Below are 141,004 nucleotides of genomic sequence, written 5' to 3' on the forward strand. Positions count from 1 at the left end.
GGAGGGGCGCTGGGCAAGGTCAAGTGTAAACTGGGATACAGTAAAGAGACCCTCTTCTTCCCTTCCCCTGAGCTGAAGAGGTGGTGTCCAAACTGGTAGGAGGAGGGCACTTCCTAAGGGCACTACCAGGGAAGGCTGTACTCCCATCAAGCGGACCTAACGCCCACTGGAGCCATCCCTGCCCCTAAGGACTCTAACAGGGATGCTGAACTCAGACTTCTCCTCCTAGGAGAAGGCAGTAGCCAGACATTCTGAACCTTGACAAGGGCGAAAATCTGGGAACGCACACACACTCACGCACTCACACAACACACAGCAGACCTGGGTGACTCCAGGAGAGAGTCTCGGCCTCCGAGTCGTGATGCCAGGGCTCCGCGCCAGGGTCCAGCGTGACGAGCACTCGGGGGCTTGGCGCCCAAACTCAATTGGGAAGGAGGGAAAAAGGGAAAAAGCCCAGCTGTTAAGAAGAGGAGTCTTCAGACTCCGCAGGTATGCAGGACGTCCCACAACTCCCTGTCCTACCCCAAAGTCAGATCCAGAGGCCAGGCCGTTCTCGGGCGCCCAGGTCTGCACAGCAGTGCACCACAGGTTCCCCTGCCCACCTGGACCCAACTCCTTGGAGTCTAAAATGCTACTACCCGCAAGTTCCTTCATGGAGCAGCGCACTTAGATGTGGGTTCTGCACCCCGTTCCCGCACCCCAGCGCCCCAGTCCATGGTCACCCCAGAAGCCTAAAGCCCAACCCTTCCCGGGCCCCCATGCGCAGCGCGATCCTCTCCCCACTTCCCCGAGGAGGTGCGATCCAACTCCTCCCGGTCCCCGGCCGCTCACCGGACTGGCGGGAAGCGGGAGACGCGGGTAGGGGCGGCGGCGGTAGCCGGCGGACCGGCGCGGGAGAAGGCCACTCAGCACCGCGCGGTATTGTTTCCAAAATACGCCCGCTCCGGGCATCCCGCAAACAGCTGATAAGGCCCCGCCTCCGGCGCGTCACACCAGCGGCTGGCCAATGGTGAGTGGAGTCCCAAGTCCCGGGCTGGGCGGCTGCCAGGGACGGTCACAAATGTACTAACCTTCCCTTGGAGACATTGCAAGGGGCCGAGCTAAATTCCGATCTCCACCAGAAACGCAATAGGGGCGCGTCGCCCGCGCAGATTCGGTTCCTAACGCTGGCTCGGGAAACTCTAGAGAGTCCTTGAGTCCTCCCTAATAGGAGGGAGATAGGGGGCGCCAAAGTGACTTTTGTCTTCTCTTTCAAGGGAATGGGTTGAATAATTTCGGCGCGTCCGTAAAGGGAGGGGAAAAGGAGGAGGCGGGGAGATTTTAGACACAGCTGGCAGCGTCCAGTGGGCCACTTGGTGGCAAAACATCCTCTCGCCTGCTAGGCGGGTCAGAAGAACACTCCAGCCCCAAAGCTGCCCGAGGCTTGAGAACACGTGTGTCTGACATTTTTACAGAGTGACGTTCAGATCAAATACACCCAAAGGGACCCTCATGTCCCTTTCATAACTGAGCTTGGACACTTAACAAAATAAACATCTGGCTGAGGACAGGAGAGATTAAAAATGCAGGGACCGCTTGGGCAGTCCCATATGGACTGTTTATGGCAGGACCATATGGACTATTCAGAAACATTTATTGAGCAGCTACATTGTGCCAGTTACTGGCCTAGGTGCCAAAAACATTATCCAGGGATAATGAGTGCCAGGGATGCAGAAAAATTCAGAATGCAAAGACTGGGGAAAGCTTCAGAGAGATGGCTGTTGAGTTGGGCCTTGAAGGATGGGACTTGGATTTTTCAACAAGGAAAACCAGACAAAATTGCCCAGGCCTAGAATCAGCAGAATCAAGTGCTGAACTGGAGAACATGTCCAGGGAGCAAGGACAGGCTGGAAGACAGGATCATTGGGTGCACATCCAGATTTAGGAAGGCTGGGCATGGGCGAGTAGGTTCAGCTCAGATTACAGAGGTAACCCTGGAAGGGCAGGCTGGGGAAACTGCACTTTATTCCAGAGGCAAAGGGGCCAGCAAGGATTTTGTAGATGAGCGACTTGACCAAATCTGAATTTTAGGAAAGATAAACAAAAGGGCCAGAAATCAGAGAGAGGGAGCCAGTCCATGACATAGACTGCATGATCCATGATGGGGCCAGATCCAAGGGTCAGAGTGGCTGGCAGTGCTCTGACCACCAAGCTGTTCTCCCTGGGTCATAAGCTCAGACAGATTTAAGCTAAGTGGAGGTGAGACCCTTAGCCCGGAGAAGCCTAAAGTCTCCTTGTACCTTTTTCCTACTCATTCTTTCTCTAGCTCCTTCAAAGGGTACCTGAAAGAGAGCAGACCAGGCATAATGAGGGCTGTGGTTGCTAGAGTAGGAAAACATTGTCCCCAAAGGATGGAGAAGAAGGAAAATGGAAGGAGGGGAGAGTCAAGCTTGGCCATCAGCCCAGTCCGCCCAAAAGTTGACAGATGTCCAGAAAGAGGTGCTGGGGCCAAAAGGAGGTGTATGATTTTACCAAGAGTCTTGGCCAAGCGGGAGTGTCAGAGCTGGTCGGGGTGACCTAGCACTCATGCCCTATGTGGGGAGATGAGGAGATCAAGCACAGCCTCCAGGCAGGGCACTGAGAAGACTTCCCCATGTTGGCGCTGCATAGACCTCCTTCCTTCCATCCTTCTCTTCTTCCTGGCTTTTCTCCTGGGCCAGTATCTTAGGCTGGCCAGTTGGGCCTACGGGCATTACTTAGGTCAAGGGTAGAAGTGAAGGACAAACTAGCTCTGAGTGTGTCCTCTGGGGCAGCACATGCCCCAGGGGGCATGGGTCATCCTAATTCTCCAGACCCACCCCAGCTGCTAAAGCTGTCTGCTTCATCACATCCTGCAAGGCGGAATTCGGTCCACGAAGCAATGAAGCTGATAGAGAAAGGTTTTCACCTGGGATCTGTGTATTTACCAGACTCACAAGAGTCTCCTCAGCTTTAGGGTCTGTGAATCCCTGAAACTGGCTAAATTGTGTCTGTGGGTGGAGGCTCCATAGCTTACAACAGTTTCCCAAAGGACTCTATGACCCTATAAAAGATTAAATATCACCACTGTAGGGGAATGAGGCTGGGGAGCAGAGGGGATCATCTTAGTAGGTCTGGGCAGTTTGCAAGGGAGGAGGAAGGGTCACATCCTCTAGTGACATTTCTTCTAAGACCTCACTCCCAGGCTTTCACAGCCTGCTCCCTGGGACTCATTCTGAAGGACATCCTGTGGCTCGGCCTCCTGTGCTCTCAGCCTCTGTGGTCAACCAGCAGGAGCCCAGACTTCTGAGCTGGAGGGACCAGAAAAGACTGTCAGGGATAAAGAAGTCAGGGAGGTCAGAAGCCTCACTCCCCACTTCTCATCACTGTCCGAGCAGGCCCCTCCCTGTGTGCTCTTTCTCCCCTTCCAGCTCACGGCAGACTCTGCAGTGTCAGGACCTGCTGGGCTGCAGATCTGAGCTCTGAGCCCCCTGACCAACAGCAGCACCCGAGTAATGAGTAATGGAAGAACCCTGGACTTGTGACTGAGCTCAGAGAAAATGCACATTGCAGCCACAGCAACCGTTTTGAAGACTCTCTTCTCTCGCTTTCTCTTCCCACCCCTTGCCTCAGTTTGTTTTTCTCCTCTGCTAACTGATGCTGGCTCTGGAAGGAGGCAAAACTTTGCTCAGAGAAAAGCAAAGTTACTCTGAAAGGCACCTGCTGGAAGCCAGAAAGGGAGGCAGACCTCCTCCGACAATCTTGGAGGGAATGCAAAGAGTTAAAGGGAGGCTGCTTTCAGCAGAAGAGAAAACCCAGCTCCCTGTAGAAAGCAGGCAGGAGCCCTCGCCATTGTTTCACCTGGCTATAGGGTTTCTCTCTGAGACAAGGAATGGGCTCTAAAACTCCAGTAACTGGATCACTGGGAAGGGAGGTTTTTAAAAAACCAGCTGACAGCTGAATAATAGGAATTACCAAGCAGGCCGCCCTAGGGTTACTGAGGTTTGTAACTTAACCCCCAGAGAGGGGTTAGATTGGAAACTGATTTATGGGTAAGGTGGGGGAGCCCATAGTGCTTGACCCCCTTGCCTCTTAACTCCCTCCAGGAGGGACCATGTGTGTAAGAAAGACCAGCAACCTGGAAGGCTTGGTGTCCTTCCTTCGCTGGACTTGCTCTAACAGAGTGATTTTATCTCTGTGCATCATTCCATCTGTCTGCAAAGGAATAGGCCCTCTCTTCTGAGTTGCAGAGGGGTGTGTGTATGTGTGTGGACGGGTTGGGGGTAGATATACCAGAACAGACAGATTGGCTTGTTCTAATTGGCAAGCAAGTGAAGAGACCTGATTTCCTAGTCAGTGAACTCACTCCTTGCCAATCACTGGCAAGTGAGAGTCATATAGGAAAAGCAGGTGCTAAAGAGAAAACATTTGGGAATTCAGAGACCTGAATGTAAGGGGAAACACAGAGACTGAGGCTGCCATGCAAAAGCCCAGTGGAACCTGAAAGATTAGGTGAAGTCCAGGATCACATGCATTATGACCTTCAGCACATAGTTTTGTTTGCTGAATGAGTGAATGAAGGTACACCTCCACATTTAGAAAATATAAATAGTTCTCTGTTTGGGGAGTGGGGAAAAGCTGCAGTGGAAGATTTTCCATAAATGTCTTGTCTACATTGTGTTGGCCACTTGGTATGGCTGGTCTTATCTGAGTTTCTTCTCACCAGCAGAGCCTCCCCATAGAAGGCAAAGGTGATGACATCAACTCCTTGGTTCCCTCAGATCACCATCCTCCAGGCTTGGCACATGATTCCTAAGTCTGTGGAGACAAATTTACAGAAAAACTACAAGCAGGGCCCTCAGGGCAGTGTCTTCAGCTCCCCCTTCCCCACCTGCTGCCCAGCCCAGGACTCGGGATGCCCAACCCATGGAAGAGAAGTTGGCTTTCTCCTGCCAAAGAATGAAGAAATCCAATCAAAATACCCCTTCTACTTTCCCCAGGATGCAGCCTCTTTCCTGGGCAAAGTTACATCAGAACATTAGGACACACTCCTCCTTGGGATTGGCAAGGACATCTCAGAAATTTCCAGCTGGGCCCAGAGAATGAACAATTGCTATCAAGGAAACCTGCCACCCGGAAGAGCTAGAGACCTGTCTTTTCCAGGCTAAGAGCCTCTCAGGTTTGATTCCGGTATTTGAAAGGATCTGGGCTGAGAATGAGTTAGATCAGCCGTTTCTCAGTCAATCCCTCAGCCCCTGCTGTCCTGGAGTGGGAGAGAGCCACTATCTCACAATGAGCCAGGGGCTCAGTCACCCAAGTGTGAGTTCACCAAACATTTACGGAGCACCTGCCATGTGCTAGGCTTCACGCCAAGGGCAAGAGGTGCAGATACAATCCCTGGGGGAATCCTCGAGCATACCTGCATACCTTTCTTCCAAAACATGAATCCTCATCTGCATGCGCACACACACAACCTCAAAGGGAAACTAGGGGCAGGAGGAGGGTATGACAGGAAAAGCTATACATGCACAAGCTAAGGGAAACCGGCCTTCCCAGGAGGCTGAGCATCCCCGGAAGTGGTCTTGCCCTTCCTTGTACAGAGGCATCCTGGAAATGTCTGACGCTCTGCTTCCCTGTTCCCAAAGCCCACTCATCATCAGGTCGAATAGAAAGAATTTTGACTAGATGTTCAGTTCCCAGCTCTGCCATCAACAAGTGACCTTCCAACACTCACATTTACATCCTTGTCCCTACAGATTCAGAGGTGGCATAACTTGGGTAAACAGACTGGCTCAGCAGAGGTTAGGACTTTGGGGCAACTTATCCCAATCCTGCCCAAGGTCCCTGGGCTAAAATCAAAACAACTCTCACCTGCTGAGCACCTACTGAATGCCAGACACACGGCAAAAGATAGTTCATTTAATCCTAAACAACCCAAAAGGGATCTATCACCATCAGTGTCATTTTACATTCAAGGAAGCTAAGGTCACTTCTCAAAGATGGGCAACAGATTTAAGGCCACATCTGTCTGGTATGAAAGCCAGTGCTCACGTTCTCTACATCTACGGCCTTAAAGGCACACCCAGCCCCTTCCCACAGACGAGATTCACTCCCCTTCCTCCCCCGATAACACCCTGTCCCCAGTGCCCTCAGAACAGGAAGGCCAAGCCTGAAGCAGCCTAGTGAGGTAAATTCCAGGCTCTCTCAGTTGCAAACACTCCCACCGCTGCCACCACCTGCGGCAGAAGCGATTGCATCACCCGCAGGAAGCGGTCCAGCAGCCCAGCCTGGGCTCTGGGGCACATTTTCAGTTCCTGCTTCTATCCTTGCGCACAGTGAGCACATTGCCTTATCTTTTACTCCTGTGCTGGCCCTGAGGGTTTAGGCTAACGTGCATGTCTGGACAAGGGACCGTCTGTTGCTTGGGATTTGGACAGGACCAAGAGGGGCCCCTCATCCCTTTTCTGAACACTGCCAGATGGGGGAGGGGAGGTCAGGCTGGGGCTTTCCCAGCCAAGGGCCAGTCAAGAATCACGTGAGCGCAAAGAAAAAGTCCTCTTAAATGCGGGAAACAAGTCCCAGGAGCCACCGATACCTCTCATCTGCCTTTCAAGGATGAGTGCCTGTAAGTCTGGGCCACCAGGGCTGTCAGGTGCTGAAAAGCCAGCCAACACAGCCTGGATGTCTCTGGTGCAGTGCCTCAGGCCCATTAGACAGGCAGACACACTGCACTGGGCTTTGCTTCCCTCCCTACATCGTCATGGAATCTTCTGGAACCTAAGATAGATCCTTGTCCTTGAAGTTCCTCTCCTGCCCATCCCCGACTTCCATTCCCTCTCTGCCAACTTCCTTCTCCCCCTCCCCCGTGCAGCACTCGGTCTCCTTCACCTCCCTTCCTACAATGCTTTCCTCTTGCATTCGCCTCCTCTCTCTGGCCTCACCTTGGGCCACAGCAACAGCAGTCAGCCCTTCATGGGCTCATGAAATGCTCAACATTTCAGTGGAAGTCATCTTGTGCGCAGGATGTGTGCTGCTATTTACATTTTTATTTTTTTTTAATTTTCTGTTGTTTTTATTTTTACTCACATTAATTATGTCGTAACTGGCATTAAAGACAAAGAAGCAGAAAATACAGCAATGTTGAAATGCAAATTAATGAAAATGAATCCGTTTATTCACTGCAAGATACTCTTCACCACATACCTAGGCTGCCTCCATCCAAAGTCCTCATGTAGACCACTGAGATGTCTCCAGTTTGAAGATGCCAGTCCCTCTCAGACAAGGAACGGAAAAAGCAAGAGGCTACTTCTTTTACTGTTACCATCCCCATTTGAAAATGGTTTGCTTGAGTCTGAGTGGGGTTATTATTGTCTGTCTCTTCACCCAGAGAAAGAGAGCGATGCTAAACCAGTGACCACTACGTGGGTCTCCCCCAGCTCTCAGACGCTCTTTGTACCGCAAACCTGACTTACTCCTTGGCAGGAATTAGGACACCTGAATCAGTGATTTGAAGATACATCAAATTGTTCTTTTAGGACCAGCCCAGCCTTAAATTACCAACGCTGTTCTACTTTGTTTAAAGAAACATCAAACTGCCACGCAAAATTGGGTAAAGATAGGGCCATTTCAGTCTCTCTCCTAAGGATTCAGGGTCATTAAGCCTGTTCTAGATGTGCTAAACTTTTAAGGAATGAACGGTGACCCCAAGGACTCGCAACTCTTCCCCGGGATCGGACTAGGTTACCAAGCCTATTTCAGGTTTCATAGACTCCGAGCCATCATCTGAGGCTGTGTAAACTTGTGATGAAGAAACTGGAAATGGGGATCAATCCTGGATTTCACAACCCGAGAAAAATATCAGAAATTCCCAGATGCTTCAGAGTAGAATAATTTTTTCAATCCTAATTCCCCCTCACAATGTGGATATAAAATATATAAAACTGACCTCTGTATAAGCCCCTCAGCATAACTTCTTATTGATCTTGGGGAGATACCACTTTCCAGCTTAATTCAGCTCCAAGACAGGGTCACAGACTATGACCTTTACTGTGCCTTTGGACTCTGTAAGCCCTCAGAGGGGAGGAGAACAAAAAATCTTGGGTTTAGAATGTAGCTTCTCAGTTGGGGAGGGTATAGCCCAGTGGTAGAGTGTTTTGCTTAGCATGCACGTGGTCTTGGGTTCAATCCCCAGTACCTCTATTAAAAGTAAATAAATAAATAAACCTATTTACCTCCTCACAAAATAAAAAAAAATAAATAAAATAAAATGTAGCTCCTCAGAAAGCACTCCTGGAGTTTACCAGTTTCCTTGTCTGCAGGAAGGAAGCTTTTGCTTAAATTTTATTGTTCAAATAGTCCCTATAGGCAGAGAGTGTCTGTATTCCATTTCTTTGTACTTAAAACAAAGTTTGTGTCATTATCTTTGAAATGTGATTTAAAAAAATAATTTAGTCTTAGCCGTATGTTTTGGGGACCCTGTTTAATTTGATCTCTTTGGATTCTTTGGCAGTGGGGAATCTTCCTATTACTACACATCCCCAACAGATTGGGGATATGAAATCATTACTTCTTCTCTGCAAAGAAATGATTTCCTTTACATTAAGTATTTATTGAACACATACTGTGTGCCTCAAATCATAGGAGTGTTAGAGAGGCCATGAAGTATGACACATTTCCTGCCTGCCTTCCCACTGCCTGCCCTTATAGTCTTTACTGAGATATAATTAAGTTATAATCCACCTACCATAAAATTCCCCCTTTTAAAGGGTACAATCTAATGTGTTTTTAAATATTTACAGAGTTGTGTAACCATCTTCACAATTTTAGAACATTTTTGTCATCCTAAAAGAAATTCCATACCCATTAGCAGTCACTCCCCATCCCAAGTAACCAAGTAACCAATAATCTACTTTCTGTCTCTATAGACTTGCCTATTCTGGACATTTCATATAAATGGAATCATATACTACGTTATGTTTTGTAACTGGCTTCTTTCACTTAACATAATCTTTTCAAGATTTAAGTGTGTTGTACAATGTGTCGGTACTTCGTTCCTTTTGATGGCTGAATAATATTCCATTGCTTGGATATATGACATTCTGTGTATCTGTTCATCAGTTATTGGGTATTTGTGGGGGGAGTTTTAGGGAGGGGTCAATGGGTCTATTTATTTATTTATTATTAGGGTTTTTTTAATGGAGGTACTGGGGATTGAACCCAGGACTTCATGCATGCTAAGCACATACTGTACCATGGAGCTATATCCTCCTTCAGTTGATGGATATTTGAATTGTTTCCACTTTTTGTCTATTATGAGTAGTGCTGCTATGAAAATTCATGTACAAGTTTTTGTTTGAATACATGTTTTCCATTCTTTTGAGTATATGCCTAGGAGTGCAGTTGCTGGGTCAAGTGCTAACTTTATGTTTAATCTTTTGAAGAGTCATTGTGGGTTTGATTTGCATTTAACTAATGACTAACGCTGTTAAGTATTTTTTCATGGGCTTATAGGCCATTTGTATATCTTCTTTGGAGAAATGTCTATTCAAATCTTTTACTCATTTTTAAATTGGGCTATATGTCTTTTTATTGCTGAATTGAAGAATTCTTTAAATATTTTGGATACAATTTCCTTATCAGATTCATGATTTGGATTTGTACATGTTTCCTCCTGTTCTGTTAGTTGTCTTTTTACTTCTTGTTTTATGATATCACTTGCAGCACAAAATTTTTAATTTTGATATAGTTCGATTTGTCCATTTTTTTCTTATGTTGTTTATGCTTTTGGTGTCATATCTAAGAAACCATTACCTAACCCAAGGTCAAATGATTTACTCATACTGTTTTCTTCTAAGAGTTTTATATATTTAGCTCTTATATTTAGGCCTGTGCTCCATTTTAGCTAATGTTTGTATACAGTGTAAAAGGGGGATTTAAGCTCATTCTTTTTTATGTGGATATCCAGTGGTCCCAGTACCATTTGTTGAAAAGACTATTCTTTCCCCCACTGAATGGTCTTGGCAGCCATGTTGAAAATCAATTGACCATATATGTGAGGGTTTATTTCCAGACTCTCAATTCTGTTCCTTTCATCTACATGTCTATCCTTTATTCTAGTACCATACTATCTCAATTACTGTTACCGTATAGTAACTTTTGAAATTGGGATGTATTAGTCCTCCAACTTTGTTCCTGTTTTTCAAGATCATTTGGATGTTCTTGTCCCTTGAATTTCTGTATGAATAATAGGATAAGCTTGTCAATTTCTGCAAAAGAGCCAGCTGGGATTTTGATTGTGGTTTGCATTGACCTGTAAACCAATTAGAAGGTATTGCCACTTTAATAATATTAAGTCTTCCAATTCCTGAACCTGGGTTATCTTTCCATTCACTTAGATCTTCTTTAATTTCTTTCAACAATAGTTTTCAGTGTACACGTTTTGCACATTTAAAAAATTTGTTCCTAAGTATTTTATTCTTTATTCTACTGCTGTAAATGCAATTATTTTCTTATTTTTATTTTCATACTGTTCATTACTAGTGCATTGAAATACAAATTAATTTTTGTATATTGATCTTGTATTCTATAATCTTGCTGAATTCATTTATTAGTCCAATAATTTTCTTTTCCTTTTTGAGGATTCCTTAGGCTTTTCTATGTACAGGATCAGGTCATCTGTGAATAGAGGTAGTTTTGCTTTTTCCTTTCCAATCTGTATTACCTTTTATTTCTTTTTCTTGCCTAACTGCCCTGGCTAGAATCTCGAGTAAAATGTTGCACAGAAGTGACAAGAGTGAACGTCCTTGTCTTTTTCCTGATCTTAAGGCAAAAGCTTTTAGTCTTTCACTATTACATATGATGTTAGCAGTGGGGTTTTTATAGATGTCCTTTATCAAGTTGAAGAAGTTCCTTTTATTCCTAGTTTATTATTTTTTTTTATCATGAAAGTGTTTTTATCATGAAAATTTGTTGGATTTTGTCAAATGCTTTTTTTGTTTCTATTGAGGTATTCATGTGATTTTGTCTCTTATTTTATTGATGTTGGGTACTATATTGATTGATTTTATATATTAAATGAAGCTTGCAACCTTACAAATTCCACTTCATGTATGATCCTTTCTATGGGTCACTAATATCAATTTGCTAGTCTTCTATTGTGCTATAGCCTTTTGAGGAGGTACAATTTACACAGAAGGGGAATTAGAGGACATTAACACAAAACAGTATGTAACCAAGTACTATAAGGTACAGAGCATCAGTACTATTTTATTAAATAAATATTTATTGTGTATCAACTATGTGCCATGCATTGTGGTTTGGGGAGATAGATGCTTCAGGGCCCAAGGAATCTTGGTTAGTGCCCTCCCTGCCATTCTAGTCAGTATCCCTGAAGTCATCAAGACCCCCCCCCCATCCCTTCTCCACTACAGGCATGCCAAGGGACCATTGAAAAGGGAGCCAGGACTCCTTGGGGATTTAATTAGGTGGCCAGAGATAATGCTGTGACTCAGCTAAGCAGCCAAAATAACAGAGTAAGAACAAGGCTTTGGAGGCGAAGGTACTAAATCAGTGACAGAGCACATGCTTAGCATGCATGAGGTCCTGGGTTCAATCTGCAGAATGTCCAACAGAAAAAAAAAAAAAAAAAAAGAACAAGACTTTGGAGCCAGAAAACGGGGATTCAGATTCTAGCACTGGCAACTACCTGTGACTGGGGCCTAGTAAATTAACCTCTCTGAACTTAGTTACATCACCTGTCAGATGAAGATAATTATAGCACCCTCCTCAGGTGGTTGTCGGCAAGTAGAAATTGTAATAAATTATACAAAACACCTAGTAGAGTGCTCTGGTACATTGTAGATGCTTAACATATTGTAACTATTACTATGTGTTCAGCAACTGTAGGCAAGGGAAAGAAAGTCCAGAAGAAGAATGAGAAAACCATTGACCTTACTTTCAGAAGGTGCATATTCTGGTTAGGGAGTCAAACCTAGCACACGCGAAATAATTGTAGCATTATAAAAGCAGCATATAATGTACCTAAAAATCGTTATATAGACTATGACTACTATAGGAATAAATGAGACTACAATATGTAAAATGCTTACCACCAAAGTGTTAAGTGACACACAGTAAGTACTCAATAAGTGGTGGTAGTTACTAACAGTTGCCTTCACCTTGAGTCCCCTCTGGAACAGCAGTTTTCAAAATGTGGTCCCAGGTGCCGCAGCAGCAGCATCATCTGGAACTTGTTAGAAATGCAAATTCTTGATCTTCTTCCCAGACGTACTGATTCAGAAACTCAGAGGGTGGGGCCCAGCAATCTGTTTTAATAAGCCCTCCGAGTGATTTGGATGCAGTGGTTTTCAACACTGGCTGCACGTTAAAATTACCTGGGGAGTTAAAAAAAAAATCCCGAACCCATGCTCCCCTCAGACCAATTAGAATCTCTAGGGATGGGATCCAGGCCTTAGAATATTTTAAAGCTCCCTAGTTTATTCAAATATGCATCTGGGGTTTAGGACTATACCTCTAGATAGAGCCTTGCACTAAAAAGAAGAGAAGAATATTCAGTCTTTAAAATTAATAAATTTACTAATGCAGGTTGTGGAAGAGGCCCCTTTTCCATCTTACACCTCCTCCTCCCAAATCTGCCTTATAATAAGAGAAAAATAAGAGAAAACAGAGCCTCTTCCCCAACCTGAGTTTGAGCTGGCAGGTGTGGAACAATGTAACTTCCCCCTCCCCTTAGGTGGACTGCCTTCCCAGGGAAAAGACACTGAAAGCTTGAGCCTGATGTTCATTTTTAATCACTCATGGTTAAATTCCCTCTGGTGGACCAGGAAGTGTCTGCCTTGAACACAGAGGATCTCATGTCACCCAAATCCTTAACTTATTCATGAAACAAGGAAGATCCTTCATCAGCCCCAATCATGCACCATAAGAGCCTGATCCAGATGGTTCCAAGATGCAGCCTGTCCACCACATGCACGCTGGCCACACCCTACCTGACCTGGTGACTCTAATGCCTTCCAAGTCCAAGACTGTGTCTCAGACAGAAAGAGAACCTGGTGTGGAACTTAGCTGAGTATGTAAATGAGATGGAAGTCAGGGTAACCTAGAGCCCATGTGTCGTCCTATATAAGTGGTTGTGCAATACGGCCTCTGGAAGCAGTGGATTTTTACCCCTAGCCTTGCCAGCAGTTAGGGAGAAGAGCCACCAGGCCCCTCCCTGGTGCTTGCCGGTAAAGCAGAAGTGTCCTCTACTCCAGGCAGTTTTAGGGAAGTAGCCAGTAGTGAAAGGGTGGGGTTTGGAATCCTCAGACACAAAGAAATACTGCTGTGTGCCTTTTAAATTACTCAACTTTTTTGAGTCCTAGTTTCTTCATCTGTTTATAAAAACTGGGGATTAAAAATGAGATGACACACGTGCACGTTCTTCGCCTGGTGCTGATCACATAGATGCTCAGGAAATGTCAGTTTCCCTTCCCTTTCCCAGAAAAGGGAAGGAGCAGCAGGGGTATGACAGATCAGCTGCCCCAACCTCCTCTGTGACCCACAGAACCACCAGTGTCCCTGTGACTCAGTGTCTGTGTCTGTCAGAGCTATCGCAAATTAAAAACAGGGTGTGAGCTTTACGTGTGAAATACCTCTCTGGTAATTCTCCAGCCAGGGTTGCAGCAAACTTGCGGTTTCATCCACTTTCAGTTACAATCTACATTTTTCAGTACATAATTTAGAAACTCAAATAGCTGAACACAAATCTTAGTCTAATTCTATAACGATTATTGTACAAAATAATTTGACAATCTTGTGACCCTGTTTCTTCACGGGGGAGTCAGTGCATTACAGGCTGTACCCATTCCCATGAGGACTTGGGGCTTTTTTCTGGGCTTTCAATTTTGAGTTTGGGTTCACATTTCTCTATTCTCTCACAGAGTCTAGGGCTGAATTTCTAAAAGAAAGAAGAAAAGGAAGTTGAGGGGAAATAGGCTGTTTTCTTTTTAAAAGGAAATGGTCCCGTCCTTTAAATGCCCCCAGCCCACGTGAACCCCACGTTCCCAGCCTGGGAACCCGAGCAAAAATAACACCAAGCCTCTTGGGATAGCCGCAGATGTTGTGCTTATTTGCATGCATTTGCATACACTTAAAAGCAAACATGCACAATGAATTAATTAGGGTGCCTGGTGGTGACTGCAATCAACCCTAATATTATAAGCTGGCCTGTGAAGCAGGTGGCATGACCACAGGGCAGGCCAGGACAGTGCTGCCGCCCAGAAGCAGTTACTGCCCTGGGGGCTCCCTGAAGTGAGGCCAGAAACCCAGTGCCACAGAGACCAAGTGCTCTCCCTTCATCTCTCTGCCCTCTTAACTCTCTTCTTTTTCCACCTCCAGATCCAGGTCCATCTGCCTTCCCCTCTTCTCCCTCCTAATCCAGGGAAGGCCCTGGCTCAGTGACTCCCTCCTGAGAACACTGAGTTAAGGCAGACCTGAGCCCCATCCTCAGGCTGCAGGGAGCTCCCCAGTCTGGGAAGAGGGGACCTGTCAGGCACATATCCCTTGGGCAGTGCCCACCCCACCACCCGCCCCCGCCAAGAGAACACGCACAGCAGCTAGAGTGGGGCAGACAAGCAGGAGCATGCCCGCTGCATGGAGCCAGGTAAGGAAATCTCCAGGATGGCAGGCAGAGGAGCAGACCTAGGAGCTGTGGAGGAGAGGAGAGTTGGAAATTGGCCCTGATCTATTACACCTGCCTTTAAAGTACACCATTAAAGTTTCATGCTGTTTTCTTCCCGTTATCTGCAAAGCCTTTTGTTCTCCAGCCATTGCTGACCTGCCTGGCTCCAGACAAAGCCAGACAGATTGCTCTAAAGTTTGGATTTCCACTGGCTCCCTGCATCAAATTAGCTGTCACTCAGAACTCGGCCCTAGAAGCCTGGCAGAGCCTGGAGGAAGTGGGAGGGGACAGCACGTATGGCAGCATCCACAGCTGGGCCTGAGCCTCGCAGGGTTAGGAGGAAGTCTGGATCGCCCTGACCGCTGGCCCCACATTCCGTTCTCAAGAAGCTCTGTGCCCTTAAGTCTTTGAGTTACCTGGTCTTCTGAGGGCAGAGCCCAACATTGAGTAAATCTCTAGATCCTGCATGAGCCTCAGGCCAGAGCCACCTACGTGGCATTGCTTAAGTTATCTTCTCTCTTCACAGGATTGTCCACACTTAGGCCAAGGTGGCAGCTGTCAATATGGAATGACATGAGAAGGATTCCCAAAACTCTGGTTTCCCACAACCTGCTCTGAGGCCTGCAGATCCCACAACTGGAATCCTTCTTTCAGAGTATCCAGAAGGTCCTGTTAAGATGCAGCAGTTACCAGGAGGAAGTCTTGGAGAAAGGAGTGGTGGCTTCCCCTATAGGAGGGGCTCCAGGTTCTCTGGGGGTAATGCTCAGCTCCTCCTGAGGACCAAGGGGTTTTTCCTCCTTTGACCAGAACTATGGACCAAAATCTCCACTCCCCTCTCCCTCAGTGGGCTTCACACCTCACATGTTCAATTGGCTCTCATGGGACAAACTGCTTTGGTGCAGCGCATGCCTCATATGTGATTAAGAGAATCAGCGAGTAGGATATAAAACTTACTAAGGAGGATAGTTACAACCACAAGGAGAACTGCAGGTGTATGCCCACAATCCCTAGTCTGAAATTCTAAAATCCCCAATGCTCCAAACTCTTAAAAAACAACAACAAAAAAGTCATGTATAACTCATTTGGCATCAAAGCCTATTAAAATGATACGAAACTATTCATGTTTTCTATCTCATTTAGGGTGATTATTACTATATTTTTTCTGCCAAATTAGCAAAGTATTAATGGAGCACTGGCCCAGACCCTGCTGGAGGTGGTAGCAAAACACATGGTATGTGCACCGTGTTATCTTGTCCCAAGGGTTCAGATAAGCGATTGTGAACATGTATCAAATGCTGCTACAGGTGGAGAAGAAACTATACCAAGGTATGAGCATGACGACTAAGGAGGCCGTACAGACGATATTAAGAAAGTAGGCTGAGGCTTAGACCTGCGGAATTCAAATTCCAGTTTTCCCATGTGATAGCTGGGTGATCTTGTGAACTGTGCCTGGTCTCTCTAGACATCCCGTTATGGACTGAATTGTTTCCACCCCAAAATTCATACGTCGAAGCTCTAACTCCCAGTACCTCACAATGTGACTGTATTTGGAAAAAGGTATTTAAGTTAAAATGGGATCATATGAGTGGCCCCTAACCCAATCTGACTGGAGTCCTTATAAAAAGAGGAGAGTGGGCCATGCAGAAGACACTGGGGATGCGAGCCTGTAGAGGAGAGGCCATCTGCAGACCAAGGAGAGAGGCCTCAGGGGAAGCTGACCTGCCTGACACCAAACTGCCTGACTGACACCTCAGTCTTGGACTTACAGCCTCCACAACTGTGAGAAAATAAATTTCTGTTGTTTAAGCCACTCCGTCTGTGGCACTTGGTTATGGCAGCCCTAGCAAACTATTATACCTCCCTTTTGTGGTTAATAATAAAACTTAACTCTTAGGATTATTGTGAGGACTGAATGGGTTAACGTGTGTAAGAACGTAGTACAATGCCTGGCAGAGTAAGCACTCAGTAGATGTTAGCTATCAATATATTAAACCAGACTGGTGGGATTTATCACATTTGCTCACTCACTTCTTTAAAAAAAAAGAGTGTAAACTCCACCCTTTTCTCTTCCCTGAACTGCAGACCCAACGGCCTATTCAACATCCCTACTTGGATGTCTAAAGGGTACTTCCCACAACCCTGCTCCTCTTCAACCTTCTCCATGGTAACCAGCAACTTCATCCTTCTAGTCACTCAGGCCAAAACTTTGGAGTCATCCTCAACTCCTCGTTTCTTATACTTCATGCGGAAACTGTCAGTAAACCCTGTTGGCTCTGCCTTCAAGATATATTCAGATTATGACACTTCTTACCACATCACCACTACTTCAAGCCACCATTATCCCTTGTGTGGACTACTGCAATAATCAGCCTCCTATTGTTTATCTTGCCCCTTTTAGTCTATTCTCATCCCATCATCCAGAGTGGATTCTTGTTAAAAGCCATACCAGATTGCTTCCCATCACACTCAGAGTAAAAGCCAAGTCTTTCCAATGGCCTACAAGGTTAAGTATGAACTGACTCCTGCCGTTTCTAAGCATGGAGCCCTGTCTGCTTCTTTCAAGTCAGGCCTGCTCTGAAGGGTGCAGACTTTGATACAATCTTAAATCTAACTCACGCCCTGATGATGCAAGGCTAAGACTGAATGCTGTCATGCTCCTCACTCAGTATTTGTGCAGGGCAAAAGCTATCATAGGATCATAGGATTTTTAGAGCTAAAGGTTCCTTCTTTGGGCCCAACACCTTCTCTTTAATGTAAAGAAACACCAAACTCAAACCCAGGCCCTGTATTCTCTGGATCTAACACCCACGGTGCTTCCCTTTCCCTGGAGCTGAGATCCTGAACAAGGACGGCTCCGCAGTCCTCATAGAATCCTGCCCTGTACCCCCTCGCAAGGCATGAGGGACAAAGAGAAGAGAGGCACATTCCCTGCCTGGGGTAGGGGGTGAGGGGGCGAGACGCACTGGTTTATCAGCTTTGGGGCCACCCTCAGAGGCCAGTAGGCAGGACTGTGTGCCTGGTAATTCAATCTCAAGAAGCAGAACAACTTGGCTGCCAAGAATGATAGAAGATATCCTAGACTGCAACCCCTCAGCATGATGGAGGGCCAGCGGGAGTGGGGTCCAATAGGCACCACCCCAGAGTTAGGAAGGCCACATGTCCAGGCTTGCTTAGGACGGTCCCAGCATATAATATATAACTGCTATCCAAGCATAATTATTAAAAGTGCCCCCTTCCACTACCCATCACTACTGTTGTTTTAGACAATCATTCCTGTGGTCACCCTAGTGTAGCTCTGAGTTCCTGACTGCAGAGTCCGAGGGATGGAGTTGCTAAGTCCCAGTTTGGCCCCATAAGGCTTTCCTTCTGATCATTCTGGACACACCTCCAAGATCCAACAAAGGAAAGAGTAGGAGTCTGGGCTCAGGGCTTTGTAGGGAAACCAAGAGGCTCAACCTGGCCTTGGGGTAACTCCAGAAGGGTAGAGAGGGGGCCAGGAAGCACTCTGGGGCTGACCCAAGATGGGAGGTGGCCCTTGGCTGCACCAAGCCCCAGCCAGGCCTGTCCTAAAGCTGACTTAATGCCCCTTACCAGGTACGAGCAGGGCTTGGGATAGGGCACACACTTCCTTGATGTCTACACTGTGTTGTTAGCCTTCCCCCTCCCAGGGTGGGCCAGGAGACAGCAGGGACTGCAGAGGGAGGATCTGAACCCAGGAAGCCAGGATACTATGCCAAGGTAAGGTGATTAATTAGTGATAATTAAAACTACAGTCACGCTATTCATTGACTACGTCTCTCGTTGCAGGTTGCCTTCTTATACCTGAGGTCCGGCTCTAAGCACAATTCAGCTACAGGCCTCTGAGGAGGTAACATTCCTAGGAATTACATGCTAGACTTACCTTTCCATGGGGCTACATTCTGGGCCTTTGCCTCTGAAGGAGCCACATTTCCTCCTTCCATGATGCCTGATGGCCCTGACTCAACTCTCTCCTTCCTTTCTCCACTATCATAGGCTGCTCCCCAAGGTGGGAGGCAAACTTCACCCAAGCCTACAGTGTTCCTGGGAGCTAGGTGTCCAGAGGGTCTCTGGGCCTCAAGGAGGGCCCTCACCACAGCAGGTTGATGGAGTCAGAGCAAAGTGGGTTAGTCTTGTGTGAGGCCTGGGGCTGGTGCCTCTGCTCAGCTGAAAGGCCTTTCACTTAACTCCTGGCAGATAATTATCTTATCCTTGGCAGATAATTAATAAGAGGGCTGGCAGCCAAGCACCATGAAGCCTGTGCTTCTGAAGACTTTGTGGAGCAGAACCACCAAGCCAGGCGTGGCCTGCCTCCCCCAGATAGCCACTTAGGAGAGAAACAGCGTCTACCTTGTTGAAGCCATGGTTATTTTGAGTTACTCACAACCAAACCTAATCCCAACTAGAAGGACATTAAGACTTATTCTTCACACTCCATTTATTTCCAAAAGTAATTTGAGATAATTTACAGTAAATGAAAAATAAATGAGAGAATCATGCAAACAAGGATACAGAAATAAGAGGCATTTTATAAAAATGGGGTGGCAGTTTTTCCAGAAGATGTGCATTAAGGGCAATTATTGTAACTGCATGCAACATTTCACCTCTAACTTCCTGGCAGCCAAGTCTAATAAGGGATAGCCGCTGACTTAATGTCCCTCTCATCATCAACGTGGGTGGTCAGGAGAACCAGCTTCTCCAGGGCTACCACTGGCATATCACAAAACAAAATTTTCGTTCTCAATAGCATCATCCCACAGCAAGGAAGGAAGATAGAAACCTGCATTGGGTGGTGTGTGGCGTATCGCCCACCTACGCCACCCGATTCACTCTCCACTCTTTCCCCAACAGTGCCCTGAAAGGACTGTATCAACCAGCCTCTTGCCCTTTGACTTCCAGTTGGTTTGGCTATTGGGAGACCCTGGTAGGTCAGTCAGGAGGTGGGAAGAGAGAGAGGCTGAGTATCCACTCTTCTGTGGTGCCATATTTGTCAGTGGCTGTGTCTCTCCACCTTCAGCCACACCTCCCATCAGGCCCTCTCCCTGCTGGAGTTCTCAGTGGGTTCCAGGATCAACTCCCAACCCTTGCTCCATCAGGATCAGGGGTAACAGCTTCCCACCATGGCTAATCCCAAAGTACTTCACCCTCTTTGTTGGTGTCCATGGTCCCTTCATTATGTCTCACATACCGAGTGTCATTGATTTCCTGCTAGGACCCTGACTGATGCAGACGGTGTCCCCATTAGGAATGAATTTAGCTCAAGTAACAGAAAGCCTGATAAGCAGTAGTTAAACAAATAGGGTATTTTCCCACATAATGAGAAGGCTGGGGATGGCAGTTCCAGGTTGGTGCAATGGCTTTTTTTCTTTTTCTTTTTTTAATGAAATCATCCATTTCCTCCATTTATTTAACTACTCCCAAGCAAAAACAAAACAAAATCAAACAGACAAACAAACCAACCCACAGTGTGCTTTTTCCATTCTTAAGTCAAACCACGCTGTTAACAGGGTGAAGAGTCACTATACAAAATATTCAACGAAAATTATACAAAGCCACTGTGAAAATATCATTAGTGCAAACCCATCTGTGATTCATGTTCTTGAGAACAAATAGCTGGTAAAACTCAATGATCAGCCCTTCTCCCACCTTCAGTGTCCCTGCAACTAAAGTAAGGATGGAATTTTGGGGAGCTGATGACCACAGGATGTGAAAACATGATAGATTTGGGGGAATGGCATGTCCACCAGCTCCCCCATGATGGCCGCTTTTCCTTGGAGCTGTCCTCCCTCCCAGGACAAACGTGCTGCCTGTGTATGATGCCAGGCTCTTTCTATTTTCCATTCTGCTCTCCCTTAGCATATTCGTTTTTATTTGCCTGCTTTCACTTCATGGTCACGGGATGCTGCCTGGTTCCAGACATCACAACTATCTCCAAGGTAAGAAGAAAGGCAAAAGGGCCATGTCAACTGTGTCTCTTCCAAACTTCCGTTTGGATCATAACTGGATAATACGGCCACTTTTAGAGGCAAAGGCAGCTGAGAAACGAGAATAGAATTGTCATGACTGGGTTGGGAAAATCGTGATCCATTGCTTGGGGCAGGGCACATTGCCACCCCCAGACATCACCCTGTTAGCAAAAGAGAGCAGTAGGACTTGGTGTTGGGTAAACCATGAACACTGGCTGCAGTGAGCTACAGTGAGGTTTCCTAAGGCTCGGGATGCAGCCTGGGCAGTGTGATTGTGACCAGGTATCTGAGACAAGCTGATGGAGAGTAGTGACTGCAGCCAGTTAAAGGTGAGAGCTGGGGTAAAAGGAAGTTAAAAGCCCACCATCCTTTAAACTGGTGTCCAGGTCCCCGCTTTGGTGAGAGTTACGGAGACAAACCCTAGAGGCAGTCAGAAAACTGCTCTGCCAAGTCTCCCACAGCGGCCTTAGAATTTCTCTCTCCCTCCTCCATGTGTCCAACTGCATATGATACATCTGCTGAATCACTGACCCCACCATATTGCAATTTTCTTTCTCACTAGGCTGTCTTCACTCACTAGGCTGGGGGTGACTTGGAACAAGAATTTCATCTTGTTATTTGTGACCCCATTGCCCAGTTAGTGCCTGGCATGTAATAGCAAATGCTCAATAAGGATGTGTTGACTGAGTGACTAAGTGAGTGACTGAGTAAAGGAATGGGAGTTGGGTTGTACTCTCAATTTCACCCCCATTATATTGTGTGACCTTCTAGCAAGTAACTTCCTTGAACCTTGGTTCCTTGCCTGTCAATTGAGAGCGTTGCACTAGAAGATCTCTAAGACCTCTCCTCACTCTGACATTTGGTGATTTTTAACTCCCGCCTCTGGAGGTGTTTCTTTGGGTTGAGGTGTTAGCATTCAGATATCCTCTGTTAAAATGCACATACATCACAGGGGGAGGGTTATCATAATAAAAAAAATCCATCAGCATCACTGAGGAAAATTCTCTGGTGTTCATAATTAGCTGGTCTCAGAGAGAGGTATCTGGAGGGAGAGGCGTGTAGGAGAGGTAAGGGTTGACATGGAGAGGAAAGTCTGAAGCAAAATGCAATGTGTACACTGGGACTAATGAGATTCCACAAGAAATAGAAAGGAGGCAAGAGCCTGGGTAACTGGAACATAGGGGACGTAAGGACAGTGGGGAATTGTGGGGCACAGAAGATTGCCAGAGAAAACACCATCAACTGCCCATGTCTGTCCAGCAGAATAGCTGAGCTCGATGAGTCAGGCTGTGAGTCAGCCGGGCTGTGGATCTCAGAGGGGCAGTGGGATGGGGGTGGGGCAGGGGCCCGTACCTTGCTCCAGGAGGGCAGGACAGAGAACCTGATGGGAGACATCTCTGGGCAGCAGGTTGTCAGGATGTGGCCTGGAGCCATTAGCCTTCCACTGTGATACCCCAGGGGACACTCCTGTGTGGCTAAAACTTAAGAGGGAAGAGCCTGTCTCCCATGCCTTCCAGATCCTCCTCCACCATGCATGCGCAAGGACAGAGTCTGACGCAAGGCAAGTGGCATCTTCCCCGCGTGCCTACTTCTGTCTTTTTGCATAACCTGTCATGTTCTCTCACCTTCACAGATATTTTTGCCATGGATATAATGGTATCACTTCATTATTAGTCACTCACCCTGCATAATTCACCTTTTTTTTTTTAATCCTAGGTACATTGGATTAATCACAATCCTTGGTCTATATCTCTCTTTCTCTTTCTTTACCGACCCAGGCATGGCCCACCTTTGTGTTTATTTATGTTTAATTAACTATTGATTTCAAAATGATGTAAGATACCATGAACACCCAGGGCTAGGACTAAAATGTGGACCACAGCCACATTCATCCAAGTCCTTCTCCTTCATTGTATCCCTCTCCTCGCCACCAACTACCACCCATAGATTTTCTTAAAATTTGCTCTCCAAGGCTGATGAAGTATCACACTTCCTACCAGAATTCATTCTTCAGGACCGCAACCCCATGCTTCTGATTTCTAACTGGCTGGTGTGCTCATGCTCAGAAGGGCCCAAATCTCAGTTGATGACTTTTGTTCCCCAACACCTGTGGTTGGAGTCACCAACTTGCGATGAACTCAGATTGCCCACAAATATATTTTGCATTGTTTTAAAATTTTATCTAAACCAGGATTTCTCAGCCTTGGCGTTCCTGATATTTTGGACCAGATCATTCTCTGTTGTTAGGGGCTGTCCTGTCTGTTGTCGGATGTTTATCTGTATACCTGGCTTCTAACCACTGGATGCCATTAGCACCCACTTCCCCACCCCCACCCCCAATTGTGATAGTCAAAAACGTCCCCTGGGGGAGGCATTCAGTGGGGCAAAATCACTCCCTTTTGAAAACCACCAATCTAAGCAGATATTTGGCAATATCCAGTTCAACAAATCCTGCAGATACAATGCCCCTCCCTAAAAGAAAATACATGCCCAAAATACATGCCCTGAAGCAAGGTACAGGCCCAGGCCATAGAGCTTTGTTTCCCAGAGGGTCGTCTTGAACCAGCAGCCTGAACAACATCTGGGAGCTCATTAGAAATAGACTCTCAGGCCCCACCCCTGCTTACAGAGTCAAGCTCTGCATTCTAACAAGATCCCCAGGTGATTTGTGTGCCCAGGGAAGTGTGAGGAGCCCTACAGCAGAGATTACACAAACTGTTCTTCTGTGAATAAAGTGGGCCCAGGTGCAGTGTTTCCCAATGGGGGAAGTTACTGTCATTTTGGGAGGACAATCCATTGTTATGTTGGGTTGTCCCCTGCTTTGCAGGATATCCTTGCCCCATCCCCATTAAACACCCACACAGTGCTCCCCAGTCTCCAAGGCAATCTGAGGTACCCTCACCCTCCAGTGCCCTCTGGGTAGCAGAACCACCCTCGGGACACAAACCTCTGGAGGGGAATGTTTCTTGTACTATGGACAGCCTGCCCGAGGCAGGGCTGCCTCCGTCTGCAGATGAGTCCAGGAGGCCAGGAAAGATGCAGAAGTTAAAACATCATCATAGTGCTCTTCACCACAGCCTCAAGGGGTGAAGGGTGCCAGCAGGTGAGCACTGGCCGAGGAGGAACCATTCCAGCCAATGGGAACACGTTAGAGCTGGGGGCAGGAGGAGGGCAGCAGGGCAGAACCAGGAGCCCTCTGACAGAACTGCAATGCACAGCCCAACCAGTCAGACCAGCTGGGGCAGTCCTCCTGGTCCTGGCAGCCTCAGTGGCCTAGTCGGGATAAAGCAAATAAATGAAAACAGCTTGGCATCCGAGAGCCATGTCTGAGATGAGGAAGGGAATGCATCCAGGTGGGCGAGGTGCCCGTTCTGTGCCCTGACCTGCCCCTTCTCATCTGGGCCAGGGGAGAGGGATCTTCAGGTCCTTCTCAGAGCCAGGAGGAATAGGTGGCTCCGTAGCTGGGAAATCTGAGAGCTCTGTGGAAGAGATCCAGCTTCCAGACTGCAGCTGGACGCCTGCCCCAGACTGGAGCAGAAGGGGCTGGGTTTATCTTCCAACCTTGCTGCTTGCCAGATGCAGTGAGTTGGGACATCCTCAGCCAGGTCCCCCCAGCTCCCCTAAGCTCCTACCATCATGACTACTCACAGTCCCCCAGACACCCAGTGCACTCTCTCTTGCCTTGGGAGGCACGTTAGGCATGTTGCTCCTTCAGCCTAGAAGGCGCTTCCTCTCCTTCCTGTATCTCCTGCTAATTTTCCAAGACCCCTCTTGGAAGTTCTTTCTGACCTTCCTTTCTCTCAGCCCCTCTGTCAGGGAGGGGCTGCATCCTCTTTTGAGTTCCCTTAACTCTGGGCACACAATGGATTTTAGCTTATAAGCTGCCATGTTACAGATTGTGTGGAGTTGTTTTTTGTTTTGTTTTATTTTGGTTTTTTAGCACAGACTTGTGCTAATTTTCATATTTATATGAAAATGTGTCAGTACCTGTCAGGTATAGCACCTGACAAATACTCACTAAGCGTTTGTTGAGTGAATGCAAGAAATCCTGGAGTGCTTGGTCTAACAAAGTCATGTGCCAGCGCTTTTCTTTTGTTTGCTTCTGTCAGTCAGTCAGTTAACCAGTGTTTCTTGAGAATCTGCCTTGGGTCAGGTCCTGGGAATTCGATGAAGAGTCAGAATAGCCACACCTTACCTCATGGCTCTTACACTCCAGTGAGGGACACACTGTAGAACACAGAGCCTTTCATTGCTCTGAGGAGCCAACAAGTCCAATTTCTTTGTTTGCAGTTGAGGAGGAAACTGCAGTGCACAGACAGGCTGAACCTCCCTCATACCTGTCTATGAGGCGGGGTCTTCCCCGTGACAATCACCATAGGTAATAGGTGTCTAGGATCTGTCTGTTCCAGGCACACATCTTCCAGTTGGCAGAAGCCAGGCTCTCAGATACCACAGCCTCCCCTGATGATATCACAGGGACCACAGTGGGCCAACATCCCTGCCTCTTTCCTTGGAATGCCCGCTGCCTTCTCTAGTGCCTTACAAAGGGGATGGATGGAAACTCAGAAGTAGGATGAGACTCATCCAGTTCTGTCTTTAACTGTTACGAGATGATGTTGTTCTAACTCGGCCTGTCTCTGGATTTCCTTCTCCCTCCTTTAGTTTGGGCGTCTGTGTTGGAAGAAAGACACTGAAACTTCCCAGAGGAATTGAAGACCTCTGAAGACCTCTGTGGAGAAGGGAAGCTTGTGTGGTTCTGACCTGGGTCACATGCCTGGGGTTCTCATCGCTGGCATGTTCAAGCCCAGGAGTGAGCCCGGGATTCTGAGATGTGAAGAGTTCCTCTAATGTTGCTCTAGAAGTGGCCCAAATTCAAGTTTCCCATTGGCTCTCAGTCTCAGAAGTGTTTCAAGCAAGGAAGAATGTTGACCAGTCAAGAGAGGACCCACACCTCCAAGCAAGGACCAAAAAAAGGACAGCCTTTAGGGAAGAAGGTAGAGGTGGAAACAGGCCAAACAGCTTATCACCTCACTTAATTCTCTGAATCACCTCCCATCTTGCCATGGCCAGCTTCTCACTGGGCCATCCAAACATTTCCATGCTTGGTTCCTTCATTCAGACAAATTAAGTGGTTTCCAATCATCTCCTCCTCTCCCAGCCTGGGGGCCCCTGACCTCTGGTCGTTTCTTGGAAAGCAAGGCATAGCCCAGATCTGCAGAACACCTCCCAGAGCTGGGCCCCTTAGACTGTCAGAAGCAAACTTTCCATAGCCTGCACCGCGCCCCAGGAGGCGAAGTCTGAAGGAGCGAGCAAGGAGGCCTGCAGGGTGCAGAAGCAATGGAAGCCTGGACACATGCCCCCCAACCCCCGACACACCATCCTCCTGTCAGCTTTCCCGCACTGGTTGGCTTGGCCAAGACCAATCCTAACTGTTGTCCAGCTATCGTCATGAAAAGCCCATTGGCTCTTCCATAGGATCTCTGGGCCCAGGGTCATGTTTAGCACATGCAGTGCTTTGTGTGAATTAGAAAAAGGAGGCCCCACTGGGCGGATGAATTTTTTAAAGTGCTTCCTCCAAGTGTGAGTGAATGAAAGGGAGAAACTGGCCAGGCACTCATGGATTTAGCATAATTTGTACAACTATATATGCAGCCCTGAATCAGCCTCCCTTTCAAAGCCTCCTCCAGGTTGTCTGGGTGTTTTCCCAGAGCTCCTGTGCTCACCAGCCAGTCCATTCCCCACAGTTACCACCCAATATCTGTTCTTCCTTCCCTACCCTAGTTCCCTGGTTGATGGCCTCTACCTCTGAGGCCACTGGAGCCAGCAGTGAGGGTGCTGATGTCCAGACCCAGGAGTGTCCTCTCAGAGCTCTCAGAATGGCCAGAACTTGAGATGCTGGAGCTGAACTGTGCCCTGGGCACCTGGGCATGAAGACAGGGCTTCTGGAGGCCTGCATCACATGGTACCAACTTCCATAGGTTCTGCCTACCAGCCCTCTCTCTACTAGGGCAGGAGTCCTTGGGGCTAGGCCAAGGAAGGGTCACTGTCCAAGATGGATATCAAGTGGCCCTCCCCATTCCAGTTCTCCCCAAGCCCATGGGCAGGACCCCTTGCTTCCACTATTCTTCCTCAAAAGCCAATAAAATTGCCTGCTGGGGGCCCCATCCATCAGTTTTTTGGACATATCTAACACATTGGAGTAAGTGGAGGCTCCTACTACACGTGACGCTGGGCTCCTCCCCTAGAAGGTGGCGCCCAGAAGCTGAAGTTTATTAAATATCAGAATTGGTTGACTCTCTTAATTTAGAGCTGAGGTTGGTGGCACCCAGAGCACTGGACTTGAAGGAGGAAGCTAGCAGCATTCAGATCTTACTCTGAACTTCCTTAACGGGTGACACTCATCACCACTTTACATCCTTGAGGTTGGCTCACCTCATGTGTGGTGAACACAACTGAACACAGTGATGAATATTTGAGAACTCTCTAGATTCTCCAGGTCCACCCAGGAGCACAAAACTCTGATCAAGCTAATTCCAGGACAAAACAGCCTAATTTTGTACTTCCAATAGTGACACAGTTTATTTAGCTCTACGTCTTATCTTGTTTCTTAATAGCCCTGCCATATGACTGCTTCTGTTCTCAGCTTGTGGTCCATTTTGACCTTTTGGTTCTTTCCTGCCAGATGTAGAAAAGTTGATAACTGGTGTCTCTTTTGTTTGGTATGTATATTTTTTGCATATATTAGTGTGGAAATTCTGGGTCAGGCGATTTCCAATGGTTTGAGAAGACCCATGAAAAGTAGGGTAGTTCTGTAGAAAAGCAAAAACATAGTCCAGAAAGAAGTTTCCATGGAACTGAAGAGAAAAACCCAGCTCCTGGGAGAGTCCCCAATACCCTGTCACAACAGCTACTGTGAGATGCAACCGGGCAGCAGCCAGTAGCCCCAGCCCTGGGGCTAATGCATCTTTTCACCCTTCACCTCCCTTCCTCCTGGTAACACAAGATGGTTTGGATTATTCTGCCTCCTTCTCATTGGGTCTTCTACCTCAAGACACATCATCACTGGTAAATACAAGACACAGCTGCTGCTCTGATTGGCTGATCTGTTGCTAAGGTAAAGGCCAGCCTGGTGATGCTGCTTTGCCAGATGTGGTCTCCTTCAGGCCCTGAACACACACACACCCATTCAGTCTCTCTTGACCTTCCTCCCACCCCCAGATCGTCCCTCTCCCCTCCTGTGGTTGCACAGTAAACAAGTAGTTCATCCAAGGGTTCCCTGGAGACCCAGAGGTTTTCTTCTTTGCAGTGTTTAGCCTGCTAAAGCAGGAATTTTGTATTAACCATGCAGGCAAAGCTGGGGGAAATCAGCCTTTGACAATCAAGAACACACACATCTCCATAAGAGCAAGCAAGAGATCATAGATTTTCTAACAACTAATCCCTCTAACAGCTACTGATGCAGACAGGTATGGTTTTGCATGTAAATGAGTGAGAATAAGAGGCTTGTTCGTCACAAGTGGCGACCAGTTGTCACAGTACCTGAAATTCCACCATTAAGATTTATTGAGTTATGAATTTTCTTCTCCTGGGGCCTACTGCTAAAATTAAGAATGCCCAAAATCTGTTCTGAAAGATGTATGAAAAGGTTTCTTTTTGGTCAAGTAAGTTTAGAGATGCCAACATATTTTAGCACCCCCTGTGGTAAGCAGAATAATGGCCCCCAAAGATGTCCATGTTCTAAACCACGGAAACTGTGAATATGTCACTTTATGTGGCAAAGGGAACTTGGCAGATATGATTAAAGTTCAGGACCTTGAGATAGAAATGTCATCTTGGATAATGTGGATGGGCCTGATATAATTACATGAGCCCTCCAAAGCAGAGAGATTTTCCTGACTGCAGTCAGGGAAGGGGATGTGATGACAGAAGCTGGGTCAGAGGGATGCTATGTTGCTGGCTTTGAAGATGGAGGGCCACAAGCTAAGGAATACCAGTGAATGTCTCTGAAAACTGGAAAAAAGGAAACAAATTATCCTGAAGGGCCTCCAGAAACATGGTCCTGCCAACACCTTGTTTAACACAGTAAGACTCAAGTGAAATTTCTGACCTACCAAATTGTAAGGTAATAAATTTGTGTTGTTTTAAGCTACTAAGTTTATGGTAGTTTGTTAGAGCAGCATTAGGAACGGAATACACCCCCTCCTTCAGAGATTCATGGTGTGCTTTAGTTATTAAGGGCTCTAGGAAGTCTTTCAGGACTCCTGTGTAGCTGGGCTTGTTCAAAAGACCCTGCTCCCCAGGCCACATCTGGAGCCCACTATAGTTACTTCCTCAGGAAATCAGAATTGGGACTAAGAGTCTAGGATCGGTTGAGGCTGGACTCCTGAAGCGGAAGAGGCAAAATCTTGCGAGCCGTGGCATAGCTGTTTTTCCTGCCCAGGACTATGCAGTGGAGAAAGGAAGGCAATATCGTCACCACATTAAAGACGAGGAAAATTGAAGGTCAGAGAGATTATGTGGCCTCCCTAAGGTTCCACATTTGGTACGATTTTTACAGAACTAGAATCCAGCTTTTCTCAATTCAAGCATTGGGCAGGAAGCAGCTGGGTCACAACCACCTAAGAACTCTGGACACGTGGGAGTGGGAGACTTGGGGCAGACAGCCAGGGGTGGTCATAGCTTGGCCAGCCACCCTGGAAAAGAGTCAAGCCAAATGCAAGCACTCAAAGATCTCTCATTATACTCATAACATCAGAGAAATCCTGGTACTTAAACTGTCCCTCGCTCGGCTCAAAAATTAGCTCCAGAGCCAGGACACAGAGAGCACCTGCAGAGAATTTACACCACGTAAGCCTGCGGCACCTGTATAGCCATAGTCCCCAGAAACTACGACTCCCATTACGCACCGCGACCGCGTGGACTAAACCCGGGATAAACTACAAGCCCCAGAATTCCTTGGGTGAGAGGCGCGAGCGCGGAGGGGCGGAGGGGCGTAGCACGTCGTCCGCGCGGGACCGTTAAATTTGAAACTTAGCGGCTGGGCATGAGGGCTTGAGGTGGGTGGTTTGTGAGGGAGTCAGGTGCGTGCTTTTGTCCGGGGGCATCCTCCAGTCGCTTCAGTACCCCGGAGAGCAGATTGTAGAAGGAGGACCAGGCGGTCTGAGGTCTTAGGGAAGGGCCTGCGGCTGAACGAGGGCCTGAGCCGGGAATGCAGGATGGCGGCGATGCAGAAGGAAAGGGGTGCTCCGAGGTAGGTACTGGAGAAGGGCGGCTGGGAGCTGGGCTTGCGAGCCCCGGGGGGTCCTGGCAGGTGACAGAGGCTCCGCTCGGAGCAGTCCAGGGGAGGACCGCCACGGTCGGGAGAAGAGCAGGCTCGGCCTGAGCCTCCTTCCTGCTGGAGTCGGACTCAAGGAATGGAGGTGAAGATGCAGGCCTAGCACGGACCTCAGTGGGGTGAGGGCGCAAGAGAATCCTGCTGCATCCAGCTTCAAAGCCAAGGAGGCTCTGGGACGCCACGGGACCAGAGGGCTTGGAATTTGTCCTGTTTGTATCTCAGTCCAGCCATTTGCTAGCTGTTTGACCTTGGATATATCTTAACAAGGAAAATACTGCTGTTAATGTTACCATGCCGGGTTCTGGGAGAATTCAAAGTGTTTGTAAAGTAACTGACTCCAAATAAGTGCTCATCAAATGGTAGATGCTATCATTATGCCAGTAGCATAGTTAGAAATCTAAAGAGCTCTTCTCTGCAGGCTTGCTGCTCTTCCTTACCTATGGATATATGAGCTCTTCGGGGTTAGAATTCTGTATCCGTTTTCATTATGGGGTATACAGTACTTAGATAAATGCCATTTCACGAGCTCTTTAATTCATGCAAGGAATATTTATTAACTACCTACCAAGTGCTAGATGCAGCAAATAAATAAAAGACACAAAAATCCCTACCCTTATGAAGCTTAAGTTCTGGGGTGGGATGAGGGTAGGGGCAACAGACAATAAACAAGATAAAAAAACTATAAGTTAGATGGTAATCGGTACTAAAATATAATAAAACATTAGGGAGGAGAGGGGGTGGGTGCAATTTTAGATAGTTTTGAATAGAGGGCCTCACTGAGGTGTCATTTGGGTCAAGACTTGGAGGAAACTCAAGAGCTAGTCATGCATATACCTAGGGGAAGTACAAAGGATAGAGGGTGAGAGTTGGGGGAGGAAGGTGCACTTAGCAAGTAGCTGAAGCAGAATGAACCAGAAAGTAAAAGGAAATGAAGTTTAAAAAGTGAGGATGCAGGCATTGTAAGGACTTGGCGTTTACTCTGTATTTCAAAGTTACTGGAAAGTTTTGAGCAGAGGAAAGACATGATCTGACATGGGTTTGAATGGGATTACTTTGGCTGCAGTGTTGAAAAGACTAAAGGTAGAAAAGGATGGAAGCAGGAAGACCAGTTTAGAGGTAATTGAAATAATCCAGGCAAGAGAAGATGGTGGCTTGAGCCAGGCTGGAAACAGTGGAGATAGTGGGAAGAGGTTGATTCTGAATATGCTTTGAAGGTAGAACCAACGGGACTTGCTGAGTGACTGAGGGGGTGTCAAGGTCGGCGTTCAGATTTTTGACTTGAGTAAGTGGAAAAATGAAATTGCCATTTATTTGAAATGAGGGAAGGAGCAGGTCTTTGAGGGGGCATGAGTAGGAGGCAAGGAGGGAGCAATTCCAGATCGATTTTTTTGGACATTTAACAGAGATAGTTTAATTGCTATTTTAAGAACAAGAGAAGAAATTCAGATGAACTCAAGAAATAATTATTCAGTGCTTACTAGTGTTAGATCTTACATTAGTCTATGAGGATACAAAAATAAATGACATGGCCCTTACATTTACAGGATTCACACAAAATAGTTGAAAAGATATGATAAATTGTTAATCACTTACAATTTACTTTCTTGAAGAGTTTTAAGCTCTCATCAAGAAGGCCACGCATACTTTCACTTTATTTTGAGGAGTAGTGCCTATCTGTCTATTTTAAACCCAGAAATAGTGTCTCTCAGCCAGAAGTAGGCTTCTCTTTGACCACTGCAGAGCTCTGAAGTTCAGAGTATATACCTTTTACATTGATTGCTTCCAAAAAACTTTTGGGAATTCCCCTCATAGGCTTGATAGAATTGGGGGAGCCATTTGTGACCAGTAAACTGTATTTTTGTCTGCTTCTGCTCTGGACTACCTATATATATGAACTTCAGTTTTAACTCATCAGTTGAAACATGGGGTGTTAGTCTGATAAACTAATTTTGCTACTTTTAAATTAAACTAAAATGTGCATTCAGTGGCAGGCATCGAATTGCTTTTCCTCTGCCTTGCCAAATTTATAATACTTTTTTCCCTTCTTTCCTTCCTGCCGTAAACTTTATTCTTACAGTACTGTCTGCAGTACCCTAGCTGTGTTCTCTTCTGTTAGGCAATACTACAGCCATTAACTTGGAAACCAGGTCACAGAGAAGCTCAGAAGCTTAGAAGTATAGTAACACTACTAATGTTTCAGCCCACTATGTGCAACCCAAAGATCATGAATAGTCACTTTTCTGAAAACATTTACAATAATCTAGTGATATAATAACTCAGAGTTGGCATGAGATTTACTTTTGTTTCTCTCTTCACAGTGAGGTCATGTCCTTGGAGGGAGATGAATGGGAGCTGAGTAAAGAAAATGTCCAACCTTTAAGGCAGGGGCGGATCATGTCATCACTTCAGGGAGCACTGGCACAGCAAGAATCTGCCTGTAACACTGCTCTTCAGCAGCAGAAACGGTGTGTAGAATGGTTGGGGCTCAACCTGTCTTCATTCATCCCCAACTGTGGTAGGTAATGTGGGTGTGGATCCACGCAGGATGGCATAAGGAGGACTATTCTTCAAAAGTTGGTAGTATGAGAATCTGTTTCCCTGCTGCTTTCTCATCACAGGACAGCTATCTAAAGATCTCAAGTGCAGTTAAGGACAAGAGCTATAGGATTTCATTTCACTATGGAGTAGCCAAACTCTTGTATCAATAGAAATACCTCTCATACAGGGGGAACTGATAGGTAAAGCAAGTATCATATTGCAATATTTCCCAAAACTATTATGTCATTCTGGATCCCTAAATTTGATAGTAATCAATTAACAAAATTGCTTCCTTAGATTCTGAGTACTGAGCTAGAGTGAATCTGCTATCTTTTAATGTACTTAATTATTAACTTTCTAGGAAGGTATTTTGAGAACGTGCCAAAAAGAAATAGTAGTCTTCAAAGAAAATGTAAACCTCAGAGGGAAACTGAATTTAACAAACTCAGGATAATGAAAAGCTGAAAAATACCACAGCATTATTCAAATGGACCTATGCAACTTGCTCTCCTTTGACGGAATTTGCTCTGCTTAGACAAACTTTTTTCAAAAAAGTAAACTAAAGTATTGGTTTCTACCTTCAATCTCTTGACCAAAAAAAATTCTCTTATAGGCAAATTATCATAATTTGGGGTTATAATGTAATGAACATCCTTGTTCATCTCATTGTATCTTTAAAAGCATTGTGTTTTATGGTTTTGTTTCACAGATGGTGGTGTTCTATTCTTAAATCTTGGTTCTGTGACATTGTAGTAGTTTTTCCACTTCACTAACTACTCTTCCTTTTTTCTAGTTGGCTTCCTACTGCATTTTACCCAAGTCTCTGTTCTCTGCGCTCTGTTCTCATTCCATATTCAAATTTTCCATGATTGTTTAACTACTATTTACATCTCTGACTTGCCTTTTAAATGTCTTTTTATCTACCTGTGACATATAATTACATAAATGTTTTACTAATATATTAAATACTGAATCTCTTGTCTAATACATGACCTGCCTTTTTCTACTCCATTTTGATTAATGGTACCAAAATTCATCTGAATGACCTTACTTCACTGCTCTGTCACTCTAATTTTATTTGGTCTATTAAAGTACTTAGTATGTATTTTATTTAGTTCATTAAAGTAATTATTACATATTAATTTACATACAGTGAAATGCCCAGAATTTAAGTGTATGTCTAATCAATTTTGACATGCATTTCAAGACACAGAACATTTTTATTACCTCAGAAAGTTCTCATGCCCCTTCCTAATTATTCTTCTTCCCCTCCTTCATGAAGCAACGTGATCAGATTTTCATCACCATAGGTTACTTTCGTTTATTCTAGAATTTTATATAAGTAGAATCATACGGTTCTTTCAGTATGTTTGTTTAGGCTTTTTCATGTTTCGTGTTATCAGTAGATTGTTCCTTTTTATTACCGAGTAGTGTTCCATTTGTTTATTCATTCATCAGTTGATGGACATTTAGATTCTTTCCAGTTATGTGCTTTATAAGTAAAGCTGCTATGGATATTCTTGTGTAAGGCTTTTTGTGAACATAGATTTTCATTTCTCTTAGAGTAGAAATGCTGGGTCATAGAATAAATGTATGTTTAAATTTTGAAGAAACTGCTGGTTTTCCAAAGAGGCTGTAACATTTTACACTCCTATCAGCAATATATGAGGGTCTGTTTGCTCCAGATCCACTCCGGTATTTGGTGTGGTTAATCTTTCTCATTTCAGCTGTTCTGGTGGACATATAATAGTATCTCATTTTGGTTTTGCTTTCCATCTCCCATGTGAGCACTTTTTCACATGTTTATTGGCCTTTTATATCTGTTCTTTTGTGGTGTATTTGTTTAGCTATTTTGCCTAGTTTTAAAATTGGATTGCAGGAGTTCTGTATATAGTCTGTCTATCAGTCCCTTATCTATACGTGTTACAGATATTTTCTCCCAGTCCATGGCTATCTATTTTCTTCATGGTATTTTTTGACAAACAGAAGTTTTTAATTTTGATGAAGTTTAATCAATTAGTGTTTTTCTTTTAGTGCTTTTTGTGTCTTCTCTAGGAAATCTTTGCTTGCTGCAAAGGTGCAAAGATATTCTCCTGTAATTTCTTCTAGTAGCTTATTTTAGCTTTTATGTTTAGACCTGATTCATCTTAAATTTATCCTTGTATATGGTGTGAGGTTGGAGTAAAAGGTCTTCTGCAACCACCCCCAACCCCATATGAATGTCTAGTTGTTCTACCTCCTTTTTTTCCCTCTGTTTTATAAGGGGGTGGAGGGGTGATTAGGTTTGTTTATTTATTTGTATTTGGAGGAGGTATTAGGGATTGAACCCAGGACCTTGGGCATACTAAGCATGCATTCTACCACTTGAGCTATACCCTCCCCTCTGCCTCCATTTGTTGAACAGGTTTTTTTTTCTTTCCCCATTGAATTGCTTTGGGGCTCTTGTCAAAATTCATTTGATTGTGTATGTATGGGTTATTTCTGGACTCTATTGTGTTCCATTGATCTAATTGTCTATCCTTTCACCAGTTATATATCGTCTTGGTTATGACTTGAAGTCAGGTAGAGTGAGTCTCCAACTTCTGTTGCTCTTTTTCAAAATTATTTTGGCTATTCTCGGTCCTTTGCCTTTCTAAATTTTAAAATCATCTTGACAGTTCTCGAAAAGAGACTGTTGGGATTTGGGTTGGATTGCATTGAATCCACAGATAAATTTGAAAGATCGCTGATTTTTATCAGTATGTGTTGGATTTTTTTGTCACAATTTCCGCAGATAATGTGCTTATCTCATACGGAAATCACCATATTAACTACATAATTATGGCCCCTTTTCTAATTTCTCCTATTCTTAAAATGTTACATGATTTATCTTTTTGAAATCTGTGCTTACATATTCGATATTTTCCAATTGAAGAACCACTAGTGGCTTGAAAAGGTGGACTCCAAATTCTTTAAATTTACATGTAAAGCAGTCCCTTCTTACCTCTCCAGTATCTCATTTTATTCCCAATACTGACTTTATGTTATAGCTTGCTTTCCTTTGGATGAATTCTCACACTTTGACAACTTTATTCAGTACTGATTTCCCTCTCTCTTGGAAAACTCTCTTTTTCTTTCAAATCTTAAAGTTCCTTCAGAGTCCCACCTTCTAAGACTGCTTCTGTGATACTTCTTTTTGACTTCATAAAGCCTTTAATATCCATTCTTGGCAATTGTAATATACTGTGCAGTTCTGTATTATTAATTTTTCCTTTATGTACTGTCTTTCTTATTAGAGCATAAATTCCTTTGTGTCAGGGACTATTTTTATCCTATATGTCAAACATAACCGCTTATACAGTTTTTATTGACTAAACACTTATCTAAATTGTGTTTTATTACCCAATACTTTTCCTCTATTCTAACTGGTCAATCTTAATGTAGTCTTAGCCTTCTGCCTTTCCCAGCTCTTCACGAAATCATATTTTACACTTTCTCTGAAGCATTCATTCACTTTATATATGGTATAATTCTCCCCTGACTAATGTTACCCATGGAATTTTTCTTTAAGATTCTTATTACTATATATTTGTGTGTGTGTTTATTTAGTGTCTTCAGTACTCTCATACACATATAAAATAAAGCTATCATTTATTGAGTACTTACTATGTCTAAACACTTCACACTTAAGACTAGTCAACCTAATAAGATAGGTACTATTATTATCCCCATTTTACAGATGAGGAAACTGAAAACAAAGTTTAAATAGCTTTTCTAATGTCACTCAGCTAGTGATTAGTGGAGCTTTATTGGAACCTAGGGAATCTTGTTCCAGAGCTTTAAACTGCTGTGTAATACCGCTCTTCTATATATTGTCTTGAAATTTCTCCAATTTCTACATATTTTTTTCTTCCTGTTATGTTATCAGGCAGAATCCTGATTATTTCTGTTCTTTTACTTTTTGTTTAACAAACCTTCAAACTCCAGTGCAGTTATCTAGATTGATATTAAACACTTAATAAATGAATACAAATGAAGGTGACACTTGCTTATTTGGCTCTTACCACTATTGTTTATGCTAATATTTTCTGTTTAAATTTCAGGGCATTTGAATCTGAAATTCGATTTTATGCTGGAAATGACCCTCTGGATGTTTGGGATAGGTGGGTCTTTTTTATTTAACAAGGGCAATAGAAACTTACAGATGAGTTTTTTATGACCATGCTTCTCAAACTGGGGTATATGGAGCAGTGTTTTAGAGTAGAGGGTAGTGTTTTGGGGACACAGAAACAGAATAATCATAGTGTATCTTCCTGAGTTATTCAGGACTGAAGAAATGTAAAGTTTGTATTATGTGACTGTGAGCTCCACCCTTCCATCACCATTCATATTACTTCCCAGAGGTACATGTTAGCAATATTTGGAAAAGTTTGAGGGATACAGGCTTAGGGCATGTCACTAAGGACCTCTAAACATACTTTCAATATGTTAGATATTTCTGATTTAAAATATTTGCTCCAGAATGGGTCTTAGAGCAAGACATGCTAAACTTTAAAATTATTCTCTTCCCATTCAGGTATATTAACTGGACAGAGCAGAACTATCCTCAGGGGGGGAAGGAAAGTAATATGTCAACGTTATTAGAAAGAGCTGTAGAAGCACTACAAGGAGAAAAACGATATTATAATGATCCTCGATTTCTCAATCTCTGGCTTAAGCTGGTAAGTCTTTCTCAAGTGCCACCTGAATTTAAAATATTAAATCAAGAGATTTTTCTCTAGAGGTTTTCTTGTACACCAAAAACTGGCAAAACCTCAGCCATTTGGTAGATACTATACATTTAATAAATACTCAATATTTGTTAAATTATTTCTACTTTAGAGGTGGATTTTACTATAAGGCTGTTTTTTTTAATCCCTTTAAAAGTGATCATAAGACTTGTATATCTCTCTGTGGGAGTGGTTTATTTATTGATTATAAACATCTTTGGGCCATGCAGCTATACTGAGGGATGATGTGTAGAAGCCAACACTTAGCAGTAGTACAGTTGTTTGGGGAAAAGCTTTTATAGGTGATTCTGGTATCCCTTTCTCCCCTTTTTGACTCATCACCATAAAAAAAATGATGTTTATTCTTCATCTCTTTGAGTTTCCTTCACCTAGTGTGTTACTACAATTAAAAATATTGATCTGACCACTTTATACCATCTTACTTGACATGTACTTCTGCTAAGAACACTTTTGAGGATTTTTAAACATCTTCATAAAAATGATGGCCAGGATTCCTCAGACATTAATTTCATTGCTTTTATTTTAAAAGAGATTAGAAAAAAGCAAGTGAAAAATATTTAGAATAGACTGTTAGATGATAGATATTGGATAAAATATATATAAAATAAATTTAAAAATAAAAAATTATTTTAAAATTGGTAATTAGGTCATTCTAAATAATAGAATATTTACGACAGCCATTGTAATTGATAAAGTAATACATTGGAAAGTATGAAGATTTCTGGCTAAAATATATCTCTTGAGGAGGACTTTTTTCAAATGTTATTTTTTCTTTTTTGTGTATATATTTTTATTGAAGTATGGTTGGTTTACAATGTTGTGTCAGTTTCTGATGTACAGCATAATGCTTCAGTCATACATGAATCAAATGTTATAAATTTTTAATGGATTTGGTGATCTTTACACAATTACTACCAGCTGAAATCCAAAGGATGTGAGGAAGATGAAATTTTCTGCTTTCAAGTTGATTTAGAAAATACATGATGCAGATCCTAAGTAGTACATTTCAAAGCCCTGTATTGTGAATGTAAAGACACTTACAAGTCACCAAAAAGATTTCATGAATTAAATATTTTTAACTGACCAATAATTGGTTAATCATACAAATCTGATCTATGTCAATAAGGTGGTAAGAAACTAGTAGATTAGGTTTATGAAATGAAAATATAGTTTGATTTTCAGACAGCCCTTCGTCCTATGAGGAGGATTTATCTTAAATTTCAAATAGTTACTAATATAGGAATTTGGGTTGAATCCTGAAGGCTTGATTATCTTGATTTCTGTAGGATGTTCGACGTATCTCGGCATCCTTATGGACAAGTTGGAGAAATTACCTTAGGGATAGTAGTTACAGGAATTTATAACAAAGGGTGGCACACAAAGAATGCTAAATAGATTTGTTAGTATGGAGACTAAGATTCCTGGTGGTACACTAATGGATTTTGTTCTTCATTCTATCCTATATAATACTCTTATATATGATTTATTAAAAGGTTGAATTAGATAAACCTCTAATGTGACTTTTAATCCCAGGATTCTATGATTATATTTAGTTGGAGCTATTAAAGTAACAATTAATTGGAATAATTTCTTTGTTCACTGTGTTAACCTGGTGCTGGTACTGAAGAGCAATGATTATTATAAAGTAAAAAGCATAGTCTAGGCCAGTACTACTGAAAGAATGGTCTTTAGACTCTTTAAGATAAGTACAAAAATTGAGAATAAGCATTTAGAAATTTTGTCAACAATTTCACATTACTACAACATCTAAGTGCATCATCATTTTTCTGGTAACTTCTATTATAGTTTTTAAAAATATCAGTCAACAATAGAATGGAAACTTTTAAACACACCCACACTCCCGAAACTGTTCCCTTCACCAGTGGTAATCTGAGAAGCACTGGTCTAGATAATCCTCAAGTTCGAATAATCAGCTTTAGACTGATCAGCAATAATCTGAACTTTGTACCTGGATAAAAAGATGCATATTAAATTATTTTGCTGTCTTTTTCTTAGGAGGAGTAACAGATGGGTTCCTCACACTGCTCCTTTCTTTTGCTTTGTGGAAAGATTCCTCCAGAGTTATTTATATAAGGGATAATAACAATCTAGCTAAGGAAAAATTTGTTCTTAGAAAATACCCAGTATTTTTAGTTGAAAGTGTAAAATTGTTTTAGTTTGGCTTTTTAAGGGTTACCAAAAAGATATGTTTAACTTTTGAATCTATTAATCTAACCATCTTGTCCTTTTATTTATATTATTTCTTAAGTGATCTCCTTCAGCACTCTGGAATAACCTGATCTGTATTGGTTGTCCCATGCTGCACCAGAACTATTCAGAAAGCTGTTAATGAAATGTAATCAATTTTAAGCTTTATTTATGTAGTAATTGATATCAAGGACTGGATCTTACACTGATAACACGTTCAGAATTGTAACTGCTTGAAACAACATCATGTAAAGGAGAGCATTACTAATTTGGATAAGCAGAAAAACTCCATTTACTGAATTACTGCAAAATTAAACTATAAAATACTAGTTGCTTTTGTCAAAAATATAAATGAAGCATTTCATTTATTCAACCTTTTTCTACCAGAGCCTGGCTCGGGACTGGAATGTAATAGATAGCAATGTTTTCTGCCTTTGTGGGGCTTGCTTTATTGGGAAAGACAGATGGTAAGCAATTAATTGTAAATGTAACAAAAGAGAAAGAGGGAAAGTATTGAGTTGTATAGTAATATATACAAAGAGGACTTAACTGAGGCTACAAGTTTGGAAAAACTCCTGTTTTGCCTGTACCCCTGCAATCTTATAGTCTTCTATGTCTTTGCATATGCTATTTTCTCTGTCTAAAATGCCCTTTCTTTCCCATTCTCTACCTTAAATAAGTGTATTCCTCCTTAAGAGACATACTTCAGATGTCACACTTTCTTGAAGTCTTTCCCCCCATCTCTTTTTCTTACAAATCGATCTTTTACTTTCGTCTGCATTTTAGGTCTTTCCAATATATTCTTTATAATGTTGTATTATAATCAGTGTATTTTTTTCAATGCAGAAACTAAATACAGTATCTCCACTGATTGTTTGGCACATAATAGATACTCAGTAAGTCAAGAGAAATTGGTTAACTGTTAATGCTTTCAATTTGTTACAGGGGCATTTATGCAATGAACCTTTGGATATGTACAGTTATTTACATAACCAAGGAATTGGCATTTTACTTGCTCAATTCTATATCTCATGGGCTGAAGAATATGAAGCTAGAGAAAACTTTAAGAAAGCAGATATGATATTCCAGGAAGGGATTCAACAGAAAGCTGAACCACTGGAAAGACTGCAGTCCCAGCACCGGTAAACTGCTTCTCTGGAGCTTAACTCTTTAAAACTAATAAGAGATATAAACAGTCATTTTGCTTCTGAATAAAGTGCTCCCCAGGGATTAGCAAGTTAACTTAGTTACTATTCAATTTTTAAAAAGACATATTTAAATATTTTCTACTGTGGTAAAATCTACTCTTTGGTGTACAGTTCTATAAGTTTTCCCAAGTAAACAGAGACATGTAACCGTTACCATGATCGAGATACAGAATAGTTTCATCACTCCATAGAATTCCCCCATGATATATCCCTTTGTAGTCAACAACTACTCACAATCCCAACCCCTGGCAACCACTGATTAACTCTCCAGCCTTGTAGTTTTCCTTTTCCAAAATGTCATATAAATGGAATCATACAGTGTATAGTCTGGCTGCTTTCATGTAGCCTAATGCATCTGAGTTCTAAGAGTTCTTTATATAAGTCTTTTGTCAGCTAAGTGATTTGTAAATCTTTTCTCCCAGCTTAAGTCTGAGAGTGTCTTTTATAGAACAAAAGTTTTTAATTTTGAAGAAGTTTAACATAAATTATTTCTTGAATGGATCGTGCTTTTGGTATATCTGAGAATTCTGTCTAGCTGAGGGTCACAGAGATTTTCTCCTGTATTTTCATGCTGAAATTTTAGTTTTAGTTTTACTTTTTACATTTAAATCTGTGATCAATTTTGAGTTAATTTTTATGGAAGTTATCAGGCCTTTTTTTTTTTTTTTTGCATGTGAACCTCGGTTTATTCTTGTGCCATTTTATTAAAAAGACTTTCTCCGTTAAATTACCTTTGCATCTTTGTCAAAAATCAGGTGATCATATTTGTGTAGATTTCTTTCTGTTACTGAGTGAAACTGATTTGTTCTGTTGATCTATGTGTCTATCATCGCTGTATATCACACTGTCTAGATTGTAGTTTTATAGTATGGAAATCAGGTAATATGAATCCTCTAACTTTGTTCTTTTTAACTCTTCTAGTTCTTTTGACTTTCTATAGATTCTAGAACCAGCTTTCTGGGATTTTGATTAGTATTGTACATGAACAAGATATGGTTCTCCATTTATTTAGATCTTTGATTTCTTTGAGTGGGCTTTGGTATTTTTTATCTTTCAAGGAATTGGTCTATTTCATCTAAGTTGATGAGTCTATGGGTGTAGAATTGTTCATAGTATTCTCTTATTATCATTTTAATGTCTGTAGATTATGTAGTGAACTCCCTTCTTTCGTTTTTGATACTGATAATCCTCACATTGGTCTTCTCTTTTTTCTCTGTCAGTCTGAGTAGAAGTTTATTGATTTCTGTTGATCTTTTTAAAGAATCAGCTTTTGGTTTCATTGATTTTTCTCTTAATTGATTTTCTGCTCTTAATTTTACTAACTTCTGCTCTTTATTATTTCCTTTTTTGTGCTTGCTTTGGCTTTAACTTGCCCTTATTTTCTAATTTAAGGTGGCATTTGTAGCACTGATTTCTAGAACTTTCTTTTCTAATAGAAGAAATTTCTGTCTAACCACTGCTTTAGCTGTACCCCACAAATTTTGATATAATACTGTATTTTCATTTTCACTCAGTTCAAAATATTTCCTAATTTTCCGTATATCTTTTGATCCATGGGTTATATAGAAGTGTATTATTTAATTAGGAAGCATTTGGAGATTTTTCAGATATCCCTGTTACTGATTCCTAGTTTAATTCCATTGTAGTTAGAGATCATAATTTGTATGGTTTCAATTCTTTTGTGTTTATTAAGTTTCATTTTATGGTCCCAAGTATGGTCTATCATGGTGAATGTTTTATGTATACATGAAAAAAATGTGTGTTTTCTGCTGTTTTGGAATGAAATGTTCTGTAAGTGTCATTTAAGTCAAGTTGATTGGTAGTCTGTTCTGATCTTCTATATCCTTGCTGATTTTCTGTCTACTTGTTCTATCAGTTATTGAGAGTGGAATTTTGAAGTCTCTTTTATGGTAAATTTATATTTTTCTTTTTTTAGCTCATAGTAAGTCTTGCTACATATATTTTGAAGTTCTGTTGTTCGGTGGGTACACATTTAGAATTCATCCCTTTATCATTATATAGTGTTCATCTTTATCCCTGGTCATACTTGTCCCAAGGTCAGCTTGATCTGATATTAACACAGCCACTCCAGCTTTCTCTAGTTTGCATGAATATCTTTTTCCTTTCTTTACTTTTTTTTTTTTATATGAGTTTCAGAGTTGTGCAACCATAGCCACAATCTAATTTTACAACATTTTTAACACTCCAAAATGGATCCCATGCTCATTAGTAGTCCCTCCTCATACCCACCCACCCCAGTTCTAGGCAATCACTAATCTGCTTTCTTTCTCTGGATTTGCCTATTCTGGACATGGCATATAAATTGAATCCCACTTTATGTGGTCTTTTGTGACTGGCTTCTTTCACTTAACATGTTTTCAAGATTCATCGTTAGGTAAACATAGTTGTGGCATATATCAGTATTTCATTCCTTTTTAAATTTTTTTGTTTGGTTGTTTGTTTTGGGGGGACATTAGGTCTATTTATTTATTTATTATTAGTTTTGGGTTTTTTTAATGAAGGTACTAGGGATTGAACCCAGGACCTCATGCATGCTAAGCATGTGCTCTACCATTTGAGCTATACCCTCCCCCTGCCTCATTCCTTTTTGTTGCTGAATAATATGCCATTCTATGGATATAATACCACATTTTCTTTATCCGTTCTATGGATGTACCACATTTTGTTTATCCATTCGTCATTTAATGGGCATTTAGGTTGTTTTCATTTTTTGGCAATTATGAAATAATATTGCTACAAACATTCATATTACAGGTTTTTGTGGGTTTCTTTTCACTTTTTTTTAACGAAGGGTATTCTCTTTTTATTGTACATAGTTGATGTACAATGTTATAAAAGTTACAGGTGTGCAATATAGTGATTCATAATTTTTTAAAGTTACACTCCATTTATAGTTATCATAAAATATTGGCTGTATTCCCTGTGTTGTACAATATATTCTTGTAGCTTATTTTATACCTAGTAGTTTGTACCTTTTAATCCCCTACTCTTATATTGCCCCTCCCCTCTTCCCTCTTTCTGCTGGTAACCACTAATTTGTTCTCTATATCTGTGAGTCTGCTTCTTTTTTGTTAGGTTCACTAGTTTGTTGTGGTTTTTTTTTTTTTAGATTCCACATATAAGTGATATACAGTATTTGTCTTTCTCTGCTGACTTATTTCACTTAGGATAATCCCCTCCAAGTCCATCCATGTTGCTGCAAATGGCAGGATTTCTTTTTCTCATGGCTGAGTAGTATTCCACTTTATATATATATACCACATCTTTATCCATTCATCTACTGATGGACACTTAGGTTACTTCTATATCTTGGCAATTGTAAAAAATGCTGCTATGAACACTGGGGTGCATGTATCTTTTCAGATTAGTGTTTTTGGTTTTTTTTTTTTCAGTTATATACACAAGAATAGAATTGCAGGGTCATATGGTAGTTCTATTTTTAGTTTTCTGAGAAACTTCCCTACTGTTTTTCTACAGTGGCTGCACCAACTTACATTTCTACCAATAGAGTACAAGGTTTCCCTTTTATCCACATCCTCGCCAACATTTGTTATTTGTGGTCTTTTTGATGATAGCCATTCTGACAGGTGTGAGGTGATATCTCATTGTGGTTTTGATTTGCATTTCCCTGATGATTAGTGATACTGAGCATCTTTTCATGTGCCTGTTAGCCATCTGCATTTCCTCTTTGGAAAAATATCTATTCAAGTCTTCTGTCCATTTTTTAAGAAGATTGCTCCTTTCACTTTTAACCTGTCAATGTCTCTACATTTTAAGTGTTTTTATACACAGCAAAGAGTTGGATGTTGTGTTTCTCTCAACTTTCACAATATATTTTATATGGCCTATTTAGAACATTTTAATAGAATTATCAATTTTGTGGGATTTAGAGCTATTATTTTATTATTTGTTTTCAGTTTATTCTCTTATCTTTTGTTCATCTGTTGCCCCTTTCCTGCCTTCTTTTGGATTATTTGAATATACTTAAATAGTATTTCATTTTGTTTTATTAGCTTTTTTTTTTTAAGTGGTTGCTCTAGGGTATGTAATACATATATCTAACCTTTCACAGTCTACTTAGAGTTAATATTTTACCACTTCGAGTAAAACATAGAAACTTTATAACCATGTATGTTCTTTATCTTCCCTACTTTTTTGGTATACTGGTCACATGTATTACATTTACATACGTTGAAAACCCCATCAGACAATGTTATAGTTTTTGCTTTTAACAGCCATACCTAGTTTAAAGAACTTAGGAGAAAAAAAATAGTCTTTTGTATTTACCATTTCTGTTCTTTATTTCTGAAGTTCCAATTTCTCCTCTGATATTTCCCCTCAGCCAGAAGAGGGTTTTTTAAGCCATTCAGTTAGAGTGAGTCTTTTGCCAATAAATTCTCTTAGTTTTTCTTCATCTTCATTCCTGAAGGATATTTCACTGGATGTAGAATTCTGGGTCAAAAGTTCTTTTCTTTGAGCATGTTAAAGATGTTCCACTGTCTTCTGGATTCCATGATTTTTGATGGGAAATCTACAGTCGTTTGGATGGTTCCTCCCCTCTTATGTAATGTGTTGATTTTCTCTGGGCAAGTTTAAGATTTCTTTTCTTTAACATTGCTTTTCAGCAGTTTCATTGTGATGAGTCTAGGTGTGATTACCTTTGCATTTAATCCATTTGGGATTTACTGGGCATTTTATATTTGTAAATACATGACTTTCACAAAATTTGAGAAGTTTTCAGCCATTATTTTTAAAATACTTTTCTATTCCTGTATCTTTTTCTTCTGGGACTTCAGTTACACATATGTTAGACTTTTTGATATTATTCTACAGATCCCTAAAGCTCTGTTCATTTAAAATAATTTTTTACCCTTTATTCTTTCTGTTCTTAAGGGTTGCCAACTTTTATCGATTTGTCTTCAGGTTCATTTACTCTTTCCTCATCCATCTCCATTCTGATATGGAGTGTATCCAGTAAGTTTTTTATTTTAAATATTGTATTTTTCAGGTCTAAAATTTCCATTTGATTCTTTTTTATAGTTTCTATGTGTGCTGAGAACTTCTATCTTTCCATTCATTTCAAATACTTTTACCTTTATCTCATGGAGCATCATTTTAGTAGCTACTTTAAATCTCTGTCTGAAAATTCTAATGCTTGGGTCATTTATGCTTGTATCTATTGATTTTTTTTTCCTGTGAGAATTAGTCACATTTTCCTGGTTCTTTGCATGTCAGGTAATTTTGGATTATTTCCTGGATATTTATCCTGTTATTATTAGACTCTGGGTCCTGTTGGTTGATGTCCCCTGGAGAATGTTGATGTTTTTGTCTTATTACTAAGCAACCAACCTTTAGATATCATAATTTCCTTTTCATCTTATATGGGTATTGATTCCGGTGATAGTTCAGTTTTCAAAACCTTTGGGTCTATCCTATGTGTCTCTTGCTCTGGGGTTAATCTAGGACTTGGATGGTGGTTTATATTATAGTTCAGTTTTCAGACCCTTTTCTGTGCAGCTTTGGGTCTGCCCTGTGTATGCATAGCTCAGGAGTGAGTCCACTGCTTGTGTCAGTTCATATACAGAATTAGGAGATTCCCTTCTTCAGCTTATCCTCTTCAGTATTTCTCCCATAATCATTGGCCCTCAGAGTCCCCTTGTCCCAGTCCTCTGGCCAGAAAGATGCAGTTTCTGTAGGAGTTTTAGTTTTCCATACCACCAGTGTAACAGTTCAAAACTGTGAGGGAAAGAGAAGAAGGGAAAAAAAACAGGAAACAAACCTGCGTGGGTTGTCTTCAAGTTTGACTCCTCTCCACAGTCTACTTGCTTTTGTTTACTTTTCAGAGGGCTCGGTTGCTTTTTTGTATTTTGTCTAGAGTTTTAAATTCTAATTAGAGAGAGGCTATCGTGGGCTTATTCCATCTTGGCCAGCATTTGCCATTTATTCAGTTTTTTACCCTTTTGATAATACTTAAACTTTGGCAGAAGCACAGGAAGTTGTCTTAAAACTTCTGCCAGCTTCGCTAAAGTAATATGTCATGTTGGATGTAACTTCATTTCATACGATTCAGAAAGAATAGTGGGGTGGTGGGGAGGGTGGAGATTCTGTGTAGAGAGAAAAAGAGACATACAAACAGTGATAAAATAGATGTGGCAAGATGTTAACAATTTGTGAATCTAGGTAAAGGGTATATAGGTGCTCATTTACTCTTTCAACTATTTTGTAAGTTTAAAAAGGTGATGGGAAACTCTGATCTTAATAAATTCTATAATCTTAATCTTAATCACCCTGATCTGATCCTGAGATCAACCTACTGGTACTCTTCAGAGTATTTTTAATTGGTCAAATTTGGGCATATACAGGGGGAGCTAAATCATTCTAGCCAAAACCTTCTCTAATTTCAGCGTGGCTTTCTTTATTCTTGAGAGAATAAACACTTTCCTTTGGTTATTTTTGTATATTTGTTCCCCTATCCTACTCTTCTCCCTTGCTTCAACAAATTAGAAATTTTGAATCTGGTGAGTAGTGGTCATCTCACCAAGTGTTAATTGTCCATTCTCTTTAGACAATTCCAAGCTCGAGTGTCTCGGCAAACTCTGTTGGCACTTGAGAAAGATGAGGAGGAGGAAGTTTTTGTATCTTCTGTACCACAACGAAGCACACTGGCTGAACTAAAAAGCAAAGGGAAAAAGACAGCAAGAGCTCCAATCAGCCGTGTAGGAGGTGCTCTCAAGGGTAAGTTTAAGTGTTATTATTGGAAGCTGTTAGTCTTGGGTGGTAGGCAAATTATGTAAGGAGATCATGTATAAACATATATATGTGGGCACTGTCCTAGTGTTCTGAGTACTAGGCAGCAAAAAAGGAGAGCTGAGATCATGGTATGCAGTAAAACCAAAACATATCAGCATTTTGTGTCTTAAGAAAAATCCAATACGTAGGAAGCATCTAGAGTTTGAGTTGTGAGTTGAAAGAAGATGTGCAATAATACAGCAAGTATTATCAAAGTAAAGCTTACATGTACCAAAGCCTCAAAGAATGTATTAATTTGGTCTTCAGCTTTTTGGGGCCAGAAATTAGGCTCTCATTATATACCTAAAGATGATCAGCAATAAGCGTTTCTTCAAATATACAATTTTTTAGGGAAATTTTAGGATCACAGCAAAATTGAGCAGAAGGTACAGACAGCAATAAGCTTTTAACCAAATTTATAGCGGTTAGATGTGTCAACCAGATTTTTAAAAATTCTCTTATCCCACTCCTGGCATCAACTTTTAATGCTCAGAATGTTTCTTAGAGATCCTAGAGTTTGGGCAAAGGGAGTATTGTCCTAAAGAATATTTCATCTAGATCATGATTAAGCTGGATTCTAATTAGCAGCCCCACAACAGAGAATACCACTAATAAATTGGCTGACTTGTTTTTTCTAGATTCAGTACTTTTCAGCTGATTTCCACTGAGAGAAAATTTTAAACTGAAAAACAAAGATTAAGATTAGGTTAGTCTCTGATAAAATTAGACACTATTAGAATGATGACTGAAGGAAGATGTAGAATTTGTTTTTTGGATATCTATGAGTAAAACATTATAGATGAGGGAAAGGAGGAAGGGTATGAGTAACAAATACAGAATGGATTTAAAAATTACTAACTTGATACATTTAAGTTTTTTAAAATTATTATTTAAAAAATATGCATCTATGGTATTAGAAATAATCTCCTTGATTTGAGAAAGAATTAGGTATACTTTATTGGGCATCTAAATTGATAATTAAAGGTTTTACATGAAGTTTTAATAATTTTCTCTTAGCTCTAAGCCAGAACAGAGGACTCCAAAATCCAGTTCCTCAACAGATGCAAAGTAATTCTAGAATTACTGTTTTTGATGAAAATGCTGATGAGGCTTCCAGAGCGGAGTCTAAGCCTACAGTCCAGCCATGGACAGCACCCCCTGTGCCCAGGGCCAAAGAGAATGAGCTGCAAGCCGGCCCTTGGAACACAAGCAGGCCTTTGGAGTACAGGGTAAGGACTCTTAGATCCAGTGCATTAGATTCGACATAACAACAACTTCAAACTTAGAGTAGAGGAGTATTTTTAGCATCTCTTTTAATTCCTGTTGAATAATTAGGCATGGTCTGCATATGTTGTGTCAGAATGTAAAACTATGGTAATTTTAGTTTTCTTCTTTATCGCCAGCCTCGTGGCAGTACAGCTTCTATGACAGCTGTTCCCTCTGTGCTTCCCAGTTTTACTCCATATGTGGAAGAGACTGCACAACAACCAGTTATGTGAGTTTGGTTTCCAGATATTTTGAGGTGGGAATTATTAAGAGTGATCAGGAGCACCTATCTTAGTTCCCAAAGGCATTTTCTCCTTTGTGGGGATGAAAGTAACCAGACAAAGTTTTGTTTCCTTTATGTCTATATTTTTTGGAGTATGTTAGGGCTAAAAGACCATTTGGTAATATTCTTATTAAGGAATAAACTTAATGGGTTTATATTTACATTATTGTAGTCAAAAGTAGTCACTGTGATTTAAGTGAGGTGTTCTACCTTTGTTATTGACAGTAATTAGAAATAATGGCAGTTTTTCCTCTTAACTTCTTTTTTCTTTCTGGATGTCTTTTTTGTTTTCTTCCTAACCCTTGGGATTTCTGTTTATAAGAAAAAGTATGATCTGTGATGATTAGATATCAGGCAGTCCAAGGTTTAGTCTAATATGTAATATTGCGAGGTTCTAATACTAGGTCGTGTCCCATTGCAAGAGTTTCCTCAAAACTAATCTATAACCCCTTGCTATATGCTAGGTATGATGTTTATGCAGGTTATTCATAGATGTCCTTTATCAGTTGAGCAAGTTGAGGAAGCCTTTTAAGTATGTAGATGCTTGGAGCATTAAAAGTTTGGATTCAGTGTACCTGAGGTAAGGACCAGGTATCTTCAGTTGTAAAAAGTTACATAAGGAAATAAATATATAAGTGATATGTAAGTGATTCTGAGCCACAGCCAGGATTGAGAACATCTGCCCTATCCTGGTTGAGGCACTATATTTCATTCTTTTCAAACCTACATTACCATTCTTATTCTTCCCCTTCAGCTGAGAAACTGGAATTTCACATCATCAGTTCCCCAAATGCTGTATTCCTAACTAATTTTGGGGGATGCTTAAGAGTGGAAAATGGGCTTTATTGCATAGGTTAATTTCATTTTGTACACTGGGTTTGATTAAGATATGGTATTTAGCTTTATTTTTACCTGTAAATAAGCTATTTGATAACACTAACTTATAGCTAATTTCCTTCCTCATCATAGTAGTGCTCAGAACATAACAGTTGATGGATCATGTAAATTATTTTTAACCTCTATTCTCAATCTTACTTGTTTTTGTTTTTGAAATCTATTACATATAGTCCCTGTACTTATATTGTTCCTTTGTTTTGTCAAAGCATGTAAGAAATAACTCATTTGATCTATTATGGTGAATAATCATTATCTTGCTTCTTTTAGGACACCATGTAAAATTGAACCCAGTATAAACCATGTTCTAAGCACAAGAAAGCCTGGGAAGGAAGAAGGTGATCTCCTGCAAAGAGTTCAGAGCCATCAGCAAGAGTCTGAGGAGAAGAAAGAGAAGATGATGTACTGTAAGGAGAAGATTTATGCAGGAGTTGGGGAGTTCTCTTTTGAAGAGATCCGGGCTGAGGTTTTCCGGAAGAAATTAAAAGAGCGAAGGGAAGGTATGTGTATTGATCTAGTTCAAGTTTGTAAAAATAACTTAGGTGTAGGAAGGTTGATTTGATATGTTAAGTCTGAGGAAAATTGCCCCATTGTGTGTACCTTTATGTGATGCTTCTATGGTTTCTGTGTTTCTCTTTAAGTTGAACTTCTTTTGCTGCTTTCCATGAAACCCCTGGGGAAAAACACTAAGCAACTAAATTTGTGTTCAAAAGTAAAGGAGGAGAAGCTCTGAACTGCACGAACAATTCATATTTCCCTGCAATAGGCAGATAGCGATAATCCCTGACGTGCATGTACATGCCGTGCCTTTACATTAAGTGCTTTTCCTAATATTTTCTAAATATTTCACTTTGAAAAACTGGAAATTTGGGGAAAATGGGAAATGGTTCTGATTCTGAAGCCTAGAAGTACTTGGGGGCAAGAGGTAGTACAGAACAGGCTTAGAGTAGGAGAGTATAGCATTTACAGCTTAAGGCATTAGAAGATGAGCGAGAGTACAGAAAAGAAGGTAGGGAGTCCAAAAATGAATTTCATCCATTTAGACATTTTTACTAGGATCTATACCAAGAAAGAAGAAATAAATGTTTGAGTTTTGCATTTTTTTTTTTAAATCATACGCATCCAGAATAACCTACAATTGTAGCTGAGCTCACTTAACAGGATATGGCATTCATAGGGCTAACTTGGAAACTTAACCATCACTCATAATTTATTTGAGAAAAAAATTATTTCAGAGTTCCAGGTGACAAGTTAGAAGCAAACCTCTGTAAAGCAGACTGTTAGTAAGTTTGGAATTGCCTTCATTTGTTACATCAGCTAGTGCCTTCCAAGCCTGACAAAAGTACTCTGGGCTCAAATAATACGTTGAAAAATGGAATCTCTCTGTGTAGGTAGGAGACAGGGAATGGTTAAAGAGCAAGGAGCTAGTTTAATAAAACTTTTTAAAAAGTAGGAATGACCCCAGCAAAGAAGCAGGCTGGTAAGATGGCTCATTATGGGCTAGAAAAGGAACTGGGTACTTAAATAAAAACTACTCTTTCCTAAAGGGAAGGATCTAGCTATACCAGGTCTATAAAAGTAAAATTGTGTGTTTTATTCTCAACTAGCCAAAGAAGGACCTGAGCTAGGGTTAGTTGGGATTTGAGGAGTTAAAAAGAGGTATTGACCTTTGAGGATATTATAATACTCATTTCCTAAGCTTGTCTCTCAATCTAGTTCATGAATGTGTAATTTCCACTATTTATAGCTTATACTCTTATAAATCCTCATGCCCGTGAGAAAGTGATTTCTTGTTATACTGAAAACTAGCTTCAAAGATGGTTGCTGACTACTTACTCTAAGGCAGATATACGAGAAATGAGAAAGCCACAGGCAGAGCCTAAAGTCAATTTTTTCTTCCCATTGCTACTTCCAGACCATTTTCCCTTTTCTCCTTTAAAAAGCTTCCTTCAGGTTCATGTCTTCCAATTTTTCCCTCCCTCTTGAACCTCTTTAAGTGATCTCACCTCTGACTTTTTAGTCACGTAGTCATTCATTAATTGACCAAGCACCTGGCTCATAGCTTACTTTCTGCCCCTACACCATCCACTATATTGTATTCACCTGGCAAAACCAATCCTGGTCAAATCCAGCTGTCTGCTCACACTCTGTACCTGCATCCAAGTAGTTTAAATGTAGCTAGAGAAAAATGCAACTGTATGTATTGGTCTCAGCTTAAAATTCTTGATCACAAATCTAAAACAAGCATTTACCATTGCCTAAAAGTCTTAACTAGTTTCTTGATAGGTGATTTTTTTCTTTCTGCTAAACAACTAATTTAATTTTCTCTCATATTTTCAAATCTTCTACATCTTTGTCCCTCCTCACATATAATCCTGTTTCTAACTTTATTGAGACTAGAAGGAATATAACGGTAACTCCATTTTCTTCCACCAAATCTGCCATATCTGCAATCTGTACCTATACCTATATACTCTAAAATTCTTTCTGTGAAAGTTAACATCTCTCTGTTCCTATCAAAGGAGTGATTCTTTTTTCTTCCCCCTGCAGCGTTTTCCCTTTTTACTAAACCATTCTCACCAATTTATACATATATACACTAATGTCTCCATTCTTTAAAGAAGGAAACAGACTCCATCATCCTCATGTTCTTCTCCAGCTACTACCCCATTTTTATACTCCCTTGCACAGCAAAATCTGGGGGGAATTGTAATCTTCTTTAATATCTATTATTTCTTCATGCATCCCTTCTATTCCATTGAAGCAACTCTGATCACAGTCTCCAGAAACTTCCAATGGCTGTTTCTCAGTCCTGATTTTTATTGACCTTTTGGCTTCTTTTGGCAGAGTTGATGAAGTACTACTTTATGAAATGCTTCTCTTGGCTTCTTCTTTGATGTGTATTCCTTCTCAGTTTCCTTTACTGCTATTCTTCTCATTCTTCTTCCTAAGGCCCAGAAGAAAGTCCTGGAATATTCCAGTTATCTTTTCTTTCTACAACTATCTTTAGGTAATAGGTTGAATACTGTTCATAGTCCATGGACTCTCAAATTCATATCCCCACCCCTGGCATTTCACCTGAACTCTAGACTCATAGTTTGTTGCCTGCATCTTTTGGCTATACTAATCCATTGACATTTTTAACGCAACATAGCCAAAAACAGTTATTGATTTCTGTCACAAACCACACCCCAAAATGCAAATGTACCACAGGCTTCCCCGTCTCAATAAGAGGCATCACCATGCACCCAGTTGATTCAAGCCAAAAAAAAGAAGTCATGTTTGATCCTTCTTTCCTTACCATTCCCCCACATCTCATGAATAAGCCTATCAATGTTACCACCAAAAATTTTTATATATCTTTAATTTATCACCATTCCCATTATTACCTTATTCCAAACCAGAGTCTTTTAGCTGGACTACTGCAGTTAGACTTTCTGCCCTTATTCTGGCCTTATCACAGTCCATTTTGTTCACAGCAAATTGTCTGTTTTAAAAAGTCAGGTCATGTCACTTAAAATTCTCCAGTGTTTTCTCATTGTCTTAGAATGTGATATAAACTATTTATGCCTACATTATTTGGCCCCTGCCTGCCTCTCCAATCTCGTCTTTTACTTTTCTCCCTCTTACTATGCTACAACCATACTGGCTGTCCTTTGGATCCTTGAACACAATGATCCTGCAATAGGGCATTTGTGCCAACTAGTCCCTTGGCCTAGAATCTTTCCCCAGATCTTTATATGACTGGCCCCTTGTTATCCAACTTACAGCCTTATAAGGTAACTTTCTTAGACGATCTTCCCTGATCACTGGACTTAAGTAGCCCCTGACCTCCATCCCCCTACCAAGTCACACATTGTCATTTCACCTATTTTATTTTTAACACTGATTTTCTTGTTAATTTGTGTATGTCTTTGTCCCCCCTCAAATTGAATGTTAACATCACATGACCAAGGACTTTGTATTATATAATACTAAAATGCTCAAAGTTGTGCTTGGTACATAATAGATACTCTATTTTTTTGTTGTTGACTGAATGAATAAAAGAATAGAAACCTAGACCTCAGGTTGAGGACTTTGCTTCATTTGTGTCATTCTCATCTGTAAAATAGTGTATGTGTTGAGGACATGAGCCCCAAAGACAGTTTTTGACAGAATAAATTGCTATGAGGAGTAATGCCTCAGCCAACTTTACTGTTTCTAGCTGAGCTACTGACCAGTGCAGAGAAGAGAGCAGAAATGCAGAAACAGATTGAAGAGATGGAGAAGAAGCTAAAAGAAATCCAAACTACTCAGCAGGAAAGAGCGGGTGATCAGGTCATTTCTCTTTTTTCAAAACATAAAACTAATGCTTATTGAGACCAATTTAAACAATATAAAAATAAAGAAGGTAAAAGTCCTGCCAGCACCCATTCAGAGTTTCTGGTAGTTTCTTAGCTATTAGTAGCAGCAAAGTTGAGCAGGAAAGTAATTTAACAAGTGACTTCAAATGGAATTTGTGGCATATAAGTGATGCAATTTATTGACTTCTTAGTTATACACTAAATCACTGTACTGTTACTTCTGACTTTAGCTTTTTATTCTAGTCATGAGCCATTAGTATGGGATTCGCTGAAGAAATTCAGTGTGTGTATATGTTTACCACTACTCAGTTGAGTACAACAGTACCAATTTATACTGCAAACATAAATTACTGGGAAGAACTTTTGCAGTACAGACATTTTATATGGCTAATGGATGGCTAGGGGAAGAGTATAGTAAAGTTAGTTTTGGAGCTAAAGCTTGAAAATAGGTAGCATTTTCTGGATAAGAGGAACACATTGATTTTGTTTATTTAACGTAAACAGCAAGAAGAGAAGATGTCTACAAAGGAGATGACCGAACCGCAAATTGCTTCAGAGTCTCAGGAAATACAAGGAATGGCTCTATCCAGTTCTGTTTGCCCATTAAACTCTTGTGGCAGGTATGACCACATTGGTGGAAGGGATGATGCTTATAGGGGGCATTTAGAAGCAGCCTTTGACTCTCCAGTGACTTAAAGTCTCCTTGACTTTTTTAGTATCAAGACATGATTTTTACAAGTCTCTCACAACATAAGCTTTGATGCTGATGAGGGAGGTTTGGATACTGGCTTTTTTCCATGAAAAAACATACATGTTTCTTATAAAAATTATCAAATATAAAAAATTTTGTAAATGATAAAACCACTCATTTCTACCACCAAAAGATGACTACTGTTAACATTGGTATATCTCTCCTTATGTGTTATTTTGGGTCTGTTTTATAAAAATGAAAGTTTACCATTTTGTAATCTGCTTATACTGTTAATGTAACTTAACATCTGCTATCAAATATATTTCCATAACAATTTTAATGATTGAAGTTTCTATCTTAAAGAATTCGGATTGATGGTACTAGAATATTTTCTCTATCTTAGAGTGAAGATTATATTTAATAAAAAAGCCTCTTGGACTTTTAAGAATTAAATAATTCCTTCTGTGGGTACCAAGCACATTTTTTAAAACAAATTTCTTCACAGGGAAACTTCACTTGCAGAAAATATTTCGCAAGAACAACCTCATTCTAAAAGTGAGTTGTATTTGACAGTCTGATGAAGAACTTGCTGATAACAGATGCATTATATAACAAGTATAAATACTTTTCTTGATTATGGTAAAAGGAGTTGAAAGAAGGCAGAGGGGGACTAAAGTATTACTGTTTCTTGGAATCATGGAATTCAGTTATAAACATATGATTCAAGATAGGTTAGACATTTGAAAGAATATTTTTGTGAAATGACTCATGCTTTAAAATACTCAGTTTAAATGTAAAATTAAATTTATACTAACTGCAAAATCATCTTCCACTCTAAGCTAAGCATATCAGTAGTACCCAACAGCCAAGACTGGAAAGTGGTTTTTTTAGAAGAAAGGAGGGAAAAAAAGCTTAAAACTAAAGCTGTTTTATATTAAATTTGTTCTCTTTTCAGAAACACGTTAAAAGTGGTAGAAACATAAATATCCACCTATATAAGTAGTTTAAAAAAATTCAGTTGAATCTAATTAAACCTCTAATTCTAACCATCAATTTATAGGAAATGCAAAGCCTGGAAGAGCATGTGAAGTAAAAATATACTTGGCAAAAAATCCAGCATTGTGTAGTAGACAACCCAGTTTCTAAAACAAAAATTTACTAACGAAAAAAAAAGCCCTATAGAATAAAAGCAATTTAAGAGGCATTTCAACTAGTCACAGTGTATGAATTTACTTTACATTCCTAATTCAAACTTTCTAAAAAGTTTTGAGTATAAAATGTGAAACTTCTGACTGGATATCTGATATTTAGAAATCATTAATTCTATAGATATGATCATATTTTGAGATTATGCTTTTTAAAAAAAGGCTCTCTCTGAGGAACATATACTGAAATATTTACAAATGCAATGTTACGGTATTTTGTATTTGCTTCAAAATAATCCAGAGTTGGGTTAGGTTTGGGGAGTAGTGGTGGGGAATAAAGATAAAACATGTTTAGATAATTGTTATTAAATGATAACTAGTTTTATATATTTGAAATTATTTATTATAAAAGACAAATAGATTGTCTTTTTGCTTTCAAACAATAAAACTGTTAATTGACCTAGTTGTCCTGAAGAGTAGGGCATTTACTCTTAAGAATGTAAATCTAGGCTCTCTTTCTGTAGGTTCCAGCGTACCTTTCTCCATTTTTGACGAGTTTCTTCTTTCAGAAAAGAAGACTATCAGGTTTGAGGTTTTTCTGTTTTGTTTTGACACTTAAAAGTTTTCTCTTATTATAAATGAGTATGAAATGAAGGGTTACTGTTATCTATGTTAAGAGAAAAATTGCTAAATAGAATATATCTTTTTCTAGTCCTTCTGCAGATCCCCCACGGGCTTTAGCCCAACGAAGACCCCTTGCAGTTCTCAAAACTTCAGAAAGCATCACCTCAAATGAGGATGTATCTCCAGATGTTTGTGTAAGGAGCAGTATCCCTGAGTTAATATAAATGAACTATTGGATTGTTTCATTTAATTCTCACAAAGGTTTAGAGTTAAATGAAAATCACTGGCTTGAATTAAGCACCGTTCATTATCAAAGAATGCAAATCAGAACCACAGTGAGATACTACACACATTCACTAGGATGGTCTTAATCAAAAAGACAGAAAATAACAAGTGTTGGTGAGGATGTGGAGCAACTAGAACCCTCATACATTGCTGGTGAGAATGTAAAATGATGCAGCCTCTTTGGAAAACAGTTTAGCAGTTTCTCAAAATGCCGAACATAGAGTTACCATGTGATCCAACAATTCCCTCCAAGGTATATATCCAAGAAAATTTAAAACATATCTTCAGCAAAAAAACTAAACATGAATGTTTATAGCAACATTATTCAGAATAGCCAAAAAGTGGAAATAACCTTGACGCACGCATAAACAAAATGTTGTATATCTATATAATGGAGCAATATTCAGTCATAAGAAGGAATGATGTACTGATGCATTTTATAACGTTGATGAACTTTGAAAACACTTAGCTAAAATAAAGCCAAACACAAAAGAACATATGTTGTATGATTTCATTTATGTGAAATGTCCAAAATAGGCAAATCCCTAAAGACAAAGTAGATTAGGGGTTTCCAGGAGATTATGGAGAGAGTGGATTGGAGATTGACTACTAATGGGTATGGTATTTCTTTTGGGGGTGATGAAAATGTTCTGGAGTTAGATAGTGGATGGTTACACAATCTTGTGAATATACTAAAAACCACTGAAATGCACACTTTGAAAGGGTGAATTTTTAGGTTATGTGAATTATATCTCAAATTAACAATTTGGCAAAGGATTTTGTTCTTTTTATATAAAATATTTTTTTGTGGCAATGAAAGTTACGTGGACCAACCAATTTTTTTTAGTTATGTTCTATTTTAACTACTGTGGACTAGTGACATGATAATACTTAGGGTAAAAAGACTGCCTAAACGTTCAAGTCAAAGTAAATAAACGTTATCAGTGACATTTCACTGACATTTTAAGGAAGACAGTCATCCCTCTTTTCAAACCAGCATCTGGAAACTTGTGCTGAGATTGAAGAGAATTGAGTGTGTTTAATCTGAAGACTTACAAGGGGAGATGTGATCAGTAGCTGTAGTGATTTAAAACAGTGTATTCTCCACATCCTAGGGAATGAGTCATTGGGGGAACTTTTTTAAACATGTTTTTCATTTTGTTTACTTTTTTATTGAAGTACATTTATATCCAGTAAACTGCACACATATTAATTGTACAGCTAAGTGCATATTTGCATATGCAAATATCCATGCATTCTTCACCCAGATCAAGATACAGAAATTTTCCAGCAACCCAGAAGAACCTAGGGAGCCATTTATGACCAAAAGTGCTCAGGCCCCATTCCAGCTATAGTGAATTGGAATTTCCAGGGATAAAACCCAAGCATTTAGTTTTATCTTAAATACTTTCCCAGGTAATTCTGATATAGGTAATCCACTGACTGCTATGAAAAGATAATGATGTGAAAGAGTAATTAATTATATATTGTGTTCTGGAGAATACCATCAGAGAATATGAGGAATAGATATGCTGGATTTGGAGGCAGTGGTTCTAGGTTCAGCTGTTCAAAGATGGACTAAATTATTAAAGGAGTAAATCTTGATCTAGTTTTTTTGTCTTAAACCTTTTACTTGAATTTTGATAATAGGTACCTACCAGAATTTTTTCGCCTTAAAAAAATCATTTAAAATGTCTAAACTAATAGGACCACAAGTAGTAATTGCATAAAATGTGTTCTTATACTACAGACATCTATTTTACTTTAATCTTATGGTTTTTTTAATTTCATTTATTTCTTCTAGATGTATCTCTCACCTCTGCTTATTAATGTTGAGTCAAAAATTCAGAGTATATGTTACGTTGGTAATGATCTAGAAAATTAATATCTAATATCTACAAGGGTTAAATGAAATAGGCACTTTTGTGCACTTCAGGTAAATGTACAAAGTACAGTCTCTCTGAGGGCAGCTAGGCAGTATGTATAAAGAACCTTACTGTTCCATTACCTTTTTAACTTGATAATTCTACTTTTAGGAATTATTTCTAAGAAAATTAACATATTACTAAAGATTTAAATCTACAAGTTTTATGATAGTAAAAAACAGGAAATAACCTGAAACAGTTGGTCAACTTCTGATAGACCCACAGTGTTACCATCATGTTTTTAAAGAATTTTTAATAGCACAAAAAATATATTAAAAAATACAATGAGAAGGAATGACATAGACTAGCATATATGCTGTAATTTCACTTATTTTAAAACCCCTTTTTAAATGCTGTGCATGTATCCTACCAGATGTATATGGTCACAGCAGTTGTCTCTGGGGAGTAGTAATTGGAGTGGAGCTGTTGGGGGATCAAGTGCAGGAGGGAGACTTTTTTCACTATATATCTTTTTAAGCTAGTTGACTTTTTAAAAAAAAAAAAAAACTTTAAGAAATAAAATAAAAATTAAATATGTGTCATAGAAGAAGACTTAAAAGGTATGAAGATAGCAGATTACCAGAACATTTTTCTAGGCCAAATGCAGAAGGAAAATACTGTTAGTCCTCTAGTTCCTTGGTGAAACTAGTTGGGAAAAAAACGTTGTCTAGTATTTTTCCTTTGTGTGGAGAATCCTCACAGTGTATTTTTTTGATAAAATATAGTTTGCTGTTTTCACAATACAAAACCTTTTTCCTCAAATGTGGAATATGTGCTTTTTAAAATTGTCTTTCCCTAGAGATTCCGATATGATACTTTTCTACCCTGTGTTCAAAGTCACTTATCTAATATGTGTCTCTTTCAGGAAAAAAGATAGGCATACTCATTGAAATATTTCAGCTAAATTTTACATGGTTTTTATTTCAGGATGAATTTACAGGAATTGAGCCCTTGAGTGAGGATGCTATTATCACAGGTTTCAGGAATGTAACCATTTGTCCTAACCCAGAAGACACTTGTGACTTTGCTAGAGCAGCTCGTTTTGCATCCACTCCTTTTCATGAGGTCATATCCTTGAAGGACCTCCCTTCTGATCCTGAGAGACTGCTGCAGGAAGAAGATCTAGATGTGAAGACCTCAGAGGACCAGCAAACTGCTAGTGGCATTATCTACAATCCAACTCTCAGCATCAAGAAGCTGAGGTGAGTGGTAATTACAAGTTGTACAAACCAGACTGTTTGAGGGCCCTCTCACTCTGTGTGTGCTTGTCAGTGATAGCAGTCAATTATCAAGCTCTTACTACCTGCCAGGTACTGTGCTAAGTGCTTTATATGACAGTAGAGCTCCCCTAGATAAAGTATCAATGGGATTTAGTAATTAATTGATTTTAATCAATTTAAAGGGTTAGAAGAAATAAATTTTGGTGGTTATGATATCTTTGAGGAAACTCAGCAAAGTGTGCCTGATTGGTAGAGAAGAGGCATTTATTTTTCCTTTAATATTGAGTTTCAAATAATGGTAGAATAGTTTGATGCTAATTTCAAATAAGCAATTAGAGATATATTTTTTAAAAATATCTTTTGGTAGAGAGGTGGAAATGAATAAAGAAGAGCTATGAGGAAATGACATAGAGAGCCAGGGACTAAGCCTTGTGATCTATCCATATTTAAAAATCAGCTAATTTAAATAAACTAATTCCAGTTTAAGGAATATCCTTCAATTTGCCAATTTGTGCTTTTAAAACTGTATTTTCAAATCTTTTCCCTAATAAACTTTTTCCACATTTTGTAGCATGTATTCACCTTGAGTAACTCCTGTTTTCTCTTGACCTTTGCTTATTGAAGAGTAAAAAGTCCAGAGAAGGGATAAAGAGGAAGAAAGTTAATGTCTTCATCAGTTTTTCTCAGTAAGTTAAGAATAAATGTAGAATAGGCATTTGCTATAGATTATGTTAATAAAGCATAAATTTAATGCTTGGCATTACTTGTCAACCAGGGTAGATAAAGTCACCTGGATTCTGATAATGAATCTATTTTTGTCTCAGGAAAATAATAGACCTTAAAAGTGAGACTGTTGAATGTCAAAATTCTAACAAAGATAAATTGATATACATTATCCCTATAAGGATTGACTCATTTGTGCTTTTAGCCCAATTATTGAAGATAGCCGTGAAGCCACACACTCCTCTGGGTTCTCTGGATCTTCTGCCTCAGTTACAAGCACCTCCTCCATCAAATGTCTTCAAATTCCTGAGAAACTGGAGCTCACTAACGAGACTGCAGGTAGGTTCATATATACCACTTATAAGCAAGCTTCTACATCCATGTGCAATGAACACTGATTTATCAGGGCAAATTGAGCTGTATATATTTATAATATAGAAAACTTGCCATAAATTGTGAAATCTCTAGAATAAATGAGTACTAACTAAATTCAGTACCGTAAAGACCTAAGATGAGTGTTAGGTTAGCAGTGTTGATCATGCAGTCTTGGGGCTTTTTTTTCCCCTTCTCTGTTATAATACCCATTTTAAGTTTTTTGGATAATTTTTTTTAACTTTTTCCCCAGACAACCCTGCTCAGTCACCCTGGTGCTCACAGTATCGCAGACAACTGCTAAAATCTATACCAGAGCTGAGTGCCTCTGCAGAGTTTTTTGTGGAAGATAGACCAATGCCTAATTTGGAAATAGAGAAGGAAATTGAATTAGGTAAGTATCATTGAATGCATGTCCTTTTGTGTAGACAGTATACAAATAAGTGATTATTTGTACTTGAACTTGATGCTTAAGCACAATCAATATTTCTAGAATGAAAGAAAGAGCATTATAGAAGTTAAGACATTGATAATTTCATGTCACAGTAATAATAGGAATTCTTTCTTCCCCTCTTTCAATTTTTAACAAATGATTTAGAAAATTATTCTAGATGCTACTAACTGGCAAATATAAAATGCCTTTAGCCCTTAAACCAGGGAGTAAAAGCTAGGGGGCTATACATATGCACAGTGATTTTAAATGTAATCAAACCTTCTCAACAGATAATGAGGATTATTGCATTAGACAAGAATACCTCATATGTGAAGATTACAAATTATTCTGGGTGACGCCAAGAAACTCTGCAGAGTTAACCATAATAAAGGTGGGACTGATTCTTTGTCATTTCAATTACTTTGTAAATAATATGGGTTGCAACAGTAACTGTGGCCTCATGGTCCCATCAGATCCTTCTAATAGTCTATGAGCTTCCTTATAGGAAAGTCAGTAATGCATCAAGAAGTCACTCATCATTGTATGTCAAGATCAGATATAAAAAATAAGAGGGTATTGTGTAATTCTCTTAACGTATCCAAACATGTTAGGTGTTCTATCAATTTTATCTTTTTGAGGACATCTCTCCTGAAATTTTCAGGCATGCTCCAATCTGGACAATTACATTCTAGGCTTCACACGCACGCACACACACAACTATACTACTTTGAAATTTCTATTCACCATCATCCCAGGGATTCATATTACTTCTTTTTTATGTTGGATGCCCAGTTACATTGGATCCCATTTTTTCTTCTTTCTTGGTTTAAGTCCTCATATTTTAGTAGCTTCCTGAGAAAGGATGCATAGGATGTAAATTTTTTGAAACCTTGCATGTCAGAAAATTTCTTATTCCACAACTTTACTTGATTGGTAGTTTGGCTGGATATTAGAATTCTAGGTTCAGAACTTTTTTCCTTAGAATTTTGAAGAACTCCATTAGCTTTTGGCTTCTAACCTTGCATTTAAAATCTTTTGCCATTCCCTATGGGATTTTTTCCCCCTCTCTTTCTGGGTCCTTGTAGGATCTTATGTTTGTCCCCAGTATTATGAAATTTCACAATTACATGCTTTGGTAAAAGCCTGTTGTTAACCGTATGTTAGGCACTCAATGACCATTTCGATCTGGAGACTCCTTCAGTTCTGAGAAATTATCTTCAAAGAAAAAAGTATTTCTTCCCCCTCAGTCTTCTCTGTTCTCTCCTTCTAGAATTCCTTTTATTAGGATTTGGGGTCTCCTGGACAGATCCTTTAAAAATCTTGTCTTTTTTTCTCCTATTTTCTCTTTGTCTTTTTACTTTCCTTTCTGGAATGTTTTGTCAACTTTATTTTCAATCTTTTTACTACGTTTTTAAATTTCTTTTATCATGTATTTAATTTGTAAGAGCTCTTTTATTCTAAAAATTTTCTTCTTTATAGCATTCTGCTCTTCATTTCAATGATTAAATATTTCTTATCTCTGGTTATATTAGTGATGCTTTAATTTTTTTTTCCCCCAGCATCATCTATTTCCTTTCTCTGTTTTGATCTCTGTCTTTCATATTAAAGGCTTTCTTTAAGTCTTGGCTGTCTCTTCATATTTAGAGAGATGGACTGGATTCAAAAAGCCAGTTGAAATCTCTGTGTATATGGTGGGACCTTGACAACTACAGGCCTCACTGTACAATGATCTCACTTGGCCATTTTGTTGGAAAATCCCCAATCTTTAGGTATTTTCTCTTGAGCTTATCAGATTCCTCAGAGAAAACTCTTGGTTTCCTGCCTGGAGCATATAATCCTGGCTGCTAGCCTCCTGAAAGCTGAGTGGGGAAATTATTCTGGAGAGTAGAGGGGCGGGAAGGTACATCTTAACATTTGATATGTAGTAAATTTTTCCTCTTTTCCATATGATATTCCCACTGTCAACAGTGCCTAGGGTCTTCTAGTCCAGGGCCCTTCTGTTTTTTTATTCTCTAGGAATAAACTCCTGGTTTTCTAGAATGAGAGAGAGATAATTGCCAGGCTGTGCTACAGGAGCAGGAAGCAGAATCTGGGGTCTAACTTCCTCTTTAGTATAGTTCAACCACTCCTATTTAGCTCTATAGGTAATTAGTGCCACCAGTTTCATATTATTGGGGGATGGTCTTGTAAAAATTCAGTTGCTCTCAGCTTTCTCTACTGCTAAAATCAGCTTTCTTGGGTCTGCTAAGTGGGTTGTTACCTCTCACTGTCCTCTTTCTGGCTTCCAAAATTTGTTGCTGCTGTGTTCTTTACTGTAGATTATGCCTTTTAAAATATCCCTTTACTATTATTTCTGTTTGGATATAAGAAGAGCTGAAGGGAATGTTTTCAATCTGCCAGATTCTAATTGCTCTTATTTTTAAAATATATTTTCTTATAGGTATCGTCTCAACCTGTCCCATGGGACTTTTATATCAACCTCAAGTTAAAGGAACGTTTAAATGAGGAGTGTGATAATTTGTGCAGCTGTTATGAATACCAAGATGGCTGTATCGTTTGGCACCAGTATATAAACTGCTTCACCCTTCAGGTTTGCAATAATATGAAAATCTATCCCTTAAAGTCCCCAAGTAGAGAGATTTGTGCTCCACTTAGCAAAGGAATTTAGTACAGAATTCCTGTTAATCTTCTAGAAATAGACCAATTAATTATAAGTTAAAAGCACTGATTATTTTCTTTTCCCAAGTTATTTTGACCAAGAACCTCTTCTATTTATTATGTCAATTTCAAACACAGGCAAAAGTAGACAGAATTGTGCAATGACCTGGTCATCTCATTATGATCATCACCAGTTCATGGCCACTCTTGTTTTAAATTCCTGGTCTGATAATTCCAACATCCCTGCCATGTCTGGCTTTGATGCTTGTTTTGTCTCTTCAGATTGCATTTTTTGCCTCTTAGTATGCCTTGTGATTTTTTCCTGATAGCCATACATGACACAGTGTATAAAAGGAATTGCTGTAAATATGCCTTTAGTAATGTGATAAGGTGTGAAGGGGGGCAAAGTGTTGTATAGTGCTACAATGTATCATTTTTTATCCTGAGCCTATGACTTTGGACTGTGAACTTCACAAGTTTCTCAGTTTACCACCCGCTCTTAGGTGGGACAGGATGGTTAGTGTGGGCTGGAATTGGCTATTTCCCTTCCTCTGGTCAGGTTAGACTCTGATAATACCCTAGCAGGTTAGACTCTGGTTAACTAGTTTCCCCTGAAGGCAGACCTTGTTGAGAACAGAGTGCTCTGGCTTGTTTCAGATGGTTCCTTTTCCCCTCCCCATGCCAGAAGCAAGAGGGGAGTTTTTCTACAATATATGTTGTGAGAACCTAGTCTGGCTCCTAGAGGTAAAATTCACAGAAGTGTGAGGGGCCCCCTATGCTTACAGATTCTAGAAGAGTCGTTGATTTCTCAGTTCAGCTTTTTACTTGTTAGGACAGAGTGGCAACTTCTAAACTCCTTACATGAGGATGGAAACCAGTGGTCTATTTTTGCCACTTTTGTTTTATCTATTACTAACCCCTTGGATTATTTTTAAAAACCTAAACACAATATATCATTTTATTCTTTGGAATGTCCTTAAGAAGATTTTGCTGCCCCTTTTTTTTTCTTAAAACACCTTTATTGTGGTATATTTCCTGTACAGTAAACTACACATATTTCAGATGTACAATTTGATGAATTTTGATAGATATATGCACCAATGAAACCACCACCACAATCATGATAGCTAACATTTCCATTATTCCCCAAGAGGTCCAGTTTTTTAATTCCCAATTTATCCCTTCCAACTCTTTTTACCTCCTGGTAACCATAAGTTTGTTCTCTATGTCTGTGAGTCTATTTCTGTTTTGAAGATAAGTTCATTTGTATCCCTTTTTTTAGATTCCACATACAAGTGATATCATATGGCATTTTTCTTTCTCTTTCTGGCTTACTTCACTTAGAATGACTATCTCCAGGTCCATCCATGTTGCTGCAAATGAATGACATTATTTTATTCTTTTTTATGTTTGAGTATATATATATACCACAACTTATTTTTTTGGTGGGGGGTGGGTAGGTAATTAGGTTTATTTATTTATTTTTTGAGGAAGTACTGGGGATTGAACCCAGGACCTTGTGTATGCTAAGCATGCACTCTACCACTTGAGCTATACCCTCCCCTCTATACCACAACTTCTTTATCCATTCATCTGTCAATGGACATTAAGGTTGCTTCCATGTCTTGGCTATTGTAAATAGTGCTGCTGTGAACATTGGGATGCATGTTTATTTTCAAATTAGAGTTTCCACTGGATATATGCCCAGGAGTGGGATGCTGGATTATAGGGTAAATCTATTTTCAGGTTTTTAAGGAACCTCCATCCTGTCCTCCACAGGGGCTGCATCAGTTTACATCCCCACCAACAGTGTAGAAGTGTTCCTTTTTCTCCACACCCTTTCTAGCATTTATCATTTTTAGACTTTTTGATGATGACCATTCTGACTGGTCTGAGGTAATATTTCATTGTAGTTTTGATTTGTATTTCTCTAACAATTAGTGATGCTGAGCATCTTTTCATGTGCTTGTTGGCCATCTGTATGTCTTCGGAGAGATGTCTGTTTAGGTCTTCTGCCCATTTTTTGATTGGATTGCTTTTTTTTTTTTTTTCTTTTTTTTATATATGAAGTGTATGAGCTGTTTGTATGTTTTGGAAATTAGTCTGTTGTCAGTCGCATCATTTACAAATATTTTCTCCCATTCTGTAGGTTGTCTTTTTGTTTTGTTGATGATATCCTTAACTGTACAAAAGCTTTTAAGTTTAATTAGAACCCATTTGTTTATTTTTGCTTTTATTTCCATTATTCCAGGAGTTGGTTCAAAAAATATATTGCTGTGATTTATGCCCAAGAGTGTTCTGTCTGTATTTTCCTCTAGGAGTTTTATAGTGTCTGTTCTTATATTTATGTCTTTAATCTGTTTTGAGTTTATTTTTGTATATGGTGCTAGAGAATGTTCTAATTTCAGTCTTTTATCTGTCCAGTTTTCCCAGCACCACTTGTTGAAGAGACTGTCTTCTTCATATTCTTGCCTCCTTTGTCGTAGATTAATTGACCTTAAATGTGTTGGCTTATTTCTGGACTTTCTATCCTGCTCCATTGATCTTTGTGTCTATTTTTGTGCCAGTAACCATACGGTTTTGATTACTATTTTCGGGGGTTTTTTTTGTTCTGGGTTTTTTTTTTTGGTTTTCTTTTTAGTGTTTCTGAGGTTTTTTACTTCTCATCTCTTTTTTTAAATTGAAGCATAGTTGATAAACCATGTCATTTTAGTTTCAGGTGTACAATATATAGTGATGGTTTTGATGCATATTTTGATTGTAATATGAATTCTCCAAAATGGTTGGAATCAAGGGTATTTTAAAACTACCATTTATAGAGCACCTATTGTGGGCCAGGCTCACTCTTGATGCTCTTCATCTATTATTTCAATAAATCCTTACAATCTTAAAGGAGAGCAGCATTGCTAAAAATGGGACAAAAATCCTACCTACAAAGGAGCTCACATTCTAATGGAGAACAACACTGAAGAGTGCAGAGCAGCAGTAGGCAAGGTATTGAGTGTAAGTACAGTCACCCCAACTTAAGAAAAAGTGTTCTGTCTTTCTATTTCCAGGATCTTCTTCAACACAGTGAATTTATTACCCATGAAATGACAGTGTTGATCGTTTATAACCTTTTGACAATAGTAGAGAAACTACACAAAGCAGAAATAGTCCATGGTGACTTGAGTCCAAGGAGCCTGATTCTTAGAAACAGGTTGGTCCTTTTCATTCTTTTATAATTCTATCGGCTTTGTCTTAAAACTTGGATAGTTGCTATTTTCTTTTGCTTTTTGTTAAATGCCATATTAATGAACACAGTATGTTGAGAATATTTGCTACCTAAATGTCAGTAGTCACTGGGAATAGTTTAAGAGAATTCAAAGGAAAAAAAACACATTGATGAAATAATTCAGAAAAAAAGAATTAACCACCCTATTGTGATGATTCCTATCAAGAAGAGATATAAAATTTGAATATCTGGGGAAATGTGAAGTAGATTATCTAGTCTTTCTTTGTGTGGGGCCAGTGCAGAACTAGTGAGGATAACTAGCTATCCTTAGCAAAACCAAGGCACTGCTCAGTTTCAAAGCCCAAAGCTTAAGTCATATCAAATTGAGATCATTGCCAAGAGAAGCAGGTAAAACCAGAATGCAAATGCAAACCATGCCAAGAAAGGGGGCTTAGTGTTCAAATTAAATCCAATTTAGCCATCACATTCAAGGGGTGAGCAGGAAATAAGAAATGAAGACTACTAAGAAAATATAGAAAATACTGAGGCATAAACAAGGCAAAAAAGGTTGACAGTTTTGTTTTATGAAAAGTATTAGAGGACCAGTACACCCTTCTAGTGATCATTGGTCTCATGGTATTTGAGTAAAGCAGTCTGGTTTAAAAATTCTTTGTCGGCCCCAACCGTTCGTCTTGAGTGAGCAGTTAACTGTCTCTCTGAGGTCACTGGTGTACACTAAAAGCTGGAATCATTTTTAACATTTCTCCTGATTACTTATTCTGTAAGAGGAAACTGAATTAGACTCTAAATCATAGTTGGCATAGAAATTAAAAGAATCCTCAATGTATTCCTGCAGTTAAAACCAAAAGAACTAGAGCATCTTACCTTCTTTCCTGAGATGGCAGAGTCCTAAAGACCTCCCCAGGCATTTCTCATCCAGGGTACCTTAGGTACTTTAGATGAGGTAATTCTTTGTGTAGGTCTGGTCCAAGCATTTCAGGTTGTTTTATATCTCTATGCCTCCATAACTACCCCCTGCCCAGTTAAATACAAGTTATAGTCTCCTAGCCATTGTGATCACCAAAAATCTCCCCATATGTTTCCAAATGTGAGAACCCCTGGTGTAGTTTTTGTTTTCCTTCTGTTTCACAACACTGAAATTTCAGAGGATAGTGCTTGAGTTCTCAGGACTTTGTATGGGAATTGTAAGCAAAGAGATTTTCTGAGCCTTTTTAGCATTGGGCATTTGTGTGCTATGTATTCACATACCCTTCTCGCAGTCACTGGAGGACTCCAGGAAAACACATAGTGTTATAAAGACATTGTCTTTTACTTTGTCACAACTTTTCAAATTTGATAAGGAATTTTATAGAGAGTCACGAGGAATTGAAAGAGCCTTTTGAAGTCATTTAATGTGTGTGTTTGTGTGTAAGCGTGTATGTATAAAATGAGATCCAAAAAGGTGGAATGTTTTGCCCATGGTAACAGTGAATGGCCAGTTAGAGAGTTAAGAGAACTTTCTGCTTCTTTTTATTAAATCTAAGAAACATTTTTCCTGCCTCTCCCAAGTTTTAAAAATATTTGGGAATTACAGTTTTATAATGGCTAAAAAAAGTTGCATCCTATAGTAAGGAAAACTGGGAGCAATTATGAATTTTAAAGGAAAATAGATGATACTGTGCTGTAAAGTATATGTAATGGGATTAATCAAAGCCTGCATTTAGGAATATAGGACCTGCCACCAAATCAATCAGGGATTTGAAAGAACTGAGAAAAAGTAGGGAAACAAAAGGAACACAGAAAAATAATCCATTCTTTTTTCACATAAATAGTTCCTATGTCTCTTTGGAAAGGAGCTTTATTGCAGACTAGGTAAACCCAAGGAAAATTAATCAATAGTGAATAAGTGCTATAAAGTTGTTTTTTGGTTTTTGTGGGGTTTTTTTAAGGAAATAAAGGTTGGAATTACACGTGATGTTAGTTTAATATAAACTGGAGAGTTTACAATATTTTGTAAAGGTGTCACTTTACAAAAAAAAAAAAGCCTTATGTTGTTTTCAGTTACATTCTGGGAAGGAGGAATCTGAATGATGCTTGGAAAGCCTAATCTACAATACTAAACAAGAAATGCTATGACTCCTATAAAAGCTTAATTTCCTTCATCATAACTCTTGTCAGTGTATAAATCATGGCTATTGTATGTGTTAGTATGTACATTGTAAGGCAGAGGCCTACACTCTACTTCCAGTACTTACTTTATATAATATGGAAACTTATCAGTGTTCTGTGGTGGCCATACATTATGGTTTAGAGATTTAGTTTGTGTCACTAAACTAATCAGATTTTCCCCAGTTGGATGGACCCTGCCGCTGCTCTTACAGGTGCATTTTCAGAACTAACCACTGGAGGGAGCTGTTGGCATAGCTAAGACACACTTGCAGTACCTCCTTTTTTTTCTTTTTCTTTTTTTTTTTTTTTTTTTAAAGACCAGCTATGCAGCTTCTTTCATGGCCTGTTTTTATTATCTCTTTCTCTTAAATATGGGCTTAGAATCCACGATCCCTATGATTGTAATAAGAACAATGAAGCTTTGAAGATTGTGGACTTTTCCTACAGTGTGGACCTTAGGGCACAGCTGGACGTTTTTAACCTCAGCGGCTTTCGGACTGTACAGATCCTGGAAGGACAAAAGATCCTGGCTAACTGTTCTTCTCCCTACCAGGTAAGTGTAAAACAAGCCTGAGCAAATATGGAGAGGGTTTCTTAATTTCTTTCTTACCTAGATAAGCCATGAAAGCTAAGTGTTTACTGATATTGTCTCTCCTGGAACAGATGACCTAGTTTTCAAATATCACCAAGTCAAGCGAAATGTACCATTTTTCTGTCACAACACTGAAGAATATACACATACACGTGCAGACACATGACTCACTCAGTAACCTAAGTGTCAGCACTATTTTCTCTACTACTTACCTGTGTGGTCTCTTGTAAATCATTTTCTGCAATTTTCTCTGTAAAATAAAGGTAATAATCTGCTCTGTGTACATAAAAATTCTTGTGAGGATTAAATGAAATGATGTATATAAAAAGAACATTAGGACAAATGGAAAATGTTTTATATGGTGGCATTATATGCAAAAATCCCTTCTGACTCAGCTCTGGGTATATGGCATTTGCTGATTGAATATGTAGCATAAGCCTGAACTGGTCATGTGGACCACATTTAGAGCTCAGCTGAAGCCCATGCAAATTCAGTAGGTGTGCAGATTTGTATTTGACAGTCCAGATATTTTTGTCATCTTTTGTTCTTAAGGATAATTCCTAGAGTTGGCTCTACTAATCACTTCTTTGGGGAGTTTCTTCCTTTACTATAAGGGTAAGGAACAGTCAATAGTATGTCATAAAATAAACTTAGCTAAGCACTATAGTACCCGTCAACTTCTTAAATAAATTGCCATGATAGTAGCAGAGAATTATTTTAGCTGATGGTGCTTTTTATGATTTCAGGTAGATCTGTTTGGTATAGCAGATTTAGCACATTTACTATTGTTCAAGGAACACCTACAGGTCCTCTGGGATGAGTCCCTCTGGAGACTTAGCCAAAATATTTCTGAGTAAGTATTGGTGATTTCAGGGTCTTTTCCTGTCCAAATAATTTTCTCTTTATTTTGGGTGCTGTCTCTGCTTCAACAGTCTTCGTTTCTTAGTCCATATGCTGTGATTTCATTAATTTTAACCAGTTTTCATTGGAGTATCAGTGGAGCACCTAGTGCAGGACAAAGGAATTGCTAATTAAAAATAGGAATCAGGCTATTAAGACTTCAGGACATCATTCTGGACCTAGCTGTATCATAGACATATAGACTGTGACTATAGTATGGAAGCCTCTCAATTTAGAAGTGTTAATAGAAACATTTTGTGAGAATAATTTTCTAATCAATTGGTACTAGTCTTATACCCCTTTTTAATAGCTATTATCAAAAGCTAATAAGCATCTCTTGAAGAGAGTTAAATTTCTAAATTACATACTTATTTAAGGCTATTATTTGTTTAATGAACGGGTGAAACCAAAGCAGAAAACTGAATCTCTTTGGTGAAGAAGTAAATGCTTTCTTAATATGAGCTGCTTGGTCTCAGAACTTTAGTACTCCCTCAAGCCTGTTCATAAAACTTGTTAAACAAGTTTATACTGTATAACCCACGGAACTATATTCAATATCTTGTGGTAACCTATAATGAAAAAGGATATGAACAGGAATATATGTATGTATATGTATAACTGAAACATGCTGTACACCAGAAATTATACAACATTGTAAACTGACTGTATACTTCAATAATAAAAAAATTCATATCCACATAAGGAAGAACATTAAAGAATAAGTTAAATAAAAACATTTATTTTTCTTAATCTTAGAGACTAAAAAATAACTTATTAAATGTTCCATGTTTCACTTTAGCTTATCATTGCTCTTAACTTCCCAGAATAAGTTTACCAGTCTCTTACTGATACATTCTTTGGTTAAAAGAAAAACTAGTGTTGAAAATTTAATATCCCTTCACCTCCATTATCCCCTCCCAACAATTGAATTGTATTTTTTTCTTTATTTAATTCAGAATTTGGCCAGTCTTACTCATCTCTAACATGTACTTTCAAAACAGGTTTAAAATATAATGCAAGACATACGGATAGATTCAGGTCTCTCCAGTTGTTTATGGTCCTAGGTGGGTCTTATACAAACAGGAGCAGGTGGGATTTCCTAATAGCCTTGCCTTATACAATAATAGAAGCCTCTCTGATTAAAAAAAAAAAAAGCACAAATATCATACGTAGACTTAAGCAGTAGTAACTTTGGTCAAGCTTAGGATTCTGAGAAGATTGTAAAGATAATAAACCGCTGGGCAGGAGGAGAGGAAGCTCTACTCTTTCTAATGACCTAGACTTTAGGAAAGTTAAAGGAGAGGAGACAAGATTCATTTTTCTTCTATTTGTAGAAGAGAAGTTCTGCATCTTAGTGTACAGAGGAAATATATAGATTCAGATGACTTTCTTTCCCTTTATGTGCACTGTATTATGGCTTTTCCCATTTCAGAGAACTATTTGCATGATCTCTAAGAGAGTTGTAGGTATTACATTAAACCATGTTGGTGCCTAAGTGTACCACTGAGTTAAACACAGAAAGAATTCTAACTCGTATACCTAATCTTGATGGAAATGGTTTTATATATTTTTAGGCTAAAAGATGGTGAATTGTGGAATAAATTCTTTGTGCGGATTCTGAATGCCAGTGATGAGTCCACAGTGTCTGTTCTGGGGGAACTTGCAGCAGAAATGAATGGGTTGTTTGATACCACATTCCAAAGTCACCTGAACAAAGCTTTATGGAAGGTAGGGAAGTTAATCAGTCCTGGGGCTTCCCTCTTGCAGCAAGATAGGCAGTGAAATCTCTCACAGATTCCTGCCTAAAACCAATGGTTGTCTTGTGGAACACTGGACCTGTATATGCTATAATTCAATTTAGGTACACTACTAATACTTTTCTGTTTTTTAGTAGATACATATTTCTAGGTAACTGGCATTCTCTACTCAACAATGTACCTACTCTTGGCCTTGTCTGACTTTAAGGAAGAATTGTTTTATTCTAAATAGACTCCATATTAATGGGTACCTTGTTGTTATTTAACGCATTTGTTGCTACCTTTCCCTGTATTTTTCCCTTTTATAATTTGTGACATGTACCCTTATGATCACTATGTATTGTGTAAATAATAAAATAGTGTTTGTTAAATTTGTGCTTCTAACATTTCATCTACTTTTTGCCAACTAAGATAATGAATGGCTTGATTTTGCAGACAGGAGCTGCTTTACCATGGAAATTTTTATATCCTAGACTTGGAACTGTTATAATAGGATTGTAACAAGACAGAATAGCCAACCATTCCTTTAGGTGTTCCTGACCTTCCTGTAAATGAGCTAGATTGAAAAGTAGATAAAATGATTTATAAAAGGCCAAATTTTCTTTAATTTTAAGTGGCAAAATTATGTGTTTTCAATATATTTTAATGTTTTCATTTTTTATCCACCAAGCCCTTTGGTTTACGTATGTAATCCAGTGGTGCTGCTGCTACTGGGTCTCTTGATTAGAACTGTGTGAGTTAGAAAAGAAAGGTTTCGAATGGCTTTAGCAACCTTTCAGAAATGGAATAATCACCATTCTGTTACATGCAGAATGACTTGGTGGGGGCAGGGTTAATGAAGGAGTAGAAGGGGGTTTTGTTGTTTGGAAGATTAGAAGAGGCAGAATATTAAAAAGATGAGTTGGAAGAGAACAGATCTAGATGAAATATTGGACCACTAAATGGAAGCATGAATTACACCAGGTTTTGGGGATAGGGAAGAAAATTGGTAGAAAAGAGCAATGAAAATTATCTAATTCATATCTAAATATCAAAATTATTAAATATGCCTCTATGCTGTGCCTGATTTTTCTTTTTACTCTAGTTGTCACTGTCACGGCTCTAAGATTGCTGAAAAGCAGAAGATTCTAAGTATATCTCAGCTAAAAATATTTAAGCATATATAGTTGAAACACTGAAGGATCTGAAGGATAATCAACTTAGAAACTTAGAAATTTTTGTTCTTAAAGAAAATACGACTTTTCAAACATTTTCATGTTTTCTTCTCATAAAGCTGAGGTTATAAAATTACATATCTGTATGTTTATGTAATCAAACCCATCTACCCCTCTGCTCTCTTCTCCTCATTTTTCAATCCACCACTTTGACACATAACGTCATTACTCCGAGACTGGATGGTAAATTTAGATTCTTTCTTAACATAGGCTTAACTACTATCTAGTGAATTTTTCAGCAACCTTGACAACAAGATTGACAAGCCACTGCCCTGTGGATGAAACTTTGTTTCTGAAAATCCACTCTGAGGACAGGGAAGAAAATCTGAGGAAGCTAATTTATTAGAGAACTTGCAGCTGCTTTGCTAGCTCTTCCTCCATTCCGCATCCTCTCCAATCCGGACCCTTCTTTGTAGAGGAGAGAAAATAGTAACTGACCAGTTAGGGCCTGTGATGTCTTCATTTTCTCTTTGAGCATAAAACCACAAAGTGGGCACATTTCCATCTCCCTTATATTTTATATTGCTTGTTTGGGAGAAAGAAGCCTCTATTTTTGGCAAAATTTCAAATGGTTCTTATTTCTTGTCTCACTAAGGCACAAATAACATAATGATGAACCTGAGAAAAAGAACACAGCTGAAAAGACAGGATTTTCACTTTTGTTTGAAGAGACCATGAAATATATAGTGACTCACTATTCATAAAGTGTGCATCCACTTATCTGCCACTGTTAGAGCCTTCATCCCTCTGTGACAGCTGTACAAGAAACCTTCCGCCCAAGTCACAGTGCTTTCTCTAACTGATGCCAAATCTGAATCTGGAAATAATTGTTTTCCTGTAGCATTAGAACTTTAGACTGTTAGTTGGGCTTTTATCTTAAGGTAGATAAGAAAGCCTTTCAGAGAGTTAGCACAAGGCTCTTTGAAATAATTTGTTTAGGCTAAAGTCTTTAAGCAAAGACAGCAAAGAAATGCTTCTTTTCTGTTGTATCAGAAAATGAGGAATTCTTCCTCCAACTGCAACTCTTACACCAGATTTGCTTCCAATCTAGCTCCTAAAGTTAAGGCTTCCCTGGGGAGAGGGTATAGCTCAAGTGGTAGAGCACATGCTTAGCATACACAAAGCCCTGGGTTCAATCCCCAGTACCTCCTCTAAAAATAAATAAAATAAGTAAACTTAACTACCTCCCCACCTAAATTAAAAAATAAAAAAAAAAGACTTCCCTGGTGAAGAAGATGCATGTTTTTAAAAAATTTTAAAATGGCAAGCTTCAACCTTAATAAGGTTCTTAGTTCTACCAAAGATGCAAAAAGCTATGAGTATTTAATAGGATAAAAGTCTGGGGAGAGCTGGACTATTTAATAACTGGTGTTGAAACAGTATAATAGAGTTTGAACTCTATCACCAGTGCCACCACTACATCATACAGCACCTTTGTGCAAGTTAGAAAAAGGCCCCTTCCTCTAGTGGATTCAGTACCCCACTGTGCACCATAGCTTGACTGGATTTCAGTACCCACTTACCCCCTTGGCCTGTGCCCTTTTGCAGTGAATAAATTGCACAGCCATATGCAGTGGTCTTCCCTGTTTCACTATTTATCTGCAAAACAAATTTTAGATAGATCAAAAATATTAATGTAAAAAACTGAAAATATGAAATACAAAGTGAGTGAAATTTTTTGTCTGTGACATAACACTAAGATTTAAGCAAGAAGATTGCTGTTTAATTATTATAATAGATAAAAAACAAAGTCTAATATACCCATTTATCTCTCCCTCTCCTCCCTGAAAAAACCCTAAATTCAAACTAGGAAAAATTACTTGCCACACGTTTGCATCATCTTTCACTTGCATTATCTTAAGGTCTCGTAACTAGTCTCTCTGCTTCCCCCACCCACCTCCAGTCATATCAGAACCCTCCAATGACTTCCCATCTCACATGACACAAAATCCCAAGAACTGTCGCAGCCGGCAAGACCATACCAGGTCTAACCCCGCTCTTTCCTGACTCCTTTTTAACTTGCTCACTCCACTGTAGCCTGCCCACCTCCTTTCTGTTCCTTAAACGTGCCAACTAGTTTCTCTCTTTATGACCTTTTTGCTGCTATTTCTTCTGCCTGGAATGTTCTTTTCCATACCCTCACATGGATTACTCCCTTCCTTCCCTTCAGGTGTCTTCTCAGACCTCCATCTTATCAGAGGCCTTCCCTGGCCATTCTGTATAAATAGCACCCCACACACACACTGCTGTGCTGCTGGTAGTCGGTTCCTCTTTACCCTGCTTTATTTTTTCCATGCTATCTACCACCTATTCTTTCCCATAGCATATATATAAGTTTTTTTTTTTTCTTTTTCCCTGTATCCCACTCCCAGAATTTAAGCTCTTTAAGGGCAGGGCTTTTGTTTCTTATTCTAATCCCAGGGCCTAGAGCACTGTCAAAGCACCATTTTACGTAAGGTACAAAGAAGTCTTAAAAAATTGAAAACCAGTAGAAATAGACAAGACATGAACAATCCACTAAAAACATTTTGATGGCCAGCTTATGAGATGTTTGCTCTCATTCCTAACTAAATAAGATGCAAGATAAACCTGAAATTTTCACCAGTCACATGGTATATGATTGAAAATTGTGTTTGTGAGGGTGAGGAGAAAGAAGCACTCATATTATTATTAGTGGGAGTGTAATTGGTACATTATTAGAAGGTGATTTGGCAATATTAATTAAATTTAAATAATCATTCCCTTCAGCTAAGAAATTTTCCTAAGAATTTATCTTGAAGAAGCATTGGCTGGGTGCCCAAATAAAGCACTGTTTGTAGCAGTTGTTTTCCCTGCCTCCAAGGTTCATTAGGCCTAAAGGGATAATCAGTGTGACAGACCTTGGGAAAAGAGGAGTCCTAGAACCAATGGAGAGGGGAAGTCGGACCATTTCCGTAGATGACAGGGCTGCCTTGGCATTGGTGCTGAAGTCCAGCCTTCCAGTTTTGCATGAGCCTGTAGAGGTGGCAGAACCTGAGTTAGGCTTTGAAAGTTGAATTCCAGACATTTCAACTTATGTTCAAAAAAGAAAAGCTGAGGGGAAGAAGTGATTGCCTTTGGGGAGTATGTGTAGGGGCAGAGAGGAACAGATGAAGGCTTTTACTTTTTAATTTGTATGTTTCTGAACATTTTGAATATTCTAATTTTTTATGTCTATGGGATAATCTTGGCTAAGAAATTATGGGCTATGGTTTTGCCATCTTTTCCCTTCTCTACATTAAAAAAAATTAAAAGCCTGAAAAAAAAGCCTTAGTGTTAGGGATTTTTTTTTTTAAGTGGGAAATTTGGGAGACTTTATCATCCAAATATAAAAGCAAGATTAACTTGGAATTAAAATGAGAGAGTGAAAATAATGTTAAATTATTGCAGTAATGTATCTAAACTTCTATTTTTAGTGTGCTTAAAAACTCATACATATTCAAATGTTTTATAATGTTTCTATTCCAGATATGCTTTCTAAAATTATCATCTTCCTACTATTACAACTTCCTGTCTGTAAATGAGGGATTGAATTACATAAAATTCAACTTTTTTCAGAAACAAAATACATTTTATGGCTTTCATATAAAAACTTGCATTTCCCACAAACTGACATTGTATAATTAAAAAAGGCACAATGACAAATTCGGTTAAGTGTCTATAAACATACTTTTATTCCCACCAAAGCATACTTCTTCCAATAAGCTTGCTCTTTAGATGCTCCCGCGGCGTACTTCCAGCTGCTGAGCAGTGTTGTCCCCTAAGTTCAAACTGGCTTCTCCATGGGAAGTAGCGGTTGCCCAGTCACACCGCTAGTTTTCAAACCCCTTGTGAGCAAAGGACTATTGTGTCTATTAATTTTATATAGTTCCAGAAATTAGTAGTGAATTAAATACATAGTGAGTTAAAAATTAGTAATGAATTAAAATGTTGGAAAAATAGCAGCCACAAGTTCAAAAACTAGTTATTTGCAGACTTGGTGAAGGGAGAAACCTATCCTACGCTATCGATGTGCCTAGAATCACAATCTTGCTTTCATTTCTAGTGTGTCACTTTGTGTGTCTGTCTTTAACCTTCTGTTTTAATCAGTTGGTGGCCTTACATCATGATACACTTCATTGTCCTGTTTACTCCTTTCAAAATTAAATGTTATTTTCACAGGTATATTTATACCATCAAAATGTGTACTTTCTTTTCCACGTGTGTCTAAGTCAGCCTTACATTCATTTGAAACAGTTATGTGAATCAGCATATGCTGCAGTTTCAAAGCAGTTTAATCTTACTGGCCTGGTCATGTGATGCATTTTATTATTTAATTGCCTCAGTCCTGCCATTAGCAAAGTGAGGATGGCATTTCATAAAAATAAATACCCATTAAAATCTATGAACAAAATGATGAATATACATTTGTTTGCTTTTGCATTTTTTTAACAAAAATAAAAAAGAAATCTGGCAGTGCTAGAATAAAGTGATAAAAATACTGAAAAGGATGACACATGAAGCTTCAGTGAGACTGGCTCATTCAAGGAGATGAGGTAGCTAAGGGTGAGAGAGTGTGTGGTACAGCAAGTCAGGGCGTCCCAGCAAACAGGGGATCAAGTGGGCAGAAATATGAGCATTGCTAAGAGAGACCTTCCAGATCAACTGTACCCTGTCACAGAACAGATTGAGGAAGCTGCTTGCTCAAGGACTCACCCAAACAGGCACATCCAGTTTCCTGACATGTGGACTAATGGTCTAGGTGTAGGCCACTGGGGGCAGCCCCATAGCTCCTGCCTGCATTGTATTATCAGTTGCCTTGGACAGGTACATGTACATGCCTTACCTCTCTAACTTAGGTGAGCTCTTTGGAACAAGATCTGTCTCTTTTTATACCCTAGTTGTAACTTGAATGCAGTGCTCACATTGTAGGTCAACTTCACAGTCCAGGGCCTGCTAGGACTTCCTCAGTATTGAGGTGGCTCCTTGTCTGTGGTGCCAAACCAAATGCTAGCATGGCGGTGACAGATGCTGCCTGTACAGCCAGAATGCCTGGGTTTGAATCCTGGCTGTGTGGCAGTGAACAAGTTACTTACCCTCTCTGAGCCTCTATAAAATGAGGATAACCTAAGCGCCTACTTTACTGAGTATTGCAAACTAAATAAAGCTTTTAGTACACATGCTTGTGAGTGTTTGTATTGATTTAGTTCTAATGTTGTTAAAGTGATCTGCAGTTCTCTGGAAACCTCTCCAGTAGATTGGAATCCTAGTTAGTTGATTGGAGCCTTTCTTTCTTTTGAATTAATTTACAGTACAGAGTATAGCCAAACCTGTAATATAATAAAGGTAGGTGAAAGAAGAATGGTGTTCTGTAATCTAAAGGGGAAATGAGTTGTTTCTATTGAGTGACCTTCAGAGAACCAAATATTTGTACGTAAAGAAGGCAGTCTCTAGATCAGCCAGGTACCAAGGCTATCGGGGAGGCCCGCTTGGTCCTGTCCTCAGTCCACAAGGCCATTTCTGTCTGAAGGCCTCCTCTGACTCACAGCTTTCCGCTGCTTCTGTGCCATGTTCAGAGCACAGGAATCTTTTAAATGCTGCCTCTGGTCCCATTTGCTCTGACACTCCAGGCAGGGTCTTGCCCTCATTGGTGGGAAGCAGGATGTAGCTCCCTTCCTGCTAGCCACCTACAGTTCCGTCTCACTCCTCCTCTGCCCTCTTCTCTTCCTCTACCAGGGGAAAGGCTTTCTGGCTTAGGCAACAGAGCCTACTCACCCCATTTAAGGCCAAGACATTTAGTCTTCCTGAGACTCTTCCTGCTAGAGCTTAGGCTTTCAGAATATTCCTATATTATGCTGCGCTACATCCCTCTCCTGAGCCAATGGATAAAAAGTGACCACTTACTTAATAGGAAAAGGGAAGAGGGAATATAGGAAGCCCTATAAAACTTAATTCATGAACTGGAAAACCTGGCTCCAACCCCAGGTACCCATACCGGCAGCTTAATCAGGGCAGGTCAACCTGCCGCCTATAAACTAGTGCTGATGGCTTCTACCCTAAAGGGTTGTTGTGAGAATTTAAAAACACAATATGGTTGCTAAACATGAAAGTTCCTTGACTCTTAGCAAGCAGGAGATTCTCTGTCTCTCCCCAGCAGCCAGCCCTGAGCCAGGCACACAGCGGGCAGCAGGAGCCATGTGGAATCTAAACCACAATGGAGATGCCTGACATTCTTATTTAGTCAGGCCTCCAGCTGCAACCTGTTGACTCCTGTTTACTCTTTGTTGAAATGTGTTCATTTACCCGCTTCAGGGCAGCAAATCTATTGGAATGTGTCAAAGACAATTAGCCAATAAATATTAAACTACTTTTAATGACAATTACCATGAAAGACATAAAGAAATGTAAGGCGTGCTCACTCCCCTCAGGGAGTTAATAATTTAGTTAGAGAAACGGTATTACAGGTTAAAAGCCAAGAAAATATAGAAGGAAGTCAAAGGACATCTCAAGGTAAGCCATGCCCAAGAGCCCAAAGAGTGGAGCAGATGTGTTAGAACACTTGGAAGAAGCAAAGGCCAGCATGGATTAGGGCATCGTGGGAGCCATCATGGCACTGGAGCTAGTCTGTACTGGGTAGTTTTCAGCTGCAAAAATCAGAAAAACAATCCAAACTATGGTGAGAGCTAAGAATATCTGTTATCACACGTAATAGCCTGGAGCCCAGCAATTTGTGGAAGACCCACGTTGCTTCCCTGTTCTGCCATCCTCAGTATGTTGGGTTTTGTCCTCAGGCTGGTCCCCTTACGGAACCCAGTTGGCTACCAATTTTCTCCCAAAAACTCTCCCAGCAAACTTGCATTCCTGTCTCAATTGTCATATACTTAAACCAATCCCTGGCAAAAGGGAATTACCAAGATTGGTTCAAACTAATCAAGATTCACCTGGAGGCCTGGTGCTGCAGAGGGGCCCTTCCCTGAGCTGACAGGAGAGAGGATTATACATCCAAATGAGTTGGGTTTCTTCCAGCAAGTAAGAAGGAAGATGAGATGGATATAGAGAGAACCAGTCGTGTCCGCCACATGGGTGGTGTTGGGAAGGAAAAAGGCAGGATTTGGTAGGAAAATAGCATCCTGGACTCTGAAACAGATTGCCTGGGTTCAAAGCCCTGCCCTGTCACTTAATGACCTGAGCAAGTAAGTTAACTTAAGGAGGCCTTAGTTTCTTCATCTCTGAAATGGGATAATAGTTCCCACCTCAATTATAAATTTCATGAGGACAGGGACCTGTCTTGTTCCCGAAGTTATCCCCAGCACCTAGCACAGAGCTTCATACTTAGCAAGTACTCAGTAGCTGTTTATTGAAAGGATTCATTCATTGGATTGTTGTGAGGATTTAATGAGTTAATAATGTATGGCAGGGGCTTAGCACAGTGTATAGCCTATAATACGTGCTCAAGAAAATGAGATTTCAGCCACAGTCACGGACAGTGGGAACCCTGCACGTGTGTCCTTTTGCTGCTTTGCTTCACCTGTGCTGCCAGATTTATCACTAGCTCTTGCTAATCGCAGCAGAAACAGCTATCAGGAAGGCTCTGCCCCTGGTGAACTGGGGCTGGGATGGCAAAACCCCATCACATCCTCTCCTGGGAAGAGGACACACTGGTAACTCCAGTGCTTAGGACTCCGCAGTTTGTAACTGCTCTGACTAGTTTCTGAGCCAGCCCTCACATTGTCAGTAACCCGTCGGGGTCAAGCCCCTGAAGCCGCCTGGGACCAGCCTAATTCACAGCTAAAGTCATGTGGCCAGAGTGGAGAGGGGCCCATTTCACTGACAAAAGGCTTTTTTGCTCTGTCCCAAGTGAAGTCCCAGCAAGTTTCCACCAGTCCCTCCTTTTCCTGGCTCCAACAGAGGTGGACTAGCTCCTCCCAGAGAGGCTGCTCCCGGGATGGCTTATCCATAGGAAATGCCGCTGCTGGGCTGGCTGCCAGCCGCTGCCCTTCTGGGCATTGAGGGCTGACTCCCTCCTGAAGTCTAAAGGCCTTGTCCTTTCACACAGCAATGAAAGCCAGCCAGAGGCGGCACTCAGCCCAGTCAGAGCAGGTTGTGGCCGGACCCTAACTGAATGGTTCTCATCAGCCATCTGTGCAGCGTCACCCAGAAATAGTCATGCCAGAGCTCCCCGGGGAGATCCCGCCTCAGCACAGGGTGTTCCAATGAGAGCCGGGGCTTTGCACTCAGACCCTGGCTTTGCCACTTCCTAACTGGTGGGGGGGAGGGAAATTTTTTAAGCACTCTGAGCATCAGGCTCCTCTTCTGTACAAATTGGGATAATAATACTTACCCCTTGTCATTTGGAGGATTCAGTGAATGAACAGGTGGCAAGAGCCTCGCCATATATTCTGCCCGGAACATGGTGAATACTTCATAAAATGGTTTTCTTCTGCTGCCACATCCCTGTCATGAAAACGGGTCTTTTCACAATTCTATACACCTAGTTCTGGAAAAAATATGCCATCCCCTATTCACTTACTTGAAAAATCCTGTTTCTCTTGAGAGGAAACTCCTGGAGATCAAGAGCAGAAACCCTCACCAGGGTCACTCCGAATCCTGATGAGATTCAGGTCTGTGCCCCCCTCACGTCCCCTGTGGCAGTAACAGACCGGGCCAGAAGGGAAGACCCTACACTCTCTGCCCTCAGGCCATCTGCTAACTGCCGTCTTCTCTGGGTCTGTCTCCTCACTGGCCATGACCCGTCACCCTCTCTTCTTGCTTCCCCCAGTTGCCCCAGAAGTAGAGGCACTGTGGGGAGGAAGGCATGGGGGATGCCAAGTCAGCTTCTCAGGGGCTAGTCCCCACCTTCCCTCAGTCCGTGCTGTGTCCCTTGGCCTCCCCCACATCCCCCGCCCACTGGCGTCCAGGCAGGTCCTGCAGCCCCGCCTGGGCATTCAGAAAGCCTCATCGTTCCCTCTTCACTTTTAGGCAGAGGGCCAGCGTTGGGCCTTCTGATCAAGGGCAGGGGGCAGTGGCCCAGCAGCCAGGCTGTTGGCCAGCAACAATAGGAATTCCTCCTGGGCTTTTCCAATGTCTATTGTTGAAGAGAAAGAGTTCCTGGAAAAAATGCCCTAACATGCAGCCCGGCGGGCATTCCTACTCCGCGGAGCAAGGTGGAGAGACTCCCACCAGTCACACCTGGCCTCCTGCCAGCCATCCCGCACACACCTTGCCCCTCCACCAGGGTGCCTCATTTCCCTGGGCTCCCGCCCCACTCCACCCCAACAGGAGGGAAAAGGAGCAGGGTAGGGGGACAGAGCCCAGAAGGGACTCAAGCATCCTTATCTGGTGAGGCCCTTAAGTGTCCTTCCCACTGAGGACCCCCAGGACTCGACTGGTCATTCTCTCTTTTGCTATCAACACCTTGGAGGGTAGGCGGGTGCCCTGGAGGCATCTGCTCCCCAGGCACCCCACCTGCTCTGCAGGAAGCCATTTGGAAAAATCTCTTGTAGATGGGGCCCCTGCCTCTGACCTGGAGGCCCAGGGCTGCGGGGCACCTTTGCTGTAGTACCAGTCCTGAAGCACAGGACACAGGTCTCCAGTGACAACACCTGCTCATTAGTCCCAGCCCTTCCTTTCCGGAGTCTGCTTTGGGATGGGTGAAGGCAGGCAGAGCTGTTCCTCCCTTCCTGGCCCTGTGGTGAGAGGTGCTGACGAGTGTAGGCAGGTGGAGACAGGCCCACACAGCCATCAGAAAGGCCTGTGTGAAGCACAAGGGGGCCGGGAAATGTGGGGAAGAATCTAAAGATCTAGAAAAAGTTGGTAGTACGAGGCCATTTTTCCAATACGATAGAACCCTAGACTTTGGATGTGAAGCTTGATATTCTTTGGGAAAGCCTGGGAAGCATTCATTTATGAAAATTTGAGAACTTCACTGTTACATGGCCTTTCTAAACACATCACTAGAGGGGACATTTCGGTGTAAGCAATCAATCCAGCAGAACCTAACTCACCAAAATGGTGCAGGTGCAGCAAAGTTGCTTCGGGGGCTTTTATCTCCATTTTGAAAAACAAAATGGAGAGTCAAGTGAAAGACTATTAAGTAATTGTAAGGACACCATCTTGGCTGATTCACATGCTGCCACTCCCTGGGAGCCAAGAGTCAAGGCAGAAATGGCCACGGTGACACCACTGCTGCTGCCTTGGATGAAATTACAGACACGTCACTCTCTGGGCTTGAGCTGGAACGGCCCGCGTGGGCAGTGCAGGGAACACCATGGGCCTGTGAGGAGGAAAGCTGAGCTCCAATCCCAACTCGGCCTCTGATTCCCTCTGTGGCTTTGCTGAGTCACGTAATATCCGGGGGCTTCAGTTTTCTAACCTGCAGAATGTAGGGTGGGGCTGGTGATTCCAGAGTCCCTCTCAGCTCCGTGATTCACTGTATTCCAAGGAAGGGTCCAAGTTAGGGTGGCCAGAGCACAGAAGAACCTCTTCAGATGTTCCTGCATTCACTCATTCATTCAGCAAAGCTTGCATGAGCACCTACTGTGTGCCAAGCGCCAGGCCGGGTTTCCCGCCCTTAAGAGCTCAGCCTACTGGGATTAGCAGGGCAGTGACTCTGCTGGGACAAAGAAGGGCTCAGGGCACCTGACTGGCCCAAGAACACAGGCAGTGTCCCCTACAACAGGCAGCCAAGCCTCTGCGAGATTTCTTCCAACGGCTGGCAGATCCCCTCTCTTCTATAACTTGTGAGGAAAGGGATCTAAATTGGCAGGTATTTTCACCAAATCAAGAACACATGCAATATGATAGAGGAAAGAGTTCCAGTCTATGCAGCCATCAGGGTTCAGAAGTTCATGAAGACAAGAATAACAGAATCAACAGTGACTGATTATCATGCTCAGGAATTTAAAATGATGAGAAAAAGTGGCCAAGATGCCACGGTAACCCTTGGCTGGTTTTTGGCCTCCAGCACCCTTTCCTTTAGTAGCAGCACCCTGATCTTCTTCCCCACCTCAAATGTAATGGGAACACTTGCCCAGCCTACCCTCCCCTCAGCCAGGCCAGAGGTGGGCAGGTAACCTGAGCCTCCAATCAGACACCTCCTGCTCTTGGACCAGGCAGGGCAATACGTCTTCTGTCCAGGAAGGGGAAGCCCGGAGGCTGCAGAGTCAGGCTTGATGCATAGAGACCTCAGGGCTGTCCAGCTTCTGTCCTGAGCTTCATTCTCCAGACTTCTCATCAGTGCTAAGAGTTAGTTACCAAATGGCCGTCAAAAAATCCCTTTCCTGCTCAAGATGGCTAGCAGTTAGAGAACCTGAGTTTTTATGATTAATGCCATATGGTCCAATACTGTGCAGCTCAATCAAAATGTCTACATGAGCAGCCTGAGACCTGAGTGACTGGGGTCATCATTTGGAAGATTAACCTGCCTCCATTGGGGGTGGAGAAGAATGAGCCACAAACAGCACAGTCATGAAGCTGTAACTGAGAAGAACATTCGTGTTTATTGAGCTCTCACGGTGAGCAGTCCCTGTGCTAAGAGCTTTGTTCATTTATTTCCCACAACTCTGTAGGTGGGCGAAATCATCCCCATTTTATGGATGAGGAAATTGAGGTCCAGGTGGTTAAATAAAATGCCAAGGGTCATTCAACTGATGGACAGTAGAGCTGGGATGTGAACCCAGGACAAAAAACTCAGAGCCTGGGCTTTTAACCAAACACCACATTGCTTCCCTACGGAAGAAAATTCATGAAGGAGTTTCCAAAAATAATGTGAGCAGCCTAGTGCCACCTTGGATGTATGGGGCTGGGGGTGGGAAGCGTCGAGGGAAATGGCAGATTTCATCTGGCTGTCAGCAGCAGTGGACACTGGAAGCAGGAGCTGGTCGGTCCAGGTGGTGCCTGCAGTGGGGCAGCTGTGACTTTGGCTCTAGGGTGAGCATTCCCAGGTTGATGGTCAAAGCCACAGAGAGGATGGTGTTCCAACAGGAGTGTGGGTGAGTTCAGAAGAGAGGAGCAGGGGGCCAAGACTGGGGGTGGGCACTGGGAGAAGAAAGGGAGCCAGGGAGGGGACAGGTGGGTTCCGAGACCCAGAGGGCCTTGTGGAAGACTGTGTTCCACCTGGCGCCCTTGGAGCTCAAGCTCCCACCTGCAAAGGCTCCTGTTTCTGATCAGGGCTGGAAAACAAAGGGTCCCTGCCAACCCCGGAAGCCGGCACCCACGCTGCCCAGCACTCCCATGTGCCACTGTCTCACCTTCGTGGCAAAACCAGCCGAGACCCCAAAAGGGGAGCTCAGCCAGCTGTGGCCTGGCAGCCAGTTCTGAATCCCACAGCTCTGGGGGTGGGGAGCCTTGGAGGTCTGGCTTCCCACGGACTGAGGGAGGCTTGCACTGAGTCGAGCGGGCAGCCCTTCTCCTCCCTCCCCCTCAGTAAAGGAAGGCAGGAAAAAAATGTGTTTTTATAAATAGCTCCAGCCCAGCTGATTTGTAAATTCAGTGGTTTCTTTGTGTCAATGACATCACCCTCCTCCCCATGGCAACCCCCGACGATATCAAAATTGCCAAGCAACGTTGAAGCAGCTCAGCGCCCCAAATGAGCAGGTCGCTGCCTGAGGATTTAATGGAGAAATCCCAAAGTGAACTGGGGTGCTCAGTGGAGGAGGGGCACACGGCAGCCGAGGAGGAGGCTGGAGCCCGCCGGTGCTGCCTGCCAGCCGGGGCTCCTCGGCTGTGCTCCCTTTGACAGCCTGCTGCCGGCAGCAGGGGGGAGGGCACCGCTCCCGGCCTGATGTGCCAGGAGCCAGGAGCAGCCATCCAGGTGACTAAGCCGGCCCACGGGCACTGAGTCACCTGCTGGCCTGGAGGTTCCTTTCTTTGCTTTTGCATCTGATTATTTTGGGAGCTGGAAACTTGGAGCTGCACCTGGGTCCCGCCCCTTCTAGCCCTCCCCTTCCTACCTGGGGCTCTGAGAAAGATGGGATCTGCCACGAGTCTGCTGCCACCACCTAAGGATACAGAAGATGCTGTAGGGGCCCAAGGTGCCCAGGGAGAGACGCCAGCCAGCAAAGTGCAATAGCAGATATGGTGATGAGGCTGCCTGTCCTCTGGAGGTGTTGGAAGAGAAGGGGAGTCTGGTGCAAGCCGACTGGAGTCCTCCTGGGCTGGCTTTGAACTCACGTCCTCTGGGATATTTCTGTAAATGAGCGCCTCCTAGAGTCAGAGTGGCATTTGGAGAGTGAGGCTGGATTGGCTTAGGCTGGCCTGGGCAGGTAGGTGGCTCTGCGCTGGGTGTGGCCCGACGTGTGTACGAGAGAAGCAAGCGTGTGTGAGTGCGGACAGCAGAGGAGCGGGCAGAGAGCTGAGATGGGGGACTCGGCAGCAATTCGTCCTAATTGATCCTGGGGCCGCCCACGCCCCAGGGTGCTGCTGTGGAAGAGGGACACCAGGCACCTGGCCAGAGCAGGTGAGAAGCAGCTCTAGCTCAGACAGGCCCAGGCCCTCTCTGAGTCCACAGGACAGAGAGACCGGCAGGTCGCCAGGGTAGGGAGTGGTCCAAACGGGCTGGCGGAGGATGGAAGCCAACCCGCCAGGGGGCCAGCCGGTGCTTGGGCTGCCTCCTCTTCCGCCAGCCCAGGGCATCAAGGAAGCAGCTTCCCAGCAGGAATTCTGTCCCCTTCCCATGCAGTGCTTGTCAGCACCTCTGAGTGTCCTCCTCCGAGCTCACGTGGGTGCATCCCTGAGAAGAGTGCTGCCCAGAGCTCTGCTCTCCCATGACCTGGCGGGTGCTCAGGCCAGCCCCTCGGGCCCCGACCTCCCAGGGCATGCATGCTCCAGTGTGTCAGGCTGAGGGGTGTGGGCCCCCTGCATCCCCCACACAGCTGGCAGCCACACAGGCACACCGGTGAGTAAGCCGCCGGAGGGAGGAGGCTGTGTGCCCACAGAGGCAGGACGACACCAACCAGGAGCCTTCGGGAGAAGCGGCTGGGTGAGAAAAGCACTGAGGTTTTCTTTTCCTTTCCCTTTTTTTCTTTTTTGCCTGAAGGGAGTGCCACTTCCTGGGCTAGAGACAAGCACCAGCCTGCAGTGAGGAGCTTGGGGCCCAGCTGCCCGGAGGACGGCCAAGGTAAGATCCCTGCTGCCTCCGTGGCTCAGGAACCCCTGGGTGGGGTGGGGGTGCCAAGATGTCTAGGTTACCCACCACCTGGGACCCGGGCGGCAGCTGTGGGATCCTGGGCTGAGCCCCACTCGACCTGCCACTCCCTTTCCACATGGATTTTGAAGCGACCCAGTGCAAGCTGCCCTCTGGCTTCCTGGCCAGAGAGAAATTCTTCTTTCTGCTATTCCTGCCTTTACCTCCCCTTCCTGCTGGGCCACACCAGTGCCACCAGAACACCCGTCCAGGAAGCCTCACCACTTATGGACACTCCCCTCATATCTACGGAGCATCCGCTGGGCCCCAGGATCCAAGGCACACCCCTATGCTGAGCTTGGCCTGGCACAGATTCTGATTGTGAAACTCGGGGTGAGGCTGGGTTTGGGGGCTCCCTGGCTGAGAGCACCATCTTTCCTCACTAGCCTCAGACTCCCCTTCAGGGTTAATGACTTAGTCAGCTCCAGGGATGTCAAGCCCAGTGAGCTCGGGTTTATAAAGCCCCACCGAGAAGCCAGGCTCACACAGTGTAGTTTGCTGTTCCCCTGGCATCACAAACCACAGTTAGAGGGTCCAGCTTAGAGTCTTTCCCTAAGTGGTTTTGGTGGGAACCTGGTTCCTGAAGTAGTGCACTTGGGCCTTGGCCTCACTGAAGCTCATCCAGCTGAGAATAAGGCCTTGGGGCCGAGCAAGGGGTCCCCTCCACAGCTCAGGAGTGACAAACCTGGGAGCTCCAGTGACCAGGGTGCCTGTCAGGGGGGGTCAGCACCAGGAGCCAGCTTTCCAGGAGCCTCTGATCTGGATGGAAAGCGCTGTGCAGCTGAGAGTGGCCACAAGGTGGGGATGGGGGCCGCATGGACCTATCAGTCCCCCAAGGACAGACATTTCTTGTGAGCTCTCTGGGATGTGCCAGGCCCAGGGAGAGTTACAGGCAGGTCTGGGACCCTCAGCCACAGCAAACCCACTCTGGGCACAACTCCCAAGAACGAACAGGATGCCCTCTGTCCTGGAGGAGTTCATGGGACCAGAATCAGGATGAACCCAAGTGTCTCCCACTGAATTAATCCCCACATCTGGCTCCAGAATGAGGAAATGGGGTATTCTGCTGCCTGGAAAAAGGTGACTCCAAGCCTGGGGGGTGCCCCATGTACACAGAGCTGAGCAGTGGAGAGTGCCCCATTACGGGCAGAGTGGCCGAGGCAGGGGAGCCCCAGACAAACAGCAGGCCAGTAGGGTGGCAGCTGGCTGGGCCAGGACAGGGCAGAGGGTGGAGGCCAGGGCTTAGCGAGGAAGAGAGGAAAAGGCTGAGGGAAGGCTCTGGTCGCTGGCTCTCTTATACCAACTATCTGCCTCGGTGGGCGGGCCAGGCAGGGAGGAGGCGGAGACCCTGAGGGACTGCATTCCTTACCCAAATGGCCCCAGGGGCTCCTCTGTGCAGTGTCTTGGGTGCGAAAGGCAGGAAGGACCCCTGGGAAGCCCACCTGTGGTCAAGGCAGAGCCCTTCCCAGAGGATGCCCTCCACATTTGAGTGGGAAGGTGACTGGGGCGGAAGGAAGGGTGCTAGTAAAACTTATAAGCGGGCCTTCTGTAGCCTGTCCCTAAAAGAAGCAGACTAGCCAGGAGGTTGGAATAGAGCATGGAAAATGGACGCTTCGGAGGCAGAAAGAACTTCCTAAAGCCGGGCTGGCCCTCCTGCCCCAGGTCAACAGGCCGACTGGTCCTGAGAAGCTGTGCCTTCCGAGCTCAGCCCGAGGGCCCACTGGGGCTAAAGGTGAGAAGTGGGAGGTGTGAGCTAAGGGGGCCGTGTCCTTTCTGGGCAAGCTGTGGGCTCTAGGCAGCACTAGGCCCCTTCTATCTGGCTCAGTCCTTCCAGGGCAGGGACAGCGATGGCCTGAAGAACTAGAGTACAAAATGCTGGTGGCAGCACGGGGGTGGGGGTGGGGTGGGAAGTGCTGATAAGAGCAGGGCAGAGTCCTTGCCCTGGGGGAGGTTACAGCCCTCCAATGGGGGAGTGGAAAGGAAAGCCGAACATGACAGACTCTTGCATGTTCATAAAAACCAGGTTCCCTCATAACTATGTGGGGCCACATCCCCCCCAACAAAGGGACACCCATGCTGGCCAGCATTTTCTATAAAATCTCATCATGAGCCACCAGGCAGTGCAGAGACCCAGGTCTTTGCAGAGGGACAATAATGATCTTTTTCATACACCTGTGGATCCTCTGTGGCGACCTTTCCCAAAGAGCTGCCTCAGTCAGCAATGCTGGCACCTTTCTGCTTGGTTCTGCTTTGCCTGAGTTTGCTAAGCTCTCAGGGCTCTGGGCCTCTGGCTAAGGGGGTGGAGGCAGGGCTGTGTTCTCTTGCACACTCAGGCTGCCCAGGACCTGGAGAGGGCCTCTGCATGCTCAGAGAAGCAGGCCCGGAAAGCTCAGGTCAGCTGGTCCCTTGTTCTGGTCTCTGATCCCAGTGCAGTGAGAACCCTGCCCACTCACCTCGGGGCAAATAGCAATGAACCGGTCACCTTGCTCAAGGCCCCTGCTGCCTGCCTGCCCGGGCTCCTGAGTGCTACAGCGGTGGCAGGGTTAAAACCGGGAGGACTGGTTCTCTGGTTCAGTCCTGGCCTGGCACCTCCAGCCTCCATTTTCTTTCCTTCAGCTTTGAGTGAGGAGCCATATGGACTTGTGCGAGAAGGCACAAAGAGGTGCAGGGAACAGGGTCCTGTTGTGCGTCCAGCGGGGAAGAGTGCAGAGGAGGAAAGGTCTGCCCCAGAAAGGAGCTGGTCACCTGGGATTGCCTTGGATTGCTGTACCATACATATTCAAGCCAAAAGGAGGCCCTGAGAATGTTCAACGCAGCCCTCATAATTGTATACAGGGAAGCAGAACCCCGGGAAGGAAAGTGAGGTCCTGAGATCACAGAGCTAACTGGGGGCAGAGCCAGTTTCAGGCCCAGGCGTCACTGTCTCCCACCCCAGGACTCTTTTACTGCCCCGACTGCCCTTCCCTTGACAGCATCATCAAAGGTGCCCCCAAGCAGGGGCAGGTGAGAGCTGCCAGGTAACCTGATGGCTTGAGAGAGGCAGTCTGGCCTGACACACTAAGAGGCTGGACAGGTTCCCTGTGCCTCCTGTCCTAACAGGGGCTGGGCCCTGCTATCCCCCACCCCCTACATCTTGCTTGCCATGGGGCCCCAGCTCAGCCCAGGCTCATTCACCAGCGCCCCCCACCCCCAAGGAGAGGCTTGGCCCATGCCTGGGACCAGGCTACTCTGATAAACAGATCCAGCTAATTTATAAATGGATTGACTCCAGTTCTATTCTCCCAGGAAAAATTTTACATTTAAACAAGAAGCCTGTTAATGTCTTAAGCCAAAGGAGGGAGTAATGATGACAGCATCTAGGAAAGAAAGAGCTTCTGGGGCAGACTCTGGGAGGGGGAGGCACGCAGGAGGCCCTTTACCTCAGGTGGCCTTTCCACTGGTCACATACCGTGACCCCAGGCAGAAGTTTAAATGTCCACCATCAGAGGTCAGATCGCAGAAGCAGGTGGCGTGTCATCTGTCATCTGTCTCCCTGTCCCCAGGCCCAAGCTGGACGAGAAGATTTTTATGTTCGTTAGAGCAGGTTTTGCTGGAAGTTGGTGTGTCTGGGAGCAGGAAAGGTGGAGAGGTCTCAGATCCTGGGGAGGGATGGGGCCAGACCCAGGGGCAAGAATGCAAGGCCGGGAGTTAGCAAGCACACAGGGCTCCGGTGGAGGAGAGGATGGTGAGACAGGAGGAGCTGGGGCTGGGGAGGTGAGTGGTGCAGTACACACCAGGACCCTTCATGTCAGTGTTCACATGAAGGTCCCACAGGGTCACCCCAAGCCAGTCAAGGTGTGGGCCAGAGACTAAAGAAGGAAGGACCCTGAGAAGGGATGGCAGTGGCTGCCCGTCCCACCACCACCCTACGACCCTCTAAGCACAACCCTGCCCAGCCAAATGGCAATTAGGTCATGCCTTCTGACACTGACCCAGGGTGGATGCAGAAGGTGGAGTTTCACAAGTTCTATGCCAGATGGTCAATGCTCCCAAGAGGCCACACAGCCCAGAGCCTATGAACCGTGTGCATTTTAGGGCTAAGGTGTTCCCCTCAGAGGACTGGGGTTGGGGGGTGACAACCAACATCATGCTTCTTCAGACTCTTTTCTCCCGTGGGCTCCAGCCGGAGCTCTCACCTGATCAGGCACAAGCCTTCCACTCCCCCAACTCACCTGTCCTTCCTACCAGTCAGACCCTGGGCCCAGGACCTGAGTATCAGTCACAACCCTGTCCCAGCCCCAGACCCGGGGCAGCTGCTGGAGGCTCAGAGGAGAAAAGGAAGGACAATGAAGGGTTTCCATTCAGGTGCTTCCAGCTGTTAATTCTGCCAGCACAAATGCCAGCCAGAGAGCTAAACTGCCAGCAACAGACATTTGGATGGAACTTTGGAGCCCATTAAGAGCAGGGGCTGCAAAGTGATCACAGTGAGAAGATATTAAATGAATTCATCATGTCTGTAAATGAGTGTGTCCTTAGCACGGAGATGGCTCTTTCTGTTTCCCAAGCACCTGGGAAGGGTGCTACAGCCTGCCCTGCCCCTGCTTCAGCCCCCTGACATGGGTGGACAGTGGCCTCTGCATCTGAGTGGCTCATGCAGGTCACCAGGCCCCTTTGGGACTATCAGGCAAGTTCGTCCCCCAGTGTCAGTCTGCGTTTAGGGTAGACAGGCCTATGTATTCTCATTGGCATAGGGAGCCTGGTACAGTTACACCCTTAGAGAAGAAGGAAAAAGAGGCTGGGGGCTTCTGGGTGTGGTAGTTTCCTTCAGCTGAGGGTCAGGGTGGCAGAAGGACACATCTATCCAGCAGCCAGGCAGGGGAGTCCCATGGGCTTTTCCCAAACACCTAACTGGGCCCAGATGGTGCTGCAACTTGGGGCTGGGGTTCTCTCTCTGGGATCTGTTCGGTTGATGTAGTAGCAAGTTCTCCTGGAAGAACCCCAGTCCTGCCCCTGTGCACACTCAACTGGGCTCCATTGCTCCCTGTGGCAGCTGTGTGCATGCATGGTATGGGGGTTCCTTCAGCAGCTGAGAGGGCTGAGGGTCAAAAACTGTCAGCCTGTTTGGGGGTGCTGGTCCTCAGGGCCCCTGTACCCCAAAGCTCTAGGCCTCATCATTCCACCACCTTCCCAAGGGAGAGGCGCACCCTCTCCCCCATTATACACATCAAGACACTAAGGCCGAGACATGCTGGAAGTCTAAAAAGGCAGGAGGGCTCCAATCCTGCAAGAACCCACGGTCTCTGCAGCTAGTCTACCTCCCTCCTTCCTAAGGGGCCCAAGGGCTTGGCAATGTCAGCTCTCTCAATTCACACTCCCAGACCCTCAGAAGTTGATTCTCAGCCCCATTGGCAGAGACAGACGGTCCCAACAGGATAAAGAGCATTGGCCCAGGCCACCTCAAGAGCAGGAAGGGACAGGTGTTGGACAGCCTGGAAGAGAAGGAAGGGAAGGGATCTTCTCCAAAGAGTGCCTCTCTCTTAGGGCTGGGGGCTCAGGAGGAGTGGGCAGCTACCCCTCCTGGAGCTCAGACCCCAAGGGCTTCCTCCAGCAGTGTAGCAAGCAGATGCGCCAGCTCCCACCTCCCCGGCAGTACCTGCATGTGGGCCTGATGGCGCCTGTCCCATTCTGGGTCTGCAAAGGACAGACGACTTGATGCAGGGACTACAGGCAGGGTGTTGGCTCATGACTCAGTGACAGGGTCGGGGAAACTGAGGTCCCCTCTGCCCCTCATACACAGTACCATGTGGGGTCCTCATGCCCTGGTCAGAAATGGAGGAGGGATATCTCCCTACTTCTCTGTGTCACATGACTTACCCTTCCTGGGTACCAGCTGGAGTAGACAAAAAGAGGCAAATTATCAGTGCCTCACTTACCAACTGCTCCCAGGGACCTGACCCCACACGATCAAGTCATATCAGACAGTCCTTGGAACCAGGGACCTCTAAGCAGTACAGAGTTAAGAGGACAGACTGGGGACAGATACACTCGGGTCGAAATTCTGGCTCCACCACTCAGTAGCTATAGGACCCTGGGCTGGTTCCTTAACCAATCTGATCCTCATCTGTTCCCTCATCTGCAAAATGAGAATAATAATAGTATAGTGCTTCTGTGCCAGGGTTGTTGTGAAGACTTGAGTGATGATATGTGTAAGTAGCTTAGCATGGGGCCTGGCGCAGCGGAAGCATTTCATAACTGCCGGGCATTATTAACAGTAGTAGAGGAGGGCAGAGTCATCCAGAGAAAGGACCCTAAGAAAAAAGTGGGCTTGTCAGCAGCATTTCTGATCCTGAGGAAGTTTTTCAAGCCACAGAGCAGAAAGGTGCAGGGAAAGGATAAAGTCTTTGTGTTTCTAAACCACAAGTCGATCTGTATCTTTCCTCTTGGGCCCTAACCTGGGCTCTCAGCCCTGGCTATCGGTGCTCAGCTGATATAACAGGCCCTCACAGCCACAGGCTGACAGCCAAGAGGTGCCTGCCCTGCCCACATGCCCTCCCTGATGCCCTCCCAGACCGTGCTGGTCAACCAGTGCCCCAGAGCTGGCGGAACTCCAAGAGCCATTGCCCATGGCGAAATATCAGTTCTCCGTGTCCCTGTCCAGCGCTCCTGCCCAGTTTGTAAAACAGCAGTGCGTGGACAACTCCCTCAACCAGAAGGCCTACACCAGCTGTCAAGGCTCTTCAAAGGAGGGTGTACCTTGTCCCTCTCCTTGTGCTTGGCACGGCACTCTGGGAATAGGCCAGAAGTAGGCACATGGATGCTAGAGGAGAAGCTGTCCCCAGAGTGTCCCTGCCACTTCTCACACTGTTGTTCTGCAGCCTCCTCCTGGTCAGGGCTGAGTTGGGCATGGATCAGAGGAAGATAAAGTGGGGAAGAGTTAGAAATTAATCACTCAGGACCCATCCTTACATCCAGCCATCCCCATATGCAGAGAGTCATCCAATTCACTGCAGCCGACCCTCCTGTAGACCCCTGGAAGAGCAGATATGTGGGGTTGTGATGGGCCCAAGAGGCCCCATAGTCTAGTGTGGTATCCACTACAGGAACCTTTTCTCTAGCATATCTACTGATAGTTATCTGCTATCTTGAACACCTCCAGGGACAGGGGATTTATTACCTCCTCAGTCAGTCTTATTTGGGAGTCTCTGCCCTTCTTAAGGCCCCAAACCCCATTGCAGCTGTCAAAGGTGAGAGGTACCCCCAAGGTTCTCTAGACTCTCTCCCTACGGGGTAGGGATGGGACTTGGCTAGTAGCCTTTCTGGGATACCCAAGGCTGGATTCAAACCAAATTAAATATCACTTCATTTCTCATAATATTCTTATATTCACACTTTATTGTAGTTTAACAGTTCAAAAGTACTGCTTCGAGCTGTGGTTTTGATATATAAGGTATCTGTATCAAAAGAAAATAATTCATGTGTGTGTCAGTAAAAATTAACTTAGGGTATTGATTCTAGGTTCAAAAATGTAATGTATTTTATTCTAGCTTTGGTTCATGGTTCATTTCAAAGCCTCAACAACAAATCTCCCCAACTTTCCCGCCCAACACAACCCACTTCCCGTAGCCAGCGTCCCCGCCAGGCACTACCACGCCATTCCCAGGGAGGTGGAGGACACCGGGGCTTTGTAATGAAGGCAGACAGGGTGCAGACCTGTCTTGGGTGGCAAATTCCCACTAGCTACCTCAGCTCTGTTTGGTGGGAGCCTAGAGTAAACTGCGTAAGCAATTGAGCCCATAATGCAAATTCTTCATCCATAAATTGCACTGATATGTCTAAAGAACCAGTGAACAAAAATGATACATGACCTCAATTAATAACTAAAGTTTGAGGTGCCCAACAATGATAAAAATTCCTGTACTGTCCCCAATGCCTACCACTGCCTGGGGACAGCCATTTGGGGTTCAGATATACTGAATTTCCAAGCCAGAATACCCTCAGCCCTCAGCTGGACACAGCCCTCTCTGGGTGCCCAAGGACAGAGAGAGTCTTCTCACTTCCTTGTTTGGGGAAGAGACAGATGGCCTCTGCCCCTCCTCCACAACATAAACACAGGAGAAACACCCTCTTATCCAGAAGAAATAAGGGCAAAGGGCAGCCCACAGTGAGCTACTCGGGATCTTAGGCCAGGGCGCTGCTGAGGACAACGAGGGGATGCTGGCTCTGGAACCCGGACTTACCCTCTGTTTGGGGGTACAGGGCTCCTGGAGGTTTTCTTTCCCCAGAGATTCCCCTACCCTAGAATCCTGAGGCCAGCGGGCTCTCAGAACTGAGCAAGTTCTGACGAGAAAATTGGAATCTCTTTAAATCCCGCTTTCTTGCCTGCACCTGGGGGCTACCCCAAGACAGTCTTAGGGCCTCATCGAGGTGGTAGTTTTCAGCTGGGCTTTCCAGGGTGTGTGGGTGGGCACGCGCCACTCCACAGCACCTCCCGTGTGCATCTGCAATACAAATTAAAGAATTAATTACGCGGTGAGGCGCTCAGCAGTTAATGCAGGTCCGGCCTCTATGCGGCAGCCCAGGGTCCGAGGCGCCACGTGTAGGTCACAGCAGGCCGGCCAGGATCAGCGCCCGAAGGCAAAAGGCCGGCAGGAGCTGGAGCCGAGCGGTTAGAGGGAAAGGGTTGAGCCGGGGGCGCCCCCCTCGGGCTGAGAGGCTGCTGGCGGCCCCCGCGCCCCTCTGCGACTTTTCCCGGGCCCTGCGTTCGCCGCGTCCTACCTGAGGCCACACCCCTAAATCAAACTCGCGGCAGGTGAAGCCGGCGCTGCACAAACATGTAAGCGCGGCCTCTCCTCGCCGTTGCCGGCGCCGCCGAGGTGCCTCTGGCGGAGGGCGGGCCGGGCTCCCGCGGCCTCTCCGAGAGCTCCGGAGGCTTCCCGCCCGGCAGGTGGGTGACCCGACCACCCGGGGGCTGCGAGCCCCGCCCGGGCAGGGGCCAGGATAGGGGCCAGGCCTCCCCGCACGCGCGGCCCCAGGTCCCCGGGTTTTCACTCTCCGAAGTGTGGGGCCGCCGGCGCTGGCGGAGAGGACTCGGCGGCGCCGAGAGCGGACCTACTCCGCGTGGGCGCCCGGAGCTCGCACCCAGGCTGGCAGGACGCTTCATCCCAGAGAGACACCGCTCAGGCCGGCGAGGCGGGGCGGGTGAACGCGCGGGATCGGGGCGCGGCGGGCAGAGGGGCCGGAAGCGCTGCGCCCACTGCCCCCTCCTCCCTGTGCGCCCTGCGGGGAGCCCGCCGCCTCCCTCGCACCTGAGACAGTAGCTCAGTCAGAGGCGGGCCCGGGGTAGGAGGTGGGGGTAGGGGAGGCAGTTTAGAATGCTCTGGGTTTCGCCCAGTCGCAAAATCTGCGAGGACACTTATTACATTGGTCACAATGAGTTTCTGATCTGTTTCCACCCAGGCCTGGGAGGACTGGCTGGGGAAGGTGCCCAGTCTTCCCTCTCCTCGGTACCTCAGAGCTCTGCCCACTGAAGGGTGAGGAGACTGAAGAAAAAGGAGGCGGGGAAGGCAGCCCGGAGGTGAGTGAGGGACCTCCAGACCTGGGAGGGTGTCCAGGGGCCTTCTTGGGACCTCAGTGAGGGACAGGCTGGAAGGGACAGTGGGCGGGCAGGTGGCCCTCCTGGGCTGGCCCGGTGCTGTTAGGCAGTGCTCCCTTCTAGGTGCCATTTTTCAATCCTTAGCAGATGTGCGTTGTTACTTCCACCCCTGGGCCCACAGCAGACACAAGGCTTCAAATGCCCCGCCCTGGCCTCTGGCCCAGCCTCTGTTTGTGGGCAGGTCTGATGCCTGTCTGGGGTGAGGCAGTGTCACCAAGGCCAGTGTTCTGCATTCTTGTTTGGGAAAGAGTCTCCAGAACAGGAAGGGCAGTCGCAGGCCCAGTTTCTGTGCTGAGCAGGCCGGGAGGCAGCCCCAGCTGAGAAGTGCTGCTCGGCACATCCCAGCCCGCCAGCTCATTCCCCAGCTCTCCAGCCTGCTAAAATCACTCCACCTTTGCCCAGACCCAGTGAGTGGCATCCAACCTGGAAGGGAGATGCTGCTGGGAAGACCAAGGTCTAAGACATGAAGAGTTCCCAGGGAGTAGGCAGCGTTTTCTGTATTTCATCCCATTCTGGTGTGAGTTCTGCTGTGAGTTCTCCTCAGGCCACATATAGAACAGTGGCTGAGAACACAACGTTTGGAACCAGAAAGAGCTACATTCAAATTCTGACACTTGGCCTTTGATTCTTTAGGCAAATTGCCTTACTTCTCTCCAAACTTTAATGTCCTCATCTATAACATGGAGATGGTCTTGCCTTTCTCATAGGGCAGTTGCGAGAAGTCACAATGATAACTGATAAAGGAGGACAGCCACAGCAGGGAACTGCCTAGCCTCCAGTTTTGGAAAAGGCTAAGCTACCTGAGCCCTCCTTTCTTGGAGAACTTTAAGAATGGTTTGGCTGTGTGTCAGGAGGTCATGGAGGATGTTAGAGCAAACCAATGGGAATAAAGTAAAGGCAGAGGGTCCGTGGAGGATGCATAGTGAGATGGCCCAGGGAAGGGGTCATTTCTGGAAGGGGATCCAGCTTTGGAGGCAAAAATAGCAGCAGGCTCTGTACATGTCACACAGGTTCACCTGTTCATGAGTGACCCTGGACACTGTTACTACTGGTGCAGGCTGGGGAATAGCCAGCCTCTGGCTTGAGGCTTCCAGTCCTTTCTCTGCCCTAAGTAGTTGTGTGATCTAGGGTCATTTGACTTCTCTGGGCACACCAGGCATAGTGGAAGACCTTGGAGTCAGAGAGATGTGGGTTTGAATCCTAGCTCCACACTTACCATCTCTGACAAGTACTCTCTGAGTCTCAGTTTCTTCACCTGTAAAATGGAGCTCATAATATATACCTTGTAGAGTTGTGGCCATTAAATGCATGTGGTCCATTAAATGCTAATGAAAAGCACTGTATCTGACACATGCTAAGCACTATGTATATGTATATGTGTGTGTTCCCTTTCTTGTTTCCTCCATCCTCTCCCACCCTCCTGCTGTCCTTAAAATTCACCCAGTAAAACAGGTTTGGCCCATCTCACAGCAGTATTGTGAGCTTGGAGTGAGGCAGGGAACAATGGAGAGATATAGTAAGTTGAAGGCTATAAAAATATAATCTTTTCGTGTGACTAGGGGACTTAATCCTGTTACTGGGGGGCCCTGGAGGTTCTTTCTGGCCAGGCACGGAGGACATTGTGATGAGGACTCAGGCCTCTATATGTGGAGGCTGTTGGAAATCTGGGACAGTGAAGCAGTGCCTGGTCTGCAGCCCTTTCAGGAAGGCCGTCCTTCACTCTTCCCTTGCAGATAACCCTGTGCCCAGAAAATCCCAGTGCTGAGGACTGGGGAGGCAGTTAGCACAGTGAACAGAGGTCAGAGGGCTAGTCTGGCTTGAGCCACTGCTGGACGACAGCACGGCACTTGCAGGCTGGAGCCGGGCCCAAGAGGCAGGCCTGAGTCAATATTGACCTTCGCTGGCTGGCCAGCCTGGCTCTTCGGCCTCTCGTTCAGCTGGAGTGTTGACACAAGTGATTGAATGAGCTTTATTATCATATTCTTTTCAACAGCAGCCCCATTATCTTTCTCCTGGGGATTCACTGGGACCTGTAGTGTGGGAATGATGACAAGGGTGGGGAGCCCAGACATTTTGGCGTGTTCTGTGCACGTTGCCCTCTGCCCCGCACACTCGGCTTCTCTCAGGGCCACTCCATTCTGGCAGCAGAACCTTAGGGTACATCCCTGCATCCCGGGAAGCTCCATACTTCAGCACAGCAGCCCGGGGCAGATCTTCCAGAGCCTGTGGGCAGTGGCGGTAAGGGCCACAGCCTGGGTCTAGGACCCCCCACCCTCCAGGTGACAGCTGGGCAGAAAAGCAACTGACATTCTCTCAGTCCTTTCCCCCCAGTGTATTTTTAGGGGCCAGGAAGGGTGCTGGGGTGCCATGTCATGAGAAGAGGGCAGATGGCAGGCCTGGACCCCTGCTGGAGGCTGAGGGAGGGCGGAGCTCAGCCCCACATGAAGGATGAGCATGAGGGGACAGAGGGCAGGGGCCTTGAGAAGGAGGATGAACCCTCCCCCCCATCACTCAGCACATTGAAGCTGGGCAAGCAGGGTGTGGACAAGCTCCTGTCTGCAATGCCATTGAGGGACTGAAAACTGGGCAGGGACAAAGGGGAAGCCAGACCCCACCAGCAAGTCCCACAAGTGGGCCGGGCAGGTCATGGTGGGGTTTAGCAACATTTATTTGGAAAAACCAGCTAAACTGCATGAGAGCAAGGATTTTGTTATGTTCACCCCGGTCCACAGAGCTGAAATCAGAGTAGATGCACAATAAGTGAATTTACTGAATAAGTGAATGAATAATACAATTTTATAATTGAACAAACTACAGAAAGTAAAATTAGAGAAAAATCTTCCTGGCCGATGAGAATACTCCAGTGAAAGGCTGGCTTCTGTCCAGGGTATTCTCACCCAGGGGCTAATAAGGCACCTCACTCTGCACAGAAGAGGTCAGGCAGCAGGTCTCAGGGTGGAAGGGCCCCACTGGGGAGGGGGCGAGCCTCCGCAAGCCCCTCTGGGACTGGACGGTGGCAGTAGTTGGGGTTCCTCTGTAGGTGCTCTAGAACGCAGGGGCTTCCCTCTATGTCGGTGTCACAAAGCATCTTGCATGGGTCTGAGAATGACACAGGATGGTGTGGTGGGAGGTGACAGCTGACTGCAGCCACGTTCATATCAGGGTCTGGGTCAGATAGGCAGAGGTTGTCCTCTTCTTTGCTGCTTCACTTGGGCAGATCACTTAATTTCTCTGAACAAGTGTTTCCTCATCTGCATAAGGATATAATAATAGGCTACCTCAGGGCCTTGTGGAGAGGACCCTGTGTGTGAGATGCTCAGCCCAGAGCCTGTGCTCACACCAGGCACTCCCTGAGTGACGATTACTGAAAATGCCCCAAACCACCCCTTCAGCTAGAGCAGATGCTGTTTCTCTCCTCACTGTACCTGGAGAAGCTGGCAGAGGTGAATGAGTCCATTCCCTTGTTGCCCCCGGAGACAGTGAAGCCTAGAAAGGAGGTGTGGGCCGAGATCACAAGCAGAACTAGGGAATCCTGCGCCCCAGGCCCGCGGTAAGCCAGCGCTCAGGCCAGACACGCCAGCCCTGCACCTCCCTCGGGGGAAGCCTAGGTGTGCACCCCACTCTGAGAGTGGAGTGCAGCTGCCTTCTCTCTTCCCAGTCGTCTGGAAGTGGAGGGGAATCCCACCAGCCTTATCCTCACAGACGGTTTACAACATGCTAGAACTTACACAACCAACCAAATCCGGTGCCACTTAGAGTGGCTTAAAATTCCTTCCAACTCGCTTTCTGGAAACCACCTTCCCAGCCTGTAGCACATCCTTGTGAATCCCTTCCATGGGCTGTGTCCCTCCCTTGAAAGCAATTCCACGTGTGGGAACAGCCAGAACTCACTGGAAGCCAGGTTGGGAGGGTCAGGTGGGTGGCCACGTCACACACCGCCACTTCTGGTGCAGAGTAGAGGCCACAGGTTAGGAAAACAGTTGATGCTGTCTCATGACAGGCCCCAAAAGTGATTCCCAAGAGGACTTCTGGAAGTCCTGGAGCAAGTTTGAAGCAGGCAGTTTCGTACCCGAGGATCTGCCTCAAATGGCAGCACTCAAATCTGGGCTCCAGTTTGAGGTTTAAATGCAGGCTCGGTTCTCCATAGCTCTGCCTCAGGTTTGTGGGGCCCCAGGTCTTGGCAGATGGATGTCTCCTCCCCTAGAGGAGAAGCAGTTTGACGGGGTGGGGTGACCCACCCACTGCGGCTGCTCTGCTGTACCTGTTGTGGACCCTAAACCAGCCCAGCCACAGTGCTGGGCCCTGGGCGGGGCCTCACCATTCAAACTGAGTATCTCCATAGACAGTAGCATCAGCCACAAAGCTCTGCTCACTACTTCTCAGGCCAAACCTGCAGGTCACCTGACTTCAGGCTGAGACCCTCCCAAGGGCACATTGACCTGTGCTGGAGAAAATACTCTTCTGCTGTTTCTGCAGCCCCTTCCTTGTATGCCAGGCCCTGACATCACAGCCACCCATGTGAGCTCTTCACCCCCCACATCCACTGCAGGGCAAAAAAAAAAAAAAAAAATCCTGGTTCCAAAGTAAGGGTCAGCCTGCAAGTCAGGACAGAACCAGTCTCCCCTGGCCTCTGACTCACAGATCAGCCCCGGAAAGAAACTAGCAGTCTTGGTTGAGGAAGCTGGCCTTGGCCCACCCGCTTCCTGTTCATAGAGACCCCTAGGAAGGAGATTCATGACCACCCGATCCCCTCAGAGCAGGTGTGGTAGATGGAGCAGGGGCTTTGAAACCAGACCTGGTTCAAACCTCAGTTGGTCATTTTCTGGTTCTGTGATCCTGGGCAGGTTATTTAACCTCTCTGAACCCCATCTGGATTTGTGGGTAACAATAAGTCCTATCTCCTGGGGTCATTGTGAGTATTGAAGTTAGGCCTCGGAAAGGGTCTAGCACGTAGTAAGTGCTCAAGAAAAGTTACTTCCTGTTCTGTCCTGAGTCTTGTTCCTCTCACATGATAGTCCCACCCCTCAGTGACCCCAGGCCTGTGGCTCCCTGAACTCTCCCATCGGCTCCACCCTCGTCCTTTCTGGGTGTGTCAGCTTTGCCTCCAGAAAGCCTCTGCCGGGAACTGACTGACTCCCCATCCATCTACCAGGCTCTGGCTGGAGGAGGCAGCCAGAAGGGGGAGCTTCCTTCTCAAACTGGTTTGGGCAGGGCTCTTCCCCTCCCTTCCCTCCCCCGGCGCTGGGCACCCTTCTCATCCTCATGGGCAGACCTGCTGGCTGGGAGGTGATGTCAGTGGCCAGTCAGAAGAGGAAAGTTCAAAGCATTCCTCAATTGCAATGATGCATCCCAGCCTGAGAAAGATTCTTCAGCACCCCCTCCCCTGTGTTGGGGCGAGGTGTCAGACCAGATGGGAGGGGCAGGGGCAGCAGAGGTCACCCTGAGCCTCTGTCCATATCTTCTTCAGCATCTGAGGCCCACATCATTTCCATCTGGCTAGGCAGCAGGGACTGGTTCTCTGAAGGAACATCTTCCTCCTTCCTCCTACCTCCCTCCTCCAGAGTATCTTCCTTAAGAAAAGCTCCTCCACTAGATGAAGGGAATGGGGATGCAAAGAGGTGGAGCTACTAAAGGCGGCCTGGCCTGAGCTGATTTAACCTCATGGCTGACCCACTCTCCCTCAGCCCCAGGGCCCCTTGGGCATGGCAGAAGTTGGGCTGCTGGGTGGAAGATGGAGACCTGGAAATGGCAAGTGAGGGCCCCTGTCTGGGCCATCGTGTGTGCTCCCAGGACACAGGCCCCATTGTTGGAGAGATGCACGGATGCTTGAGTCTCAGATGATTCACACCCAGTGACCTGGCAACACTGGATCCCTAGTGGGTGTGTATCTCATAGCAACTCAGTCCTCATGGATCCCTCTTCCCTTTATTTAAAAATATTTTGTTTTCTTTAAAAGAGCAGCCCCTTGTCTTTAAGGAAAATTTGGAAGAATAGAAAGATGGGGTAGGAGGAAATCACCTGGAGCCCCACCAGTCAAACACAACAACAGTGAATATTTTGCTTTATTTCCTCCAAATATTCACTGTATTCCTACCACATTTATAAATGAGTCTAGATGGAATCTTTGGAAAGAATTCCCTACTCCTAATCTATGCCATCAAGAATTCTGCTTTAGGTAAAGAAAACCTTGGTAGTTTAATTTGTTCTGAGGACCCACAGGTGTGGACAGGTTTGGGCCCCAGCAGGTCAGGGGCTCCAGAAGAGCCCACCCACTTGGGGCCCTCCATAATCACTCCCACCAGACCTGTCCCCCACCAACACTCCTACCAGCTTTATTATCTTACCTTTCACATTCAATTAATTTGGGGATATGATATGAATTCATTTTTCCAGATTCTTTTTTTACATGGATATCTCATTGCTCCAGCTACATTTATGGAAAAGATCATCTGTTCCCTACCATATTACAGTGTCACCTTTGTCATAAATTAAGTGACCGTATGTGAATGGGTCTATTTCTGGATTCTCTCTTCCATTCCACTGGTCTACTCATCAATCTTTGTGCTGATTCCACACCATGTTAATTATTGTAGCTTCCTAATAAATCTTGATATCTAGTAGTGTAACCCTCCAACTTTGTTCTTCAAGATTGTCTTGGCTATTTCTGATTCTATATGTTTCTCTGCACATTTTAGAATCAGTTTGTCAATTTCTACCTAAAGAAGTATGCTGGGATTTTGATTGAGATTGCAGTAACTCTGTAGGTTAATTTGGGAATAGTTGGCATCATTATAATATTGAGTCTTCCAATCTATGAACATTCTTTATTATCTGTAATGTTTTATATTTTTCCATGTAGAAACCTAGAACATCTTTGATTAGATTTATTCCTAGGTATCTGATATTTTTAATGTAAAATGCTAAAAGGTGTTTTAAGTGTTTTTTCCCCTAGGAATGCTTCTGACATCCAATGAGAGGATTTTTTTCCCCTCTTAAGACCATTTCTCCAACTCTCTGACACCAACTCAGTGTTCAACAATTCAATTTGATTCTGACACTAAATCCCTGGAAGTTAGCACAGATCCCTCAGGCTCAGCCCCACAAACTGCCCCCAACCCTGACTTTAGATGCCAGTTGCAAGTCCCAGGCCACCCGTACTTCTGACCAGCTGGCTATAAATTGAGGTTCCCATACATTACCCCTCCTCACATTCGATCAATTGCTAGAATGGCTCATGGAAGTCAGGAAGTCAGGAAGGAACCTCCCTATTACTGGTTCATTAGAAAAGATACAACTCAGAAACAGCCAAATGCAAGAGATGCATAGGGCAAGGTGTAGGCCAGGGGCCCAGAGATTCCATGCCCTCTCAGGACCTTGATTTGTTCACCAGCCTGGAAACTCCCTGAATCCTGTCCCTTAGGGGTTTTTGTGGAGGTTTCACTAGGTGGGCATAATTGATTAAATTATTGGCCATAGGCGATTAACTCAATCTCCAGCCCCTCTTCCCTTTCCAGGGGTAGGGGCAGGGGAGGCTGAAGTTCCAACATTCTTGTCACCCTGGGGATTGCAAGAGTTTTAAGAGCTGTGTGCCAGGAATGGAGTTGGGGGTGGCGGGAAGGGGGACAAAGACCAACCGTCTATTTCACATTGTACCACAGAATCCTTTTTTAAATTTCGTTTTCTATTTGTTTGTTGCTGGTATGCAGAAATACAACTGATTTTTTTTATACTGATTGTGAATTGGGGACTTTTTTAATTCACTTATTTAATCCCAATCATTTGTATGTCAGTTTTTCTGGATTTGCTATGTGCATAGTCATGTCCCTGGAAGTGCTGGCCTCACCATTGTTTTGGATGAGTCCTGGCAGCCTCCCATTGGGTGTGCATTTCTCACTAGCTAGGTGAGTGACTAGCTCTGATGTCTAAATCTCTACCCCCTCTCCCCTGATGCCTGAGCTCAGTTCCTTGCTTCTGTCGGCTCCCCATCTCCCACCACAATCCCCGGACCCTTGGGCTCTGTGCTGTCCGCCTTCCTCCTCAGGCCTTCCTGCTGCCTGTAGCAAGAACTTACTCTAGAATCGCTGTTCGGGTGGACTCAGGAAGGCCATTCCACAGTCATGTAGACCATTTGCTAAAGATGCTGTCCTTGTGTGTTCCTGCAGCAAACGCTGGGCCCTTAGGTAGGCCCAGGAGTTGGGGAGAGGGATGTTCTCGAGTGGGGAGAGTATTAACCCCATCTTCTTCAACTCCAGGGTGTGTCCCTACACCCCCAGAAGAGTTTACAGAGTGAGGAGAAGGGTAAAATTGTCAGCCAAGCTGCTCCAGAGGTAGAGGGTCTGTCTGAGAGGCTGTGAGGACAGAATTGCCGAGCAGAGACTCTTCTGCAGCCAAAGGCTGAGAGGAGGAGGTCAAGTCTCGCCGAACCATGAAGGGTCTATGTCAAGGAGAGGTGGCGAAAGCTGCAGGACCAGAAATCAGGCATGACCCCTGACAGGTGAATCTGGGAGGACAGGAGTTGGACGTCAGTCTCAGACTTGTATCTGCTCACGTTCTGATGTCTGCAGAGCCCTGAGCTTCAAGACAGGATGCACGGAGAGGTAACATAGTAAGAGAAACAACCCTGGTTTACCAGGAATCTGTTCACCTAATACTCCCTAAACTCTGTGAGGTATCTTTTATTAACCCCATTTTATAGATGAAGAACACTGAGGCTCATATCATTTAGGTAACTTACTCAAAGTCTCCCCAAATTAGTGGAAGACTCCCTGCAATGCACCTGTAACTCAATCAGGTGTATTTCATTCCAAAGTCCTTGGTCCTTGGGGCTCCAGCACATGTGGCCTTTCCTAGTGGGAATGCTTGGTAGATTCCTGAACCTCAAGATCCCCCAAAGTGGCTGCCATTCCAAGAGATATGACATGGATTCAGATTCATTCATGCTCAGTGAACACATAATGGAGAGACTGTGGCTGTTGGAGCCCCCTGCCTTCCCAAGTGGGCACCGGCTGCCTCCCATATCTGTGACCCGCTAGAGTGACTGGGAAAATTCTGTCTTCAGAGCAGGAGCAAAAAGAGAATGCCACGGCACAGACATATCCAATTCTGTGGACAGATGAATGATCCAAGCATTCAATTCAAGAAATAAACATGTCTTATTGAAACAAACCTTCAGGTAACCTTTCCAGCTGACACACGAGCTCACTGAGTATCTTTTCTCTCTCTTTCTCACACACACACACACACACGAACACACACACACACGCACACGCGCACACACACACACACACACACACACACACACACACTCTGAGCTGTTTTGAGCCACTTCAGATACAAAAGCATTCAAGTGGGTACCCCAACCCATCTTCCATCATGTGTGGTCCCAGCCCAGGGCTCCTTGAAGGCAAGGCCAGAACAGCACTTTGGAAGAGTCACTTTGCCTCCTGGGTTTCCAGTCTTCCTCTCTCAGATCTGCATGGCCATGTCACTGCTAGCTGTTGATGGAGCTTAGTAGGGCCTTAGGCAAACCCAAAACCAGCAAGGCGAGGGATAGAGGTTTAACTGCTTAACTGCAAGTGATGTTTTGTACAGTCAGAGTTCTGAGACCACAGAGAACGGGGCCTAGGGGGAGATGAGCTTTCTTTTTTTGGAGAGATTTTCCCCTAAGATAGCTGCCCTCACCCACCGCAGCTGTGCCTCTGGCCCAGAGCCTTTCCAGAATTAGGGCCGAGCACCTGGGGACCACGAGGGCCCATTTAGTTTGGTCCCAGACTGGGCAATATGTCTATGAATCATCAGCCTGGCTTTTTATGAAGTCGTATGTCACATGAACAGGTTTTCTGTTTTTGAAACCCCCTGGGACAAACTGGAGTTGACTGTGAAAATAAAAAACAAACACGCAAAACCTTTAACGTACAGTTGGATACAATTTGCTAGTTTTGTTTAGGATTTTCATTTATGTTCCTAAGTGAAATTGGTTCATATTTTCCTTTCCTTGTGCTATTCTTAACTGGTTTAAGAATCAAGATCATACTTACTTCATAAAATGAGTTTGCCTGCTTTCCTCCCTCTTCCCCACCCTCTTTTTAATTCTTTGACGGTAGAATGATATTTGTCATGGGCTTTGCATCTTATGAAAGCGCACACTCCCCACCCCCCTACTTCGAGTCTGCCTGCTCAGCAGGGGACTAGGCTCAGACAAGAAGACACACACTTCTTTTCCTTATTTATGGTCTGGATTGGCTTACTTATGAGGCTTTTGTTGTTTCTGGGACCACTCTGCTGGGAGTTAGCCATTTCCCTGAGGAACTAGGCACGAGAGGGGAGGGGAAGCTGTCGGCCGGTCCAGGGTAGTTGTGTCAGGGGACAGAGCCCGGGGCCCCAGCACCCACTGCCGCTAGCTGTGCTTCCTGGGGCCAGGCTCTTGGGAAGCCCCAGCTGGAGCTCAGTCTGACCCTCCCCACGCAGGCACCATGTTCCGCAAGAAAAAAAAGAAACGCCCTGAGATCTCGGCCCCACAGAACTTCCAACATCGCGTCCACACCTCCTTTGACCCCAAAGAAGGCAAGTTCGTGGGCCTCCCCCCACAATGGCAGAACATCCTGGACACACTGCGGCGACCCAAGCCCGTGGTAGACCCTTCACGCATCACCCGGGTGCAGCTTCAGCCTATGAAGGTAAGGCGGGCAGCAGAGATGGTGGAGTGGGAGGATTCAGACCATCCACAGAAGATTGCTGGCAGAACCACACAGGCACCTGAAGAACCACCTAATTACCAGCTATCAATTAGCCAGGCTGTTTCATTCCCTGCTAATCAGCCCCTCGTTCTCTCTCTGGATGACCCAGGGAGGAGCCTGGGGAGTCCCTCTCCCCAGGGTGGTAGGGTTGCCAGATTTAGTAAGTAAAAATACAGGATGCCCAATAAAATTTGAGTTTCAGATAACAACGAAGAATATTTAAGTACGTCCCATGAAATATTTGGACCTGTAGCCACTGTGGGCTCTCACAGAACAGGGGGCTTAAGTTGTGTGAGTCAGGACAGGTTGATCCGAGAGTCTGATAGGGGTTGGGGTCAGGGCCCTGTTAGGGTTTGGAGGCCACAAATCCAGTGTATGTGGGGAGGGGCCTGGACAGGTGCCTGTCTCCTCAGCTCTGCATGCTTCCCAGAAGGCCGCAGACAGAGCTGGGGAACGGCGGTGGGTCCCAGGCAGGGCCTGGAGCTCCCCCTCCCCACAGATCCCCAAGTTCAGCTGCCCAGACCATTTGGTGTCCTGGATTGAACGCCATGGTTACTCACCTGTCTGCCCTGCTGGACTACAAGCATCCTGAAAATGGGCTTTATCACTGTGTCCCTACCCCAGCGCAGGCCTGGCCCACTGTGGACCCTGTAAGGGACTGAAAAATTAAGAAATAGCTGAAAGACACAGCAAACAAGGTCCTAGGTGTTCCTCCCCAAGGCCTCTGGGGAGGCTCTCTGACCTGGTCCAGACCCAGCCACCCCTCCCTGCCACGAACAGGCTGCTCACCATGCCTCTCCCTCTCCCTCCCCTGCAGACAGTGGTGCGCGGCAGCGCGGCGCCCATGGATGGCTACATCTCAGGGCTGCTCAATGACATCCAGAAGTTGTCGGTCATCAGCTCCAACACCCTGCGCGGCCGCAGCCCCACCAGCCGGCGGCGGGCACAGTCCTTGGGGCTGCTAGGGGATGAGCAGTGGGCTGCAGACCCGGACATGTACCTGCAGAGCCCCAAGTCTGAGCGCACTGACCCCCACGGCCTCTACCTCAGCTGCAACGGGGGCGCACCAGCAGGCCACAGGCAGGTGCCGTGGCCTGAGCCGCAGAGCCCACGGGTCCTGCCCAATGGGCTGGCCACCAAGGCACAGTCCCTGGGCCCCACCGAGTTCCAGGGTGCCACACAGCGCTGCCTGCAGCTGGGAACCTGCCTGCAGAGATCCCCACCTGGCACCTCCCCACCCACAGCTACGGGCAGGCGTGGGACCAAGACTGCGAGGCATGGCTCCGAGGAGGCCCGGCCGCAGTCCTGCCTGGTGGGCTCGGCCACAGGCAGGCCGGGTGGGGAGGGCAGCCCCAGCCCTAAGACCCAGGAGAACAGCCTGAAGCGCAGGCTGTTCCGAAGCATGTTCCTGTCTGCTTCTGCCACAGCCTCTCCAAGCAGCAGCAAGCCAGGCCCTCAACCACAGAGCAAGGTAAGTCAGGCCGGGGCCACAGCATCCACAGGGGACACAGGCCCTGCCTGGCCTTCCCCACTTACAGGGTCGGGTTGGGGAAAGCACAAGGGAAATAGATCTGCAGCTGATTCTGCCCTGAACCAGCTGAGCCCTTGTCCTCCAAAGGCTTAGCACATGTGAGTCAGAAGTTGCAAGCCAGGTCATTTTCCAGGGGCCTCAGAGGGGCTATGGTGTGCCCCAGCTTACACTCTTGCCCTCTGGGGTGTGTCAAGGCAGACCACATGGGGAGGCAGACACCCCTTGAAAAAGTAGCATCTTTAACCACAAGCCCAGACCCTCCTCTGCCCCTAGTGCTCAGCAACCCCCACCCAGGCCTCAGTAGAGGCAGGTGCTCCAGCACTGGGGGTGGGGATCAGGGGCAGGGTCTCTCTGGCTCCATCTCCTTGGACTTTCTTTTTGCCTCAACCTCTCTCTTGTCCCAGTGCTCTCCTGAGGTGGTGCACAGCTTCCCTGCACTGCTTCTCCCACAGGCTTCAGAAATGCTCATGTTAACCCTTCCTCTAGTGAGGATTCCTCCCTCCCTCCCTCCCTTCCCCTTTTCTAGTGGTTGTTGCTTTGTTTAACATTTCTGTAATTATTAATTCTTATATTGTGTGCCATGTGAAAAGCCAGAGAATTGAATTTGCCTGGGTCTGGGAGCAATAGGAGAGCCGACTTTTGATATGTGTTTGTGTGTGTGTGTGTGTGTGTAGAGAGAGAGAGAGACAGAGAGAGAGACAGAGAGAGAGAGAGAGGCAGCCTCAAATGCACATATGTTTCTTGTGAAAAAGGAAACAGTGAAGGGAGCCCTAACAGTGACATTTCTTGGCAGGCAGAGGAGAACATTTTTGCTTACATGCCCTGTGACATCCTGTCTGTGGTGACAGTGACATCCTTTCCCATTTGGCAGATGAGAAGACTGACTCAGAGAGTGCAAGACAACCCCCAGGGTTCGCGAATGAGTCAGGCGAGGGGGGAAAGGAGGGGCCCTCTGGGCTCCCTCCTCTTGCTCTTGAAGGCTTTCCGACCATGGCATCTTTTAGCTCCTTCCTGAGGGGACAGGCAGAAGTGAGTTTAGGCTGCAGCATGAGAGTTGTAAGTTAGCCTTAAGAAACAAGCTCTGACAGCAGGGTGAATGATGGAGCCTCCCGTCCGGGGATAGCACCAATGGGTCCAGCCTGTGCAGTTGGTGGGGGCCGGGCATGCAGACCCTCAGCCTTCTAAGTCATTGCCAGCCTGAGGCACCCAGGGAAGGTTTTGGGCTTTGTGACCTCCAGCCCCACACAGGGACAAAGGATGGTGGGCTGAGTAGGGTAGGGGGTTGGGGGAGGAACATATGAAATGGGGACATATGCCCACGAGAGAGACACAAGTGCCTGTGAACAGAGGGGGTCTCTGGGAGACTGTGCCCTTGGGGAGACAGTCCACAGGAAACTAAAGTGGGAGCAGGACAGTACACACCGCCAGCATGTACACTTTGGGAGTCCTGCTGGGGTTGGGGGTGGTTTCAGGAATTTGGAGAAAGTGGGTATCAACACTGGGCTGGGCACTGACATGCATGGTCCTGGGCTCCTGCCAGCACCCCACAGCAGCGGGGCAGGTTGTCCCCCCAGCCTCTGTCAGCCAGTCCATCCCTGCACACATCACCAAGCACCTACCACGGGCTGCTGCCCCCGGGTGTGTGGGGTCTCCCCTGCACCCTTGGAGGCAGGTGGTGGAGGCAGGTGGTGCTTGTCCAGGACTCAGAGATACCATAGTTTCAAATCCAGGGAAGTGGTTTCCTTCTCGGCCCACTGGGCATACCTTTCTAGATATTCTTAAGCCAGGCCTCTAAAAGGCAGGGCCAAGACTTCCCCTGAGTTACTCTGGGCCAGGGCTTCTCAACCCTGTACTCTTGATATTTGGATCAGATAATCCTTTATTGTGGGGGCTCGCCTATGCATTGTAGGAAATTAAGAAGCCTCTCTGGCCTCTACCCCCTAGATGCTAGTAGCATGCCTCAGATGGGGCAATCTCAAATCCCTTCAGACATTGCCAAATGTCCCCTGGGGAAAAAAATCACTCCAATTGAGAACCAGTGCTCTCAGCAAATTACAACACAGTTGGGAGGCATTCAGTTTCCTCCTCCTCCCACAGGGCCCTGGGAACCCCTAAACTAAGCCAGCAGCCAGCCCTCTGCACTCAGCACATCCCAGAGTTTGGCTCTGGACACTCACAGCAACTCCTAAAGCAACGGTCCATGCACTGGTACCCTGGGAGGTCAGGTCACCAATGGCCACAGTGTGCCAGGCGTGGCTGCAGGAAAATCTGTGGCCCTGGAGCTGTTGTCCTCAGCCCTAGGCAGCTTAGCCTACAGTCACTCACTTTGGCTAAAAAGCAAAAGAAGACCTCAGGTGGTGGCAGGGAGGCCAAAGAGGTAAGACAGGAGCTTGGGGGATTTAGAAGTGGTTCCACTTAGCAGCAGAAAGGCCAAGTCAGGAAGACCTCAACAATCAGCAAACCTTGGTTTAGCCCTACTGTGTGCATGTACTTTGTTATGTGCCAAGGATCCCCAGTAGGACCACAGCATAGGGGTCAGAGGTTAGGCTGACCAGGGCTGAAGTCTGGCCTTGTCCCTTACTACTTAGTGATTCAGGGCAAGTTACTTAACCTCTCTGAGCCTGTTTCTTCACCTATAAATGTAGTGATAATAGTACCCATGGGATAATAAAACAACCCACAGGGTTATGAGAATTAAATGAGATAATGCATTTAAGGCCTTTGTCAAAGTGGTAAACCCTCAATAAATGATTTTATTATTTCTTAAATATTATGACATGGCTTCTGCCTGTGTGGCACTTATGGCACAGGCTCCCAAGCCCACAGCTGGAGAGCCCAGCCCTATCACCGTGGCTTGGGAAGGGAAAGTGATGCATCATTGTAACACCACGTCCAACTCTTCTTTCCGGTGGCTTCCTGCCTCAGTCACACAAGTAACTGCAGAATTAATCCAGAGCCCCGAACAATTAATTCCATCTTTTGTCCTCCTTTCCCTTTCTTGGAGCAGTTTAACGACTTTCATCTGGTCCTTTCATGTGGTTACGTTAAGTGAAATCTCCCTCCTGTGGAGACGGGCAGCAAGGCCAACTAAGGGACACCTGGGACAAGACCCCGCTGAGGTGAAGATGGAGCCTGGTCCCACTACCCCCGAGCCCTGTGTCCCAGCCACAAAGGTGCTGGTCTCTTGACTGGGTCTGTCTGCTGCTTCCATTCCCCCACTGCACCCGCGCCCCTGAACTCGGCCAGCACCTGCAGCAGAGTCTGCACAGGGGCCTTGACAGCAGAGGAGGGAGTGAATCCCCCTCCTCAGCCCCTCCGTGTGGCTTGTCCCCACCCTCTTCATGTCCAGGAGGCCGGGAGGCCAGAAGGTGAGGGAAATTCTTTTACAGCCTTCCTTAGAAATCCAGGGTGGAGAGAGGTCAAGGGCCGTTAGAGCACCTCATCAGCAGCTTTAGGGGCTTTTCAGGTCCCCAAGCTCCGCCCAGCCCCACACAGATGCCCGGAGAGCACCTTTTCTGTTTTAAGTCCATGCCTCGCAGGCCAGCAGGCAGATTTTAACAGAGCCTTGGGGACTGCTTCTAGGTGGCATCTCATGGAACTTCTGCTCTTGAATGTGGCCTCACAGCCTCTGTGGTGGCCATGCTCCCTCCACATCCAGTCTTAGCCTTCCCTGTGAGGCCATGGAATCACAGAGCTGCTCAAATCGTGGTCCACTGTTCCTCCCACATCAAACCCAAGTGCCTTGTTAAAATGCAGAGTCCCTGCTCAAGGGACTTACTGAAGCCATCTCCGAGGCCCAGGAACCTGCATTTTACCCATCTCCCTGGATCATTGTGCATTCATAGAGGAGACCGGGGCTCAGAGAGGGTGACTGGCCTAAGATTCATCACAAGTCTGAGCAAAGCAGGACTGGAACCCAGGTCCTGATCCTCAGTCTGAAGTCCCACTGCTCCACCACAACAGAGTAGGAAAAGTTGGGTGAGGGTCAGGCGCTGGCAGGGACATGGGAGAATCTATTTATTGCACAGATGTGCTCGCCAGGTGGGGATGCAGTAGCTGCATTAGTCCCGGGAGGCTCTCCTGGCTCCTTCACCATGAAGGCTGAGCTGAGCCAGGAACCGCCTGCTAGAGGCTGGCGCACACTCAGAGTGGGCGGGCGGGGCTGGGGGTGGCAGAGCCTGCCATGGCATGACTCTCTGCTGGCAGATGCACCATGCACGTGCTATGTGTTGAGTAGATTTCCTGGAAGCTGATTCAGCTTTGAGGATGAGGACTGGGACCCTCTGGGCACCTGGACAACCGCCTGTGAGATAGGCTCTGAGATGTTCCAGAAAGGCCTCTCTGCAGCCCCTGAAGTTCCCCAGTAGGTCATGTATGACCCTCTCCAGGTGTCCCCTTTTAAAAACACACAATCCCTGGGAGGAGTCATGTTGCACCTCGCCAGCTCCTTGGGAAGAATCCAAGGATGGGACCTTTCCTGCTGGGGCTGGCAAGAGGGCTGGACCCTGAAAGGCAAGGAGCTTCCAGGCCTGGCCTGAGCGGGGCTCATTGGGGCCCAGTCTGCTACTCAGTTCCCCATCCCTCCCTCCCTGCCTGCCAGAGACCAGAAGGATAGGCCGCCTGCCTTCCCTTCCTTGTTGGGGGTCGTCAGCCAGAAATTTCATGTCTAGGAGCAAGTGGAAGGGCTGCTCTGGGGAGCCCTAAGGAAACCACCTCACTGCTGGACTTACCCTCCTGATTCCAGATCTCTCTAGCACCAGATCCCCAGCCCAGGGGACGCCAGAGGAGCCCCCAGATGGTAACATGGCTCTGTGGTCCTCTGTTGGGGACATAATCTCACAGCACAGACATGCAGACCCCCCATTGTCAGGTACAAGCAGGACTATCAGACCCCAGCTGTGGCTTCCCTGCCCTGTCATGGGAGTCAGTCACAGCTGCCCCGCTGCACCCACCACTCCAATGCCCAGGGCCTCTTCCGCTCACGTGGGCCCTTGGGTGGGGGAGCCATGGTTGGAAACTGACCCAGATTCCCTGTGCAGCCTACAGCACAGAGGGAAGATTGCCTCCCGGTGGCCTCCCTGGGGTCTGGCTGTCAGTCACCCGAGGAAGAAATACCCAGCACCAGATACTCCAGGGACTCAGCTTTGTCTTCCCAGGATGGGCAGAGTGGATGTAAAGAGCTGTTTTATCTGCTCACCTGGGAACACTGGGGGTTGGTTTCTTAAGCAGGACTATGGTTTGTCTTTTGTTTCATTTGAAAATCTTTGCTTGCGGCACCTCCTCCGCTGGTCTGATGCCCTGTCTTACCCTGCCTGTGTCCAGAGGTCACAGCAGCCACCTCCTGCCTCTGGGAAGGTTGCTCCAAACACTCCCCCAGCCAAACCTGTTTCTTTCTTCTTCTCTGCAGCCCAATTCCTCTTTCAGACCACCGCAGAAAGACTGCCCCCCAAACCTGGTGGCGAAGGCCCAGTCCTTGCCCTCGGACCAGCATGTGGGCACCTTCAGCCCTCTGACCACCTCGGATACCAGCAGCCCCCAGAAGTCCTTCCGCACAGCCCCAGCTGCCGGCCCTCCTCCAGGCCGGTCTTCCCCAGCGGGCTCCCCCCGTACCCGGCATGCCCAGATCAGCACCAGCAACCTGTACCTGCCCCAGGACCCTGCGGTGGCCAAGGGTGCCCTGGCTAGTGAGGACACGGGTGTTGTGACTCATGAGCAGTTCAAGGCTGCGCTCAGGATGGTGGTGGACCAGGGCGACCCCCGGCTGCTGCTGGACAGTTACGTGAAGATTGGCGAAGGCTCCACCGGCATTGTCTGCCTGGCCCGGGAAAAGCACTCTGGCCGCCAGGTGGCTGTCAAGATGATGGACCTCAGGAAGCAGCAGCGCAGGGAGCTGCTCTTTAACGAGGTGGGAGGAGAGGGCGTGACGGGGCATTTGGGACTGGCAGTGTGCGCGGAGCCAGGCTGGATGTCTTTGAGCGGGTGCAGTGGGGAGCGTGCCCGGCACTTAGGCATCCCCTCCTGTCCCCCAGGTGGTGATCATGCGGGACTACCAGCACCTCAATGTGGTGGAGATGTACAAGAGCTACCTGGTGGGCGAGGAGCTGTGGGTGCTTATGGAGTTCCTGCAGGGTGGGGCCCTCACGGACATCATCTCTCAAGTCAGGTGGGCAGCTGGGAGGGCTGGGCCTCATGAATGCCCTGGCAGGGGTATTAGGCAGCCTCAGGCCCAGATGACTGGGGTGCCTGTCTCATTGTCCTGAACCGCCCCCATCTGTTTGGGTTAACAGACCTAGGGGTCTCAGGGGCCTGGGGAAGACACTAGGTCTCCAGCCTAGGCCCAGGCTCATTTCCCCCAGGGCTCTGGTCTGACTGGGTTCTTTCATGCATTGCCCAGGAGCTGTGGGGCCCAGGACCAGGGGCACCTACTCTGCCCAGCCCATCTGTCCTGCAGCCCTGCCAAAGCTCACATTCTCTAACGCTGGTGGCCCTGCCTTCCCTGTCCAGGCTGAATGAGGAGCAGATCGCCACTGTGTGTGAGGCCGTGCTGCAGGCCCTGGCTTACCTGCACACCCAGGGGGTCATCCACCGGGACATCAAGAGCGACTCCATCCTGCTGACCCTCGATGGCAGGGTAGGGCGCACCCACGCCCCCCACACTTCTGCTCCCAGCATGGCTTTTCCTCCTAGTTGACTTTTCACTCCCTTCTCTCCCTCTCACCCCAACCCCAGGTGAAACTCTCAGACTTTGGATTCTGTGCGCAAATCAGCAAAGATGTCCCTAAGAGGAAGTCCCTGGTGGGAACCCCCTACTGGATGGCTCCTGAAGTGATCTCCAGGTCTCTGTATGCAACCGAGGTAACAGCTCCCTCCATCCCCTAATCTTCCCAGAAGAGGCTTAGGAACACACAGCTCTTCTACTAGTGGCCCCCTGCCGAGCCCCCCACCCAAAATAGCCCTGGTTCTCAGGTTCCCACTTAGTCAATACCCTACCCCACTGTCTACTGCCCCCTCTTTGGTGGGTCTTCTCTGGCCTGTGACTTTGCTGCCACAAACTGGTCCCCACAATGCTCTTGCCCATGTTTCAGGGGTAGGCTAGGGTATGGCCAGGCTTCCCTATGTGTGATGGCCTTTCTAAGAGAGTGGCTGACAGCTGTGACCCTGCAGTCAGAGGTCACTCATACAGGAAGTAATTGACCACAGGGAAGGTGGCCAAGAAGGAGGCTGACTCACCAAGGAGACCTGGGGCCAGCTGCTCCACTCCCCTTGCAGCCTGTTCTACCAAGGGGCCAGACTCTGGTCAGGGGAGTCAGGGACATTCTCCTTCTGTAGGTGGATATCTGGTCTCTGGGCATCATGGTGATTGAGATGGTGGATGGAGAGCCACCCTACTTCAGTGACTCCCCAGTGCAAGCCATGAAGAGGCTCCGGGACAGCCCCCCACCCAGGCTGAAGAATTCTCACAAGGTCAGTTGGTAAACAAGGTACGACCCTGCAGGCCCTTCTTCCCCAGGTTTCAAGGATCAGACACTGAGCTTTCAGGCCCAGCTTCTCCCTTCCACAGATGCCAGAGAGCCTGGGCTCCTGGAAAAGGCTCCTTTTTCTCCACATAAAACCCACATCTGGGTATGGAGCCTAGTCACAAACTCCCATGGTCACTCCAACAAGTTTCCACCTGCAGGCTACCGACAGGAGCCTGAGAGAAGGGAAAGCAAGCCTGCCCGGAATCCTTGATGTCCTGGAGAGGAATCTAGAGAAGCTAATTATGCAGGAACCCACCTCGACCCCATCTGTCAGGGGAGTCATACCATGGCACAGTGCACCCAGTCCCTCACAGAGGATTGGTATGCCCTCCATCAATGTACATCCTGACCAGTTTTTCCCTTAAAACCAACATGTGTGTGTATGTATGACCCTTTCTTGCCAAATCCACCCAAACCCACAGTCCTTACCTGTGGGCACCCCTTGCTGGTGACAGATCAGCAGAGGGCTGCAAAATGGCACTGCCATCTGGTGGCCAGAGTGAAAAAATGTCCCAGAGAGTTGAAGCCCAGTTCCTAAATAGCAAAATAGTTCTGTAGCCCAGCTGGATGGGGAGGACAGACAGGAAGCACTTTCCAAGACAACTGGTCCTTGGAGCCCGCACTCCTGACCCCAAGACTAGCAGTTAGGGAAGATTTTTAATTGGTGAATTCCCCAGAAGATGTAGCCTTCTGTAACAGCCTTATCCCAAGATACTGGCTCAGAATGAACCAAGATAAGCCCTTGACTTAGACTCTAAGGCTTACAGAAATAAAGAAATCTTCTTTTGCAGGTCCCACTTTTGTTCTTTTCTATTTTTCAAAACACTTCTTCATCCCTGATTTCTTTTTTTATCTTCACTAAAGCCTTATGTGGCAGATAGGGCAAGCACATTTTATCATTAGCCCACTTTACAGATGAAAAAAGTGAGGTCTACAGAAGAGTGCAACTTGCCAGAGATCAGGGATAGACCCAGGACTGGATCTCTGGTACGAATCCCATGCCCCTTTGCACAGAGCCTGAACGCGGAGCCCTGAGAAGCAAGGCAGGGGATGGGCTGTATTTGGAACCCAGCTCCCTAGCTCCAGGTAGCCTAATTCCATTGCTCAGCAGCACCCCCTGAAGGTGAGCTGGCTGCTTTTCCTGGACTAATGCTGACTTTCCTTACCTACCTGATAATCCAAAAAGTACTCAGCCTGGGAGGAACCAGGAAATAAGAAATGAGAGAATTTAAGACTTTCAGATGAGAGTGGGGCTAGGCAGATTGGGTCACCCCAAAGTGGCTGCAAATTGTGGCTTTCTCTCACTGACCTGCGTCCACAGGTCTCCCCAGTGCTGCGAGACTTCCTGGAACGGATGCTGGTGCGGGACCCCCAGGAGAGAGCCACGGCCCAGGAGCTCCTGGACCACCCCTTCCTGCTGCAGACAGGGCTGCCTGAATGTCTGGTGCCCCTGATCCAGCTCTACCGCAAGCAGACCTCCACCTGCTGAGCCCGACCCCAGAGCGCACCTGCCACCTGTGCCCACAGGCAGGGGACACTGGGCCGCCAGCTTGCAACAGGGCCTGCCTGCCTGCCTCATTCTCTCAGTATTCTCTCCAAAGATTGAATGTGAAGCTCCACCCCCGCCCTCCTGCCCCTCCGCCCACTGGGCCAGGCCGGACCTGCCCCTTGGTCTCTCTCCCTCCGAAGAGTCCCTAGTTGCCTTTGGGATGATGGAGACCCCTTCTGCAGGGTGACCCTTTGTTATCTGTACAGGGAGATTTCTAAGAAATATGGAGACTAGTGCTTTTGGCCACTGTGGCCAATATAGCAGAAAAGGCTGCTGTGGTTTTTTAAAGGTAGTTGTACACGAGCATCCGAGGCCACCCAGGAAGGAGACTGCCCATCTTCCCCAGGATGCTTGCTGTCCTCAGCTCCAGTTCCAAACCCTGGGGCCTGAGAGGGCCACAGGAAAGGTCTTGATTGCCTGAATCGTCTTCCTCCCTTGTGTCCAGCTTCCTGAAGGCACAGTCCCACGTGCACCTGTTTCCCGACCCACCAAGCTGACAACACTCTCCCTGCACAGCCCGTGCCCAGCTGTGGACAGACTGCTCGGAGGCCATGGTGGCAGGGAGGGCATTTTCTGGGTGAAAAAGGAAGGAGGCAGTTGGTGGTAAAGGTGGTCTCACTGTACAGGGCGTGTTGCTTGTTTTTGTGCCCATGTGTGTGTAAGTAGAGGAAGGGGTTGCCCCGACAGCCTGGCTCCCTTCAGGTCATTGTGGCTGGCTCCAGTAAGGCTTCTCCTTCCTCTCTCCCACTAAGTTCTGCTCTGAAGGGACCTGCTTTCTTGGCCTGGCTTCCTGCATCTTAAGTCCTGGGTTTCTATCTGACCAGTGAAGAGATCTGTATTGAGTCTGACACATCCTGGGGGCTTGGCAGGTTTCCGAGTTCCTCCTGCACTGTGGAGTCTGAGAGCCAGAGATCAGAATGGTGAGGGAACAAACTTTGTTTTACCTGTGAGCTTCATCTCAAAAACCAGGTCATCAGGGACCCATTCTTTTCAAAATCCTGGTCTGAGGGAGGTGAACCAGCTCCCAGGGTTCCATCACGTTAAGAGAATGGGCCCCATTTGTGCAAACCACCTGCCCCTTGCTGCCTCCTCAGACACCTGTCTCCTTGTCCTCCCCTCCCTACCATCAGGGCTGCTGTGAGACAGGGAATCCCAGGGAAGAACTCCAGGTGTCCGGACCCTATCTAGATAATATTTTTAGATTCCTCTGCTCCCTAGTGGCCTGCTTTAGGGCAGAAAAAAAAAAAAAAAAGCAAGGACTTTTTTTAAGGGTCAGAGTTTTAAAAACAAAAGCATCTTCCCTAGAAATTTTTGTGAATTGTTTGCACTTGTGCCTGTTTTAAATTAAACTGAGTGTTCAAAACCTCTGGCCTTCCTGTTGTCTCTGGGAGTGGAGCCAGGCTGTTTTCAAACTGGAGAAGCTATCGTGGGTGTCCGGAGTGGCCCTCTCTCCTCCCTGATGTGAGCTCCCCAAGGGTCACTCTAAGCCACAGAAAATCCAACTCCCTGGTGGCAATGTGGGCCTGAAATGAGGGCAGAGGAGGAGAGAAACAGGAAGTGAAAGGCCCTTGGGACTGAAAGAACTAAGAAATAGGGCTCCTTCCCAGGGGAGGAGAGCCCAACCCGGAAAGCCAGGGCTGCAGGACATGTTTGCAGGCACCACAGGGGCCCGGGGGCAGCCAACAGGGCTGATGGCCCCTTTCTGCAGCAGCATCTCCCTTCCCCCATTTGCCTCTCACTCCCTGGAAAGTCAGAGGCTGTTCTCCTCAAGTTGTCCGTAGGAAGTGGCCTGGAACTGCTTCCAGTGCGAAAGCAGTCTCTGTTTCGGTTCTCAGAACAGAGTGAGAGCAAAGAATTGTGAAGGAGCACAACCGGGAATCAAGAAACCTGGGGCTTTAAACTTCAGGCTCTTACAGATTCCCATAGTTCCTTCCTGAGGTCTCATCCTACCCCTCCAGGCCAGGGTTCACTGAAACCTCTTACCCAGGAGCAAGCAGTCCTGCAGACCCTCTCCTGCTCCCCACAGTTTTCCCACCTAGACAGGGCCCCAGTTCTCAGTTGGAAGCAGCACCTTAGACTTACCTCCAGGAGGCAGCCGCAGTGGGCCGTCGGGCATGGAGGGAGGGATGGCCGAACCTTTGCAGGAAGCTGGCATGCCCTTCCACCTCTCCAGTCAGACCCTGAGTCAGGAGTGGTTGGCACGGCAAAGAGAGGCTAGTTCCCACAACTGAATAACACTGGATTTATTAACTATTCTTTTGAGTTCTAACAGTTCTTCCACCACACAGCGCCATTCCAAAAGCATGTGCGTACGCCATTTAGCCTCATACACAGACCAGTTCTGAGCTTGACCCAAGAGTACCAGCTCCGGTGGCACAGGTGACTTCACAATGACAAAAGCCAACAAGAGTTGAAAAAGCAAAATGTTCCAAAAAGTCTCTTCTAAATTGGAGCAAACTGGAGGGGACCCCAGCCTTAATGTCCCGGGGCTGACAGTGAAGGGAAATTCAGGAGAGTGCAATGTGGTGAAATGTTTAAGTTCTGCACAGAACTGGGCCTGGTAAGAAATCTGCAAGAACAGCAAGGCAGTCAAACCCACAATTCAGAGCAGACAGGAAAGATCTGCTGTGGTTTCTTTCAGAGACATTACTTTCAACCACCAAATCCTTGGCATCTCCACAGAGAGGAGCTCTTGCGGTTGTTTACCCAATAAAGAGGGCGCAAGGTGACATTCAACCAGAAAGCCCCGGGGTCAGCGACACTTGAAACATGACAGCACCTTCAACACAATGTGCAACCCAGACCTTGTGCGCAGAAGCAGCCAAAATACTTGTATTCTTACACCATTAAAAACTTCATGAAAATTAAACACAGTTGCAAATGATAAATGAGCAAGCAAGGATCAGAAAAAAGTTTGTGCTTGGGGTGTCCAATTATCCCCCATCCCACCCTAGATCCACTCCCTCTGGCCTTTCAGGCGCTTCAGTATGTTTCACCCCCCCACCCAGACAGTGGGACTGAGGAGAGGAGATATTTGGGGAGAAAGGAGTGGGGCAAGGGCAAAACATCCCAGAAATGAAAGCAAATCTCATCAGAAGAAAACAGTGCATAATCAGCAGGTCCCAAGGTTCAGAAATCATAGAGGACAGGCTGGAAACTCAGTTTTTCAGAAGACAGCAGGAGCTCTCCACACGGAAGACCTTGGGGTCCTACGTGAAGGATCTGGGCTCCTGCTACTCCAAATGTGAGTTTTTTGTTCATCGTCCCTCACTTCACTGCCGTGAAATGACTTCAAGTATCCGGATTTAATATACTACAAGAGGAAGAGTATTCCATGGGTAAATGCACACGGAGGGAGAAGTACACAGCGGTGATTCAAATAAAACCAGAAGTCTGAACTCCCAGCCAGGCCACAGCGAGAGCGCAGCGTTGCCACCAGGGGGCACCAGAGATCACGTCCAGTGTCTAGGCCCTCGCGGGCTCGCGGGCTCGCGGCCCCGGGGGGTGGAACCATTGCCGAGGTGTCTGACACCTACACAACACAAGGCCCGCCCCTGATCACCCACCCCTCACCCTAGGCCAATTTCTCATCACAGGTCATTCTCGCCCTGGGCAGTTCCCTCTGAGTTACCAGTGAAAAACCTTCCGTTCTGCAAAGACGAATAGATCGACGTCTTGAAAAGACCCCAGTGCAGGCAGGTGAGGGGCTGCACGCTCAACCTTCGGATTCACAGAAAGCTCCCCAGGCGCCACCACTCTGTGCTAGCGCTTCCGTAGGGTCCTAGGGCACGCGATTCGCCAGAGCCCCCCATACTCTTCTCACTAGGCCGTCGCAAAGAGGGCGGGGCCAGGGAGGGAGGGGAGGAAGGGCCAGGCCGGGAAAAGGCCTTTAACTGCCTCTCCACGGTTTCCTCTGACTCACTAATCTGCCCAGTAATGAAGCTGGCCGGGGGCCTGCATCCCACGCGTTGTGGCAGAGGCAGGGGTCCTTGGTCTCGACCTCCAGCATCCATCATCCGCCCTGCCCTCCATTAACGGCCCAGCGAGAAGCAGGAACCGTTTAACAGCCCCCTTCCAGCTCTCGCCGGAGTTCGATGTAATTTAAACCCGGACCTGCGGCTCGTGTGGGCTTCAGACTCCCGCGCGCCGCCGTTTAACGTGGCAAACACTTCAGTCAATTATCCCCCTCGCAGAGCTTCTATTTAAAGAGACATTGTCAGGTTCTTAAGCCTCGGATCAGACCCGCTGCTTTCTGCTTCATATACAAAGGCTCAAAACACGAGTTCTTTGAGGACTGGAAGAAATACAATTAAGCAAAGCCTTCGCAACCGTTCCACCCTGCAGGAGCACCCACGTGCGGGACGGGGGAGCTGGGAGGCGGTGGGGGTGGGTAAAGTGCTAAGTCTTTTCCATTTTAGGCCTCTGAGAGTGAGGAAATAGGCTCAAGAGCCCAAAGCTGGGCTGGGTAAGAGTTGGCTGGAGGCAAAGACCCCCACACTGTCAATGAAGCTGAATCCTGGGTCTGCCTCGGGCTGAGGCAGAGGGATCTGAAACTACCCAAAAGCTGGTTTAAGGGACAATTAGTGTTCCTGCCACCCCCCACCCCCTCAACATGCTTTCAGTGTCTTGAGGCAGGAGTTTCTCCCTAGAAAAATTTAACCTCCGGATTCCGTCTCCGTCCAGAAAGGCTCCGAGGCACGTCTCCAGGCTCCCCTTCTCCAACACTCTAACACTTAATGAGAAGGGAGACTTAGGTCGTGTGGGGTATTATTGTCAGTATCACTGGGTTAGAGGGATGTTGGGAGGGAGACTAGGCCTTTGTTCTACAGGTCAGCTGTTCTGCCTGCCTGGCTGGCAAGGGTGTGGGAAAACCGGGCAAGGCGAAGGAAACCCCAGCCGGAGCCGGAAGGACTCAGCACAGAGCCTTAGCGCTGAGGTAAGGGAGTCCAGCTGGAAGGCCGTAGCCTATGGAACCAATCTACTCCTTGCTTCCACCACAGGAATGGCAGGCCTTTAGAGCAGGTGAGAGACTTAGGCAGGGAATACCAACAAGCACAAAAAAGAAATAACATAGGGGTCCCTTTCAGAGAGAGGGCTGATGTAGTTCTCGCCTTGGCAGTAGGAACAGGTTCTAGGATCAGGGGGGTGGGAAACTACCAGGAAAGTGAGGGACCTGGAAAAACAGAAATCCTCGTGGAACAGAGACGGGAAGGTAGGGGAAACAGGGCTCTGCTTGGAGACTTTACCGCTGAGCGTGCAGCACCACCGCCTCCGTGCCAGCCTGCCAAGGCTGAGACCCAGGCACCAAATGGGGCAGAGCGTTGGGCTCTAATTCCGGGCAGCCCTCGGGCCCAGGTGCCTCCCCGACCAGGCTGGGGATGTCTGGAGCTGTGGACCGTCGGCGCAAACCCAAGCGGCCAGAGCCGGGGCCGCCCTCAGGGTGAGGGCTAAGGCCGACGGGGACTTGCACTAAGGTTGGGGGCGCTCCCTCCAGCACCTCCTGCGAATGCCACCGTCCAGCCCCGGAAGACTGGGGCGAGTGTGGTTGGGCCATCAGGGCTCCCGCCCGTAGTCGAGCCGCCTCCTCCTCGGTCACGGCACCCAACGCCAGGCTCATGCTCCGGCCCAGCTCCGGCCGCTCGCTGCCCTGCGCCCGGTGCCGGCCGGAGCCCTTACCCCCCGAGCCAGCCTCGCCCCCGTGGCCGTGGCCGCCGGCCGCTCGTGCAAAGCGCGCCAGGAGAGGCCGCGGTAGGCGGCGGGGGCTGGGTCGTCGGCGCTCGGGGCTAGGCGCGGGAACCGGACGGCCAGGGGGGCTGTCGGAGTTGGAGCCCCGGGCGGCGGCCGCGGCGGCTGCTCGGCCCCAGGGCCCGGTAAGGGCCTGCACACACGTCCCGTGGCCGCGGGCGGCGGCCAGCTGCAGCGCCGTGAGGCCTGCCCTATTGGTGCGGTCAAGGCGCAGACCGAGGCGGCGGAAAGAGCGCACCAGGAACTCGAGCACTGCCCCGTGGCCGCACGCCGCCGCCCACATCACCGGGCTGTTGCCCGCCGAGTCGGCCGCCTCGGGGTCGCCGCTAAACTGCACCAGCAGTTGCACCGCGTCCAGGTGGCCGCGCTCGCACGCCAGGCTGAGTGCCGTGCGGCCGCGCTCGTCCCGCAGGTTCACGGCCGCACCCTGCTCCAGCAGTAGTCTTACAAAGCGCGAGCGCAGCGCCGGGTCTGGCAAGCCCACGGCCACCATGAGCGGCGTGCGGCCCTGCTCCGCGCGGCAGTCGATGATGCTGCGGTCCAGGGCATCCAGCACAAAGCGGGCCAGGTGCACTTTACCCGCCTGCATGGCCTCCAAGAAGGTGCGCGTACCCGCTCGGGGGCAGAGGTCCTTGGGCTTGAGCATGGCCTCGGCCGCCGCTCTAAGGCTGCCCGGCAGGTCCGCACGGGGGCGCCCCTGTTCCCGCGCCCCGCCGGGCTCCGGCCCCCGCCGGCGCGCTGGTATGGCTCCCTCTGCGCGTGGGCGGCTGCGACCAAGGGTCCTGAGGTTCCAGCTCTGACCTCCAGCTGCCCCGCCGCTCCTGGGCCGCACGCCAGGCGTCTTGCTGCTCCTTCCCTGGGCTTCCCGCCTGGAGGTGTAGATTGCTCCCTACACCGGGCTCCGCGCCTGGCCCGCCACAAGACGACGGGAGCCGAAGCTCGGGCCCCTCCAGACTCTCCCGCCGCTTTCCCCGTGTCCGGCGCCCCTCAGTCCCTCGTAGCTGGGAGCCGCGCCACTCACCAGCACCTGGGGCAGCCCCGCTCCCCTGCTGAGACAGTGGCGCCCGCCGCGCACGCTTGCCTCCAGCCCTGGCGGGGCGCGCCGCTCCTCAAGCTGCTGGCGCCGCTCCTCCGCCTCCTCCCCTCTCGCGGGGGCCGGGCCACGCCAGGGCGCTTGCTCCTTACTTTTGGGGCTCGGCGGCGCCGGAGCCGGAGCCGCCGCCCGCTTGGATACCTGGCTTTATAGTCTTGGGGGGTCTCTATGGCAATGGCTGCCCTGGAAGCGGGCTGAGCAGTCAGGGCAGAAACGGACGGGGCGGAGGAGACCGTTTCTGGCCCCCACCCCTTCGTGGGCCACGACGTCGGGGAGCGGCTCCTCCAACGCGCTTCCGTGGGGATGCGGCGGCGGTTGCGGGCGGAGGCGGGGGCTGCTCGCAGGGGGCCACATGCACCCGACCCGGCCAATCCCAAAGTCATAGTCTTCTCTCCCCGCCTTCCGCCCCCGCTGGAGTCGGTGCTCTGGGCTCCTTAGAAACTCGCGGAACCCGCAGCCCGTCGGGGAAGACGAGGGCTGCCCCCAGCGGTGCGAGTGGAAGGAAATGGGACCCCATGAGGGCAGAACTGGATCGTAAGCAAGCTGGGGGTGGCGGTCAAAGGCGGACAGGGAGTGATTCGTGGTAGGGGGTACTGGCCCCGTGCGGGGTTGGGGGCGCTCAGACTGGCTGGGAACTGCCACTCAAAGTGTACCGAAACACACACACACACACACACACACACACACACACACACACACACACACACACACACACACACACACACTTGTTCCTCCCGCACACGCACACACACACACATACACATGTTCCTCCCGCACACGCTCACTCGGCGCGGGGGCGGGAATGGGGGAGTGCGCTCTCCAATCTCAGACGTCTCCAACCTCGACAACGCGCCCGCCTGCCAGCTCCCTGCCGCTGAGAAGCTGGCGGAGTGGAGATGCGGCGACCCAAGCGGGCGCCTTAGGATGCGGGAGTGCTAGGGCCGCGTTAGCAACTCCCCGGCGTCACACCAGAAAGAGCGAGGGACATGCAAGTCTCCCCCAGGATCCTCGTCTCCCTCTTAAGCACAAAATCACCCCCAGACCACAGGGCTCTGAACTTGACCACTAGCGGACCCCACCCGAGAGGAATAAGACAGCACGAGTCAACAGGGTGCGGGAAAACCACCGCATCCCCTCTCCCTCCGGCCCTCTGCTCCGTGGGGAGGTGGGGGAGGGAGGAGGGGCAGAGCGGGGGAAGGGTACGCAGGCCTCGGTTGAGGGGAGTCAGAGTGCCTCAGAGCTGCAGAGGGTGGGAGGGTGTGTAGGGTTGGAATGGATATTTGTGAAGTAACAAGTGAGTCAGATATTGACTACAGAATTTACTGAGACTTTTCGTGAGCCAGGTATTGTGTTTCCAGCCGTGGGAAATAAAGAGGCGGAAGAGACCTCCCCTCTCAAGAGGGAAGACAAGATTGGGACATAAAAAGTAGAATTTATCGCTGTGGGGGCTGAATATGTCTGTTAAATGCAAAACCGAGACAGTCCCTGGAGAAGATGGAGTTGTGGGGAAGGGAGGGCTTCTGAGGTGGTCTTCAAGGATGTGGGATCTAGTTGCTAAGAAGCAAGGTAGACATTCCAGATGGGGTTACTGAGGCCAAGGCATGGAAGCAGGAAAAACACCTTTAGGGGACAGCGTTGAGGGCTACTTTAAGGCGTCCCTTTCTATGAAAGACAAAAAATTAAGGGAAGAATAAAGGTATCCTCAGCCTGGGCAGAGCAGTGACCAGAAGATTTGTAGCAGGATCTATGGGAAAAGCCAGTGGGCCCAGATGGGCAAGAGGCAAAACGGATACATCACTCTGTACACTGAGCTTCTCACCTCTCTGGCTCCCAGGCTCCAGGGATGCCTACCTGGCATCGGGGCCAGCTATGGAGCAGGAGCTCCCACTCCCCTCTGCCCTAGGGGGAGCATGTGCTGTATGCCTGAGCACACTGTGAAGCACCTCTATTTACTTTTTGCATTTTTTTAATCCCCCTGCTCAGGGCTCTGCCAGTTTTCTCTCGTGGTGTCACAGAAAGGGCACAGTATTTGACATCAGTTAAGTCCCCGCCTCAAGGCATTTACTAGCAGTGTGGCTTCAGGCCTGCATACTCTTATCTGCAAAATGAAGCCCAGTACACCAGCCTGCCTGCTTCACGAAACAGCAAGCTAGAGAGCAACAGGGAAAGAGCTGCACAGCTATTCAGAGTACAGAAAGCCCAGTCCCACGCCTAGACCTGGGGTGTCACCTGGGATGGGTATGGACTCCCCAACCCCAGTTAGGATGCAGGAATGCTCTCCAAGTTTACTTAGGTAGCAGAAGAAAGGCTTGTCTTCCCTTCATGACTCAATTTCCCTTTTCTGCAGCATAAGGGATATTGCTTTCTCCCCTTTTTGTTTCCAGGGTCAGGGTCAGGGTACCCCAGGGATCTGTGTGTGGTAGGCCAGCCTGACAAACCAGGCAGTTGACACCTCCAGTGGAGGAGAGAAGCAGCAGGAACACAGAAAGGTCACTGTTCCCAAAGAGCCATGCTGCACCCCCCACCAGCCTCCCTGAGCCAACTGGGCCTCATTTACATCCCTGTTCTCCATGGTGGATGGAAACCGTTCCAGGGCAGAAGAGGGGCTGGAACAGGGTCTCACCCTGGCCTGTCAGAGAGCACTGTGCTGGATAATCTTTGGGAGGAGCAGCTGGCTCCATCGCCCCAGCTGGCACGGCCACCCTGGCCAGGCCCGTGGTGGGATGGGGGGGTGGGGGCACTAGATCTCATGCCCTGGAGCCTTTGCTCTGACTTCCCCTGTGGGCTCAGTATGTTCTGAGCAGAAAAGAAGTAGCAAAGATGAAAAAAGGCTGAGACTGCTGTGGAGCACAGAGGCACCAACAGCCGGAATTAGAAGCTGTCGCTTAGGGAGCTGAAGGCTGACAGGAGATGGAGCCCAGGCAGGCAGGGGGCAGGCAGGCACTCCACACTCCCCTCCCACCTGCTGAGCCTTCCCCCTGCAGGCCCCAGGCTGGCAAAAGGGCTTCCTCCCAGAGGCGGCTCTCGGGTCTGCAGTCTGTCACTCTGTCTGCAGCTGCCCCGCTCCTCAGGCTCTCTTCTTTCTTCCTCAGGTGTCACCAGCCCCCTCACCCTGTCACGTTGCATCAGCTCAGCAGGGTTGGGCCTGGTGGCACGTGGCTGGGAGATCCACAGAGCTAGAGAGGGGGGTGCAGGGGGTGGGGTGAGTCAGCAGGGGACTCTGGCATCTGAGTCAGCAGTGGGATTGGGAAGGGGGTAGGGACCCTTCTCTTTATGCAAAAGGTGAAACTGAGGCATGCCTAGTGCATAGGGCACCTGGCCCCAGCCGGAATGGAACCCAGGTGCTTCCCTTGCCCCAGTGCCCTGAGGGAGGGCATCTACTCTTCCTCTGCACATCCCCTGCGGTCAGATTAATTCACCTCCTGGGCCTGAGGACTATGGCAATTTCCCAGGGGCACCCTGCCCTTTTTCCAGAGGACAGAAAGCAGGGAGGTGGGAATTTGCCCTGGCCTCCTGGGAAGCCTCCAGCCTGCTGTGCAGAGGCCTCTCCAGGAGGCAGGATTGCATCCTCTTCCCCATTCCAGGGCTTCTCAGCCCCAGACTGGAGGCCTAGAGACTCTGCCTGGCTTGCCTGAGGGGTGAAGAGAAGGCAGTCTTCATCCCTCGAGCAGTCATTGGCCAAAGCTGGGGGCTAACCAGTGCTCCCTGTTTGGCATTGGCTCTGGCTAATGCCCCCATGCCCAGGTCAGTGAGTTCCTCTAGGCCTGGATCCTCACCCCTGAGGGGTTCTACGCCTGGGTTGGGGAGGCGCTGAGGTCTCAGCTGCAGGGCTGATGACAGGGCGCTGCTGCTCTGGGTCATAGATGTCCCGCTCTGGGTTGTAGATACCCCACCCTGGGCTGTCTCCAGTGTGCCTGCAGTCTGATCAATGACAGGCCTTACTCCTGTGAATGAGCAGTCCCCCTAGCCTTACCCTGCAGCCAAGGACTGCTAGCATCCCAGAGGTTAGGCCCCCAGAGGGACGGGGGGGGAGGGGACTCCCGTTTATTTTCCGAAGGCACAGGTGCTCACAGCTAACAGCATTTGCTCTAACTCTGATAAGAAAACAACCTCTTCCCAGAATCAAACCCCACCTGGCGTCTCCCAAGCCAGTACCTGTCCCCATATGGGATTTGGGACCATGCCATAGGTGCAGTGAATAGCTGCCCAGAAGACTTTCTGCTACAAGTGTTGGGGCTAATCATAACTGCCACAGGGGCCCGAGAATCTGACCACTCCAATTCTGCCTAAAGGGGTGGCCTGAAGGTTTGTGATTCCCCAAGAGGGTGTGGACCACCTTTGCATGAGCCCTTCTGCTCCAGCCCTGAGGGTGGAGACAAGGAAGGACATCTGGGTGGGGAGTGAAGAAGCATGATATTATTCTCCAGGGGTTGCGGCATCAGGGCCAGCAGAAAGGGCAGTGAATCCTCAAGCCCAGAGGCAGAGCCATTCCACTGGGCTCTGGAAGGGACCTCACACTCAGCTCAGCTCTCAAGAATTTTTTTCCCCCAGTTCATTTCATTTGGGGAGCATTCCACTCCATAGGCTCCCATTTCTTAGCTGTAGAACAGAGGCCAGGATTAAGCAGGATATCTTGGAACAGGGTTGTTTAGTCAGAAGGAGAAAAATAAATAAAACCTCATTAAAGTCAAGAGAGAAAATGGTGCTGACCTTGTGAGGCAACCTGAGTTGGGGCCCAGGCTGGGAAGTACCACCCCACTCCTCCGACCGAGGGAAAGAGGCGGCCTGAGCTCTTGGCACGAGAGCATATAAAAGACCTTCCTTCTCCCTTCACCCCCAGCACCAGTTGTCTCAGAGGCCTGAGGGCCACACAGCTGAGGGAGATTTTCCACATCAGCCTCCCATCCCCGACAGGCAGGAGGCAGGCAAGACAACTCAGCTGGGGTTTCTGGGAGTAGCTGTTTCCAGGGAGCTGGAAGTAGAGTCAGGCTCTGTACCAAGGAGCTGACAACAAGGCCAACTCAGTGCAAGCCTGAGATGGGGCCGAGAAGCTGGGGTGAGCCGCCCGCCTTATGGCAGGAGGGTTTGGAGTTTGGACCAGCTTCAACTACAGGTGCTAGAGTGGAGATTCCAGGCAGCCAGGCCTATTCCTCCAGGTGAGGAAACTAAGTCTAGAGTGGCATGCTAGGAAAGGCAGAGTGGGGCCAGGACCCCATTTCCTACCTCCCAGTCCATATTCTTTTGCCCTCAACAAATAGGTGACACTTAGAGGAGGAAGAGAAGGAGGAGCAGGAAGTCAGCTTGGAGAGGACCTCTAGGCCCCAGATGGGCCCCTGCCCTGATGGTACCTGGTTCTTGCCTCCTCCTTAGCCTGCCTGTTGAGGACGGGGTTCTAGTGTCCAAGGGAGCCCCAGCTTCCTGCAGCCTCACAGTGCTGGGGCCCTTTCCTCCAGGGGGGATGGAGCCACATCCCAGAGAAGGGCGAATGTCCTTGCAGAATGTCCCAATCGGATGAGGGCATCAGAGGCGGCTCTCCTGGGCGTCTGCCTTCTTGGTGAGTGCGTCCTGCTCACACAGCTCCCTGGAGACCCCACAGGGCCTCTCAGGCTTGCCCTCCTCTGCAGAGGGGAAGCAGGCCCTGAGGCTGGCCTTCACCAACTCCTTCACGTCCACCTCCAGGCCCTTCATCCTGGCCTCATACTCTGCTAGCGCCTCCTGTTGGAACTGTGGGGACAGTGAGGACCAACGCCTGACTCAGGAGGGGCCACCTGTCCACTCTCCCTCCCCTGGACAGTAGAGAAAGGAGATGCCCAGACTGCTCAGACCTCCCAGGAGACTGGGGTGGAAGGTGGGGGTGGTGGAACCCTTCAGGGAGTCTCTCAGGATAGGGTGTGCCAACCGAGGAGAGAAATCTGCAGAGCTGCCTTATGACCCCTTGGGAACCAGATCCCTGACCCCCTGGTGAGGGGTGAGTGCTGCTCCCCTCACCTCCTGACTGGCCACTCCATGGAACCAGGCCCCTCTACACCCTGGAGCCAGGCCAGCTCTGCTGTGGGCCAGGGTAGTGGTCCCCATCACCTGCTTTTCCATCTCCCGGATCTGCTCCAGGCAGGCTGCCTGCTTCTCCTCCAGCTTCTCCTGGTGCCTCTCCAGGTTCTCATTCATCTGGGTGAGAGAGAGGCAGGGAATCAGGACAGCATAGGTAAGCAACCTGGGTTGGAATCCAACTACAATCCCAGTTAACCAGCTGTAAGACTTTGGACAAATTCCTTAACCACTGAGTAAAATAGTACCTATCTTGCTGGATTGTGAAGGATTATATGAGACAGTTCATGTGAAGCACCTGGCTTAGTGCCTGCACTAGGTCAGGCAGGTCTCAGGAACTGGCAATGCCGTTTCTGTTGTTAACAACCCCAAGGAGCTTTAGGGCCATTCTCAGCAGTGCTTTCCTTCCCCTTCTGACTCCCTGGAAGCCTGACTCAGGAAGCCCCCTTGCTCACCCTTACCCACCCCCCACCCCCAATCCCATCCTCCCCCAGCCCCTGTCAGCTGGCTCATATCATTTCCAGCTGGCCAGAGACAGACCTCTTTAGGCTGGTATCCCAACCTTCCCACAAAGGCCAGAACTCCAGATGGCCTAGAGGTCCCCTCCCCTGCACTGCCTCCTCCTCCCATCCATAGCTGCATGGGCCACTCTGGACAGGGTATCTCCTAAGGGCAAAGGAAAGGCCTGGAGCCACCCCTTCCCTGCAGGGAGAAAGGGAGAGAGAGAGTTTGAGAAGGATACAGCTCTCACACACCTGCTTGATGACCTGCACCACCTCCTGGATATGGGAGTTGTTAATCTCTCTCTTCAACCTGTTGCAAGGAACAGAGTTTCAGAGAGGGTAGGAGGCCCCTGGGAAGAGTTGGGTAAGACAAAGTCTCCACAGGGTGTGGGCAAAATGAGTACTCCATCATAGAACCATCTGTGGCTGGCATGCATCTATGGCTGGTCTGGGAACCAGCCAGATCAGCATGGGGACCCAAAGAGGATCTGAGGAGCCACTGGGAGCCCTGGGGGCCATCTGAGGAAACAGCTTCCTCACTAAAACGCACCGTCCTTAAAGGTGTGCATGCAAAAGTGCAGGTGGGAATCAGCTATTCCGATGTTTCACCTCTCTCTTTGCACACTTGATTTTCTCTTAAATTCTCCTCTCTGCTCAAATAGTGTTGGCATCTGTGTTTTGACTAAGGAGGATGTTCTCTGATCAGACGTGACAGAAGTAGAATTAACTTTCAAGGGCAGGAGGCAGGCACATCTCGGAAGCAAGTCAGGATCCACTTGTAGGGAGGCCCCTTCCCACTTGGAGTGGTTCCTGCTCAGCCCTGGGCCCTGCAGTTTGAGTCCTGTGCCTCTCCTCTAGGGCTCACCTCTCTTGAGCCATCTTGTCTGTGGTGACCTTGATCATGGCCTGTATCCGCTCCAGCCTCTTGGCCTCCAGCCTTTTCTTTACCTCTTTGGTGTCACTGCAGAGAAAGAGGCATCAGGGAGGTTTTGTGGGGCCTGAGCCCTCCTGGGAAGTTTTAGAGTCAGGCGTAGAAGGGAGGCCAGCATACATCTCCAAGGTCTCCTTGAGCGTCTTCAGCTCAGCAGCCTGTTTCTCTCTGGCCAGCTCCATCATCTTGGTCATTTGCTGCGGGAGAGGAAGGACGAGCTAAGCAAGAAGCCTCTTACCATACAGAGGGTGTGGTTGGTCTGGCCCGCGCTCTTTGCCCTTCAATCACCCGCCCCAACCCCGCACCTCCACCACGTGCTGCTCCTTGCGCTTCAAGATGCACTCGCACTGCTCCTCGCCCTGCTGCAGCAGCTCCAGCTCCAGCCTGTCCTTCAGCTCTCGCACGCGCGTGTCCGTGCCCTCGGGGCCCTCGGCCGGCAGCGCCCGAGCCGTGTCCTCGCCCGGCAGGGTCCTGCGGCGACCACGTGGGGCAAGCCCTGACTGAGCCCCAGGCCGCCCGCGCCCGCGCCGCGGAGGGCAGGATGCCGCCGCCGCCCTTACCTCTTCTTGCGGGAGCCCTTGCCCGGGCCGAGCTTGCTGCCCCGGGCCCCGCCGCCGCCGCAGCCGCCGCCGCCCCCCGCGCCAGGCGGCCCGAGCTCAGCCAGCTGCGCCGCGCCCCTCTGCAGCAGCTCCTCCCAGCGCCGCGTGCCGCGCCGCTCCAACTCCCGCAGCTCCTTCTCGTGCCGCCGCTGGAGCTTCACGACGCCCTTCAGCTTCCGCAGCTCCTCCAGGCTGGCGGTCTGCGGCTCTGCGGGGGCCCGGGTGAGGCGCGGCGCCGCCGCCCGGAAGCCCCCCAGGAGTCCCCGACCCTCCCCAGGCTCGACCCCAACATCAATCGCACTCAGCAGGCCTTACCCGCAGCTTCTTTCGTGGTCCCCTCCTTGGCCTTGGACCCGGCTGCTGCGAGAGCCAAAGAGAGGGCTCACAGGTGCCCTGCGGGCCCCTGGGCTCGGCTCCTCCCCCCACCCACCCCCGTGGGTGGCGGTGTGGGCCCCCTGCAGAGCTCTTCCCCAGCACCGAAGCTTCACATGCAGTGTTCCCTCCCCGGGTGAAAATCTTAATTTTTTTTTTTTAAAGAGCTGACCCCAGGCTGGGATGTGCCTACCGGTACAGGGGAGAGGTTGAGACCCTTTCAGTATGTGGAAAGACCCGGCAGTGCATACCTGCTGACCCGTTGCTTGTTGGGGCTGATGCCTCATTGACATGGCGGGCAACTGGGCTTCCGAGAGGAAAGGGATTCTGCGTCGGGAGAGCATGTCAGGAAGGTGGCTCCAACAGCCTCTCTCCCTGAGCCTGGGACTCTACCCACTTCCTCATCTTCCCACAGAGAGGGCATAGCTTGTGGGGGTCCCTGGCAGTGGACCTGGCAACACAGACCTCAGGCAGGCCTCTCATGGCTTCCTTGAGCTTCACAGACTTCTTATCATGGGCATTGAAGAACTTGATGGGATTGGCGAGGGCCACGGTGAGATCTGGGTGCACAGGGACATCATGGGCCTGGTAAGGAGATGTACCTGGAAGCCTCCCCCATCCTCACCTACCCCAGGATACCCTATCCTGCCCGACTCTGGAGGCTGGGTTGAGGAGAGAGGAGGGAGAATGGACAGCCTGGGTCTCCCAGAATTCCATGGGCCTCCTACCTGCCCAGGTGTCAGGTACATAGTCCTTCATCTCTAGGAAGACAAAGAGCGCAGGCATGGTGAGGGGCATGTTGCTCTCACTGTGCAGGCACAGATGGTGGTATCCTGTGGGACATGACAGGATGGGCAGTGAGCCAGAGCCCACTGCTGCCCAGCACTGCTCATGAGCAGCCCAGCACTCAAGACTTCTGGCTTTAGTCTGGTTCCTGGCTGTGTAATCTTGGGCAGTAGACTTTAAGTCTCTGAGACTTTCCTCATCTGTGACATGGGGATAATAGTGTCTACCTCATGTGGTTATTGTTAGGATGAAATGAGAATGTGTTATAAGCCCTTAAAGCATTTTAAGTGCCCAATAAATGTCAGCTACTTGGGAAACTGTAGTTTCAGAAAATTACAGACATTCTGTTAAGTGGGCAGAATCCCCACCTCCGTCAGTTTCCTGGAGAGGTACTATTCCTAGCCCGCTTTTTCGGGCTGTTAACAGGAGAAGGCCACCTCCCTGAAGCTGCCCCACCCTCTGGATAGGATTCTGATGCTGGCCTTGGCCTCAGACCCATTGGGAACAGCAAAGAAGGGCCCCTATCCTTACCAGAATTCAGGGCATTGATGGGGATGATGCGATGTCCAAGAAACTTGTTGCCTTCCTCCATCACAGCCACCCTGAGGGAAGCCAGCTCAGGCATTAAGATCTGGGGAGAGTTCAGGATGGGACAAGCTGCAGACAGGAGAGGGTGGCCAAGCTGCCCCATCCCTCACTCAGAAGTCTAGAGTTGGCCTGAGAACATGACAGTTGTTACTGGATTGGGTGAGGACAGAGGGCACACTCTTAAGCCATGCACATAGACATCCTCACAGCTCATGACATGGCTGCTCCACACAAGACAGAAGGGCCGGATATGCAGCTCAGGGCTCCAAGGGTTTTGTTGCAGACAGCCCTTGGCAGCTTTGCCAACAAGTATCCAATGGGAGCAAAAGACCCTCGTAACTCCATTGGACCCTGTACCCTGGTCTGGAAGTTCACATTTCTGTCTCTAATCCCAACATGAACACTCATATACATACACACATGTGCACACACACAAAACCTGCCCACAAAGTAAATTTCTATAAACTTTGTACTCTAGAACCTCAGGAGGTCAGACAGGGGTGGGGAGAGGAGCAGGCTCAAAGAACTCCCTTTAGGTATTTCCTCTTCTACAAGTAGAGACCAAGAACTAGGAACAGATCCCAGCCCCTGCCCTGCCCCAGCCCCCCACCTTCTCAAAGACAAAGGGCTCCTCCTTCCAGACAGGATTGATGGAGTTGGTAGTGGGTGACGGCTTGGTCCGATAGCGCCTCTTGGTGTCTCCAGGAAGGCCAAACAGCTCCACTTCCACATAGGTGCGCACACTGCGCTCTGACAGGAACTGCCCAGAGATCACCTGGAGGTGGGGGGCCCGTGGGAGGCCAGCATCAGCTCCCGTACCCAGGCCATTCCCCAGCTCCCCTAGCTGAAACATCCCTTCTTGGGTACTGTGAAGATCCTCCTCAACTCTAGCCACAGAGTAGAGGCTGTGTGGCTTAAGGGTGACAGCTCAGCTCTGGTTCCCAGGGTGATTCCAGCATTCAGGGATCAGGTGTGGGCCACTTCACCTTCCCTTCCCAGCAAGGAGGGAACAGAGCCCTCCCCCAGGGCCTGGGGCTCCTGCTGCCCCACTCTGCCCACTCTTCTCCCCTCCCCCACCCCAGCCTCAGCCCTTCCCCTTGGTTTCCATGGGGACCCAGAGGCAGCCTCCAGTGCTGAGGAGGAGGCAGTTTCCAAGGCAACTTGCTACTGCAAGGACTGGTTGGGACTGAAGTTTTCAGGATATCAGGGGAGGGGGTTGGGAATGGAAGAGTGTCTTTCTCCTCAAGACCTGTGTCTTTCTCCTCAAGACCCCAGCCCCCCGGCCACTTGTCCACCTCAGGGCCTTGCCGTAATGGAAAGGGTGGTGGCTACCACCACGTCAATGCGGTCCACTGAGAAGGGGTTGAACTGCTTGTCCGGCCGACGCATGAACTCATGCTTGAGGAGGTAACCACTCTGCCCATTGAATTCGAAGAGTGCCATGTTCTGCTGCATGGGCAGGTCTGGAAGGACAAGGGCACTCAGTGAGTGCTGCCCGGCTCTGGGTCTGCACACAGCCTCTCTTTCCCCATTTCCCAGCCTTTCCCATCTCGTGAATAGGGAGGCTGGGCAGACCATGATAATGAGGGTTTTTCATGGCCCAGCCTTGGTTCCTTAGGGTCTCATCTCTCAGGAAGGGCCCACAACCTGGAGTCAGCAGGAGCAAAGCCACGACCAGTTTTCAAGCTCATAGTGGGAGCTGAGGCCAGTGGAGCAGGTGTTCCCACAGACCCACCTGGGCAGAGCAGCCAAAACCCATGCCAGCACTGACATCGTCACATGCACACTTATATATGTGCAGTCACATAAGTATGAGCTGTTGCACTCAGATCCCTAAACACACACACCTGCATGTGCACCCAGAGCCTCAACGAACATCAGGACACTCCAGTCTGTTGCAAAGCCCTCCTCCCCATCGATAGGGTACAGGTGGGAGGGGCAGGAGGAAGTTATTAAGGGCCTGAGTGTGCCCTCACCCATTGTCTGGAAGTTGAGAGCAACCATCTGACAACCGGCATTCCAGAACATCTGGGGCATATAGTTGGAGGAGTCCATGCGGGTGCCCTTGGGGTAGATGCGGCTCATCTGCCGCTTGTTGTAGCTGCCACAGAGTATAGGAGCCACGAGGCCGCCTGCGCTGGGAGGAACCCCAGCAGCCCCTGCTTGTCCAGGCCTTCCCCTTCCCCCTACCCCAACCAGGGACCCTGGCTATTGAGGTCTCAAGGATACTCCACAAACTGCACGGAGGCCTTGGAGAGCAGGTCATAAGCCTTGAGCTCTGTGAAGGAGGAGATGACATAACTTCGGTTCTTCTCTGTGCAGAGGAGAAAGAGGAAGGGGAGTCGTGTCAGGCTGTCCCATCTCTCAGACTTGCCCTGCCCTTTGACAGGGCTCCCTCCAACATAGAGATGTCCCCAACCTAGCATTTCCACTGAGGCCTGAGGGTCGAGGGGTCAACCCCAGGACATGGAATGTGCAGACCTGAGAGGAGCAGTGTGTGCTGAGGGTGAAGGGTATGCACAGGTATGGACAGGGGTGGGGTGTGTGCCTCTGTCCTGGAGCAGGGGTGCATGCCCTGGGTGCGCACAGAGGGTTGGAGGAACATGTGGGGATGAGCCCGGCATGCTGTGATGTGCAGGGAGCAGGGGCAGGGGTGAGAGGCAAGCAGCAAGGGTGGTGCATGCCATGGGTGGAAACAGGAGGGTGTGCAGGCTAGGGGTTCAGTGTTGCAGAGTGTATACAGAAAGAGGTGTTCATGTTGGGGACATGCACACGGGGTGAGAGGAACTCACTGTGCGCATGTCCGGAGAAGATAAAGGTAAACAGTGAGGGTGCACTCAGAAACGGAAGGGGACAGGGGGCAGATGTGCACTGGCTAGTTTCTTCACCCTCCACCCCCTCCCAGGAGCTCTCATGCCCCGGCGGCCACAGAACCTGCAAGAGGCTGCAGGATCCCCAGGCTGCCTGGCTGAGGAGGTCTTTCGTAAATGACCTGCCTGTCACCGACACACTCCAGAGCATTCTGCTTGGTGCCAAGTTCTCGGTACAGAGACAAGACACTGGGAGCCACTGCCACTTAAACAAGCCCTTTGCCTGGCTCCTCTTCTGGGTATATATAGACAGGGCCCCCAGCCCAAGGAAGGGGAGGATCCCCCTTGCTCTCACCCCTACTCATCAGGTGTCAGGACATACTTCCTAAGGGCCTTCTCCTGAACCTAGCCTACCCTCCAGCTTACCACCACCCCATGCTAACTTACGGGCAGAGAACTCGAAAGAGATGAACTTGGTAGGCTGGATGTAATTGACTAAGCTGGACATCTCCTTGTAAGCTGTCACCTCCAGGCCCGCTGTGCCCTAGGGAGGAGGGAGGAGGGTGGAGAAGAGGACAGTATAGAGCCAAGGGACATGGCCCATGCCCCCACCTGGAGGGCTCTGCAGTAGACACACACCTCATCTGACTGCATCTTCTTCATCTCCTCTTCATCCAGGTTTCCCGACTCCTCCTCCTCTTCCTCTTCCACCTCCTCGTCCTCCAACTCAGCCCCTTCCTCACCAGTCCACACTGCCTCCCTCAGCACTGGGGGCAGAGGGAGACCACACACCAGGCTGGCTCTCCCCTCCAGGCCCAGCCCCTCTCTCCCATTCCAGATGCTTCCCCACCCCCTCTCCTCCCAGGCCCACTTACCTGTGTCCTCTCCCACAGGGGCACTGGGTGGGCCGCTCCCTTCAGCATCCCCATCTGGCTCTTTGCTGGGAGCTGCTGGGCTAGAAAACTGGTTCTTCTTGTTCTTGATGAGGATCTTGCCTCGGAGATCCTCAGGACTGGGCAGGGGGACGCCTGGGTTCAGCTGTGGGAGAGAAGAGAGGGTCCTTAGCACCATCTCCTCACCTTTAGGGTGTAGCCTAAGCTCCTTCATACCAAGCTGCACTCCATCTGTCCGCTGCCTACTTTTCCAGCCTCACCTCTCATCACTCCCACCTTGTGCCCTAAACCCCTGCCTGATCCAACTTAGCTTCCCAGTGGTGTTTTTTCTCACCTAGTCCATCTGCCTAGAACACCCTTTCCCCATTCTCACCAAGATAAATCCATTATCTCCCTCAGTTTTCAGCGTAGCCATCACTTCCTCCAGGAAGCCTTGCCGGATTCCAAAGACCGAATCAGGACTCCCCACATACTCCCATAGTAGCCACTGGTTGTCATGGCCTGGTTACTTGTCTGCCTCCCCACCAGAGAGTTAGCAATCTGAGGACTGGGATGGCCCCTTTGTCACTAACATATCCCCCAAGCCCAGCACAGTGCCTGACACGTGGTCAATGATAGGATCCCAGCCCCAGAATCCTCCCAAATGAATCCTAGCATCCTCCTGGGACATCTGCCTCCTTAACCTGGCACCCTGCCCTGGGTCCCCAGCCCCAAGGCCCAGATGCCACCCCAGTGAAGTCCACTCACTGGGAACTTTTCCAGGGGCTCTGTGAGCAGCATATCCCCAAATATCGTCCGGCAATACTCAGCCATCTTAGCCTGTTGGCGGGGTCTGCAGGGAGCAGAAGCAAGGTGGGGTTCAGCAGCTCTGCCTGACCCTCTTGTCTGTTTTTCTGACACAGACTAGGGGCTCAGGAAGTTGGGGAGTCAGGGACACAGGCAGGAGATCCTAGAGTCCCAAGGAAATTTTTTTGAGACCTCGGAGAGAGCTGGAAGTCATGGTTTGAGGCTGGAGACAGTTGCAGGGAGGGCAGCTGTAGGCAGGAGATGGGGACAGGGTAGAGAATGAGGCTGGATGGCCTGGATACGCACGAATCCACGTGGTTTTCAAATGACAGGATGACTGGATAAGGGGAGGTCTTAAAGGCACTTTCTGCAATAGCTTCAATTGCTTCCTGGAGGAGAAGGGGACCCCATGGAGAGAATATCAGTGGTCCAGGCTTCCCCTCCCTTGGTGGCACCTTCCCCACTCCCCAGTTA

At 46.5% G+C, this 141,004-nt stretch overlaps 5 protein-coding genes across 12 annotated transcripts in view; 2 read left to right on the plus strand and 3 right to left on the minus strand.

The window, feature by feature from the left end:
- The window catches only part of BMF (Bcl2 modifying factor), a 20,799-nt gene extending 19,809 nt beyond the window's left edge, over positions 1-990 (minus strand). For 2 of the 3 annotated variants that reach the window (XM_010965131.3, XM_010965130.3), the window contains exons 1-2: positions 832-990; positions 322-420 (exon numbers count right to left, since the gene is read on the minus strand). The gene's annotated coding sequence lies outside the window, so the exon portion shown is untranslated. Of the gene's footprint in view, positions 1-321; positions 458-831 lie in introns of all 3 variants that reach the window. The other variant, XM_045524156.2, reaches the window with a different exon arrangement.
- Positions 991-29,666: 28,676 nt separating this feature from the next.
- On the plus strand, positions 29,667-73,390 carry BUB1B (BUB1 mitotic checkpoint serine/threonine kinase B). The gene is made up of 23 exons (XM_010965137.2): positions 29,667-29,908; positions 32,311-32,457; positions 36,613-36,672; positions 37,086-37,230; positions 40,453-40,649; positions 47,302-47,471; positions 48,543-48,754; positions 48,929-49,020; positions 50,239-50,468; positions 54,173-54,285; positions 54,816-54,931; positions 55,508-55,557; positions 56,672-56,732; positions 56,860-56,965; positions 59,909-60,183; positions 61,130-61,263; positions 61,550-61,690; positions 62,020-62,120; positions 64,170-64,319; positions 67,444-67,586; positions 70,152-70,323; positions 71,109-71,215; positions 72,837-73,390. Exons 1-23 carry the CDS (start codon positions 29,874-29,876, stop codon positions 73,042-73,044), a joined length of 3,165 nt encoding a protein of 1,054 aa, XP_010963439.1. The 5' UTR covers positions 29,667-29,873; the 3' UTR covers positions 73,045-73,390.
- A 13,888-nt stretch (positions 73,391-87,278) lies between these two features.
- PAK6 (p21 (RAC1) activated kinase 6) lies at positions 87,279-120,742 on the plus strand. Of its 5 annotated transcripts, none has more exons than XM_010965133.3 (11): positions 87,279-87,492; positions 88,266-88,346; positions 97,848-97,965; positions 108,511-108,719; positions 109,597-110,250; positions 115,718-116,215; positions 116,340-116,473; positions 116,815-116,941; positions 117,040-117,165; positions 117,640-117,774; positions 119,152-120,742. In XM_010965133.3, the coding sequence occupies exons 4-11, from the start codon at positions 108,516-108,518 to the stop codon at positions 119,317-119,319; spliced, it is 2,046 nt and encodes a 681-aa protein (XP_010963435.2). In that variant the 5' UTR covers positions 87,279-87,492; positions 88,266-88,346; positions 97,848-97,965; positions 108,511-108,515; the 3' UTR covers positions 119,320-120,742. The 5 variants fall into 5 exon arrangements, with proteins under 5 accessions (XP_010963435.2, XP_010963434.2, XP_045380184.2 ...); XM_010965132.3 differs by lacking the exon at positions 87,279-87,492 and adding an exon at positions 87,528-87,686; XM_045524228.2 differs by lacking the exon at positions 87,279-87,492 and adding an exon at positions 87,528-87,686 and having other exon boundaries at positions 117,640-117,791; positions 119,152-119,288.
- A 153-nt stretch (positions 120,743-120,895) lies between these two features.
- Positions 120,896-126,648, minus strand: ANKRD63 (ankyrin repeat domain 63). The gene has a single exon (XM_074365898.1). It carries the CDS (start codon positions 125,768-125,770, stop codon positions 124,622-124,624), a length of 1,149 nt encoding a protein of 382 aa, XP_074221999.1. The 5' UTR covers positions 125,771-126,648; the 3' UTR covers positions 120,896-124,621.
- A 4,200-nt stretch (positions 126,649-130,848) lies between these two features.
- PLCB2 (phospholipase C beta 2) overlaps positions 130,849-141,004 on the minus strand; it is a 19,306-nt gene continuing 9,150 nt past the window's right edge. The window contains exons 12-32 of one of the 2 annotated variants that reach the window (XM_074365900.1): positions 140,837-140,919; positions 140,492-140,576; positions 139,727-139,889; positions 139,491-139,618; positions 139,299-139,395; positions 138,271-138,355; positions 138,018-138,142; positions 137,350-137,504; positions 136,652-136,816; positions 135,985-136,084; positions 135,396-135,500; positions 135,133-135,227; positions 134,919-134,994; positions 134,611-134,655; positions 134,257-134,503; positions 134,002-134,167; positions 133,817-133,893; positions 133,631-133,726; positions 133,018-133,075; positions 132,296-132,382; positions 130,849-131,941 (exon numbers count right to left, since the gene is read on the minus strand). In XM_074365900.1, coding sequence (XP_074222001.1) covers positions 131,738-131,941; positions 132,296-132,382; positions 133,018-133,075; positions 133,631-133,726; positions 133,817-133,893; positions 134,002-134,167; positions 134,257-134,503; positions 134,611-134,655; positions 134,919-134,994; positions 135,133-135,227; positions 135,396-135,500; positions 135,985-136,084; positions 136,652-136,816; positions 137,350-137,504; positions 138,018-138,142; positions 138,271-138,355; positions 139,299-139,395; positions 139,491-139,618; positions 139,727-139,889; positions 140,492-140,576; positions 140,837-140,919 — 2,442 coding nt within the window. In that variant the 3' untranslated portion in view covers positions 130,849-131,737. Of the gene's footprint in view, positions 131,942-132,295; positions 132,383-133,017; positions 133,076-133,630; positions 133,727-133,816; positions 133,894-134,001; positions 134,168-134,256; positions 134,504-134,610; positions 134,656-134,918; positions 134,995-135,132; positions 135,228-135,395; positions 135,501-135,984; positions 136,085-136,651; positions 136,817-137,349; positions 137,505-138,017; positions 138,143-138,270; positions 138,356-139,298; positions 139,396-139,490; positions 139,619-139,726; positions 139,890-140,491; positions 140,577-140,836; positions 140,920-141,004 lie in introns of those variants that run through there. The other variant, XR_012507625.1, reaches the window with a different exon arrangement.

The sequence above is a fragment of the Camelus bactrianus genome, chromosome 6, assembly GCF_048773025.1.
Source record: "Camelus bactrianus isolate YW-2024 breed Bactrian camel chromosome 6, ASM4877302v1, whole genome shotgun sequence".
In the NCBI taxonomy this organism is placed as follows: domain Eukaryota; kingdom Metazoa; phylum Chordata; class Mammalia; order Artiodactyla; family Camelidae; genus Camelus; species Camelus bactrianus.

What these genes read in the sequence shown, in the direction of transcription:
- ANKRD63 (XM_074365898.1), bottom strand. Translation starts at nt 125,770, where the DNA reads ATGCTCAAGCCCAAGGACCTCTGCCCCCGAGCGGGTACGCGCACCTTC.
- BUB1B (XM_010965137.2), top strand. Translation starts at nt 29,874, where the DNA reads ATGGCGGCGATGCAGAAGGAAAGGGGTGCTCCGAG. An exon ending in AAGGAAAGGGGTGCTCCGAG is followed by an intron (nt 29,909 to 32,310) that starts GTAGGTACTGGA and finishes CTCTCTTCACAG; the next exon opens with TGAGGTCATGTCCTTGGAGG. An exon ending in AGAGAAGGAAATTGAATTAG is followed by an intron (nt 61,691 to 62,019) that starts GTAAGTATCATT and finishes CCTTCTCAACAG; the next exon opens with ATAATGAGGATTATTGCATT.
- PAK6 (XM_010965133.3), top strand. Translation starts at nt 108,516, where the DNA reads ATGTTCCGCAAGAAAAAAAAGAAACGCCCTGAGATCTCGGCCCCACAG. An exon ending in GGGAGCTGCTCTTTAACGAG is followed by an intron (nt 116,216 to 116,339) that starts GTGGGAGGAGAG and finishes CCTGTCCCCCAG; the next exon opens with GTGGTGATCATGCGGGACTA. An exon ending in TGCTGACCCTCGATGGCAGG is followed by an intron (nt 116,942 to 117,039) that starts GTAGGGCGCACC and finishes CCCCAACCCCAG; the next exon opens with GTGAAACTCTCAGACTTTGG.